Below are 144,179 nucleotides of genomic sequence, written 5' to 3'. Positions count from 1 at the left end.
TCAACTGTTAAGGTAACTGCCTTCCCAACTAGAGAATGAGCAACAGTGTTGCATCCCTTAGGAACAAAGTGAAACTACAATCTCTAAAATAAGAAGAAAGGTGGATGATATCCTCTACAATATTCAAAATATCAACAAAAGTAGGGACTTTAGAATTAAGAGCATTGATCAACTGTTGACAATCACTCTCCACCATTATATGATCAAACCCCTTCGCAGCTGCATCTAGAAGAGCCTCACGAATCCCTAAAGCTTCTCCCTCAAGAGGTGTAGAAAAGGAGTAAGGGACAGAGATCGCACATGAAGAAACTCCCTTGTGATCTCTCAAAATATAACCCAAACCTCCTCTGTTGTCTTTGAGGGCAACATCTGAATTTAGCTTCATAACTCCTTTAGGGGGAGGCTTCCAAGATAGGTTTGAGTTACTCACAGCAGCAGCAAGATCAGCCTTCACCTCAACCACTCGAATAGCCTCTATATGAGCCTTGACTTCTTTTAAAGCTTGCTGAACTATACGGCCAGGAAATGATTTGTCTTCTTCAAAAATCAGCCTATTTCGGGCTTGCCATAACTCACGAAGGTTGCAATACAAGAGATTCTGTGAACTTCTTGTTCATCCTTTCCAACTTTACTCCAATCTTGAATAAAACCTGAGAGAGAGACATTAGAGTGAGGAACTTTATACCCAAGAGGGGAGGAGTGCCAAACAGCTTTAGCTATAGAACAATGAAAGAGAATATGTTCAACAGTTTCCTCAGCCACACCACATCTAGGACAGCTAGCATCATTCAAAGAATCGCTTGTTTCTTAAAGCTATAGCAGTAGCTAAACCACCTGAGAGAGCCCTCCAAATGAAAGTTTGGAGTTTGGGAGGAACTTTACATTGCCAAACTGACTTCCATACTTCCTTAGGAACTTGCATTTGTTGAAGCTCAGCAACACTAAAATGTGAAATTTCCTAGTCTCTCAAATCACATAACATATGATATGCTGATTTTATTGAGAAAGTACCATTATTGGTATATCCCCAAATCATCTTGTCTTTCCCAGGAAACAAAGCAAGCTTTATGTTGAGTATAGCTACAACATCATCAGGATGAAAATAACTCCTGATCAAATCCTCTCTCCAAACTTGATTATTTTGATCAATCAAATCAGCCACCCATATAAGTTGATTAGATCTAACAGCAGGATGAAGAAGCTTGAAACCTGGATTTTTTGGTAACCACTTATCCTCCCAAATCCTTACTTTGTTCCCTACTCAAATCCTCCACAAGATGCCATCATTTAGGACTTTCCTTCCTTCAATGATCCCCCTCCAAGCCCAAGAGGGATTAGAGGTCAGTTTAGCTTCAAAGAAATTACAGTGAGGATAATAGATTTGTTTAAAGAAAGCAGCCCAGTGAGAAGAAGGTTGAGACCATAATCTCCATGCAAGCTTGCCTAAGAAAGCTTTGTTTTGAAGTTCTGGGTCTCTAAACCCCAAGCCACCTCTTTCTTTGGATCTACTCATTCTTCTCCATGAAACCCAACAAATCTTCCGATCCTATTCATTATTGCCCCAATAAAACTGAGTGATGGCACTTTTTAGTCTATTGTGATAAGAAATTGGCAGCTTGAAATGTGATGCAGCATAATTTAAACTACTTAAGGCAACTGATTTCACCATTACTTCTTTACCAGCATGAGAAAGAAGCTTGCTCTTCCACCCTTGGATTCTACCCTGAGTCTTTTCCTCCACCTCTCTAAATAATTCCTTCTTAACCAATCCAAATTCCACAGGTAACCCCAAATATTTTTTTGGGCTCCATAGGGAATCTTTAGTATTTTAGAAAACCACCTCTTGAGCTTACTAGGAGTGTTAGGGCTGAAAGTCAAAGAGGATTTCTGACAATTTGTCTTGCCCACTAGCTAGACAATAGAATTCTAAACAAGCTTTCAAATTGTACACTTCTTTTAAGCCCACTTCAGCAAATAAAATGCTATCATCTCAAAGAGCAAGTGAGAAAGAGGGAAACTTTTGTTTCTGACCTTGATTCCATGAATAAAATCATTCTTCTCTACTTCTATTAGAATTCCACTCAAAGCTTGGGCACAAAGAACAAAAATTGCAGGGGAGAGAGGATCCCCTTGCCTGATACCTCGACTTGGAGTAATACTTGGTTGGGGAGTGCCATTGACAAGTATACTATATGTAACAGAGGTAATACAAGACATAACCATATCTGTCCATTTTCTAAAAAAACCCAAAGCAATAAGGACTTCTTCAATAAATTTCCACTCCATTCTATCATATGCCTTTTTCATGTCAATCTTAATAGCCATCAACTTCTTCTTTCCTTTTTTCTTCTTCTTGATGTAATGGAATGCTTCATGTGCCATTAGAACATTGTCTGAAATAAATCTTTGAGGTATAAAGGCTAACTGAGGGGGAGAAATAATGGTATCAAGATGGACCTTAAGCCTTGTAGCTAATATCTTACTAATGATTTTTTAGGTGACATTGCATAAGCTTATTGGTCTAAATTGATCCACTAATTCAGGTTGATCAACTTTTGGGATTAAACAAATATATGTAACATTTGAAGCAAGAGGCATGCAACCAGAACTAAAGAATTCAAGAACAAATTTAGTGACATCTGGACTTACCAAATCCCAAAATTTGTCGTAGAAAGCAGGAGGAAGCCCATCCGGTCCTGGAGCTTTGAGAGGGGCCATATCCCAAACAGCATCTTTAATCTCCTTCTCTGTAGGAGTACCATCAAGAAAATCATTCATCTCTTGAGTCACAGACTTTGATAGAGCCAACAAGGCCAAATGAAGAGCCTCCTTATCAACCTGTTGAGAAGAAAATATACTACTGTACTTTTTTTGAATAAGTTCTCGAATCCCCTTCTCAGAATCAACCCACTCATCTTCATCATTTTTTAAGGTCAAGATTTTATTCTGTTTCCTTCTCTGAATAGCCCAAGTGTGAAAGAATTTAGTATTCCGGTCTCCTTCTTTTGCCCAGTGAAGCTTAGCTTTTTGCAACCAATGAGTTTCTTCTCTTTGAAAAGCAATCTTCAATTCAGCCTGCACTACATCTTCTCTGATCTGATTTGCTTCTGAAGGTGGAGCATCCTGTAACATTTCTAACTCAGCCAGTAAATCTTCAATCTTCCTCTATATATTACCAAATACCTTCTTGTTCCAATGAGTAAATACTTGTTGGCAGCTCCGATTTTCTGTTGGAGTACCTCAAATGCTTTACCACAAGTAGGAATCTTCCAAGCCTGCTCTGCAATATTTTGGCACTGCTCATGTGTGAACCACATGGCTTCAAAATGAAATGGTCTCCTGCCCCTAGGCATTTGGCCAATAATATCCACAATAATAGGCAAATGATCCAAACCAATTGTACTATGAACTTTGACTTCTGCGTTTGCAAACTGCCTATCCCAAGCTTCATTTTCCACCAAACGGTCTAATTTAATTTCTATATTTGCATCCCTCTTTCTTCTATTTGACCAAGTGAAGACAGCTCCTTTAGACTTAACCTCAAATAGGTTACAAGCATCCAAAAAGCTTCGAAACAAACCCATATCATTTCCATTATTCTTCAAACCTCCTTGTTTCTCTGCCCATCGCAAGAATGAATTAAAATCACTTGCACAAGCCCAAGCCTCAACCCTTCCTCGTCCTAAATCCTTTAATCTATCCCAAACCAAATACCTTTTCTCTCTATCAGGTTCACCATGGACAAAAGTAAGGTAGAAACTTCTTTCATTTTTTGGATGAAGTCTAGTATCAATAATCCGTTGATCTGCATACAGAATCTGCACCTCAACATCATGATTCCAGAGGACTGTAAGACCACCAGCAGCATTCACCGAAGGAACAGTGAAGGAACTTTCCATCTTCAATTTGCACTCAATAATCTTGATTCGCTTCTCAAAACAATGCGTTTCCATAAAAAATAACATTTGGCTTAACCTTCCTTGAGAGCTGAGTGAGAGCCAGAACTGTCAAGATGCTCCCGATTCCTTAACAGTTCCAAGAGATAAATTTCATGGGGGCCCCTGGGGTTGATTTCCCCCAACCACCGAGGGGTTCTCCATTAAAAAATGTTGTTCTACTGCCTCCAGATCGTGTTCCATTTCTGCACTTTCCAACTCTTCCACTAAAGTTTTTGCCCTCTTGCATCCAGAGATGTTTTTTGAAATCTGGAGAGCATTAGGATGAAGGTTGTTTATATATGGAATTTGCACAAACGATGGTTCAGATTTTTGGTCTAGCTCCTGCGGGCTTGATTGCAGAGTATGGGCTTTAAAACTTTGAACCATAATTGGGTTTGGGTTTGATGGTGATGGGCTGACATGGTTTTGATTAATGGCTTTAGTCATTAAAGGGTTTGGCTGGCCCAATTCAATGGGTTGTGGGCTTGGATTGGAATGAGAAACATGTGTTTGGATATTAACACGTGTGAGAAGAGCAATAAGTTGAGCAGCCATGCTTGGATTTTGATTTATTTGAACTTGCAAAGTATCCATGAGTTGTGGTGTAAGAGAGACCACGTCAGTACTAAAGGGCAAATGAGTCGCTGTCATGGGCTGAATAGACATTTGGGAAGCTGAGATTTCAGAACGGTAACTTCCTCGGGAAGGAGGAGTAGGTCTCTGAGCTATTTGTATAGGGACATGCGTGGAAGCAGGGATGTGAGGCATTAATTGCTGATGTGAGCTTGGCTGGATTAAAGAAAAGTTATTTGTAGTGGTATGAAGCTCACTATTCATCGGTCTTTGTCCATTGAATATGTTACTAACCTGAGAAGCGCCATTGACGGTGGAAGGAGCATGATCAAGAATCCTCATCGGTGGGATAGTAGCCCTCAGATTACCACCAATAAATGGTTTAGGAGCTTCGGCACAGTGTTGGACATTACAGTGATGGTTCCTAGAGTGAATAATCTGACTGTTATGAAATGCTTCACAATGAAATTCATCATGGCCAAGGATACCGCACAGTACATAGAACATTGGAAGCCTTTCATACTGAACAAGGAAGAAAAGCGACGTACCATCCCTCCTTTGTATCTGGATATTCTCCTTCAAAGGTCGACGAATATCAACTTTGATACGGCATCTGAAAAAATGCTTCCATTGATTTGCTCCATCACCTTGAATTTGCATAACCTTTAAAGGCAGACCCAGTTTGTCCACTATTTTCCAACCAAACTCCAACTTGAACAGCTCAATAGGGACTTCATAAATATGGATCCAGAAACTTGTATACAGGAAATTACATGGAACTTCGTTTGACCAACGATCAAGAATAATCAGGTTACCTGCCACCATCCATGGTTCTCCCTGTAACACATTTTCTAAATCAAGCTTATGGTGAAAATGAAATGTATAACAGTGCTCAGATACTTGATCAACATGAACTCCATGGAGAAGATGCCATGCTTTTATAAGCCCCTCAGTAACAGCGTGTCTCCTATAAGGCCTTCCATCTAAAACTTTCCCCACAAGAACAAGGTCCTCTTGGCGATCCAGCCTTTCCTCATCTTCAGCCTCTAGAACGAAAGGTTCATCCATCTCAATAAAATCAGGTGGAGGATCCGGTGTTGGTGGGTTTTGTGGAATACGAGAAGTAGATGATTCTCCTTGCATCAGGATAACAGCTAAGAAATGTTAGAGGAATAGGAAAGAAAATAAACACTCCCGCAGGAGGAAGCAAACACTCACAAAGGAGGATGTATGTTATTCTTGGCTGAGAATGGTCATTTTTTCGCTTGATTTAGTTCATGATCAACCAAAATACAAGAATGCAAATGCAAAATGCTAATTATTAGTTTTACATATGTTTGCGATTCCTTTGTCTTGAGATGCCTTGCGTTCCGGCCCTGAGAGCTAATACTTACGTGAAAGATGATCATTCAATGGTGAGAGTTTTGTTAACAACCCTCAAATAGAAATCCTACACTCTGTGTTGAAGAATTAAGTGACAAGAGGATTTAAACATGCATTAGGCAGCTCCAACTAGATGTCTTGTGGTTGAGCTGCCGATCAAAGGGGTAGGATGGTTACATACATTTGACCAAGAAATGCTTCTCTGTTTTACATAAGCATGGAACTTGAATATGTGCATCTACCATCAGTGTTCAACTGTGTCAATCTTTGTGGGTCATTGAAGATGAGCCAAATCTGCTCTAGCTCCAGTTTTGGCCTAGGACTTGAAATTGAACCAAAACATGGCTTGATCAATGGTCCCCTTTCATCTACTTGGGCAAGACTAGGAACGTGTGTTAGATACATCTGGATCAACTTAATGAACCCAAAACATTACATAACTTCAAAAATTCCAATTTTTTGGGGGGGGGGGGTCCTTTTTATAATAAAACATAATCTTTTATTAGTGTAGCTAACAAAATTTGAGAAATCCATCGCACGCCCTTTTGTGAACGTTACTTCCAATGCTTTTAAATATTGCTTAAGAAAAACTATTGCTTCAGACAGAGATGGATTCTTCAAAACACCCGCTCCTTGTGCAATGCTTCAACACTGATGAATGACACGAAAATGTGAAAAGTTTGACCTAGATTTTGAACAAGAGTATGAGGTACCAATAATTTGGTGCTGAATAATCTCCTCAGTGAATATGATACTAGTTGCAAAAAGAAAACCTGACATGATTAGAGTCGTCTTCTTACCCTGCTGTTCTTTTTTCCTCCTAAGTGAGTGTTCTATCTCCTCCTAGTGAGTGTTCTTCCTAAGATTGCCGGAATACGTTTGCTACCCTTCTTGATGGCTCACTTAAGACCTCTGATGATGGGTAGAGGGAGAGGCAGGCAACCTCCTCGACGGGAAACATGGAGAGACGACCACAATGCAGAGAGTTCTTAAGTGATTTTCTCTGATGATGAAGGCATTGATGTCGATGATGTAATAGAAGATAGGGCTGCTATTACCAAGCTTAATACGCTGGTGGGTAAGGTCCTAAATGGGAAACCATACCAGAAATAGGTAATATACGAGGCACTTCCGAGAGCTTTGGAATCTAGTACAACCAGTGGAAATCACAGAAATGAAGATCGATCACTACATGTTTCAGTTTAGCCACCAACAAGACATGTTTAATGTGATTGAAGAGTCACCTTGGTCGGTGTCCGGTAACATGCTGCTATTGGAGCCCTGGAAAGAGGAAGGAAACTGGGCGTTTACCCATGAGGATTTCTGGTGCCAATTCCACGATATTCCGATGGAGCTTCTGAATATGGAATTTGGCTTTCAACTCGCAACCTTGCTGGGCGAACCTGGAAGAGGAATGATTGTGAGAGGTATGAAAATGGGAGAAAGAGTTAACTATTTTCGTTGCAGGATTACCCTGGATTGCCGTAAACCGCTGAAACATAGGGTAAACTTGCGGCGACGTTCCGGTGCACAGTCTGAAGCCATCATAAAATTCGAAAAATTGCCACTCTTCTATTATACGTGTGGGATTCTAGGGCACGAAGAACAGCGTTGCCCCAATCTGTTCGCAGAAGCTGTTCACCAAGGAAGACGAATCCGACTGGGACCGCAGATCAGAGGAGGAATCCTGGATGCTCGATTGCTTTATAATGCCCCCAATCTGCACTTATAGTGAATCCGATCACTTCAAGAAGAGCTGCAACCTGCAAGAATCTGCAACCACCGAAGCTCAGGAAGGAGAAGTGTGAAATCCCCCGTATTTTCTAACCCGTCAAACCATGTATGTTTTCAGGACCGCGAACCCGGGCCTCTAATCGACGACAACTGTGGGCCATCCGAGTCGAGCCCAAAGGTTCAGGAGTGGACCCAATGCAAGTGAATGACCCTAATGATGACTTGACACCTCTTATGGAATTTAAGATGAGAAAGAAGTTTAGTCATGAAGGTTTTAAAAGGCGATATTGGCACGTCCATAAAACGATGATGGAGAATCCAAATGATGAGGTATTTTCACCCATGATTAGATTTTTGAAAGACCTTTCTAACAAGCCAAAGATCTCCCAATTTGGACCTTGTTTGACCCTCCAAAACAGGACCGTTCGATCGGCCTGTCGACCGCCCCCAACCCAGTTCGGGGCAGAATCGGGTTTTTCACTCTTAAACCCTATTTTTAAGCCCTCTTTTCACTCATACTCGAATTTTACATTGCTAGTACGAGGCTGAGGCTCAAGGAGGAGGAAAAACCAAGGGAGAAGAAGGTTCTCAACCTCTCAGAAGCGTGCGGACACCCGGATCTTTGCGGAATCATTAGGAAAGGTAAGATTCATCAAACCCTCTTCTTTGGGCTTAGTTTTAGGAGTAGTTCTTCGCAATAAATGTTGGATTCAAGTAGTTGTAACATGATAGGTGTTTTGAATGCTTGCAAATTGTTCCATTTATGTTTCCCTTTGGTTTGCATGTGATTGTGCGAGTCATTGCAAACGATTTTGCATTTTGGCTCTCAGACCCAGCCAAGAGCACTCGCGAGAGCCAAAATTTGGGGCTTTTTGATTGAAGTGGAATTAGATCAAATTGAGGTTACCGTTAGAACCCTTTTGCTGCCAAATAGGAATTCCCAAAGTTTCGTTTCGATTCGACTTCGAATCGATAACGAAATATTGATATTTCGCCGAAAATAGGTCTAAAACGGCGGGTTTGAACATAATCGTTAGATTGGGTTTTGCTGGATAATCTTAGGGACTCTTTTGAAACCCATATGATTCTAATATGTATCTATTAATCTTCTTCTGTGATTAGGAAATTTTGTGAGTTAATCGCCCACTCTTGTGACCGAAATTGGTGAATTTTAGAAAGGAATCGAATTGGAAGGTGAGGATTGACTAACCATGTTGTGTATTATTAAATGTCATTATTTTGTATTTATTTAGTAATATGAACCTCTCTAAATGGTTAGCTACCAATATATGCTTGTGTGTGACTTTGCGCGAACGGAAGGTAAGCTTGATGTTGAATGTTATTCTTTATTCGAAACTTTATATTGATGATGTGTATACGACATGAGAGCATACGTGATGGATGATGTAGAATGTGATTATTCTTCTTAACTGATCTTGTCAACTGGGGTTGTGGGTTCGTCCATTGCCCTAGTGACCTTATGTAATGGTACCTATATTTAAATTGCATAAATGATAGGTGTCTAGAAGTGTTGGGCTAGGAATCCTTATGAGTACTACTACCCTTCCGGTAGGGGTATTAAAGCCGGTTAACCCGTGATGCTAGTGGTTGGGTCCTGGATGTCGAACAGGCCCACTATCATCATAGAGAGGTAGAGTTGCATATAATATATAAGGGCTCCTGGGCGCTCATGTCACACCCCCACCCGTCGGTCTCGGTTACCCGCCCGACAACCCGTGGGTGCGATCCGTCACAAGATCCAAGGTTTTAGTCTATCAACAATATTTAAGACAAATAAAGATAATCAAGAGCAAAGACTATTCAATAACTGAATTAAATGAATTACAGGAGTCCAAAATACTCCAATGTCAATAAATAAAGGAAAGAAATAATGAATAAAGATAAAACAAAAATGAGGGCAGCGGAATAATTCAAAAGTGTTTATATCAGTTTCTTTCCAGTTTGCTTTTCTAAGTCAATGAACTTAGACTCAAGTTTAATAAGGTGAGGGGTCCTCCAATTCTTCTCCAGTCTCTGTGCGAACTGCCTGACCACCTTTCGCCTCTGACCATCAACCGGTGCGATAAGCGCACTCCATGCACCCGCAGGAACTCCCGCACATGCTATTTCCATCTCCCACTAGCGGTGCCACATCCTCTTCGTACGGGATGGTTCCTTCATAGGAAACCAGCCCATCTTCAGATATAATTCCTTCTTCTGTGCAGGCTATAAACATACAAAGAATAAAGGAATGAGTTCTAAAGAACTCAATAAGAAACAATCATAAATCTCATCCATCATCCAATAATGCCATGATACAAAAGTAATATGAATGAATGCAAAATATGAATGATACTATGATTTCTAACTATGCAAGTCTCTAACAGTTGACATGCTTTAAGATAAACACCAACCCTCCTCTGGGTAAGTCTCATCACTCTGATCCGGCAAGGACTGGTTACCTCTGTAGGGATCCAAAGAAAAAGGGAAAGTCCACACCTGGCTCACAAACCATGTTTAGGGGTTAAGTCAACACTCTCTCACCACGACCATTGGTAATGAGTACTGGCGCATGTCGGGGTTTCTAATCCAATACAAGGTCATAATGGTTACATGTCTACATGAAGTCTAGATACATCCCCTATGGCACCAACCAACTCGGTTCAGTATCCTTCGCAACCTAGGAGTAAGAATCCTCACGGACTGGCTACCTCTATTGGACTCCACTCCTTAACCCTATGGTCATCCACATATTATTGGGGCGGATGCTCTCATGATTCCTCACGACACCCGGTCCGGTCCTTGGACATCCATGAGCCCAACCCTAACATATGCAACCCTACCATTTATATGACTAACAGTGGACCACCAAGTCACATCACTGTCATCACGGGTCACTCAGTTTCAATCCCCCTTCCGAAAGGGTAGTAGCATGTGGGGTACCTAGCCATGCAATCTAGACTCATCCTAATAATGTCATCAATTAGTCATGATAGTGCTGAAGGCATCAGCAGGCATGTGTCCCATTCCACAGCCTTCTGATATCACCAGCCCAAAAGGAACACCTCAACTATCAGAACCATATACCAATTACCATCATCATATAACATTCACAATTCACCAGGTAACTATAAAATCAAGGCAAACAACAGTAGTATATCAGGATTAAATACAACTACAGCAGCATATAATAATAGAAATTAAGACTGACAACTATCAGATTAACATGTTCAAGTATATGTAGATAGATAAGATAGATTGTCCTTACTTGCATATAATTTGAATGTCCGTAAAATGGAATCCAGTAACTATTAGAAGACTTTTCTTTCAAACAGTAAACACCTAAACACAGGGTTATTAGAATATATAAGTCACATGAATCAATTTGAATCAAAACCAAATGTCAATTGGTCACTGTTTACCAGCCGGTCGCTTAGGTTGAGCGACCGCCACTAGTGACCGCCCCAAAAACTGTGAGTTTGAATTCGAAACTCAGGCTTCTGATTACTCAATTTCAATCCGGATTTCGAGTAATCTTAACCTAAGTCTCGAATCAAACACTCCCTAAGCCAAAAGGGTGAGGGAAAACTAACCATTACCATCAATAGATTACCCATAACCCTCCCCTTGACTGGATTAACCATCTCACGGAAACAGGGTTTCGTTTATGGTTATTCCATCTCAAGTAGATTAAAAAGAGAGTTAAAATATCCAAGGGGGTAATCACAAAGACGAGGGAAAAAGGGTTAATACTAATATAAGAGTAAAGAACGAAAGATTAATTCAATACCTCACGCCAGAGAGTCAGAAAAGGAAAGAACTGATCTTCCAAATCACTGTCAGTACTCCAGAGACTCTTTCGGATCTTCCCCGCAGCCGTCTAACCTCCCAAATAAGCAACCACGAATAAAGTATTCGTTAAATAGACGGAGGTTGCCTTTTATAGGAGTCAGGGGGTAAAATAGGGCAAAATCCCCGAAAACAGACCAAGCGGTCGCTTGGGCCGGTCGCTTGGGTTGAGTGACCGCCACTAGTAACCGCCCCCATGTAATTTGCCATACAAGGGTGTTTTTACTAGGGGGTTGATACCCAAGGCCAACCTAGCCCTAAATAAGAGATGGGGGAGATCTTACCTTCATTCCGGACATCTCTGAACAACACCTGACTTTCAGAACTCCAAAATCCAACCAAGGCAGGCTCTTCAGATAAAGGATCCAGATCCATGGGTCCAAGGTATGGATCATGGGCTTCAATCTGGATACTCCACAAGTTCACCCGACTAGACCTTCGGGTTCTCAGACCTGAAATACGGATCTCGGGTTAGAAATATGGGGGTTGTTACAGCTCAAGACCGGTAACCAATCCGTGAGAGGACATGGAGAGCATCCTGTATATTATATGTGGACAACCACTGGGTTAAGGAATGGGGTCCAATAGATGCCTCCCGTTGAGGATTCCATTCATAGGTGGGAAGATATCGAACCAAAAGGGCACTAGGCATGAGGGGAGATATCCATACCATATGTAGTACAAGACCGTATGACCTTGCACTGGGCTAGGATTATCATTCACACGCGCCAAATCTCATACCAAATGATGATGTGAGAGAGTGATGACCTATACCCCAACCATGGATCGACAGGACTTTACCCAACAACCGCGGAGAACCCAATAGACGTCTCTTGTTGAGGGAGAGTGACTGAGACCGCCCAAAGGAGATTGGTGTTTATACTTAAAGCGTGTCTACCATAGAGACTACATGATAGAGTTAGGAATATCATATCATAATCATACCTTATTTTGGCCATATTGTTAATCACATGCTTATCTTATATTTATGATGTGGAAATGATGGGTGAATGCATGACATGGATGTTAGTTAACTTCACTGAGTTCTATGAACTCACTCCTTTATTTGTGTATATTTTAGAATTCTCTACAGGTTATGAGGACCCCACCCCTGTGGAGGATCCTTCGGTGGGTGACTTCCATGAGAGCGTGATCGGGGAAGAGGTGGATGCGCATTATGCGTCATGCTCCTGTCTGGATTGTTCTTATGGAGTCGATTTCCATTAGAATATTCTTTAGAGGCTTCCGCTATGAATAAACTATGGACTTTCTTTTAAACTCTAATGTTTATGACTTTGGATTCTAAACCTTGGATGATTGTAATCGATATTTAGGATTTTGGACTTTAATACTTGAACTTGATTATTTTTGTCTTTTTAGTTTTGTTATATCATGTGTTGTATGGAATTGTCACTAAACCTAGGTCTTGCGGTGTATCACCCCCACGGGTATTCGGATATGACCGGATCCGGCTGGGTGGGGTGTGACAAGAAGTACCTGCAACTGAACAACTTCCAGCGAACTCCATGATTCCGACCTCCCATGTCTTCCAGCATCTACATCACCAGCTTCACACAGCCTCAACTTTACCTGCGAACCAACCCACCTCACTGAACCTTTTGTCAGGAAATCACCTTTTTCAGGGAAATCCTCTGCCAGATCAAATGTTGTAGGCCGAGCTGCTCCCTCACAACCTGAATACGACACCCTTCAACTCCTCTTCCCATCTGACAACTCTTCTGCAACATTACCCGCATCTTCAAGCCACCACCTCCCCATCGCCTTCTCCATCTGCAGAAATTCAACGCCTCCTTCTCTCTCTCCTACCGAACCTTGAGAGCTTTTCTCTATTAAACCCTAATCTCTTAAACCAACCTACAACTGTGGTTCAACCTCCCTTAGCCAACAACCCAACCTTGGTTAATCCCATGGACCCTCAAAGCCCAAGCACAATACCATTATACCATTTAACCTCAACTAACCAGGCCCATTCTCCCATTATATCTAAAGCCCCTTCCCAGTTAGCTTCTAAAATAATAATCCCACCACCATCACAAACCACCTTACCCAGCCTAGTCCGCCTAAACCCATCCTCTCAACTTACCTTATATACCCAGTCACCTAAACCAATGAGTCCCACCATGAAACGGTTGAACAGGTAGGGAAAATCTTCAAAAAAAACGCAGAAGCTCGGAAGCTGCCAGGGACTCAGATGAAATGAGCAGGGAGGTAAATTCACAGGTGCATTTTTTAGTGTAGAACCCCGTGGAGGCTGGGGAAATCCAGCCCCATGGGCAGTCATGATCATCACAAGCTACAATTGTAGAGGTCTTGCGAGCCCCTCTACAATTCGAAGCCTAAAGAATCTCATCAAAATGAGGCATTCAGATGTGGTCTTTTTAATGGAAACCAAAATTTCTCAAAAGAAGGTTGAGAAGATCCTACGACAATTAAAGATGGACAGTTATTTTGTAGTTAATCCAGAAGGTTTAGCTGGAGGTTTGGCTTTGTTATGGAAGGACAGCGTACAAATTGAAGTGTTGCAATCATGCTCCAGGTTCATTGATGTTAAATTCAGGTTTGAAAACACCTATGATGCTTATGTGACTCTGGTCTATGGAGATCCCGTTAAAGCACAAAGAGAAGCTGTTTGGGATGCATTGGAACAATTAGGAGTAGGTAGAACAGGGAAATGGCTGGCAATAGGGGATTTCAATTCCATATTATCTTGGCAAGAAAAAAGTGGAGGTAGTCGGAAAGGAGGGAAACAAGTCAGAGGCTTTCAAAACATGGTGGAGGTATGTGGTTTTACTGACTTGGGAAATCAGGGTGTAGCCTTTACCTGGAGCAACAAACGGTTGGGAAGAAATAATGTGAGACAATGTTTGGATCGTGCGTTGGCAACAATTGGGTGGATCCATTCCTTTCCTGAATCGGTGGTATTCGTAGATACAGCCTTAATGTCCAATCATGCTCCAATTACCCTGAATACAGAAGGTATGCCAACTACTTGACATCGACCCTTTCGATTTGAGGCAATGTGGTTGCAAAACTCAGGTTATGCAGATGTGATTACAAAAGCTTGGAAGCAAGTTACCGATTGTAATGCCCCATCACCCCTCTTTTAAAAAGTTATCTAATGTTCAAACAAGTTTAACTATCTGGAACAAAGAATGTTTTGGGAACCTGCAATACCAAATTTCTATGCTTCAGAAGGAATTAACAGAGTTACAAGGACTACCTGTTCAAGAACAATCTCAACAAAGAGAAAATGTGATTGCAACAGAACTAGGCTCCTTGCTAGAAGCTTAGGAATTCTTCTGGAAACAAAAATCACGTGTGCAGTGGCTTAATGAAGGGGATCAAAATACAACTTTCTTCCATGCCGCAACGTTGGTCCGTAGAAGAAGAAGCCGTATTCTAAAACTGAAAAACTCATCAGGGCTGTGGTGCTCACAAGAAGGTACCATTTACAACTTATTTTCTGCATATTATGAGGTGCTATTTTCATTAATGGAGATCAATGATATAGAGCTGGAGGAAGCTTTACATGGTTAAATTTGAAAGTTACCCCTGTTGACAATGAAGCACTGCTAGCAATACCCACCAAGGAGGAAGTAAAGGCTGCCCTTTTTGAGATGAGACCATTAAAAAGCCCTAGTACTGATGGCTTTCCACCATTATTTTATCAACGTTTCTGGGACTTGACTCATGAGGATTTGCATCGCTTTGTTGTAAATTTTTTTGAAACAGGTTTTTTCCCAGAAGGCTCTAATGATACCTTGGTGTGTCTCATACCAAAGAAGGAAAGCCCTGAACATGTTGAAGACTTCCGACCGATCAGTTTATGCCCAGTGGCAATCAAGGTAGCTACCAAGGTATTGGCCACAAGATTGCACCAACTTCTCCCATCACTCATACCTCAGGAGCAATCAGCCTTTGTGAAGGGCAGAGAAATTTCAGACAACATCTTTAAGGCACATGAGGCTTTCCATTACCTGAAGAAAAAGAAGAAAGGTAAGAAAGTTATTCTAGCTATGAAAGTGGATATGAAGCGGGCTTATGATCGGTTTGAATGGAAGTATATTGCTACTATAATGTCAAAACTGGGATTCAATGTGATGTTAGTGGATCTAATTATGAATGTCCTATCTTCAGTCAGATATTCATTTATAATTAATGGAGCAGAGAGATTTTCCATAGTGCCAGAAAGAGGTATAAGGCAGGGAGATCCACTATCACTAGCTTTATTTGTGATCTGTGCGCAAGGCTTATCCCACTTAATTGCAAAAAGGGAGAGGGAAGGAACAATTCAAGGAATCAGCATCAAAGGAAGAACTCAACCTCTCACTAGTCTCATGTTTGCAGATGACATCCTACTTTTCTCTGTAGTTCGCCTTCGAAGTATATATGGGTTCAATGATAGTATGGCAGAATATTGCAAAGTATCCGGCCAAGCAATAAATGAAAGAAAGTCAACAATCAGTTTCAGCTCTAATACAATTCCAAGAATCAGAAGGTGGTTTTCAAAGATTATGAAAGTCAAATGTAGTGATGGTCCAACTCAATATCTGGGACTGCCAACGGATTTTGGGGTGTCTAAGGTCGATATCTTCCATTCAATCAGTGAAAAATTAGCAACCAAATGTGAGGGGTGGGCAAGTAGGCTGTTGAACCATGCCAGTAGAGAGGTGATGTTAAAATCAGTGGCTTTACAGAATTCAAACTACATTGCTGCTCACTTCAAGATACCAAAAAAGATCCATCAACAAGTAAAAGATCAAAGGCTGCTAAGTTTTTTTGGGGAGGAAAGGACGGGAAAGCACCCATTCATTGGCTATCCTGGAAGCGGTTGGTGAAGCACAAGAGTAAAGGTGGACTAGGCATTAAGGAACCACTATTACATAACAAAGCAATGTTATGTAAAGTGGCTTGGAAATTATACTCGAATTCAGAGGCTAATTGGGCAAGATTTTTAAAACAAACCTACTATCCAAAGAGTACATTCCTTTAAGCAAAGAAGGGGGCTAATCCATCTTGGGCTTGGAGAAGTATATTGGAAGGTAGAGAGGTGTTGAAAAAAGGACTGATATGCAAGACAATCAAAGTATGAGAAGATCCATGGATTTTTGGGATTCACAACTTCAAGGTTTCCTTCAAAAGAGAACAGCAGTGTCCTCTATATTGGGTGGCGGATATCATTGATGAAGAATCAAGAGAATGGAAAGAGGGGCTAATTCGACAATGGTTCTCTCCCACCGAGGCAGCAGCAATTTTGAAGATGAAACTATCCCTTTTCCCCACACTAGATTCCTTAATCTAGGGAGGCAGCAATGATGGGAAATTCTCTGTTAAGGCGGCTTATAGATTACAAGAACAAGAGTTAGAGTTAGATGGAGCAGCAGCACCTTCCTCGCCTAGTCTCGAAAAATGGGAAAACCTTGATGAATCTATTTGGAAAGAAATATGGACCTGTGATACTCTACCAAAGGTGAAAAACTTTATGTGGAGAGCAGCAAATGAAGGACTAGCAACAGCCCAAGGTCTCCAAGAAAGAGGTATGCAGCTAGATACTTTATGTGGGGCACATGGAGAGGGAGAAAAATCAATCGAACATGTTTTATTCCACTGTCTTAGCTAGACAAGTATGATATGGTTGCCCTCTAACATGGTGCATTGAGGAGGAAGGAGGATCATCCATGGAGCAATGGATCAAAGCATGGAAGAGATTTGAAGTAATGGGTAAGAAGGAGGCTGTGCAACTAAAAAGTCTTAGTGCTTTCATGGTGTGGCATGTATGGAAGGCAAGAAATGCAAGGGTGGCTAGAAATCAATCATGGTCAACAGAGCAAGTTACTCAACAAGCATTAACTGCCCATGGAGAATTCTGGACACATAAGAACAAAACCATTTTCAGAAGAGATGATGGTACTGCTACAGCTGCAACTAAATTTCAAAGGTTTCCTATGCATCCATTCTCTATAGTGCTCAATACGGATGCTTCTTGGAAACCGAAAGAAGGAGCAGGTGGTCTGGGAATTCTAATTAGAAGAAATGATGGGCAGCCATGTCTAGCAATCTCCTCTCCTCAGAAATTTGGGTCCCCTTTAGAAGGTGAAGCTTGAGTTATGCGGGCTGGACTATTGGAAGCATTGGGAGAAGGTCATGCATATGTGGAAGTTCACTCGGATTGCAAGGAACTAATCAAGTTCGTTGTGAATGGGTCTACTCTCCCTCCATATATTCTCCCTATTGTCCAAGATATACAATATATAGCTTCCAAATTTTTGCAGTTCAGTGCAAGGCACATTACTAGGAAATCCAATATAATTGCGGATCTCCTATCGAAGAAGGCACTTAACCTTACAAACCGGGTTGAATGGCCTATTTCCAGTCAGTAGTTATTAGAGCTTTGCTCGGCCACTCTTCAGGTTTATGAATAAAGTACTAATTACCAAAAAAAAAAGTTGCAAAAAGAAAATAAAAAAGACATAAATGTATTTTGGTCATAAAAATGATGGTATACCGTTAAATTTTTTGGAGCCACAACAAAGGCAAAATGCAAAGGTTTTTTTTTTTTTGGGAAAATGACTTGGTTCAAAACTCATCGGGTTCAAATGAAATTTATCATTTTTAGTATCTAGATTTTCTATGGTTGATAATATCTATGAAACTTATTAAATATGTATTTCCAATATTATTTTCAACTGAAATGTTATCCATATATATTAACTAAACGTATAGTTTTTGTCCTTGCTTTTATCACACTTTATAGTATAAAAGATTAGATACGTATTTTCTACGATAATCTATATTATACTCGAATTAAACATGAATAAAATGCTTTTGGTTATAATGAATGAATATATTCAAGAGAAAAAAAATTACAACAAGATAAGTTAAACTCTTCTATTGAGTAATGTACATTACATATTTATAGTAGTAATAGCATCTTCTCTGATATGAAAATATAAGAGTCTACAAGAAAATACAATATATAATTTTTGCATACAATAAGATGATCTTGAGATGGAATGATGCATTGTTGTGATCTTCAATTAATATGAGAATGTGAATCTCCAAGATTGTACATTGAGGTGGATGAAATCTTCATTTGGTATGATTTCTATGGGGGTGATGAACATCCATAATTAATATGATTTATAACACTACCTCCTAGATGTCCATTAATAGATAATGTACCTCGTTAAAACTATGCAGAAAAAAATTTTAATGAAGGAAAAAGAGTATACATATCTAAATAATAAATCTTATTAGCTGACTCAGTAAAACCTTTATCAGAAAAAACTCACTAGGACAAAACCTTGGTGAAGGGAAAAAGAGTACATCACGTATGTTACTCTCCTTAATGATAACATTATTAAATATCTTTGAGTACACACATCCCAATCTCATATACTAGCTTCTCAAAATTTTAAGTAAGCATGTCTCAGTAAATAAATCTGTCAAATTATCACTTGAACGAATTCAATAGAACATTGATTTCACCATTTTGTTGAATATCATAAGTGAAGAAGAATTTCGATGAAATATGTTTCGTTCTATCTCCTTTAATGTATCATCCCTGCATACAACATTATTTTCATATAATATTATTAAAACTTTTTTTTTCCTAATGAAAGACCACATGTTTCTTTAATGTATTGGGTCATTGATGTTAACCAAATACGTTCTCAAATTGTTTCATGAATAGTCATTATCTCTGCATCATTTGAAGTAGTAGCTATAGTTTGTTCTATTGAATGCCATAAAATAGTTATACTTCAACTTGTAAATAAATAACCTATTTGATATTTAGCTTTATGTAGATCAGATAAATATGATGCATCTACATAATAAGTAAATTGATGTCCACATTTATAAAATAACACTACATCTATAATTTGTCAAAATTACCGAAATATATGTTTAACATCATTCCAGTATTTTCGTATTGAAGAAGAGATAAATCTTGCTAATAAACTTATAGAAAATGTTATATTCAATCATATATTATTAGCAAGATAGATTAATGTCCTAATTGTATTGAGATATGATACTTTAGAACAAATAAGTTCTTCATTGTTTTTTTAGGGTTGAAATAAGTCTTTCTTTATGTTAAACAATCTCACAACCATTGGGGTACTCAATAGATATGTTTTATTCATGTAAAATTGCTTCAAAACCTTCTTTATAGAAGTTGAGTTGATGAACGAATATTCCATTTTTCAAATGATCAATTTACAAACTTAGACAAAATTTTGTATTTCCAACATCTTTCATTTAACTTTTTTCAAATAATTTATTGCTTTTGGAAATTCTTAAGGAGTTCTAGTGATATTTTAAGTCATCAACATAGACACATAATTATAATAAGATTAGATCCATATCTTTTAGTAAATACACAATGATAAATTGATCATTTTTGTATCATTCATTTAATAAATATTCACTAAAGCGATTATACCACATATGTCTTGAACAAAATTTTTGAGACTTTTATGTGATTCAAGCATTTGAATCTTTCATGAATTTTCATATAAATTTTACACTTGAATGAGCCATATAAATAGGTTGTAATAACATCCATTAGACGCATATCAAAATTTTCATGTACTACTAAAATAATAAGATATCTGAAAGTGATTGCATCCATCACAAGAAAATATGCTTTTATATAATTAATGCCAGACATTTATGAAAATTCTTATACCATAATTCATGTTTTATATATCACGATTTCATTATTTTTTTCATTTTAAAGTTGCATATAAATTCATTTGTACCCTCATTGGCTTTATACTTTCAAATGTTTCAAAAACTTTATTTTTTCAAGCCAATTTAATTCTGTTTGAATTGCGTCTTTTCATTTTGGCCAAACATTTATTCATTTACATTCATCAATAGGTTTAGGTTCAAGATCCTCGTCTTATTTCATTATTTCAATAATAACATTATGTACAAAATGTTGTCGATAACTATATAATTTTTGTTCCCTCTTTTTCTTACAGTGACATAACTAATCGGAATCTGTTTACTATTTTTCAGGTACCTAAACCTCTTTTGGGGTTTTATGAAAAATTATATTTTTAGAATTTTTATGATCAATTGTTTCTATACTTTGACCATCTTAATAATTTGTTCATTTTCATTTTCTAGAATTTTATGCTTGGAACAGTTTGATCTTCCAAGTTTTAAACATAGTTTAGTTTCATCTATATTGATAGATTATCCTGTTGGACATCAAATCAAATTGGAACATTACAGCTGAAATATGAGATTTAATAACTCTTAGCAAATCAGCAAATCTGATAGTTAATTTGTAATTATGTATAAATTCATTATTTTTTGAACTTCAAGTTCATATTAGTCAATGCGAGGATCTAAATGAAATAATGTTAATACATTCCAATCTATTTTTTTCAAAGGTTTATTCTCTCATCTTTATGTTGGAAAAATTAATTCATCTAAATAATAATCAACAAATCTTATTTTAAATAAATCTTCAATTGGCAAGATATTAAATTATAGAAAGATATTCATTTAGGAATTATGTGGCCCAACACATGTTATTATTTTACTTGCACATTCATATTGGACATTTGTAAGGCTATTTTGATTATATGTGGCATTTATTGTTTATGATGATTTATGTGGTTAATTGGTCCATTGGATTGTTTGGACTGATTTTATGGATGATCATCTGGTTTAACCACATTGTAGTCTTTGACTTGACCGCACCCATCATAATTTATTATTGTCTAAATATACATTATTGGACTATGATGGGTTGGAGGGGTGCAAGTTAAAATTGCTCAGACTATAGGAGATATGAGGACTAATCTCTCTATGGTTAGTACACTTTGAATCTGTGGAGTCCATCCATGTAAAGATTATGTGTACGTTGAGTGTTGATCTTAGTGACTAGTGCTCCATTGCCAGTGACTTAACAATTACGAAAATGTACGTGTACCTACGGACTGCTTTTTAAAAGAATTTTTTAATAAAATGGTTTTGCAAATTTGTGTTTATTCATTAGTAAAAACTTATCAATTTTCTTTTCTATTTTTTGCAAAACCAATTTGTTTTGTTTTATTAATGGTAGTTCTGTAATTTTGTTCCCTAATTCTTTTGGGGGCTTTCTAGTAATTGTCAAGGTAAGCCTTAAGGGCATTCTTGATATGAGCATTAGTGGACTAGCATCTCATTTAGGGTGGACTTTATGGCTGATCATCTCCACCCTAGAGATGTATAAATATCAAGGTCACACATGCAAAGGGATAAGAATTATTTTCAAAAGCTTAAAATACCAAGTAATGGTATACTTGTCCAGCTGGGGTGAGCACTCTGATTGCTTGTGAGATCCTTGGATCGAACGTGTTTCTTATTGTGGTGTTTATCTTCAAGTCTCATCCTTTACTTTTGCTATAGTGGTGTTAGATCTTCTTTTTCATTTTATATCTTCTCTACAATGTTGGATTTATCTTCGAAGAGGTATGTTAATTCTATCATGAGTTTGTTAAATAATAATTTACTATTTTGTAGATTAATTTTTCTTGATTCTCTTTTTGAGCTAGTTTTTCTAATAATTCATATCTAACATATATTCCCAACTTTCTTTAAGGACTTATTTTTTTGCTTCGTGGTTGAGCAATTAGAACATAAACCGCACATCAAAAAATTATAAGATGATAAATATTTAGCTCATGACCATAAATCAATTATAATGGGAAGAATTTATTATAGCTTATTGATTTGATACATACAAGTGATGCTGCATATAAGATAGCACATCGCCATATCGACACGGAAAATTTTATTCTCATAAACAATGGTTTAACTTTTAATTGAAGACATTTAATAAGTAATTCTGCCAAACCATCTTGAATATAAACATGACAACAGTCTATTCAACTATCATTTCAGTTATTAAGTAGGAATTATAAAGCCTAATATGTAAATTCACCAGCATTACCGAGACAAATTGTTTTTATTTTATAATTCAGAGATTGTGCTCTTAATTTAATTATTTGAACAAATAATCTCGTAAATATCAAATTGTGAATTCATGATGAACATACATATGACCATTTTATATATGCATCTACTAAAATCATATATTATCTTAATGATCCACATGATGGGTGAATGAACCCATATATTTTACCATGTATATGTTTCAAAATGCAGAAGATTCAATCCCAACTTTAACTGATGATTGTTTAATAATATATTTTCCTTGAGAACAAGCAGCATAAGAAAATTCATTGAATTGAATAATCTTCTAGTTCTTCAATAGATGACAAATGAATTTTCAATGATTTTTTGCATCATACTTGACTCAGGATGATCAAACCAGTCATGCAAAATAATAAAGCTATCAGAATCAATATTTTTTTGATTTACCAAAGCATGTTCTTCAATGATGAAAATATTCGTGTAGTACAAATTGATTTAAAATAATTAACATTTTAATAGTAATGCATAGATATTCACTTTTACCATCATTTGTAGTCTCAATATAATAATAATTTTGTTAAATATCTTCAAAATTTAATAAGTCTCCTTGAGACAATGTATTATTTATAGCCAATTTGATCTCTCAGGTAATAATATATTAGTTCTTTCGAAGCCTTAAATCAATTTTGTACTACCAATTATTGTATTAATATTGGCTTCCCCGTCATCAAATAAGAGAAATTTTTTTCTTAGTACAATATGCATTTTAACACATTAAAGAATATTTATATTCTTTATCAGAATGAAACAAAATATATCAAAGTATATGTAGAAAGTCAACATAAAAAAATAAATAAATTAAAAGAGAAAAATAATTACTTTTAATATAAACAAACTAACATAATATTAAATTTATTTTTATTTGAACTCTAGTAACATAATTAAATCTTTAATTATTATTTTCAATTATTTTTATGTGTAGTATTTGTGAGACCATCAAAATCATCATCTTTATAGGTAAAATTTACTTTAATACCATTATTTTAAAAAATTAAATTTATTCTCACATTATTTTTCATTAATTTAATTAAAGCTTGATAAAGCGTAACAAAACATTTTGTAGTATGATAGAAGTGTGTCTAATGACATTTCATACCACATTCAAGACAAATATTATTTTTACTCCTAAAAATAGGTAATTGAGAATCCTTATTATTATCTTATTTATTTCTAGTTATTTTGTCTTTTGCCTCATCCACTTCCACAATCATGACTACAATTTATTATTTTACCTCATTTCAGACTTATCATGAACTGTTGCATTCACTTCAGGGAATGGAGTAGAATCAGTAAGACAAATTTTATAATTTTTTATTAATAAATTTTTATTAATAATTTTTTATTTTGTTCAGCCACAAAGAGACAATATCATTCAAAGTAATTTTTTTTCTTCCTCTTTTTACAATATTGTTGCTGTAAACACACTTGAAGCATGAAAAGTTACTGGTAAGATCTTATCAGTAATATTTTATCCACATAATTTCAGTTGAGAATTAGTTTTAAAAACTACAGAGCTATTTTAATTTACAGTTTCAAATCTTATAACTTCAAGTGCATTCAACAATATTTGTAGTACAAAACTAATAACTGTTATAAAATGAAGAAGATATATTAGAGACAAAGAAGAAAACTAGAACAAAATGAATCAAACTATTCATTAAGTTGAGTGCATTACATATTTATAGTAAAAGTAACATCCACTTTAATATGAAAATATCAAAGTTTGCAAAGAAATACAATATATAATTCTTGCACTTAATAAGATGTTTTTTATATGGAAAAATAGATTACCGCCCAAGATAGAAGATGCATAGAATGGAAATACTGATTGCTAACATTGTGTGTTGAGATGATTGTAATATTTAATTAAGATGAGAATACGAATCACTAAGATTGCATGTTGAGGTGGTCATTTGCAATGCATTTCTAAATTGCTTTCTTGTGATGTACTGATACACCCGGTTGGCTTGTGTCTCTTCTGAAAGTCGATAATGAACTTCTTAGAGAAGCCCATAGCTCTATTAGACCATTTTTCTTTTTTTAATTTGTTGAACATTAAATTTGTTTAAATAATAGTTTATGCATGCATGCTAACGTTAAACCAAGTCAACCTAAGGCTTAAGATCATAGCCACATTTGCCCAGCCCGTGGTGATAGCATTGGAAAATCCCAATATGGTCTTAGGGGTTGAGATCTTCAATTATATGTATTATCTATTTAGAGGTGTTGGACATCCACAATTAATATTATTTATAACATTCCTCCTTGAATGTTCATCAATAGGTAATGTACTTCGTTAAAACCTTACTAAGAAAAAATCATGTGTGAAAAAAATTTTAGTGAAAGAAAATGAGTATATATATCTAAATAATACATATTAATAGTTGTCTCATTAAAATCTTTACTAGAAAAATCCTAGTGGAACAAAACCTTGGTGAATGAAAAAAGAGTGCATCACGTATTTTACTCCCCCTAATGATAATATCATTGAGTATTTTTGAGTACGCATATTTTAATATCATATACTAGCTTCTCAAAATTTAAAGAAGCAATGTCTCAGTAAATAAATGTTGGGGTAATTGTATTACAAATTCTACAAAATACAAAAAATGAAATTGCAACACAATTGAAAGATGAAGATCCTTAGCTAATCCGGAGAGCTTGAAGTTGCACCGCGACCACCGATCAATGAGGTTGGTCCCCCGGTGCTTTTTGGTAATTGATGCATCCTCTACCAGGGTTCTTCGCACCACCACCTCCAAGATAAAGCACCTCCAACTAGGATGGTAGTTCTTCTAGTCCCTTCAAGGAGCCAAAGCTAGAGCACAACACTTAGACAAATTCAATAAGAAATTAACTTTGTAACACAAATAATGTGAGAGTGAGGAATATCTCGATTGCACACCATATGCAGGGGGTTGGGTTTATAAGGCCCAACCTCACCTTACACCCCTTAGGATTCTTGGCAATGATTGGTTTAATCCATTCAATCCTCAACCCCATTCATGGTATGGCCATGAATGGTCATGGGTTGTGAGTTGATGGTCAAGAATTAAATTGAGTAACTTCCACTCTTCAAGTAACCCCACCACACCACTATGACCAAGACCAATATCATGAAGAGCCTCATAACCAAGGTCATGAACGGCCTCCTTTACTCATGGTGCCTCATTACCACCCTTACTTCATGGGTCTCACACACTAACATTTTGATGCAACTATTTGAAACTTAATATAGATTTTTAATTAAAAAAACCTAACAATAAATCTGTCAAATGATCATTTGAACCAATTCAATGAACATCGATTTCACAATTTTATTGAAGATCATGAATGAAGAAGAATTTCGGTGAAATATGTTTCGTTCTATCTCCTTTGATGTATCCTCCCTTCAATTGAGCTATGCATGCAACATTATTTTCATATAATATTGTTGAAACCTTTTTTCTAATAGAATACCACATGCATCATGAATGTGTTGTATTATTGATCTTAACCAAATATATTGTCGACGTGCTCATGAATCACTATTATCTTTGCAAGATTTGAAGAATCAACAACTACAGTTTGTTTTGTTAAACGTCATAAAATAGTTAACATTTGAATAAATAACATGTTTGAGATCTAATTTTATGTAAACCAGATAAATATCCTGCATCTGCATAACAAGTAACATCATATCAATAATTTCTTGAATGTACTGAAATATATGTTTAACAACATTCAACTGTTTTCATATTAATTAATGAAGAGATATAAATCTTGCTAATACATTTATAAAAATTTTTATATCCGATTGTATACTCATTTATAGTTTTAAATCTTGTAACTTCAGGTACATCCAACAATATTTATAGTACATAATTAACAACTAATATATACAATAAATAAAACTATTATGTTGATATTAATTAATGACAAATCATATTTGTCAAGACTATCTAATATCTTATAATTTGTTTTAACTCTTAGATTTAATAAATCACATATCTTAATTATGATGTATTTACATTACAAGATGGACGAGACAAACTCTATTGTTTACAAAAAAACGCATTGGAGGTCAATATCCTTTTCATCTTAGAGTAGAAAACATAATAATATATTGTCTATATCTTTCTTCTCAAAATGCAATTATTTTGAGCAAAGTTATGCTGATTACGTGTTATAAAATGAAGAAATATATTGAGAAGAAAAACAAAATTAAGACAAGATGAGTTAAACTCTTCTATTGAACAATGTGACTCCGACGTGGAGCACAAAGTGTTCCCCGATGCTTCCCGACCACAAATAACAGTGGGGCCCACTATGAAAACACTTTTTGGGAAAAAAATTTTCACCTATGGACCCCACTGTATTTTTGTAATTAGGAAGCCGACGGGGAGATGATCTTAATTCCAATAAGATGATCTTGAAATAGACTAATGCAATGTTCAGTTAATATGGAAACATGAATTTCCAAGATTGTATGCTGAGATGAGGTGACTGAAATCTTCATTTGGAAAATCTTTTGATATGAAATTTTTAAGAATGATGAACATTCATAATTAATATTATTTATAACACTTTTAATAATAATCTTTAAAGGTATTTTTGGTTAAAAAAAAAAAAAAAGAAAAAGAAAAATCTTAATGACTAAAATCCAAATCCGAAAAACAAAAACGATCGAACTCAGCTCGTTTTTCCCCTTTGCTCAAACGTTGCTTCAAACCTGAGGCCTATCTGGCGTTATTGAGAAGTGATCCGTTTTCTTCATCTTCTCTATCTCCGGTGACCAGTCCATCGAAATCAGCTTATTGCAGCGGTTGATCTCTTCTCTGTCTTCTTCGTCTCGGCGTCTCCTGGTGGTGGGATCGCGAGAAGCAGGTCGGTGATGTCAATGAAATGATCCCTTTTTTTGTTTTTTTTATCTTCATATTATTCTTCATTTTCGTACTTACCCAAAATTAATCTCTCCTAATAGGGAATCTTCCATGTGTTTCTTTTGATTAATTGAGAACAATCAAGCTCGTCTTTGGTTACAATAACTACAGAGAACAAGCAAAAGCCTCTGCTTGTATTATTCCAATGTAGCCCTCTGAATTTTACATTTATTGGTTGGAATATAGACGTATACCCTGTCGGACACCCCTTTATTTTGTAGATCGCTATTCTCCGGTTGAAGAAAATGTCGAGAAATAATAAAGCTTTTGAATACTGAACTAGTAATCGAAGCAGTTAAACAATTTTTATAAAACTGAAGCAATCAATTCGAAGATACGTGTACATTGATACACGTTATGTACAAAGTTTTCACTTTTACGTTTTATATTGGTTTATGTGCAGGTAGGTAGGAAGACGTTCGTACTCCATTCTTCTTCTTGTCCCAATTCAGGGCCAACATGTGCTTGTCAAGTTTGTTGAAGGCTTGGAAAGAGCTTATGCAGGGGTAGGGTAGGCTTGTGAAAACAGGGATTTAGTTTAAGAGGGCCATCAATAATTGAAATAAAAAAGTAAATCTGCTTCTGGGATAGGGTTGAGTTCCATCATTCGTTCCTCCAGTGTGTTTGTTCATCTATTATATCATCTATTTTTTGTGACCCTTAAGCTCGTAGCATGCTATTGTTATCCTATTGGCTTGTTTAGTATGAAGATCGATGGAAAATTTTTAATCATGAGCCAGTTGTTCTTGTTACCTCTATGAATTGATGATATCCCATCTATCTTTTAGAAAAATATTGGCATATTGCAGCACAATTGGCATATCCCATCTGTGTTTTAGAAATCCATTGGCATATTGCATAGGCAGCTCCTTTGCTAATTGAAGGTGATAAGGTCTGCATTTCATTAAAGTGCCATTGGCATGGTTCCATTATATTTTTCTAGTGTGATCCCTTTATTGATATCTTTCCCTTTCAGATGATTTTCTTGAATCATGACTGTCTGTTTTAGATCTTAATCCCTATTTCTAGCAACACAATTGTAGGTATCTCTAGAAAAGAAAAATTGGGCCAGAGAATGCTATTGTGTGTTTATTAGGCTGTCAATTTTCTTACATAGGTCCATATTAGTGCTTATAGAGAAGCCATATTAAACTTGTATTATCATTGCTGTACATATTTTATTCCAATGGATTATCACAAAATTATTATTACCATCTAACCGTTTAGTTCCCGTATATATCCATACATGCATTGTTGCTTTTCCCAACTTTCCTGTGAGTTGTCCCTTGTTTTTGGGGAAGACTTCTGAAATTGGTCCTATTCAGCATTATTGCGTTGTGTTTGAGGCCATTATTTGGCATGGAACCATACCAAGATCTAGAAACCTGAGCATATAAGAACATTACCAAAATGTACTAAAAATGTTTTGAAGTATATGTCGAGCCATTTGCATGTGTATGTGCTTTGGGTTGCCTTTACATTTTCTTTATCTATCTTGCCCCTTCAAATGGGATGTTGATATGTTCTATTTACTATTTCTTTTCTATATCCAGGAATTATTTGCAGAACAGAGGCTGATCATATTGATGATGAGGTGTGATTAAAGTTTATCTGGAATAGGAGGAAAGAAACAGAGCAAGATGTTTTCATTGTTTTATGGACTTTGGAAGTATATTTTTAGTAAGACGGAATTCCATGTCCTTATTCTTGGCATTGACAAAGCTGGAAAAACAGTAATATGTTCCTTCATTTTCATTACTGTTTTTTGTATTATTATCTTTGGTGCCACCATCTGCTTTTATCCATCTGATTATATATGGAGTTTGACAGTTTAAACCATTTAATTCTGTTTATAATAAGCATTTCATGGATGATGTCTGCAATATATATGCATAATGTATGCAGTAGGATCACATTCCTTCTTTTTTTATTTGTTTTAATCTTTTCTTAGCCAAGTTTAAATGCTGTCAGTGTTTGTTCTCCCACTTTGACATGTATTAAAGAGAAATATATTGTGACCTTTCATTTCTTGTGCCACAAATTTCAATTGACTAATTTTCAGATGTGTGTATCTCAATGACCAATACTGTAGTTGATAGTTAAAAAAAAAAGAAAAAGAAATGTAACAAGGGTTTTTTTCATACCAGCAATTATTTATTTCCCCTTTAAAGTATTTATAACTCTGAATTTTCTGAAATCTATCACTCCCTCCCCCAAAAAACATAAAAAAAAGAAGTTAGATTACATATTTCATTATTCTTTTGGTGTGTGATTTTAAAAATTTCTACCTAATTATATATTAATTTCTTAAATATGCAGTAAGAGGGGCTATGACTTTTAATTGTGACGTATTATTGTGCCTATTATGTCTGTTAGTGAGAATTTGAAAATAATGGACAGGGACGGCAATCCTGCTGAGGGTAGTGACCGTTGTTTTGCTTTGTCCATGGACAGTTTATTTTCTCTTAGCTTATAAAAAGAGCTAATCCTACCTATGTCAAAAGTAGGAAGAATTTCATATTTTCATTTTTGATGTGAAGTCTCCTATAGCATGCTAACCTTCTTTGGGCGTGAATGGGTAGGCTCACCATAACTGAAGCTGATATTCTCTTCTTAATGAACAAATCACTTTTGAGGATACTTTCATGTGGCAGTCTGCCAGCCTGCCAAGTGTTCCCTTGTGCTACCCTGAGGCATTGTATAGAGGAAGAGAAAAAGTTTCTACAAGAAGGCTAGAAGTATCACCTGAATATACAGAGCTAGGATCATTTTTATTACATTCGCTGCATGAATCTATGATTTGGTAGGTGTTGCCAGGAATTCCTTGGTGTCAGTTGGGGACCTCAGAAGCGACTTTTGAATTAAATGATTGTACTTATTACATGTTTTGCTGGATGTACCATGTACATGAGTTCCATGATAGCTACTCCGTCTGATTTCTCTTCTCTTACAGCCAGTGTTTTCCTTTGCAGAAGAAAAGGCATGGAAGTCAAGTAAATGAAAAGAAAATATATACCTAAGCTTTATATGCGATTTATGTTACATTAATGAAATATCTTAGTTGGCAATCATCTAAAAAGAGAGAGGTGAGGGAACAGGATGAAAGAAATATCCAGTTGCATTGCTATTTGATTTACCTGGCTTTGCAGTGGTTTGATATGAAATTTAATGATCTTGCTTTATTACTATCATCATTTGACCATCTAAGGTTGTTTTTATTTCATGCAGCAGCTCAATTTAGACATTTAACTCCTAGTTTTTGAAACCAGACATTGGTCAAACTTGAAAAAGGACTTGGTTCCTGTTTGACCAAAGTTTTGATTAAACAATCTGCCACTGAGAAAGAAAGTAAAAATAATCAAAGATAAAAAATGAACTAATAATAGAAAAAGAAATCAATAAACCAAGCAACTGGCTTGGAATAAAAAATGAAGGTGGGCTTCTTTTTTTCCCCCCTTCCTTCTAATACATGACATCGTTAGATTCCATTCTGTTGAGAAGAGTGGTTCTGTACCTGGACTGGTTTGAAGATGGGGTGCTTATGGTTTTTTCTAGTTCATTTGCATGCAATTCAGTCGTACAAAATATGGTTTCACTTGTTAAATGACTTAAAATTAACTGCATTATTGCCTTAAATCTTGTGGAATCATGGAATGGAATTCCCTAGTCACCCCTGGCTAAAATGGATTGGCTACACTGTTTACCTGCACAGTTTTTTGACATCTTTGTTTTGCATGCTATGCCATTTTATTCTTTATTGTGTCAAAAACTTGTTCGGAAACTAAGATGCCTTTGTTTGCTAATGAATTTGTAGACTTTGCTGGAGAAGTTAAAAGCGTTATACTCAAACTCGGAAGGTCTGCCCCCTGATCGAATCGTTCCTACTGTGGGGCTTAATATCGGTCGTGTCGAAGCATCAAATACCAAACTTGTCTTCTGGGACTTGGGAGGTCAAGTATGTAGATTGTTGTTTAAACCTATCGTTTTATTGAGTATTCCGCAATTGCTTTATCTTTCAATGACATATTTATTTTGTCAGATACAAAACTGTTTTTGCCTCCCCCAAAAAAAAAAAAGAGAAAAAAAAAAAGAGAAGTAAAATAAGGAATATTAAACAAATCCTGAGCTGAACAGCTGGAGTATAGGATCAGATTTTTTCTTGTGATTGCATCCCACAAGTGTGGTGGCATCAAAACATTTGGCATGGAAATAATATCAATATATGGGAGTAATCCCATCAATCAGACATGATTTGGTAGTTAAAATGATCTTTTCAAGAGCTTTTGTGTTTTTTGGCAGCAAACTCAGCTTTTTCCCAATTTAATGAGCCAACTACATGGATCTAAGAATAAAAAGGTAGTGAAAACTGATGTCTGAACAAAAAAAGGAAATGAAGAGATGGCAAAAGAGGGATGGGAAATGAGATGAGAAATGAAAGTGGAAAATGACAAATTAAAGATGGAAAATAAAATTGAAGATGAAAATGGAAGGGTAAAGTTAATAGAGACAGCCCAGCATGGCAGGAGTACCATATTTGAATTGGGTCTCTTACATTGCCCTCTAATAGGTTTCTACCTGAGGTCATACTTTGAACAGGACCTAGATTATGAAAGTCCTTCCTCATAACATCTCAAATGGTCATTTTAGTCCTGCTTCCATCAATTAGACATAAGCCATTGAACTACATGACGCAGATCTGGCCTGGGTTACCCCTTGACGGATTGCTAACTGGCCTATCCAAGTGTTAGAAATCTCAGTTCATAAATAGAAGCCAAAAGCAGTAAATATTTAGAAGTTTAGACACCCCCAGTGGCAAAAATTGTAAATTAGAAGAAAGTATTAGTGGGATGGTAGGTTTTTGATTAACAGGAAGTTTTAAAGGAGAGGTGTCAGAATTGTAATATTAAGGGAACACAAAAACCTTTGGTAACTTATAGATGATGGTTAATTTAGGAATGGAAAACAAATTGGAAAAGAAGCAATACTATAAGAAGAAAAGGGTAAAGAGGAAAAGTAGTAAATTAATTACTGAAAGAAATAGGGTCATCTTCAACTGCGAACAGCACCCAGAGGAAAAGTGATGTAAACTAAATCCAGGATGACCAAATGAGGGCCTAAGGGGTTTACCAGCACCCTACAACCGTACCTGCAACCCCAGTTTTGTCCAAGTATAGGGGTATTTTGGTAGTATTGCCATTGTTGGGTTGAGTCCACTTAGGGTCTTGTGGGTCCAGTTAGTTGTCAGGACCCTAGATCTACTTTGATATACTTTTATTTACTTATTTGGATCATTATTTTGTGTTGTCCTTGTCTAGGTGAGATTCCTAGCTTGTATTGGAATCCCCTAGCTTCAGTCTACCTTTTATTAGGACTCCTTATCTACTCTTCAAATCTAAATTAGATCCCTCTAAAGTAAGATTTGATAGAGTCCTTGTTTATGTGATTAGTTAAGATAAGAGTCACTATTAGAATTAGAGAGTGAGTTTGAAGTCAAGTTGGTTTCCTAGTTTGAGTCTTATTTTGTTTCTTATTTTTGAGGCTACAAAAAAAAGCTTATGACCTTTGTAATTGCAAGTTGAACTGAATAACAAATTGAGAGTTGGAAACAAATAAAGTTGTGGGCTTTTGGAAAGTTGCCTCTAACACGATTCCATATGGGTCTTATGGATCTACTCTTATCTTATCAAGTCTATCTCCATCTAGACTGCGCTGATCCTTTCCACCTCTTCTTGGATCTTGAGAAAGCTTCTAACCCTTTGGCCTTGGGCCCTCTCTGCAATCACTATTCAAATTCCTTTGGATCCTTCTTTCTGGCTTGATCCTTGGCATCTGATGGGTATATTCTTCTCTCTTCTTGGTCCCCGGGCTGTTTATGACTCCCATATCCCTAAGGCTATCCCTCTCTCTTCATTTATCACCAATGGCACTTGGTCCCCTTCTTCCCATCCTAGTCTCACACAAGTCTAGAACTCCCCCCCCCCCTCTCATCCTCTGCTTGTGACATCACCATTTGGACCCCCTCCCATACCAAAACCTTCACAACTGCTTTTCTTTGGAACTTCCTTAGGTCCCCCTCCCCCTTTGTCCCATGGCCCCCCTTGGTTTGGTTTAAAAGCCATATCTGCTGCCACTCCCTCACCCTTTGGAGAGCTCTCAACCTTGCCCTCCCAACCCAATCTTTTCTCATCAGCCGCCACATCCCTGCTAACCCCAATTACATTCTCTATTGGAATGATTCTGAGGACCTTGACCACCTTTTTTTCTCCTGTCCCTTCTCCCGCTCTATTTGGAGCTTAGCCCTTGCTTCCATTTGGTGTAGATCGAGGCGTTCCTTTGGATTTGCTCGAGATTGGAATTGAATCCTGAGAAACTCCTCTGGCTCCTTGATTTGCAACCTTGTGGGTAAGCTTGTTTTTGCCTCTACCTTTCATTACTTATGGTGAAGCAATATGAGAAGATGGACTTCCAAATCCTGATCCCAAGATTTGATTTGGAATGCCATCTATTTTGATGTTTCTTCTAGGCTTACATCTTTCCCCCATCCCCCAGTTATTGACTCTTCAAGGAATAGGTTGATGTTAGTTCTTGGAGTCTAGCCACCTCTTTCTAGTCGTCCTCTTGACTAGTTGGGGCTCTGGTGCCCCTTTTTCTCTCTCTCCCCTGTTGTTTCTCCTTGTTTCTTGTTGGCTCCGTTTTTATATAATTATTTATTCATCCAAAAAAAAAAAGTTGTGGGCTTCCTTGGGAGGGCCATGGCAGATTTGAGAGTTCTTCAAGTGCAGCCATTGATCTTCAATTCCTTTGATCCTATTCCATCTTCAAGTAAGTAAACAACACCCTAACCCCATCCCTAGCCTTCCCTCTTCCCTCATCCGTTGCACCCTTTTTTTTATATATTTTATTTTTATTAATTTTCTTGAATTTTTGGCTTTTTTCTAGAGACTCAAATCTCATGGTCAGATCTACACTAAACTGTTAGATCTGTTTCAAACTTTAGGAACCTTGTCCCCCCCAACCCTGGTGACCTTAGATCCCAATTTGGCCCCATTTTGACAATCCGATTTCAAGATATAATTAGTTTACTGAATTTTTGTACTTCCGTAGACCCTAAAAGCAAGAACTTTAATATCTTTCAATTTAGCCATCCAAAACTTGGGGAATCATATCCCTATATTATTACCAACATTCCCTTGCATTTCAGCCCGTTCTGGCACCTATAGACCTAAGCTTCCCTTCTCAAGGAATTTATCCCATATCTCCCATGGGATGGGTTTCATATAGTTGAAATATCTGACCATACAGCGTTAACCTAACTTTCACAAGACATATCACAAAGGGAACCCATATCCCCTAAATTCTGAAAACCCTATCCGAACCTAACCCTAGAACCCCATAGCCAACCCATTCCCTTTAACCTTAAGGTATTCTAAACCCTAATTGACTGCTGATCTAATAAATAGGATCCTGGAGTGAACCTACATTTAGGGAAACATCATTCATTACAAGGTAAACCCTATAATTGTTCATCAAAAGGAAACTCAGATTGAGGGAATTCCCTTCTCTGGCCTCAGTTTGGTTTGAAATTTCAGTTGTCCGATTGCAATTCCAAGCTCTATCAAACTCAGGTAGTATTTCTTATAAACAATAAGCTTCAACAAAATAAAGATCACATCTATTGAATTTCCTTCCTTTTTTTTGGTTTTGGGGGGTGGGGTGGGGTGGGGGGTGTTGTGTGTGAGGAGATGGGGGGAGGGTGGGTCAACCCCATACAAAGAGGGGCTGAGATTCATTCCATTCCACTAGCCTGAAAGCATGCATGTGTTGCATCCTTTTTGTCAAATATTAAAGCTCTGAAATCAAAACCAGGCAGTAGTTCCAGACTTGGGTTTGGTTGCAGGTATGATGTAGCCCCGCAGAGGAATCTTTTGGGACTGATGCAGCAGGGTTAGGATCTCCTAAAGGCAGGGATGCAAACCTCAATTTTGAGTTCAAAAGAGGGATGCTCCAAGGACTCAAACCAGCAATATAGGGTGCAGAGTGTTGCCCAGAAAAACAAAAAAGAAAATGCTTGTCAAAGAGAAGGGAAAATTAAAGGGAATAACAAGAGAAGATCAAGGAAGGAAAACGCCCACAGTTACAGCAGCTGTCAATCTCAATTAAAATTTTTCATTCAAATCTTTTCTCTAATGATGGGAGCACATGCCCTTTTAAAAGGAAGATGGTTGGAAAAAAAAAAAAAATTCCTATTCCTAATCTGAACGAAAACTAAAATAGGCTTTAGCTCTATCTAAAGCCTTAAACAAAATTGGGGACTCTCAACTTCTTTTGGCTCTTAACAGGAAATAATAAATAAAATATTGCATTATTTCCCTTAATTACACCTACACCTAGAGTATGTGTCAATGTTGTATCCTCCACCCTCCACATCTTACTTCCTTTTATTATCCTATTGTCTCTTCTGGGATCCATGTAGCCAACCTCATTTAAAGGCTTGGATCATAGGATGTTGTTTTTGTTGTAAACCCATATGCCTTGTGACTGATGGGTATGTCATGACACCTGTATTCTTAGTAAAACTGGCAGAATACAACTCAAACTGACACAAAGTCTTCAATTTGCTTTCTTTCTGTGCACTGATACAAAATCTCTGTAATTTCACCTTCATTGTTGGATTTTCCTGTTATGTTGGCTTGGGGACTCAACGCACTATGACTTCCATAGTGTTGCTTCTTCCAAATCTACCATTTGGCCTACTATGGTTGGCTCCAAAGCTAACACATTAGTGCGGACCTATGAAGTTGCCATGGAGTGCTTCTCTTCCCTGGTGCTATCCGTTCTCAAATCTACCATTTGGCCTACTCCCGGTTGCGCTCCAATTGATGAGCCCTAATAATATTTCCCAAAAATTCATTCGAGAATGCGGAGCCCCCCCCCTATGGTGCCCAGTTGCCATTGCGCCCACAAGACTCTCCAAAATTCGATTATTCTCTCTTCCCTCTTTCCCTCTATTTATTATCTCAAATAACCCTACCTAACCCTCATTTCACAAGGCCTCATCCCTAGGGTAACCCTAACTAACCCTCATTCCACAAGGCCTCATCCCTAGGGTCCTAACATTATCATACACTGCCAAATGCTGTCATGTTCCCAGAGACCTCCGCCACTGTTCTCTATAGTGTCACTTCAGTATCCCTCTCATGCATCTCTTGTGAATGTCTCTATGCTAATCAAGGTTATTAATGCAGCAAGGCGACCAAGGTGTTTTGGGCAATGCTTAAACGCCATCCCGATTAGGTGGCCACAGGTCATCGCCTTGGTGAGCAAGGTGTTTTAGTAACATTTTTTTTTATACAATTACTTTATGTCACACAAATAGCATACCAAAAACTTATATAGTTCTACTATAAGCTAAACAAATATTAAAACACAAAGGGCTGAGGCAGTACCTTGGACTGCTATAATGAGATTTCAAGAGAACTCAGAGCAGCTGCAGACGAAAGAGGAGCTGCGTGGTTTTCTCACAGAACAGAGCTGCTGCTGCCACTAGCTTTGGAGGAAACATTGGAAGATGCTGTTTGCCACCGTAAGTAAGTCTTGGAGAACTCAGAAAAATGCTGCTTGCTGCTGCGATTTGGACTCTGGAGAAGAACTATCACAGGTCTGGTAGAAAATAACTGCTCAGCTGCTGTGAAGAAGACTTGATTTGGGGAAGTGGCGAAGAAGACTTGATTTGGAGAAGGAGAGAAGAAGATTAGATTTGGAGGAGAGAAGAAGATTAGATTTGGAGAAGAAGAGAAGAAGACTCGACTGGATTTTGTGATTTGGACTTTCGCAGAAGCAGCCCTGTTCGTACTCTCTAGTCTCTGCTCGACCTGGAGAAGAAAGCCCTCTCTGATTAGGTTTTGAATTTTTTTTAACTGCCTTTAATCTCTATATGATCCCATGCTTCTCGGTGCATGGGATTCTTACCTATACACTAATTGTATATGGTTTTAGAGAATAGAATTTGATGGTTTAAAAAAAAAATAAAAATATAAATAATATGGTACTAAATGTCAAAAAAGTGACCGCTTTGCCCATAAGGCGTCAATATGGTGCATAACACCAAGTCGACGTCACCTAGGGCAATAAAGCAGTAGTTTTTTTTTTTTTACATATACAAAAAGCAGCTCATCGCCTAGGGGCCAAAAAAAGGCCTTGTGGTGATGATTTGATAACAATGGTGCCAACTAGGTTGTGTCACTACTAACTGCTGGTTTCTGCAGCTACTTGTTACGCTATCATTTGTCTGTGGACAGTGCTTAGCACTGCCCACGCTCCACATGTATTAATCACCAATGAATCTTCATTAGCAACTTTTGACTACTCTGTGTGTCACTGACTGTGTTGAGCACCATAACAGTGTACCGGTGTTGATCCTGACATGTAGACATCACTGACTACCAGATCTTCTGGCTTCTGAAATTCAGATCTATCTTTCTGCTGTTTAAAACTATTTCATATTTCTAAGATCTTTTTTCTTTCTTCCTTTCTTTCTTGACTTGTCAAATTTCTCCTTTTGTACTTATTGTTTTTCCAGCTGTTATGCCTATTGATCCTACATAGCTCTTGGACTGTTTGCAAATTTCTTTGGCTCTGGATTCTTTTGGGGACCTTCAACTGTATTAGTTGGTAGTAGGGCCAAAAAGGTCTTCATGTTGGATTTTCAACAATTCACTGATTTGTTTCTTGTCACTTAGATCTGAAAACACGAAGAGTACATTTGAAATTCATGAAATAAAAAAAATTGATTGCTTCCACTGAAGTGATTCTAGAGGCTCAAACGGCACAACAATGCTCTGAGGCTGAGTCGAAGCCTTGAAAATGAAGATCTTCAAAGAGGAGCTCATGATTTGGATCAAAGATGAAGAGACTTCTGTGGATAGTTCTGTTGAAGAAAAGAAAACCAAGATCATCCTATGTAAAGATCAAACTTCTGGAATTATGTTCTTCACTGAAGGATCTTTCTCATCAAGGGTCTGATAATCACTGAATCTGCATGATTTTTTTATGAGAACTAAACAACATTCTCCAATAAACTGGGGGAATTAAGTAGTGGGAATTATTAACTGGGTTTAGAAAAACCTTGTTTGGCCTTGTTTCACTTGTTTACAGAGTGAATTTTGTGGCAGAACTATAGTTTAAGCCCGTAAGGTTGTGGGTGGGGTCTGAACCAGAGAATAGTAGTAAAACTCATCCTAATTTCTAACTTACAAGTATTTGAGTTAGTTTAGGATCATTGTTGTCACGTTGTTTAGGAGAAGCTGGGCATTTGAGGCATAAGAAAACAAGAAAGTGAGATCGGTAAATGGAGCAAGAAAAACACTCGGTTTACACCTAGACAACCATGATTAATTCTGAACTCTAGTGCAAATCAGGTACCAACTCTTCTATCTCCTTGAATTCTGTTTCTTTCCTTGATATTTCTATTTCCCCCTTTCTTCACTTCGATCACATAATACTGGTTGGTTTTTAAGCTTTGGTAATCCAGGTATGTTATTGAAAATGAAGAGATCCCTTTTGGCTGTGGGTTCTCCTCTCTCTTTTTGTAGTTTAATTACTCTCTTATATTTGTCTTCAGTTCTTAAATCTTCTTCTATTCCTTTCTTGTTCTTCCTTCGCTTTTCTTCTTTATTTCATGTTCCTGTTGTGTGCTCATGGTGGATGCAGTCCTATGCTTTTAGTCAGATTTCTTGTCGCTTCTACCAAAAAAAAAGAGAGAAATCTAAGAAAAAGAAAGATTTCTCTCGTTGCCCTCTCTCTCTCTCTCTCTCTCTCTCTCTCTCTCTCTTTTTGTGTGTGTGTGTGGTGGTTATCACTTCGGATGTGAGTACCTCTGGTTTAGGTGATAGGTTTGGAGATTGGGCTTTTGTATGCTTTACCTTATGATAACTTTATGGACCTAAAACATGGCATGGGTTGAGTACAAAAAATTTCCATAGTTATTTTAGGTCTTATTTCAAGTGTTTTGTTTTAGTTTGGTTGAACCAGCTTGTTTGAAACTTGTTTTTAATTATGCGTTCACTTTAAGTTAGGGTGTTACGGTCTTTTCATTTGCAATCGTGCAATCAGGCTTCTTGTAGTACTGCAGCATCGGATAATTGGTATCTCAGTTTTTATTTAATGTTAGGAAAATGTTAGCTAGATTTTGGGGATTGGTTAGTCTTATTAGGACTCCTTTCATTTCCTACTTAATAAACTTTTTCCCTTTTGTTATTTCAAGTCCTTATAGGACTTTCATGTACGGCTGTACAGAGTCAATTTTTTACCCCATGTGGAGGAATAAAGGGTAGATGAGAATTGAGTAAAATTATTTGAATTATGAGCTGTTGGAGCTGCAGAATGTTTCCTCTTTGAGAGAGTTATAACAGTGGGAGTGTGACTTCATTCAAGCATTGGTTCCTGGAACTTTGAAGCTCCTGGGGAGCTGTTGGCCAAGCAAGGCTCCAAAGGGGATTCTCAGGTATACAACAATTCCTAGGTCTGGGGCCTATTCTTCCCCCATTCCGTCTTTACTTTTATTTTCAGATTTGAAACCAAACTCTCCATTAAACCTTGTCAAGCCTGGAAACCTGCAACGGCATATTTTGTGGCCTAACCTGATCAGTTTAAGGTCTCCTTTAGGGGAACCCAGCCTCTATATCTTCCCTCCATTCTCTTCAAATTTCAGTCCCATCTGAATGCTAGAAGGCCATTGACCTAAAACCCCAAACTTCCCTCGGAGAACCCCTACTTTTTCTAGTTTTCATTGAGGCTGACATTGAAATCAGTCCCACCCTCATCAGTCCTACCCCTAAAATCACATCTCAAAGAGACCCCCTAAAGCCTCATCTCACATAGACCGCCCCTAACTCCTCCAAATAAGGCCTACAATTCTATTCGAAAATAAACAGATCTGGTTCTGTTTAGAGAGGATTTTGGTGTATTGCTGCCCTGCTTGGTCATCCAATCAAGGGCTGCATCATAAATGATGATTGATGAGCACATTATGTGTGAAATCTGAGGGCATAGAGTATGCATTTTACACACTTAGAGCGGAGCTACCTTGGGTTTTATGTTGTTTTTGAAGATTTTAGGATTTGAGAAAATATTTGGAGTTTTGGGTATGAAACATTCAATTTTACACATCAAGAGATCCATCAAATTTTCAAGTGCAAAAAGGGCCTAATTTGGAGCATGATGGACTAGAGATGCGATTATAGGCCAACTCCAAGAATATCTTAGTCCTTAGAAATAAATAAGCCAATTTTGATCCACAACTGAGATTAGTTAGGATTTTTATTTCATTTTACTTTATTTTGTAATTAAAAAATAAAAAATATTGGTATGTGGGACCCACAAGTATTCAAAGATTAGGATTTTCTATTTTTTCCATAGATTTTTAGAAGATTTTATTTATTTTCCTAATTATTTTTCTCTCTCCCCACTTTCTATTTCTTTTACTTTATTATTTCCTTAATAAACCCACTTCATTTTTGTTAATATATATATATATATACACACACACACACCACGTTTCTACATTACCTTATTTATTTATTTTTTCTTTTCTTTTCTTCCACTCATTCTCTCTCTCTCTCTCTCTCCCCTTACATTCTCAAATGAATTTTTTCCCTTTATTCTTTTTAACTCCTATTTCTCTATTTATTGAATTATCATTATTATTATTAGTGTTTTTCTTTTCTTATTTCTACCCCATTCACCATCCCCTATAAATACCTTCTCCTCTTAAACCTAGGTTACATTTCTTTTCTCTTTAGTTTGTTTAGGTTTTCTTTAGTTCTTTGATTGCTTTGTGGGGTTCTAGTTTTTAGATTCAATTTTTAGGTTTAATTTTTATATGTAATGCAATGATTATTCAAGTTATGTAGTTTCTTTTATGCAAGTGTAAATCTTTCTTTCGATCAATGCAATTTCAATTTCAATTTCGAGTTCAAGCTTCAAATTTCAAGTTTCAAGTTTCGATTTCGAAGAGGATTTGTTTTTCTCTGGGTCTAGCAATTGTAGATTTGGATTATTCTAGATCTGGTTGTTTAGGTTGGTTGAGATTCGAATCGGTTGTTCAGGGTTTTATTTATTTATTATTCAAGATTCGAGGATACAAGTAAGTAGCCTTCATCAGTAATCTTCTCTCCCCCCTCCATTCCTACTTCTGTCTACTCCCTCCATTTTCTTGACTTAGGATTTACTTTTTAGCATTTATTTATTGTTTTCCTATCCCCTAGGTCCTTGATCAAAGATGCTTACAGTCGTGCCTTTCTTTAGTTAAGGTTTCCCTTTTCCATTTATTGCTTTGTTATTTGTTTTCTATTTGTTTTCTGGATTTTTTTCTTTAATATTCGTTCCCCCGATCAGTGGACTGTAAGCTACGACAAAGGGTCCACTGTCAAAGTCATCATAGTTATACTCCCCTTCCCTCGATCTAGAGTTAACACTTGGAGCACTTCCCTTTTATTATTGTTCGCATATTTTATTCCTACTTTTTATTTATGCATTTATTTATTTTTTTTATTAGACGATGAATGGTTAGGTTATGTCTATTTTATTTTTATTCTCAATTCGATCGCATTAGATGTATGTGCTAGGACCGCTTATTTAACCAATTAGTTTAATTAATTGGAAATTACCTCACTATGTGCCTAAGTGTAGTGGTATATCCCCCGGTCCTGCTCTAAGATAACATTAATCAACCGTTTTGGTCGTGGGGGGGGGGCCTCTCTTCCTCTTGTTCCCCCTTTCCCCCCCCTCTCCCCTCCCCCCTCTTCTCCTTCTTTCTCCTTCTCTTCTTTCTCTCTTTCCTCTTCTCCCCCTTTTGGCCTCGTCCTCGGGTTTTTGTTGGGTTTGTTTTTTTGGTTTTTTTTTTTTGGTGTGGGGGGGGGGGGGGTGTGGGGGGGTTGTGCCTGGGGGGGGGGGGGGGTCTCTGTTTTTCTTGTGTGTGTGTGTGGGGAGAGTGAGAAAAATAATTAGGGAAATAAATAAAATCTATGGAAATAAATAGAAAATCCTAATCTTTGACTACTTGTGGGTCCCATACACCAATATTTTTTTTAATTACAATAAATTATAATAAAACAAAAATCCTAACTAATCTCAACCCTAGATCAACAACAACAACAACAACAAAAGCCTTGTCCCAACTAAATGGGGTCTGTTACATGGATTCTTGCCCTCCAATCAGTTCTGTTCGAGGCCATGCTAGATACAAGGCCTAAGCTATACATATCATTTCTCACCACTTCTCCTAAGGTTATCTTAGGTCTACCCCTAGTTCTTCTAGTTCCTTCAATATGGATTATATCACTTCTCCGTACAATCTCAACCCTAGATCAAAATTGACTCACTTAATTATAAGATATTCTTGGAGTTGGCCCATAGTTGCATTTCTAGCCCATCATGCTCCAAATTAGGTCCTTTTCGCACTTGAAAATTTGAATGGATCTCTTGATGTGTAAAATTCCATGTTTCATACTCAAAACTCCAAATATTTTGCTTAAATCCTGAAATTTGCAAAAACAATATAAAATATTAAAACCCCAATTAGCTTTGCTCTAAGGGTGTAAATGCATGCTCTATGCCCTAAGATTTCACACATAAATGTGCTCATCAATAAACTGCAGAATCTTCTCCACTTGGAATTGAGGACTGGTTTGGCTTTTTACTGAATAGCTAGACCGCATAGCTTAATATTTAGTCATTGCTTTTGACATCTGTATCTATTATTAAACACTCTAATGGAGGTGGTTGTCACAATTTAGCCCTAGGGATCTCTCATCATTCCATGATTGAATGAGAGGTTTCCCTCGTGGAGTGATTCTCAGTTACTGTTAGTTTGGAAGTTGTATCTTGTGTGAAGAAGAAGCTACTTGTTAAAATTATAGAGTAGCTCTCATCCTCTAATATTGGTTATATCTATTCCAGTATTGATTAAACTTACTCAAATATTTTCCCTTTCACTGCCTGCACTCAGTTGAGTCCTGAATTTGGTACTCTCTTAAAAGGTACATATGCTGTTCATAATTTTTATCAAATTGCCAATATAATTTGTTTTTTATTGTTTGGCGGTCCCATAGCAATCCCAAAGCAGGGTTTTGGAACCCGGGTTTGGCATCATGCTCGTTGACTATTTGACACTCATTTTCACCTGAGCAATTAATCCTTACAATTTTGGACTGGACACCAGCATGAAAAATTTGAAGTTCTGGTTTCAGAAAAGACAAATAAATAAGTGAACATAGGAAAGTGATCTTAGCCATTGGTGCAAATGCTTTATATATCTTGGTACACAGGGAGCATCTTTGTACATTGTAAAGTAGTTGATTCTCTATTTTCTTGTTGTGGTCTGACCTCTGTGAGTTGTGTTGGCAGATTGGTCTTCGAACAATTTGGGAAAAGTACTATGAAGAGGCACATGCCATAATATATGTAATTGATGCAGCTTGCCCTTCACGTTTTGAGGATTCAAAATCAGCCCTGGGTTAGTAATGTTAAATTACCCTGATGGAGATCCATTCCTTTATTGATGACTTAGTGCTGTTGGTATAAGAAATTTAAATTATTTCTATTTGGTTGCTGTGATGCCTTGAATATGCTCACCAGAAAAGGTACTGCGCCACCCAGATTTACAAGGAGCTCCTCTGTTGATACTAGCTAACAAGCAGGTGATGCAGTTACTCTTTCTTATATCTCTTTCCTAATTAGCCATTGTGGGCATAATGCCATAAATGTTTACTGGGTGTTATTTTGTTATGACCGCAACCTCTAGACGGTTGAGTGCTGACCTTTCTTTTTCCTGATTTCTCCAAGCACTCTTCTATCTGCTTGTCTGACATAAAACTTCCACTGCAATTTGATTGCAGGATCTTGCTGGGGCTGTGTCAGGAGAAGAATTGTCCAGGTATTTGGATCTGAAGGAGTTGGACAAAAGGCTGTTCATGTTCGAAGCTGTTTCAGCATATGATGGGTATATTAAGAGCCTAAAGAAAATTCCATTGCTTGAACCCCTTCCCCCTCCCCCCCCCCCTCCCCCAAAACCACCCCCTTGAGAAAGATAAAAAGTAGAAATAACAACCCTCCAACAAAAGCATGAAAAGTTTTACCCTTTATGAGTTGATATTTGGTGGCTTAATTTGAAGTAAATTTTTTTTGGGATTTCAATTGCAGAACAGGGATCAAAGATGGTATAGAGTGGCTAGTGGACGTTATGGGAAGAAGTAAGAGAACAGAAACCTTGAGAGTACGTGCAGGTATCACAGGCACCGTTCCTCCTTAAGACTAATTCAAAGCAAGAATTGTCAGTTGATTTAACCTGGAGCACAACCCCCCAAAGAAAATTTAATTTGCTGCTGAAAGATCACTGGAAGCTGATGAACTTGCTTTAGAAGTCAATTCATGCTATGGCTTACATTAAGATATGCATGTAACTTTTAAGATAATTAGCTGTACATGTTATTGAAAATTTATATTTTTCCTGAAGAAATCAGAGCATTGGTTTTTCCATGAGAACTGTTGGATTTCATTTCTTGAAAGGAAAATGGCTGCTTCTGTGTTATCTGTTTCAGCAAAATGGCTGCTTCTGTGTTATCTGTTTCAGCAAAATGGCTGCTTCCATCAAAGATGTCATCGGAAACTAATAGAACAACCTGCTTACTTGCACTTTTACCTTCATTTTTGTGTCTGTATGTCTTTACTTCCATTCCAGTCTCTAATGGGAGAATGTTCTATGTAGCAAATTGTACTATTTGGCAGTTCATAGAAAAGAGTAATAGGATATAAACATGGCTATGCATTTTCCAATGACCTTGAGTACATACCAAAGTAATTCAATGGAGTCTACAATGTAATTAATTTATGCATCCACGGGTGTTGAATCTGATATTTTACTCAAGAAAAAAGAAGTGTTTGAGTCGGATACTCTGGTTTCTTACTATGGCCTGCATAAGGACTATTTCTTGCAGTCTTTTCATTATGCCCTGCATAAGGACTATTTCTGTAGTTATTAATGCAGCTGTGCTTTGAGGAGAATTGCAGGGTTTCAGAATTACCACCAAAAAAAAAAAAAAAAAAGGTGGATCAACATTTCCCCCTTTTTTGGTTGGAGAAAATTTTCTAATGAATGCTCAATGGAATTCAACTATGTGTAAATATTTTAATCTAAAGGTACCCATTGAATTTATCCTAATCCTTGAATTAAAGTATTTTATATGATTAAATATTATTACTCATTGGGCCCTCAATGAGATATTTCTCAAGGAGAGGATTTAAAATCCCTTCTTTGAAAAGGAAAATTAATAAAATAAAAAAAATTGGAAATATTACCTTGGGTATTTATTGTAGGGGACCTGAGTTGGGGAATTAAATCCTTGTTTTACTTTTAGTCTTGAATCGGAGACTTGCTCTAAATTTAGAAGATGACTTTTGAGAATTCTTAAAATTTCTTATGGAGAAGGAGGACGGTCAAGTAAAATGCTTGGAGATTATAAAACACTATATTTAGCTTGGGTTTAATTTATAATCAACACTTCTTAGTAAAGAGGTCAGGGTTCGACTCTTTCTCATGATATATGTAATAGTCCGCAACCAATAACATATATAAAATAGTCAGGGGGCTGCATATGACGTAGAGCTCACTTGGGAACTATAAGTCCTATTATTCTCCAATGCCCTTTTCTTATAGCGGTTAGGTCGTTCTTCCATATCAATGATGGTTAGGCTTGTTATTTCTAGCCAATAAAAAAGCTGGCACAAGATCATTTTTTTTGGTCCCAGAGAAAGTGATAAGAATTCCTCATAAGGCTCATGAATAATTCACTACTGCCAGTATTTTGGAAATTGCTTGGGTGCTGCTCAATAACAGTCCATTTTTGAAAAATATGTTTTCACACTTTAGAAAAACAGACGGTTGAGATCTTGATCTTGACCGTTCACAGCACAGTGCTGCGCAAAAGTCGAACTCCAGTATTTTGAAACCGAAAAACAATCATTTCAATCTACTAGGGATTTTCCTCCAGTATTGCATTAAAATGAACAGTGACTCACCCTTAGGTTATATAGCAGAAGTAAAGTGCTAATCGAATTATTTTTAGAGATGATCGTGCTTAATTCCTTTGTCAGCCAACTCTAGTGTAAAGGAATCCTGCCATTGCTGTTTCCTGTTGGTCTTCTTCAGGTTCTAAGATTTGGTTTTAAAGATCGATAAATAGAATCAGATTGCAACTCTTCTTCTTCAGCTTCGGATGAGGAAGGATTTAAATATTGAAATGATCTCCATTTTTTCATGATACAGTATGACTCCAAATATCTTTTGAATTTCGTAGTTTTTCTTTGATCCTAAGATTCTGTATTGGTGTGGCGGATTTTTTTGGCTAAGTTGGGTCTTAGTCAGTTGTGATTCCAAAGGCTTAACCAATTATATATTATTTCGTGGCATCAAAATCTTTGCCAAGCACAAGGCTTTGTTTGTAGTAGCTCAATTTTTCAATAGATCTTTGTCTTAGCTAAAAAGAAAAAGAATAGACGAACATCTAATGTGAATATGTCTAAACACATGCTTGCTACAGGTTATTTGCAAGAGCAAACCATATGCTAATGTTGTCTGTTTCTCATCGTTCTAGGAAACAAATCAAAACAATCCTTACTACCGAAAAATCAAAACAATTCATAGATTTAAGATGATTCTGCTGTGTGCTATTGTTATGGACAACTTGGCATGAACCGCTGAACCGGAACAAGCCGGCCAAATCAGACCAGAGACTCAAGAACCAATGTGAGCAAGACTTACTAGCCAGGTCAAGGTAATGGCGCTTCTCAGGATAGATGGCAGCAAGCAAGGCAGGAGTGGCAGGGTTCGATGACAACCGCTGTCACCCTATAGCTTTTCAGCCAGGTCAGTGGAAGATAAGGGATTCGGAGTATCCTCTTTCAAGCATCATCCCTCAGCATTTAATTCAACAATAAATGCCTTGAGCCTCATTTAATTTCCAAGACAGCTTGGAAGCTTCTCATTCGCCTTGAAGCTATCTCGAGTACTACGAAGCCTCTCATTGTCCCCTCAACTAAGGAACAACGTCACATCAAGGTGATGTTTGAGTTGACTCCCTAATCCTCCAAGGGGATCAACAGCTGTCCAAAGAATCGCGCTAGCCAAAGTGCGACGTCACTCATAATTAGAAGTCATCTCCACCGTCCATCTTTCCATCGAGAAGCCAACTTGTAGCTCGAAGCCACCAAAAGGCCAAAGGTTCGTTATAAATAACGGATGATTACGCAGGTAAAGGAGAGGTTCTCCAGCCATTACTCTCCCTCTTAAATCCACAAAGAACATTCTCTTGATTAATCTCCTACATCCTCCTTGAACATTTATTATTCTAGGAGTGATTTATAGTTTCTTCTTCAAGGACTGACTTAATCATTGGAGGTGGCTTCCCGTCCTCAGAAGCGGCCCATTCTCACTTCTTCTTTGATTCCAAGAAAACCGGATCTGAAGAGGACCCGAACCGGACGAGGAGATCGATCCTCCAACAACAACTATGTTCACAAGAAAGGAAATAGAATTTGTATTAGATATATAATATATAGAAGAAGATTATGATGAAGATCTCATAGGTATAGTTAAAACGGTATTAGAAACTGTCATCCAAAACCTTAAGGCGAGAGAGTGAAGTACATGCATACATATATGGAGTTTTCATTAGTCAGGTAAATCAGTTGACCTATCATCGATATCAAAAAACAACTCATTTGGATTGCCCACCAAAATATATAATTACAAATCCATCTTTAGGTACAAGAATTTAGGTCATAACATTTTCCAATTAGAAGTCACAACACTTCCTTCTTAATTTGACTCTCTTCATCTGTGATCAACCTTCATTGTTGGCTTAATGAGTGCATGACCTATCCTTTCATTTACCTCAAATTTAGCCGTATTTACACTTGTTATGCTTGAAAACTATCTTCTTATTTTGAAGAAATCTCGTACATGGTGTAGGTAGACTTGCTATATTATTGCACAGCTAGAGGTTTAAAGATCATTTGCCGAAACAGGATCTGTACATAATTTGATTTATCTTCATCTACCTCTACCTAATCTCTAGATCTTCTCTTTTTCTCCATGTACGTACACCACAACAGAAGCAATCTTCATGCATGCATGGCTTCTCTGTTCTTCACCATATGCCACCTACTCCTTGTTCTTGTTCCATTAACCCAAGCGGCTCCGGGAGGCCAATGGAACTTGTTGCAGAAATCTATTGGGATATCAGTAATGCACATGCAACTGCTTCGAAATGATCGAATTGTCGCCTTCGATCGCACCGATTTCGGCACTTCAGATCTCCGGTTACGTGGAGGAAAATGCCGGACAAATGATCAAGTCGTCAAGCTTGACTGCACTGCTCATTCAGTCGAGTACAACATTAACTCTAATACAATACGCCCACTTATGGTGCAAACTAACGTGTTCTGTTCATCTGGTTCAGTGTCATCTCAAGGCCGGCTCATTCAAATGGGTGGATTCAAAACTGGTGAACGTGCAGTTAGGATTTTGAGGCCATGTCAAAGGTGTGATTGGGAAGAATTTCCATTATCTCTCAATGTAAGAAGATGGTATGCCAGCAGTCATTTATTGCCGGATAATCGGATCATTGTGATCGGTGGTCGCCGGCAATTCAATTATGAGTTCTACCCAAAAACCAACTCAACAGATCAAGCTATTTCTTTCCCATTTCTTTCTCAAACCCATGACCCAACTGCAGAAAACAATCTCTACCCTTTGGTTCATCTGAACGTAGATGGAAATCTGTTTATCTTCGCTAACAATCGATCAATCTTGTTTGATTACACCAAGAACATGGTTGTTAAAACATTCCCAGAGATCCCAGGAGGAGAACCTCGAACTTACCCAAGCTCAGGTTCCTCAGTTCTTCTCCCAATTCACATGGAAAATCCATCTCTTGAAGCTGAGGTTCTCATCTGTGGTGGAGCTCCAAGAGGGTCATTTGAGAAAGCAGAAAAGGATCCAAAGGAGTTCATTGGAGCCCTAAAGACCTGTGGGAGGATCCGAATTAGTGACCCAAATCCGAAATGGTCGATGGAATCAATGCCCTTAGCAAGAGTGATGGGTGACATGATATTGTTACCAAATGGTCATGTCTTGATCATCAATGGAGCAGCAAAAGGGTCCAGTGGGTGGGAGAACGGTGATGACCCAGTGCTCCATCCGGTGCTCTATAAACCCGACGATCCATCGGGATCTCGGTTCCAAATCCAAAACCCATCTTCCATCCCACGTCTGTACCATTCTACGGCGGTCTTGGTTCGTGATGGCCGTGTTCTTGTGGCAGGAAGCAATCCTCATAAAAGATACATCTTCAGCAACGTAACTTACCCAACTGAGTTAAGCTTGGAGGCATTCTCACCTGAATATCTGGGTTCGAAGTTTTTGAATTCCCGGCCGACGATCATCTCTCCGACGTCACAAGCAAAGCTACGACATGGGCAAGAACTGACAGTAAGTTTCAAGTTGAAGACAAAGGAGATCAATGGGAAGAATATTTGGGTGACACTGGTTGCTCCTTCTTTCGCTACACACTCTGTCTCTATGAATCAAAAGCTCTTAGTGTTGGCTGGTGGAAATGCAAGAATTGACGGGCCATTAGCGGTAAATGGTCAAGATGAGAAGAGAATGAATACTTGGGTATACAATGTCACAGTAAAGATGCCGGCTTCAACGTTCCTTGCACCCGCAGGTTATTACCTTCTGTTTGTGGTTAATGAAGAGATACCCAGTGAGGGGATTTGGGTTCGAATCCTTCCTAACAGTTTTAGATTTGTGTTCTGAAAATGCTTGCGTGGGTCACTTCTAGAAATGGGTTGATGATGCAACGGCTGACCGTTCTGGAACTGGGTTGATCACACAATGGCTTGTTAGTTTAAGAATTCTCTGAATTATATTGCTAACTTTCCCTTCACTTTTGTTATTGTAAGCCTCTAATTCTAAGAGATTTAGATTGAGTGGTTGTGTTTTCCATCTCAATTACAATGCTATTTTATAATTATAATTGAGTTAAGCAAACCCAAAGCAGTAAATCCTACTAACAAACTGCCAATGGAGGAGTAGTAGGATGGTTAGGAACCCGCTTCTTAGTGGAGAGGTCATGGGTTCAACTCTTGCCGGTGGCATATGTAATATTCCTATCCCCATATATAAAAAGCGCATTTGTACAGAAAAAGAAAAAAAAAAAAAAAAAAACTTCTGTCCAAAAAAAATCCTACTAACGAACTAGGAGCAGTTGCTTGTTCAATCCTGGGTTTGAAATTTTGCTTTGACTATCGAATGGTCAAAGACCTCGCACTTTATCCTTGTCATATAAGGCATCAGGGTAAAGGGCAGGCCCCCAATTTACTATTTGCAGATGACACTTTACTTTTCTCATAAGTGAAATTGGAGGCTCTCTGCAACATGAAAGAGGCATCGATCGTCGGAGTATTGTAAGGGCGGGGCCATTTATTTGCCCCGGTCCCAGGTCCGGCCGGCCCCCGGCCGGGGCCGCCGCTCCGTTGCCTTTGTTTGGTGGCTTTCTGGCGGTGTGTTCTGTGGGTGGGGGTTGCCTGGTGCCTGCCGTTCTCCGCGGCAGAGAATATTTGGCAAAGTTTTATTGTGGGGATGCAGAAGATTCATGGCTATCATGGAATAAATAATGCAAAGCTAAGCATCAAGGAGGTTTAAGCTTTGGACGAAGTATAGTGCTTCTTAAAAAGGTAGCCTACACTTTAAGGAGGGATATAAGTTCTTTATGGGCACGCTTTATTAAAGTTATATACTTGACACATAAATCTTTCTCGGAGGTTTCCTTGGGACAACAACCATCATGGGCATGGCAAGGTATTATGGAAGGAAGGAAGAATCTTGAGGCAAATCTAATATGGAAGGCGGGTGATGGCCAAACTATTAAGCTTTGGAGCATAGATGGTGCCTACCTTCCCTGGATGTAAAATACAAGCCCTTTGACTAGCAGGTTGTCATCTACAGTTGGTTGTGGAATTGATCGATGAGAATGAAAGAAGACAGAGGGATGATATCCTAGATGAGCATTTTCATGAGGATGATGCAAAAGAAAAAAGAAAAAAAAAAAAAATCCAAGTGGGTTTGTTTCGTCAAATGGATTCTCAACGACAGGGGGAATCAACGACGGTGAATTTTTAGTGAAATTTGCCTATCATGCACTTTTTTTTTTTGGTCAAAGTGATTTCTATTAACTAAAAGGAAAAGCCTCTATTACAACCTACTGCTAACAGATCAAACTTAAGAAGCCAACATATATTTGGGGGTGGGATTGAAATGTTAAGAAAAACATCTTGGGTGAGGGCACTTTCCTTTGCTAGAGCATCAACTATCATGTTTGCTTCCCAATAAATATGTCGAATATTAATAGCAATAAAGGATTGTTTGATCTCCGTGATGTCTACTATGATGGGAAAGAGTTTCCATGGTGCTGTCTTTTGGTCGCCATTCAAAAAATGGACCAGGGTGAGATTGTCAGTCTCCACTTGTATGTTTGTCAGGTTGAAATCATGGGTCCATAACAGAGCTTGACGCACTGCTAGTGCCTCAATTGTGAGAATTTCTTGAACCTGCATGCCTTTGCCAAAACAGAATACCATCTTTCCTTGATGATCTCTCGCTATGCCACCTAGACCTCCAAGTTTGTGATTTGCGAGGAAAGAGCCATCGACATTCAATTTAATGCAGTTGGGTAGAGGGGGCTCCTATTTTATGCAGGACGAAACTACCGTCACATGCCTCTGATGTGTGCCACCCTGTTTGTAGAATTGCAAGCATTTCCAAATGCGGAATGCAACATTTTTAGGTGAAGGTCTTTCCTACGTATCAAACAGACTAGTATATGCCTTCCACATGAGCCGAGTCTCTGTGAGAATCGTCGAGGGCTGCTCTGTGTGTTGGTCCTGATTCCATTGAGTGATGAGAGTGATGGCTTTGTCAACTAGATTGCCTGGTTGTGATAATATATTAAATTGTAAATGCTCCCACATTGTATGTGCTAGTTGACAAGTGACAAATATGTGATCAGGATTTGTTTGTTGTTCCCCACAGTGGAGTAAATGGGTAGAGCACTTGCAACCCCTCTGTGCCAGTAAAGATGTTGTGAGTAACTTTCCATGTAAAGTTTTCCATAAGAAATGTTGAGCTCGAGGTAAGAGCGGCACTTTCCATAAGCTTTTCCAATTGAAAGGTTCCTGTTGAGTACTGGAGTTAGCATTATTTGCCAACAAATAAGCCGATCAGACCGTGAATATGCCATTTGTTGTCCATTTCCATACTTGTCTGTATTCGAGTTGTGATACAGGGAGTGGGATTTCCAGTACTTTGCATACCAGCCACCATCGTTGCAATAAATCTTTATTCCATGAATGTGTGCGTCTGTCAATGAAATGTGAAAGATTATTTGGGGCGAAAGTGGCAAAAGGAAGCAGCCCAAATCCTTGGGATACTAGGGGATCCACTCATCCATCCAGGGGTTAATAGTGTTTCCATCTCCAACTTGCCACAAAAGTCCTTGCTTCAGTAGATCTCTTCCCATTAATATGGATCGCCATCCCCACGAATCAATTCCCGATGGAGAAACACGCAAAAATGATTTATGTAGTACTTTTTCAACATTAGCCGACCCCATAGAGAAGATAGATTTTGTAAAAGATCCCATGCCTTCTGAGATAGAAGGGCGAGGTTAAAGTGAAGGAGGTTTTGAAAATTCAGACCTCCTTTTGATTTCGGGGAACACAGCGTATTCCAGTCTATTGTATGTACTAGTTGTTTATCTCCATTTGACCAGAAAAAACTCATCTTTTTTCCCATGATTTGAATGGCCACTTGAGGAAGTCGGAAGCATGACATGTAACGAGTAGGAAGGGCCGCCAGAGTAGATTGAATAAGAAATGCCTTACCAGGAGATGCTAAGTATTTGGATTTCCATCCTTGCAATCGAGCAGTAACCCTGTCGATAAGTGTGTTACAATGCTTGCGCTTCATCTTTTTTGCAAAAATATGGATTCCCAAATATGTGTCCTCAACATGAGTGGGGGATATCTGAAAGTGCAGTGATAGCTCTCTTTTTATGGATGCCGAAGTGCTTGGACTGTAGTGTGCTCTAGATTTGCTATAGTTTAACTCTTGCCCTGATATAGCACAGTACTGATTGATTATTGTTGCAAAAGAACTAGTTTCTTTCTTGGAGGCCTGTCCAAATAAGATGAGGTCATCTGCAAAAGCTAAATGAGATAGCCGCTCTCCTCCCTGTGATAATTGAATTCTTCTGACTTTTCTATCTTGAACTGCTTGTTCAAGATGTGATGTTAGCACTTCCGCATAGAGAACGAATAGATAGGGAGATAAATGATCTCCTTGTCTGAGTGCTCTAGTTGGGGTTATTGTTGTCACTGTCGATCCATTTACTAGTGGAGTGTAAGAAACCAATGTAACTCAAAACAATATCCATTCAATCCACTTGGCCGGAAAACCATATTCCTGAAGGGCAAGTTTAAGGAAGTTCCATTCTAGTCTGTCATAAGCCTTACTCATGTCCAATTTGACTGCCATAATGCCCTTCTTTCTTCCCTTATGCCCTTGAATTTTGTGCATGATTTCATGGGCAATTAATATATTGTCTTGTATATGTCTACCTTTAACGAAACCATTCTGTTGAAAAATATCAGGTGCAGTAGGATGTGCTTCAGTCGAGCAACCAAGATTTTTGAGATGATTTTATGACTTACATTATAGAGGCTGATGGGATGAAAATCGCCAACCTGAGTGGGTGTGTCGATTTTCGAAATCAGTGCAATGTAAGTGTAATTATGCTTCCTACAAAAAGTGCCAGTATTAAAGAATTGGCGTACCATATCCTCACTTCCTTTTGAATTTGTTCCCAACTTTGTTGATAGAAAATTCCGGGAAAACCATATGGACCTGGAGAATGGAGCCCATTAATTCCTTGTATCACTTCTTGCACCTCTTCCTCGTTCATAGGTTTTAGAAGCCATTGCCAATCAATCTCGGTAACTCGATCTTTTATTGGGTTTAGAGATCCCTCCTGGCTGGGTTGGGGAGTTTAATGTATATAAACGTTTGAAATATGCCACAAATTAAAGCCTGCTCAATGTCTTGTTGCTCAGTAAACATCAGGCCATTTTGTTGGATGGTTCGAATTTTATTCCTTGCTCTCCTGGTCATTGTACTCTGATGAAAGAATCGAGTATTTCGATCTCCTTGCAACTGCCACTTGAAACAGGATTTTTGCTGCCATTTGCTTGCTTGTTGGGAGAGGTTTAATCTCAATTTTGCAATGATTGTTTCTCATCTACGATTGCTCATTGCGGCTTATGATTGACACCTGTTGTCTAATCTGCTGCCGAAGTTCTAATTTTGTACTCTTAAGTCTTTTGACTGAAACTTTATTTCAGTGTTTAAGGTGTCCTGCAAGCCTCCGTAACTTGGCAGCTAAAATGAAGGAGTGAGAGCCTATTAGTGGAATTTTCCAAGAATTAAACAGCACATCATTATAAGATTCTTCTTGAGTCTAAAAGTGTTCGAAATGGAGCAGGCGCTTCAACCTTTAGCTCTCACCTTCCATAGATAAAAGGAGAGCTTTATGATCGGATTGTGTCACCATAATGTGAGATACTTGAGCCTCTGGGTAGGCTGCTAGCCATTCAAAGTTGCAAATGAATCTATCCAATAGACCTTCAATTCTCCTTTGTCCTTGTTGCTTGTTTGACCATGTGAATTTTGATCCAATAGTAGGAAGGCATAGCATATGTGAGTCATCCATAAATTTCTGCATAGGATGGATTTGCGACTTAGAAATAGTGCGCCCACCTTGTCTATTTGAATAATGTAAATAAGAATTCCAATCTCCTACTATAATCCACGGCTTATCAATGAAAGAAGCTAAGTTGTGTAATGTTTGCCATTGATATTGTTGATCATTCAGAATAGAACTCAAGTTCACAAAAGTCAGATACCATATATTAGGAGAATCACCACATAACAAGTGAACACACCACCTCGAACACCATACCACATCCACAGTAAGGGAACCTTTCCAACAACAAACAAGACCACCAGCATTACCTACGAGCGGGATTACAACCAACTTATTATAACCCCATTTATTACATAGCACACTCATATTTAACTTTAGAGATAAATACAAAATTGGGTCTGTGTTTCAGAAATAAGGCATGAAGTTCTTTTTGTATAGAGGACCGATCCAATCCTCTACAATTGAGCGCAAAAGCTCTCATTTCTTCACTGATGGCCTTTTCAGACTGGCCATCATTGCCTCAGTGCATATCAGATTCAACCCATATTGGTCAACTTTCAATTTCTTGCCTTTGTCCAGATCCATCTCATTTGTATTTTCATTTTTTACATCCTGTAAGAGCAACTTGCGTTTGCATGGGAGAATGTCACTGCCTTCAATTATAACAAGCTTACCAGAGCCCTTTTGACTTGAGGAAATAAGGAACGTGGCAGCCCAAAGGTTATGCAAATCTAGCTCCACCTTAGCAAGAAGACCTTCAACCGGTGTATTTGGAGGAGCCGAAGTTGGAGTGAACATGTTGACCACTTCTAAAGCAACGTTGGTGATGTCTCATGTGTATATTCTAATAGCGTATGTGGAGGGTTAAGATGGTGAACAATGAAATGCATATCCACATCATGGTGATCCTGATGAATTACCGCTTCTAAAACGCTGGGAGTTGGTATATGAGGTATCACCCTTTGTGGTGCAACTTGAGGAGGGAGTGGGGCACACACGGTGTATATAAAAGCTAGTTTCAAAAAACTACAAATAAGAGCATCCAATCTACCAGCAGGAACAGGATCCTCATGTAGGACTATATTGTTCCTATCTCTCCGAATGGCAGCCTCATCATATGCTTCCACTATGTGTTTAATAATGTTATTCCTTTTAGGAGGTATAGCTGCTAGCGGAATATGCGAAGCATGAGAAGATGAAGCCTCCCCTTTGTTGGTGTGCAAAGATACAATTTGCAAACCGGCAATCCGTATGCTTGTGTCCCAGTCTGATATAAAAGGAACATATAAGTGATTGCCTAAGTTCATAGGCGAATTTCACTTGTATGATTTCCTGAGGTGTAACTTCAAACATAACTAAAGAAATGAGATCCTGATAAAGAGGGATAAGTATGCAAGCAGCTGGAACGAAAGGCATAGCACCATCTCCATGGGGCACTCTCCCTCGAGCACATAACCCACTTTATTAAAGATCATGCTTAGCACATCATGATCATAAAAATGCCAGCGCAGCTTGAGAATCTGCACCCACATGATCACATAACGAAAAGGCATGATGGAAGCAGGGATACTGTGGTCCCACGGCTGAAACACAAGCAAGTGAGCCTCATAGTTCCAAGGCTGAGCAAAAAGAATGAGATTTTGAGTCTTCTCATTCCTGCATTTGACAGTAAACCTATTAGAGGCTCCTTCCACAAGAAGGACTCCATCGATTTCAAAGATATCAAGAGTGAAAGCCTTGTTGAGGAAGTTTTGGAGATCATACATGGTGATTACGATTCCATCAACCACCCACCCAAGCAGCGTGTGCTTAATATTTTCTTGAATATCTTCAAGCTTGTTGATAGGAAAAGTGACAGTTTCCATAGGTCGAATGGGAAGTCTAGCTTGGCAAACTTAGAGGCAAGCAGATCAGATGAGTTGGGGAAGGAAGAAGACAAAGCACAATGTGAAGAATACATGGTGATACACTCCTGACTACATAGCAAGAGAAGCAACCTTAAGTTAATGAAAACAAACCTACAGTAATTAGATCCAGCTCTCAGTTGAGGAAGCAGACTTGATCTCCATATCTCGATCAAATATATAGGCAAGAAGAAGGAAGATAACCCATCTATAGATGTATAGGAGATGTGCAAAGCAAGCTTCACCGCCTTTGCTAGACAAATCCCAAAACGACAATCCATGCGACGGTGGCAAAGCACCCATATCCGGTTGCCAAATAACCCAGCAAACTTGAAATTGTATTGACAACTCTTGAATTCATGTGACCCACTTATAACTTCCATTTAATACTCAAACATAAATCTTTGAACTAACACCACTAACTACAACAAGTAATAGTATTTAGATAGTATGAAAAGACATACCTGAAGAAAGGTGTCGCGTGATTATGAATGGTTTATGCCAACTAAGAAGCTATGACCCTTTGCATGCAACCTGGTGATGCCACACCAAATAAATCAGAGACATGGTTCCGTGAAATACGGATGCTCACATTCGCAGCCATGCATAATCTTGCCCGTTATTGATTCAAAGAGTCCCGATGCAATGATGCAGGCGGAAGGTAGCAATGTTGCAGGCAGAAGGTAGAAAAGATTTAGCTAAGGCTGCTCCCTTGATTGAACGAAGTCTGAAAGCACATCACACTGTGATTGGTGATAGCGTTCGGTTCCCCTAGCTAACATAACTTCCATGCATGGAAGTAAGTGACTAACAGTTGATCAGCAGAAACCTACTGTTCTCGCAGCATATAGAAAGCAAGAAGAAGCTCAAGTTGCAGAGCTTCTCTCTCCTCTCACCGACTCCACCGCTTTTTTTTTTTTTTTTTGCTGCAACTTAGAAAAATACTGTTCTTCTGTCTCTCTTTCTATCATGCACTTACTAGGGAGCAAGAAGCTAGCCCAAGATCGAGCAAGAGGTGAAAATGTAGAACATGAGAGGAGGATAGATGAGCAAGTTTGGAAATTTATTTCGAAAGCCCAAACACCTCCTAAATAAAACACTTCACATGGTGAGTAGTCTTTGAGGGGATCCCAACATGTGAGAATTTGTTGAAGCGCAAAATGTAGGTGGAACCTTATTGTTTTAGAGGTTGTGAGCATGTCGAAGACACAAACCATATTTTATTTGACTGCACAAAACAAGAAGCTAGGTATCTTTATAGCCTTTGTTTCCTTGTTATTTGGGACACACAAAACGCAAGAAAGGAGGACCTCTTCAAAAGAAGTGTATGGACTCCAACACAGGTGGTAGAAAAAGCTGTTGAGAACAAAATTTATTTCAAGGAGGGGTGTGATGCCCCACATCTAAAGATGAAGCTCCTTTGCCTGCCCATGCTTCCCCACGTCTCTTTCCCCCAATCGGTGGGTGTCTCCCCTAGTGGTCTAGGAATGAGTGGCTTGAATCAATCTAAACTTCTTATTTATAGGAAGGACTTGATCCGGTCACCCCACCCGGAAAAAGAAGGAATGACTTTCTATATCCTCGGTTGGAAAGTCCCCAACTGGACCAATCAACCGCCAAAATGCCCCTATGTTCGCTACTCTAGAAGACTTCACCCAGAGTAGTGAAAACTCATTCCCCTTCCTTCCCCCACCGCCTTCTGAACCCTTAGAGTACAATATTGTAGTTATGAATTGCCCGAATGGTTTTTCGGAATGGAGTACTTCTTCTTGTCTCAAAGCTTTTTATTTGCTCGCAATAGCGATTCAACATCTCTTCAGACAAAGCCTCTCCGTTGCGCTGATATAGGATGAGCTCCCTAATTTGTCCGCAACTATTGAAAATGGCGGCATGGCTATATCCCGCTAAAACTAGGGCGTCTAGAATTTGCCTATTGATCAGTGCCTGTGTATATACTTGGGACACCAAGTGTTGATAGTCATTCAACGAATGTCGTCCCAAAAAGCGAATGTTGAGGGCGCAATACAACTATTGCAATCTCTAGGTTTCGACCATTAAAGGGGGGGGTGAAGTTTCGGAATTTCTCGTGCCGGTGGGTCCAACTCTAAGGGCACCCCCCAGAAGGGGAGGTTGGGGCTGCTCCCTTATTGGGATAGGGACCAAGTCGACCTCTTTTGTGGGGGAAATGAAGAGGTTTTTTTAACCCCACACTCTATTGGCTAATCAAAGTCCTTTTGTGGGCTTTCATCGAGGCGCTTTTTTGTAGTCCCAAGGAACTGAAGGATGGTTTGGAACCCTAGGCAAGGATTAGTCATTCAAGAATCAGTTGATGCGCCGAGAATACAACCTGCCTTGGTCAAGCGGCTGAAGAGGCATAGTTGAACTTTTATGAAAAGTCAAACTATACGCCAAGGTTTGGAAGACTTCACCACCTACGCACTGAGCACCATTCCAAAATAAAGCACGATAAGAAAAGTTTTCATTTGGTTGAATTAATTAGTGTCGTTTGGACCCTTGATCCATAGCCAAGGTCAAAATGCATTTCCTTCGTTGGACTCTCATACGGTGGAATTAAATTGAACTGAAGACAGGAAAATGACCAACAAAACTTTCTCCACCCAGAGGTACTAAGAAGTTAATCCCGACATAGACCCCATTGGTGGCTAAGGTGGGCCTGCAATTCTCTAACTAAGGCCGATTAAGATTTTATTATATAAATAATATTATATATATTACATATTAAATGCCTTGGGTTAGAAAACGTTGCAGGGGAGGTGTTTTGGTGAAGTGAAGCTTATGAAATAAAAAGAAGAAGAGAAAAGGAGGCATGTGGTCACAAGGAAAGGAATGAGAGTAAATTGTGACACTTAGAGGTATGGGAGAGCAAGGGGTGAGACTTAGATAAATGGGAGAGCAAGTGGTGACGTTTAAAACAATGGAAGAGTTTGTGGTGACACTGGTAAATAAGTGTCCGCAAATCTCATAAATATAATATTAAATAAGTAATATTACAAGAGAAATGTAGGGATGAGGTGGTGGAAAAAAATGGAGGAATGAGGTGGTGGCACCTCTCACCACCCACCATCGTTCCATTCTCTTCCCCTACCACCAACATGGGTTAATAAAAAAAATAACAATATAGTAATAACTAATCAATACAATGTTTTACCATTGATTATGATGAGGGGGTGGTTTTTTTTTTTCTTTTTTCGTAGAGAGAGAGAGAGAGAGAGAGAGAGAGAGAGAGAGAGAGAGAGAGAGAGAGAGAGAGAGAGAGAGAGAGAGAGAGAGAGAGATGTATAGAAGACGTATATCGCATGCCATGTTTTATTCTTGTATGTAGTATGATTATTTTATAATATTCACTGGACTAGTGTAGCTCATACCTCATTACCATGTATAGATAGATAGTCAAAGAACAAGGATAAAGGCATAGCGATCCAAGACTAGGATTGAGAGCACAAAGTCTCTTTATGATTATGCTAGCTATTTCAATTCATAGAGGACATTTATATCTAAGTATTTTAAGGTTTTGTATAAGATAGTAAATGTTCAGTTTAGTAGTTGATGTGGATTTGGAATATGGACTTATTCATAAACACAAATAAAGTATGTAGCTGCCATCGTAGGATCTATTTATATGTTTTCCCTCTCTTGATAAATTAATGTTTCCACTGTTGCTACCTTGATATTTTATTTTGTTATTAAGAGAGAATGGTTAAAGAAGAGGTTATTGCCATGTCACCCAGTAAGGTTTAGGCACCATGGGCCACACCTAGCCCTAGTAGTTGGGGGCGTGACAAATTGAGAATAGAAGTAATAGTTGCAAAAGAGAGAGGGTAGCAATGGAGAAGAAGAAACCTTAGGGCACACCTGTAGAAGAAACCCCATGCTCTTGCCTCTTGATTCAATTGCACATCTCAGATTTGCTGAACAAAGTAGAGAAATAAACCACACACAATGAACACAAAGATTTTGCTTGGTTCAGCTCTTGCGATCCTACATCTAAGGCAGAGGTAAAACCTTTAGTCTTCCACTATAAAGAATGAACAAGTACACCCTCAATCTTGCACAAGACAACTCTCTTTTACAAGGATTACAAACCATAAACCTTTAGGAACCTTTACACAAAAGCCCTAACAAAAGAGAGCCAAACTTACAAGAAATCACAAGCCCTAGTAGAGCAATAGAGAGTTGCAACACACAAGAGAGAGAGAGGAGAGGAAGAAGAAGAATCATGTAACACACCTAATGACGACAACCTCTCAAGCAACATGAAGAAACCCTATACAATAAAGCAAGTAAAAAGCCCTAAATGCCCACACTTAAATGCATAAGAATTAATAATATGCCTCTAAACTAATGCATTTAAAACACAATATAATATACTCCACCTTGGTTTAAAACTAGAAAGCTAAGATTCAAGACTAGAGACTTTACCCCTACACTAACTCAAGAAAAAGAAAAAGAAAAAATAAAAAACTACTATTAGATTTTCAGCAAACTCAAAGCTTCCCTAAAATTATCAACTGGGACACACTTGATTAGTATATCAACAAGATTTATACTTGAAGAATCCTCTCCACCTTCACTTGACCACTTGCAATGACTTCCTCGATAAAATGTAGCTGAACATCTATTCGCTTGGTCCTTTCATGGTAAGCATTGTTCTTTAACAAATGTATTGTACTCTGTGTATCACAAAACACAATAGGATCTTCAACTTCAAATCCCAGCTCCTTGACAATTCCCTTGATCCATAAAGACTCTTTTACAGCTTCAGTTAGTGCATCATATTTTGATTCGGTGGATTATAGGGCAACAATATGTTATAGATTAAACTTCAAGCTTACAACATTTTCATCCGCAGGAAATACAAAGCTAGTCAATGACCTTCTTTTATCTAAATTAGCTGCATAATTTGAATCACAATATCATTTCACAAGAAAACCATTAGAAGCATTAGAAGTAAATTTTAGACAATGATTGGAAGTTCATTTCAAATATCTTAGAAGCCACTTTACAGCTTCCCAATGGTTCTTGCAAGGTTTTTCTGTAAGCCTACTAATAAAACTAACATCATAAGCAATATCCACTCTAGTACCTATCATTGCATACATAAAGCTACTAGTAGCATCAGCATAAGGTACATTTCTCATAAAAGTAGCCTTCTCACTAGACAAATCACCATCAACAGACTTTAATAATCTAAATTAAGACCCCAAAGGAACATTAACAAGCCTACAATTATGGATTGAAAACAATTTAGTAACAATTTTTAATATAATCAGGTTGAGTTAAAGACAAAATTTTATTTTTTTTATCCCTAATTATATTTGTCACACCCCACCAAGCCGGATCTGGATATATCCGAATACCCTTGGAGGTGATACACTACAGGATCTAGGTTCACGACTAACCTATAATCATATAACACAATATAGCATAATATAAAACAGGAAGGAAAATAAAGTATCAAATATCAAACTATCAAATGTTATTACAGTTATCCTCAAATCATTCCTCAAAGTTAGTCAAAATCATAATCAGAATATAAAGAAGGAAAATTGTTTAACAACGAAAGTCCAAATGTTCTCGAAGAGAATTAAGAGTATAAGTAGAGCCCCTGCCTAACAAATAAATAAAGAACATTAGTGATCGCAACTAAGGCAATTACTTTCTCATAAGGTATCTCCATGGCTTCAATAGAGCTGGACTCCAAAGGCGCAGTCCAGGTAAGAACACGACTCTCCATGTATTTTGATGTCCTTGCTCACTAATCCCTTGTAGCACTCCGCCGACGGCAAACTCTCCAGGTAAACAATATCCTTATAACCTGTAACAAAATTTGAGAAGAATATATATGGGAGTGAGTTCCAAGGAACTCAATGAGGTTAACATAATCATACATCGCACATCAGTTACACACATTTATATGCAATATAATTATAATGAGATAATAAGTGAAGATGCAAATATGCTTTTTAAAAATCTAACAAATGTTGTCTCTATGTCAAACATGCATTTTGGGTTCTCTACGGCAAATGGGATTAGGTCACATCATACAATGGCTAGGGATCAGGTCACCATCTCTTACCAACACCATTTGGTCTGAGAACTGGCTTGTTTTAGGGATAAGTCTAGCCCAAATGCAAGGTCAACTATATCTCATGCTACATGTGATTCATATACCGTCCTTCATGCCTAGTGCCTTTTTGGTATGCTTTTCCTTCTCACCTAGGAATGTTATTCCTCACAGCACTCAAGCGGTCTTTTGGACTACCATTCATTTACACTATGTTCATCCATATATGTTGGGGTGGATGCATCTCATGTCTCCTCACGACACTCAAGCCATTCTTTGAATGCTCTATGAGCCCAACTCTAGCATATGCAACCCGACCACTACATAATAACAATGGGCTTTTATGATGTTCACAAGACCCAGCCACTGCCATCATGGGTCACTTGGCTTCAGTACCCTTGTCATAAGGGTAATAGCACTCAATCTAGTTTACTAACCAAACACGTCTAGACACTTATTGACCATGCACCTAGCACCTATTGAATCGATGTGGATGCATAGGCACCAGGGGTAAAAGATAAACCCACAATCTTGTGGGTTTTTTAATTACCAATATATATACACATACATATACCATACCACCCAACTCCATCACACATCACAATCTCAAATATCACTTGAATGAATTAAATAATAACATAAGTATAAAACATCAAATTACCTTGTATTTGTGCAAAGTCCCACAATAGTTTTTAGGAATATAAATATAACATTTGCAATCACAAGAATTAGAATAAAGTTAAATACAAAATATATGATAGTATATTCCTCACCTGTCAATGACAAAATAGTGTCCAAGAGTCCAAGAAGTCCTTAATCAAGGATGCTAACAAGTTACAAGAACCCTAGAAAACATAAAGACTAAAATTAAGTTTTGATTGGGAATCAAACTAGGCGTCAAATGAACCAAAACTTGCACACCCGGACAGGGGTGACAAGTCAAGCTTGCCAGGGCTGGTCAATGCCCTTGGTTGAACACCCCTTGGGCTGTGACAAAAAAGCCCTAGTTTGAGCTCATTTCGAAATCAAATCAATTGAGGGTTTTTGGACTTCAATGGGATAGTAGTATTGTCCCAAGAACACCTTCCAATCATCCCAATTAGTCCCAAATCAAATAACCCAAATTGGTTCTTAGAGAGTCACTCACAGGCATCTCAGAGAGGATGAATGGGTTTCAAAATGAAATGATAGTATGATTCATCACTTAATGGGGTGGGAAACATGAAAGGGGACAAGAATGTGCATTCGTTACTTCCATGAATACTATTAGTATTGCAAACAGTACAATGAAAAGTAGTTGGAATGAAGGGTTTCAAGGTCTTCTTACCTTCACCCACGATTATCCTTGCAAACCGCACTTTAGCACCGTCTCACGTATAAGAATCTCCCCAAATTTCAAGCTCTTTCCCTCTCCCACAGTCTTAGCCTCCCACTAGCATAAACAATTCATTTATGAGGTGAGAAAACCATAAAATAGGGTTCTTGACTCAAATTCTCAAAAATGTCCTTTTCTAGGCAGAATGCGGTCGGTTAAACAGAGCACCTATCAACCGGCCCTATAAGCCAATTTCAATGGGCTTCGGAGGGTAAAAACCTCTAAACATTTATAAATCAATGGTATACTTTACCTTGGCATTATAGTGCTCTAGCATAGGTTTTTGTGCATGCCAAAATCTCATTTTTATGCCTTCCAGACTGACTCTGTCTCCTCTCTTGAAGTCAAATAGGCTTGCCGGGTCTTTTTCTAGTTCGTCCAAGTCCATAGGTTCTACTTTTGAACTTTTGGTCTCAACTCAGATGGTCCAAAGTTACCTCATACTTGCACTCTGGGTTCGCGGACCTGAAACAGCAGGTTATTGAGTGAGGATTTTAGGGGATTTACAATATCGGTTCTCAAAATTCTTTTAGAAGGTCCAAGAATTTTCATATCAAACTCAACTTTCAATAACTCTTTTAGCCTATTAATATCATCTATATTTCTTAGAGACAATTAACATGTCATCAACATAAATCAACAGATAAATAAAACATTTATCTTCAAGCATCTTAAGTGAACACAATGATCATGGTTACTTCTAGTGAAGCTGAGAGACAAAACAAAGTCATCAAATCTTCTATACCACTGCCTAGGAGATTGTTTCAAACCATATAATGATTTTTTAAGCAAACATACTTTATTTTCAAAACCCTTTTTTATAAAGCCTTTTGGTTGTTCCATAAAACATGTAGGAGAGCTGTTTCGACATCTAATTGTTTTAACTCATAATCAAATATAGCTACAATAGATAACATCAATTTTATTGATGTATGCTTAACAACAAGAGAAAAAACCTCAGGATAGTCTAAGCCTTCAATTTGAGAAAAGCTTTTAGCTATAATCCTAGCCTTAAATCTTGCATTCTCAACACATGGGACATCAGATTTTCTCTTGAAAATCCATTTACAACCTATGACCTTCTTACCTATAGGTCTGTCCACAAGGGACCAAATTTGGTTCATCAAAGAATCAAATTCTTCCTTCATTGCCCTCATCCATTCATTCTTAGATGACCTCTTACATGCCTCTTTATAACTAATTGGCTCATTGAGCTCAATTATGTTACCAACCTGAAAAGCAAAGGCTATAATGTCAACATAAGCAAACCTACGAGGTGGTTCAATGGTCCTTCTAGACCTATCTCTAGAAGAAAGATAATTAGACAAAGGGTCATTGCCTTGACCACCTAGATTAGGTCCAATTTCTAAACGTATATCAGAAGGTAATTCTAGACCATCATAATCATTGTTATTACCATGCTTCAGATCATGATCTTGATTGAAATGTGGACCAGATAATGCATCTTGAGCATCACCCTTGTGCTACCTAGAATGGGCAAGGCTTTCTTTTCAAACTTCATCTCTAATTCCTTAGATCTAAGAGCACTCAAAACATTTTCTAAAGTTGAAGACTCCCTACCATTTTTAATAGCAGCCTTAACATCTTTAAAAGAATCAGGCAAGGCATTCGAAAGAATTATAGCTTGGTTCTCATCTGAAATCTTTTCATCAATGTTGGATAAATTAATAATAATTTTCTTAAATTCATCTAGATTATGTTCCAAAGATTTACTAGGATCCATTTTGAAACTTTTAAAATAGTTTTTCTTTCAAATGAATCTTAATAGACAAAGACTTAGTCATAAATAGAGATTCCAATTTAACCCAAATACCAGCAATAGTGGTTTCATAATTTACTTGTCTTAACACATTATTAGATAAATGCAAAAATAACAAACTACGTTACAGTTTCAAGCATGTCATATTTTTCAATGTCAGACAAAGAAACTGTTAAGGCTTTCCCACCATCAAGTGCCTTGGAGCATTTCTGATGTACCAACACTACCTTCATCTTTTTATGCCACATATCAAAGTCTCCCTTCCCATCAAACTTTTCTAACTCAACTTGCGTAGACCCCATTAGGTTCCTTGTATTCCACAAAAAAGCCAACAAAAAGCCAAAACAAAAAATATGCAACAAACCAGAAAGAAGAAAAAGAAAAAGAAAAAGAAATTGAAGAGAAAGAATAAAAGAAAACCCTTGGACGATACAATGATTGCATAGCCCAGAGAGAGACCAACATTGAATCACGAGCTCTAGATAATAGATGTAGAAGAAACCCCACATTCTTGCCTCTTGATTCAATCACGCATTTCATCTTCGCGGAACAAAATAGAGAAATAAATCACACACAATGAACAAAAATATTTTACTTGGTTCAGGTCTCACGATCCTACATCCAAGGCACAGGTAAAACCTCTAGTCTTCCAATATAAAGAATGAACAAGTACACCCTCAACTCGCACAAGACAACTCTCTTTTACAAGGATTACAATCCATAAACCTTCAAGAACTTTTACAACACAAAAGCCCTTACAAAAGAGAGCAAAACCTGCAAAAAATCACATGCCCTTGCACAACAACAGAGAGTTGCAGCACACAAGAGAGAGAGGAAGAAGAAGAATTGTCTAACATACCTAATGATGACGGCCTCTCAAACAAAATGATAAAACCCTATACAATAAAGAAAGTAGAAGGACCTAAATGCTTACACTTAACTGCATAAGAATTACCAATATGCCCCTAAACTAATGCACGATTTTAAAACACAATATAACAACATCGCTTTTCTCCTCCTTCTCGTGCAACCAGACACATATTATTGGCCAAGGACTTCAAATCTCTTAAGAGAAATCTTGGTTGAGCATTTTCCATGACATAAGCTTCCCCAACCCAAGCTCAACTGTAGTACTTTACTTGATTTTCTTGTGCCTAACCTCTACTCACTACCTGAAGTTTCATTATTTGGTTGTCCATATTGTTTTCCATTTAGTGGAGATTCCCCCCCCCCCCCCCTCAAATTTGTTACCGTCATAACTAGGGACAGGGCCAAGGCTAGGGCAAAGACCAGGGATAGGGACAGGTCCAATCAAGGTGAAATTGCTTTAATAAACGCGTAGCACAATGCAGCCTATAGTCTAGATCAAGGCAAAATCTTGACCACTCGTTTTGCCTCCTTTCGCATAATTGATATTTTTTTGGGTAAAGTTCAACTGCAAAACTAGTGATCGAGATTTCGTCTCAACCATAGGCTAATATGGAGCATCCAAGTAGAGCTCCCAATCAGCGCTGGGACCAACCCAGCCCAACCTGGTCCAATCTAAGACTAGATTTAAGGCGGATTGAGCTTGGCTTGATTTGCTAAGATTCCAGGTTATGGTCAAGATTTTTAGGCCTTGAATCAAAGTTGATGCAGTACTAGGCTTAGTTAGGAACTTCAGGTTACGAGAATGGGTTTTGAAAAACCTTCAGGTCCCATCATGGTTACTAGATTCGCGTTGATTAGGTTCAGCATTTGCATTTTCTAACAATCACTAACAACTTGAGAAGTTTGGTGGATAGTCTCCAACCAAAAACCAGCTTCAAATTCAAAAGGTGATAGGTGCCCCTTGTTGTTCCTACTATTTGGTGGGATTAGTTTTTAATTATTTTCAAAACCACCGTAATACCTTATATAATTCACGTTTTTCACCTGTAATATGGTTGGGTGGGTGCATGTTGAAACCCATAAAGGTATTGTTGTTTCTTCCTAGTAATAATTATCAAGAATTCATTAATCAAGAGGGAGAGAAAAAGAGAAAAGGTGGGGGGGGGGGAAGAAGAACAAGAAAACAAAGGGCAAAGCCTTATTAAAATCAATGAGGCCCTAAACAAAAGCAAAGTAAATGAACTACGAAGTAAAACCAACCAACCAAAAGGGGCCGTGCTTAATGTGCAGCACGGTGCAGCCTACGGTCGACATATTGACCGCCTGTTTTATAAAAGTAGGTTTCCAAACCTATTGTTAAACGGATGGTGAGATTGACATCTCGGTCGAGAATTCGATCTCGACCGTAGGCTGCAGGTGCTGCGCATTAATTACGCAGCACACAAACCAGACCCGACCAAAAGAGCCAACACAAATTCAAAGATTGAAGCTAGTTTTCTGTGTGCTTTGTTTATTTATTTAGTCTTTATCAAGATGATGGCACCTCCCTTATTAAACAGTTGCTTCTGCTACCCTGGAGCAGAGGAGAGTGGATATTGCTTGAGGCAGCTAGCTTGCAGTCATGTTTGGAGGGTATCATATTTTGAAAACAAACCTAATTCATGATTTTACAGGAACACGGCATGTAACAGATGTTTTTTTTTTTGGGTAAATACATTTAACAGAGTTGAAACCAAAAGGATGCATATAAGAACACATATATAATAAACAATAACCATTCTTGAGCCAATTTCCATGATAGCAAAGTAGAAAATGTATGTCTTCTTATAATGGTTTGATTTGCCTCCGTAGTATCGGTTGTCATAACCTAACATATGATCGATGATTTATCTTTTCCCAAGTGAAAGCCAACATATGGTGTTATACCAACAATTAGTTATTTTCTCTCCTTAACTAATCCAAGGTTGTTATACATGATACGGAAGATTTCTACCCGACCGGGTCTGACCCGGATGGGGCTCCACATGCCAGTTAATCGGGAAAGATGCCGATCATCCATGACCAAAAGCGTAACATACGCCACATATATAGCAATCATCCTTGTTATAGAAGGTCAACTCAGCAGCTGATTGAATGGGACCAACGACAAGGGAGCATGATCCGAGGAGAAACATCAGCCCTTGTCTGGCTAACTTACCAAATACATAAAAGGTAACACCCACACTATAAATGCACAGATCTACCCCTCCGGTAAGCAACCAATACACTTTGAGCATAATCTTGTGTAGCTTTTGCATCTAACTTTGCCATCGGAGGCGGTTGTCCGGCACACAAGCCGGCCCGCATCTAACCTTTCTTGCAGGACTCATTGTCCCGGATACGAGAGGAGGCTCAGTCGGATCCAAAAGCATAATTGATCCGCATCAATACAATATTTTACAAATAGAATTTTCATAATCAATTCCAAACTTTACTCCAAGGTGGGCCATTTGCTTGTGACCTCTACAAGAGAATAACACGTTTCACTATAGGAAAGGAAGAAGAAGATGAAGAAGATGAAGAAGAGAAGCATTTGAGTGCTGGCCATATCAACCCGGTCAAGGTCGATGGCCTAATTCAGATCAAAGAGGTAGGTCTAGGTATCTTGAACCAACCCACAAAACATGTAAGATTTTCTTGGTAAATCAATCTCAAATGGTTTGGTGCAGCTGTAGCGTCTTCGAAGCCTCAAAGGGAGTTGCTTTAATGCAAACCTGTTTTGAGGCACCCATTGGATAACTTGTATTAATATAAGCTAGCCATGATTCCAACCGAACCAAAAACGATCCACAATGGGCTAATCTGGCGGCCGGGCCACCACGTCCCCACCAAACAGACTTTCATGCCTTGCTTAGTTGCTTGGCATTGCCTATAAGGCTATACCGCAACCAAAGCTTCCTAGTTTTCTGCTTAACAACAACAGAAACCACAACGTCAGTGAACAGTAGAGCGTCCCTGTACATGAACACTGTCTGGTTGATATTGCCTTGATCACAAGAAACCGAATTGGACAAGTTGAAGCAGTCTGATCAGCTCTTACCGGCCACGTTATGCCTTTAAGATGAAGATCTCTCTTTCCCAAAATACTAAGATTTCACAGATAATGAAAGATGGTCAAATTCGACTTCGACACCACTCTTAAGTTTAATGGTTGGTTTATTGACTGCCCAACAACAATATCCCTATAAAACCAACCACCTTCACTCTCTATTCTTCTCACATTGAGAGTGAAGTCCCGATCGAGTTTGGAGAGAGGGAGAGATGGGTTGTTCTATTCTTCCATTATCAGCATCTTTGAAAGCTTTTATCCCCTCATTGATCATTTTGCTGCTTGTTTTGGATCTCTTCTGCAATGGAGTTCATGCAAGCATAACTCGGAAATACACATTTGATGTATGTATTACACATGAAGCCTTTATACCTTACAACTCTTCTGCTCTGTCTTATTTCTTTGTTCATATAATGTTGGATTCCATGTTGTAGATCAAGCTGAAGAATGTAACAAGGCTTTGCCACACGAAGAGCATTGTGACTGTTAATGGACAGTTCCCTGGGCCTCGCATTGTAGCAAGAGAGGGTGACCAGCTTCTTATTAAGGTGGTTAACCACGTCCAGAACAATATAACTATCCATTGGTAATACATGCAAAGCTAATTAATTAATTCATGTGCTTCATTAACTTCTGTTTATATAGATTAATGGGTTCTATATATTAAATCTCTTGGCATGCATGCCCTCCCATGTCTCAGGCATGGAATTCGACAGCTTCAGAGTGCATGGGCAGATGGACCAGGTTATGTGACTCAATGTCCCATACAAACTGGACAGTCTTATGTATACAACTTCACCATTGTTGGACAAAGAGGAACTCTCTTTTGGCATGCTCATGTCTCATGGCTCAGGTCGACAGTCTATGGACCCACCATCATACTCCCCATACGCAATGTTCCTTACCCATTTACCAAACCATACAAAGAAGTCCCACTCATTTTTGGTAATCAGCTACGCAACCCAATCATATTAAAGCTTTATATTTTACAGTTTATGCTACTCTTATTTAGTAACTAATGTTGGTTACAACAATGTCATAGTCCGTGTTATTTGTCAATTCAGACTATAACATCATGAAGTTGCTGTTTTGAGTTTTCAGGAGAATGGTGGAATGTGGACACTGAAGCAGTGATCAATCAAGCAATGCAGACTGGAGGGGGACCCAATGTATCCGATGCTTATACTATCAATGGACTCCCTGGACTCTCCTACAACTGCTCTGCTAAGGGTACCAAACTGCTACATGATACAATATTTATTGAGCTATTTGGATTCCTTTCCTTGTTGAAGCTGATCATCAAAATTAACCTTTCTATAATTATTTTATCAGATACATTCAAGCTGAAAGTGAAGCCTGGAAAAACATATCTCCTTCGTTTAATCAATGCTGCACTGAACGAAGAGCTCTTCTTTAGCATAGCAAATCACAACGTCACGGTTGTTGAAGCTGATGCTGTTTATGTGAAACCTTTTGAGACAGATACTATTCTAATTGCTCCTGGACAAACCACAAATGTTCTACTCAAAACCAAACCACATTACCCCAATGCAACATTCTTTATGGCTGCAAGACCTTATGTCACAGGACTTGGCACCTTTGATAACTCCACTACTATAGGGTTACTTGAGTATGAATTCCCCTTAAAATCATCTGTGGGCTCAATAAAGAAGCTTCAAGTCGTCAAGGCAACACTCCCAACCCTCAATGACACTTCCTTTGCTACCAATTTTGCCAATAAACTTCGTAGCTTAGCCACGGCTCAGTTCCCTGCCAAAGTCCCACAAGTTGTGGATAAACGATTCTTCTTCACAATTGGTCTAGGGACAACCCCGTGCCCAAAGAACCAAGTTTGTCAAGGCCCTAGTAATAGGACCAAGTTTGCTGCTTCAGTAAATAATATCACATTTGTTCTCCCAACCACAGCACTCCTCCAAGCCCATTTCTTTGGGCAATCAAAAGGTGTCTATACAACAGATTTTCCAACCAAAAGCCCTATTTCTTTCAATTATACTGGTACGCCACCAAACAACACAATGGTGAACAATGGCACTAAGTTGGTGGTGCTACCTTTCAACACTAGTGTGGAGCTAATAATGCAAGATACTAGTATACTAGGTGCTGAGAGCCACCCTCTTCATCTCCATGGCTTCAACTTCTTTGTGGTGGGGCAAGGATTTGGTAACTTTAACCCAAATAAGGACCCCAACAACTTCAATCTTGTGGATCCTATCGAGAGAAACACTGTGGGTGTACCTTCTGGCGGTTGGGTTGCCATTCGCTTCCTTGCAGATAATCCAGGTGGGTTACACTTGCAAATAATTTAGGACATGTTACAGCATAGGACATTATATTGGGTTGCCATTTGTTTCCACCTACTGATTTAATTTTTGTAATTTATTGTTGTTTGTTGACTTAACCTCTCTACTTTCCATTTTTGTGTGAATAGGTGTTTGGTTTATGCACTGTCATTTGGAGGTTCACACCAGCTGGGGCTTGAGGATGGCTTGGATTGTTTTGGATGGAAAACTGGCTAATCAAAAACTGCCTCCCCCACCATCTGATCTTCCCAAGTGTTGATTTGTTAGAGTTGTGTACTTGGGAGCATGTCGCACTGTGTCACTCTTTTATTCTTTTGTTTTCTTATTCTTTCTTTCTTTGTTCCCCAACCCTGAACTAGAGTGTTTGTTTTGCTTTTCGAGCGAGGAAATAGAGGGGAATTCACTATTTACGTAAGAAATGTTAATTATCCTATTATTTGATATTCATACACTGATCATCTTTCTTAGCTCTCCAGTTTCTCCCTTCTCCCCCCCCCCCCCACCCCCCTTTAGGCTTTCCTCTTATGAATGTAGGTGTATGGAGTTAATGTCAGGATTGAGAGAGAGAGAGAGAGAGAGAGGAGAAGAAGAAGAAGAAGAAGAAGAAGAAGAAGAAGAAGAAGAAGAAGAAGAAGAAGAAGAAGAAGAAGAAGAAGAAGAAGAAACTGTAGGGCTCACCAGTTTTCTTCTCCCCGACCAAACATATATTATTGGCAAGGAATCTTGGTTGATCATTTGCCATGACATAAGCTCCCCAACCCAAGCTCATCTAGAGAGAGTAGCTATGGAGAAGAAGAAACTGTAGGGCTCACCAGTGTTCTTCTCCCCAACCAAAGATATATTATTGGCAAGGAATCTCGGTTGATCATTTGCCATGACATAAGCTTCCCCAACCCAAGCTCATCTGTAGTAGTTTACTTGATTTTCTTGGACCTAACCCCTACTTACCACCAGAAGTTTCATTATTTGGTTGTCCATCTTGTATTCAATTCAGCAGAGATATTTTCTCACATCAAATTTGTTACTGTTAAAACTAGGGACAAGGACAAGGCCAAGGCTACGGCAAAGATCAGGGATAGGGACAGGCCCAATCAAGGTCAAGACTAACCCACCCCGACCTGGCCCGATCTAAGACAATTAGGGCAGAATCGAGCTTGGCTTGATTGCTAAGATACAAGGTTATGGGCAAGATTTTTAGGCTTTGAGTCAAGCTTGATGTAGTATCAGGCTTAGTTGGGAAATCTAGGTTTGAGATTGGGTTTTGAAAACCTTCAGGTCCCATCATTGGTACGAGAGTTGCATTGATCAAGTTCAGCATTTGCATTGTCTAGCAAACAGTAACAACTTGAGAAGTTCGGTGGATGGTCTCCAACCAAAGACCAGCTTCAAATTCAAAACGTGATAGTTACTCCTTGTTGCTCCTCTTGTCTGGTGGGATTAGTTTTTAATTAAAATTATTTTCAAACCCACCTTAATTACGTTATATGATTTACGTTTTCGTGAGCAACACCTGTAATATGGATGAGTGGGTGCATGTTGAAACCCATAAGGGTATTATTGTCTCTTCCTATTAATAATTATCAAAATCTCCTTTTTCTGGATGAATAAAAGAATTCATTAATCAAAAGGAGAGAAGAAGGGGAAGAGGGGGGGGGGGGGTTGGAAGAATAACAAGAAAGCAAAGGGGAGAGACCTATTGAAACCAACAAGGCCCGAAACAAAAGCAAAGTAAAGAAAATGAACTGTGAACTAAGGCCAACCAAAGAGCCAACACAAATTCAAGGATTGAAGCTAGTTTTGGTTATTTTATTTTATTTTATTTATTTATTCATTTATTTTTTAGAAGGTTTAAGCTCAACAATAAAGTCTTCATCAAGATGGTGGCACCCCTTATTAAACAGTTGGTTCTCCTGCTACCGTGGAGCAGAGGAGAGTGGATATTAGTGTTGAGAGAACTCTCAAGCTTGATATTGCTTGAGGCAGCTAGCTTGCAGTCCTGTTTGGATGCTATCATATTTTGAAAGACAAACGTAATTCATGATTTTACAGGAACACATGGAACAGAGTTGAAACCCAAAAGGATGTTAGTAAAATACGGGTTTGAAATAGCACAAGTGAAAATGGAGATTAGATGTTGATGCTTTCAGGCACGTTACTACGTTGCTTTCCTTAAGACTTTATTCTCCCCCACAACTGTGTGCAAGAGGCTTATAGCAAATAGTCTCCCAGGATACAAGAAAGCCCCAACCAAAGTTGTTCTTCAGATTTTTGTGATCTTGCCTTACACTAATTAACTAATCTGAATACAAAGTATTTATAGACAAAGAAGAGATCGTTCTTGAACGAAGGAGTACCCATTAGCAAAGCAATGCTATTATGTAAGTTCATGACTCTATATAGACAGATACCTCTTTATATAGACACATCCATAAAAGATCAAATTTGAGCTGTCGAATCGTTCAGTTGCACGAGCTGATGGTTCAGATTGATTAGATGTATCAATTTCAATATTCCTTTTTTATAGCTAGATTACTAATGCTAATCTAACCATTGGATCAACTTGGATTCACATAGATCAACCTCCATCAACCCTGATCTATTGTTGATAAAAATGTACGATTTAGATCTGATCACGTTCTAATTCCAAGAAGTGCATTTTCGAGGAAGTGCATGATTCAGAGAAGTGCATTTCCAAGAAGTGCATCCTTTATATCAAAGTGACTTGCCGACAATTGAAAGTCGAGAAGTGACTTGTCGACAACTAAAAGTCAAGAAGTCCATGCTTCGTATCCAACAACTCATAATCAAGAAGTCCATGCTTTGTATCATCTCTGGGAATGCGTCGTTGCCAAGTGTATAATCCAGAAACTAAATTCCGAGAAGTGCCAATGTATAGCAAGCAACTAAACTGAACCCAATTTGACTTTGATCCATATGATTTATTTATTATATCAAAATAATACAACATGCAGACTTTATTTGCCCCCAAATAGCACAAGTGAAAATGGAGATTGGATGTTGATGCTTTTAGGCACGTTACTACGTCGCATTTCTCAAGACTTTATTCTTCACGAAATGGCACAATCACTCAAGCAACTTGCAGTGGATATAATGAAATTGGAGTGCTTTGATGGTAGCAAGTTCAAGCGTTGGCAGAAGAAGCTGCACTTCCTTTTGAGTCAATTAAATGTGATGTATGTACTGATAGCACCCAAACCAGATGAGGAGGATGAGACTGTTGCTGAAGCAAGGATCCGACAAAAATGGGAGCATGATGATTATTGTTGCAAAGGTCACATCTGCAACTCTTTGTCTGACACCCTTTTTGATATGTACCATAAAAGTCGTCTGCGAAGGACATTTGGGAGGCTTTGCAAAACACTTATCTTGTAGAAGATGCATCCAATAAGAAGTTCTTGGCAAGTATGTTCTTCATCTATACTATGGTTGATAGTAGGAAAGTTATCGAGCAATTCTATGAGATCAAACAGATACTAAACCAATTTTCCCAGCATAATATGAATATGGATGAGAGCATTGTTGTCTCAGCTGTAATAGATATACTGCCTCCCTCCTGGAAAGACTATAGAAAGAGCCTAAACACAAAAAGGAGGATGTCACTCTTGCAGAGTTAAGAGTTGACATGTAGATTAAAGAAGAAGAAAAGACCCGTGAGAATACTGATGTTTCAAAAGTTCTGGTCATGGAGGAAGGCAAAGACTCGAAAGTGAAGAAAACTTTTGACAAATTTAAAAGGAATAAAAAAGGGAACTCGAACTTGACTCAAACAGGAGACATAAATTTGAACCAAGGAAGAAGGGACCTTGCTATCACTGTGGCAAGATGGGTCATCTCAAGATAGAGTGTCAATTTCTTAAGAAGAAATCTGACAACAAGGACCAAAAGGAGAAACTCGTGGCAATGATTTCAAAAGCCAAATTTCTTTAAGCTGATACATCTTGGTGGGTAGATTTAGGCACTACTAGACATGTCTGTAACGACAAAAGTCTATTTTTTAACTATAAGCCAGAAGAGGATGGAAGCATTATTTACATGGGAAATGCTTCTATTACTACTGTGAAAGGCAAAGGAAAAGTGCACCTTGAATTTACGTCTAGAAAAACCGTCACTTTGACTAATGTTTATCATGTTCCAGAAGTTAGGAAAATTTGGTCTCTACAAGTCTTCTAAGTAAGTTCAGGTTTAAACTTGTTTTTGAGTCGGATAAATTTATTCTAAGGGTGGTTTCTTTGTTGGAAAAGGGTACGTATCTGTATGAAGGGATGTTCAAATTAAATAGAACTCCTGTTTCAAAGAATAAAATAAGTAGGTATGCTTATATGGTTGGCTCCTTGTCTTTATGGCATAATAGATTAGGACATGTGAATTTTCAAAAAATGAATGATATGGTTAAGCTAGAATTGATTCCCAATGTTAACCATGATACCTGAAATGTACGTCATCATGTATGCTGACTAAGATAACTACGAAGCCTTTCCCTAAGGTAAATAGGGTTTTTAATATTCTAGATACGATGCATAGTGATGTTTGTGATCTTCATAGTACTCCAACCAGAGGAGGAAAGAAGTATTTTGTGACCTTCATTGATGACTATTCCAATTTCTGCTTTGTATAGTTTTTAAATTCCAAAGATGAAGTCTTGAAGTATTTTAAAATCTTCAAAAGTGAATCTAAAAATTTATGTAAGACAATTATTAAATGTATGAGAAGTGATAGGGGTGGTGAATACTATGACCCTGAATATTTCGAGACGGTTGGCGTTGTTCATGAGGTTACTGGACCTTATTCTCCGCAGTAGAATGGTGTAGCATAAAGGACAATAGGACCTTGATGGTAATGGTGAATACCATGATATCAAACTTAGGTTTAAGTAGTGATTTTTGGGGTGAAGCATTGGTAACAACATGCCATCTTCTAAAATAAAGTTCCTTTCAAACAAATTCTAAGACCCCATATGAACTTTGGAAGAAACAAAAACCAAATCTGGCATACCTTTGGGTCCAGGGCTGTAGAGCCATTGAGAGAGTTCTAGAACCTAAAAGAAACAAACTAAGAGAAAGAGGTGTTCAGTGCATCTTCCTAGGCTATGCTTCTCATAGCAAATCATATAGGTTAATGGTTGTTGAACCTAATTACTTAGTAGAGTTAAATACAATTATTGAATCCAGAGATGCCATTTTTTATGAAACTAGGTTTACTTTTGTTCCTAGGACCACAGATTCCATAGTTGTAAAATGTATGAATGAACAAACTCAAACATCTAGTGTAGAACCTAGAAATAGTAAAAGGAAAAGGATTGAGAAGACCTTTGGCCCAGATTTCTTTATGTACCTAGTTGAAGGTACTAGAGAAAACCAAAGTAGTCAAAATTTACCTGCTTTGAATGTAGAGACATATCCTAAAACATATGAGGAAGCTATGAAGTCTCATGATGCTACCTTTTGGAAAGAGGCCATCAATGATGAAATGGATTCCATCATGGGAAACAATACTTATAAATTGGTTGATTTACCCCTTGCTTCTAAAACCATAGGGTGTAAATGGATCTTCAAAAGAAAACTGAAGGTTGATGGAACTATTGATAAGTTCAAAGCAAGATTAGTAGCAAAAGGTTTCACACAAAAGGAAGGCATAGACTATTTTGATACTTATGCTCAAATAGCTAGGATTACTATTATTCGGGTGTTGATTGCATTGACTTCAATATACAAATTCGTTGTTCACCAAATGCATGTTAAAACAACACTTCTAAATGGTGAAATGGATGAAGAGATTTATATGCAACAACCTGAAGGGTTTGTCATGAAGGGACAAGAGCATAAAGTTTGCAAATTGGTAAAGTCCTTGTATGGACTTAAACAGACACTAAACAGTGGCATGAGAAGTTTGATAAAGTAGTTTTGTCAAATCGTTTTAAAATTCATGAATCAGATAAGTGTGTGTATAGTAAGTTTTCTGAAGGAAAGGGTGTAATTATATGTTTATATGTTGATGACATGCTTATATTTGGTACTGGTTTAGAACAAGTAGAATTTACTAAGAAGTATTTGTCTTCTAGTTTTGATATGAAAGATATAGGTGAAGCTGATGTCATATTAGGCATTAGAATAGTTAGAAATGGGGATATTTTAATATTAACACAATTTCATTATATTTAGAAAGTGTTAAAGATTTTTTTTTTTTTACAAAGGGGCTTTATTAAGCCGGGGGATGTGGATATTAATATGCCTCAGCAATAGTCGAACTACGAACTCTTCACTAAGAGGTGTTGGTTTCACCACTAGAACAGCTCTACGTTGGCAGTGTTAAAGAAATTTTATCATTGGGATTCTTTGCCTGTGAGTACACCTTTTGACTCTAGCATATCAATCTAATACCAAATGGTGGAAAAAAAGTGTCACAAACAAAGTATGCTAGTGCTATAGGTTGTCTCTTGTATACCATGACATGTACAAGACCAGATATAGCATTTGTTGTAGGGAAACTTAATGAGTATATAAGTAACCCTATTAACTTACACTAGAAAACAATTTTTAGAGTTTTGAGATACCTTAAGGAGACAATGAACTATGGAATAGGTTATACTAGTTATCCTTCTGTTTTGGAAGGCTTCACAAACGCTAGTTGGATAATGGAGAGCGATGACCACTCATGCACAAGTGGTTGGACATTCACTCTTAGTGGAGGTTCAATATCATGGGGCTCTACAAAACAGACTTGTATTGTTGATTCCACTATGACAGCAGAGTTTGTAGCATTAACTTCTGGTAGTATAGAAGCTGAGTGGCTCAGAAATTTGTAAATAGAAATTCCAATATGGCCAAAACCCATATCACCAATATCAATACATGGTGACAGTGAAGCAACATTAGCTAGAGCATAGTTAGATTTATAATGGGAAGTATAGACATATAGGACTCATACATAGTTATGTGAGACAAGTTGATTATTGATGGGGTGATTACCATTAGCTTTGTAAGATCGAGCCAAAATTTTGGTTGATCCACTTACAAGGTCTTGCTAGAAATTTGGTGAATAATACAACAAGAAGGATGGGTCTTAAGCCCATGTCCTAAGATCACCAATAGGGAAAACTCTTCCTAATATTTGATTTATCAAATTGGGTTCAACGAGTAAAGTACCTTATATGTAGTGATGACTTAGATTTGATCTTGTATGGATGTGTCTATATAAGGAGGTACATGTCTATATAGTCATGAACTTATATAATAGGTACCCCCTTGTTCACAAAATGAGTTCTTCTTTGTCTATAAATACTTTGTATTCAAATTAGTTAGTATAAGGCAAGATAACAAAAATCTAAAGAACAACTTTGGTTGGGGCTTTCTTGTATCCTTGGAGACTATTCGTTGTAACCCTCTTACACATAGTGGTGGAGGCAAATAAAGTCTTAAGGAAAGCAACGTAGTAACGCTCCTGAAAGCATTAGCATCCAATGTCCATTTTCATTTGTGTTATTTCAGACCCATATTTTTCTAACAAAGGATGCATATAAAAACACATGTATAATAAACAAACATTAACCATTCTTGAACAAATTTCCATTAGAGAAAAGTTGAAAATGTAAGTCTTCTTATAATGGTTTGATTTGCCTTCGTAGTAGCTCAAACATCAATAACCAACGGAGAAAGGTATGAAAGATGTACCGGTTGTCATAACCTAACATATGATCGATGATTATCTTTTCCCAAGTGAAACCCAACATATGGTGTTATACCAACAATTTGTTATTTTCTCTCCTTAACTAATCCAAGGTTGTTATACAATATTTTACAAATAGAATTTTCATAATTAATTCCAAACTTTACTCCAAGGTGGGCCATTTGCTTGTGACCTCTACAAGAGAATAACACGTTTCACTATAGGAAAGGAAGAAGAAGAACAAGATGAAGAAGAGAAGCATTTGAGTGCTGGCCATATCAACCCGGTCACGGTCGATGGCCTAATTCAGATCAAAGAGGTAGGTCTAGGTATCTTGAACCAACCCACAAAACATGTTAGATTTTCTTGGTAAATCAATCTCGAATGGTTTGGTGCAGCTGTAGTGTCTTCGAAGCCTCAAAGGGAGTTGCTTTAATGCAAACCTGGTCTGCATTTGGTTTTTGAGGCATCCATTTGATAACTTGTATTAACATAAGCTAGCCATGATTTCAACCGAACCAAAAACGATCCACAGGGCTAATCTGGAGGCCGGGCCACCATGTCCCCACCAAACAGACTTTCATGCCTTGCTTGGCATTGCCTATACCGCAACCAAAGCTTCCTAGTTTTCTGCTTAACAACAACAGAAACCACAACGTCAGTGAACAGCAGAACGTCCCTGTACACGAACACTGTCTGGTTGATTTTGCCTTGATCACAAGGAACCAAATTGGACAAGTTGTAGCAGTCTGATCAGCTCTTACCGGCCACGTTATGCCTTTAAGATGAAGATCTCTCTTTCCCAAAATACTAAGATTTCACAGATAATGAAAGATGGTCAAATTTATATAATATTTTTGACTTCGACACCACTCTTAAGTTTAATGGTTGGTTTATTGACTGCCCAACAACAATATCCCTATAAAACCAACAAACATCTCTCTATTCTTGTCACATTGAGAGTGAAGTCCCGATCGAATTTGGAGTGAAAGAGAGAGAGAGATGGGTTGTTCTATTCTTCCTTTATCAGCATCGTTGAAAGCTTTAATCCCCTCAATGATCATTTTGCTGCTTGTTTTGGAGCTCTTCTGCAGTGGAGTTCATGCAAGCATAACTCGGAAATACACATTTGATGTATGTATTATACATGAAGCCTTTATACCTTACAACTCTTCTGCTCTGTCTTATTTCTTTGTTCTTATAATATTGGATTCCATGTTGTAGATCAAGTTGAAGAATGTAACAAGGCTTTGCCACACGAAGAGCATTGTGACTGTTAATGGACAGTTCCCTGGGCCTCGCATTGTAGCAAGAGAGGGCGACCAGCTTCTTATTAAGGTGGTTAACCACGTCCAGAACAATATAACTATCCATTGGTAATGCATGCAAAGCTAATTAACTAATTCATGTGCTTCATTAACTTCTGTTTATATAGATTAATGGGTTCTATATATTAAATCTTTTGGCACGCTTGCCCTCCCATGTCTCAGGCATGGAATTCGACAGCTACAGAGTGCATGGGCAGATGGACCAGGTTATGTGACTCAATGTCCCATACAAACTGGACAGTCTTATGTATACAACTTCACCATTGTTGGGCAAAGAGGAACTCTCTTTTGGCATGCTCATGTCTCATGGCTCAGGTCGACAGTCTATGGACCCATCATCATACTCCCCATACGCAACGTTCCTTACCCATTTACCAAACCATACAAAGAAGTCCCACTCGTTTTCGGTAATCAGCTACGCAACCCAATCATATTAAAGCTTTATATTTTACAGTTTATGCTACTTTTATTTAAGGAAATCTTGTTGTAACTAAGGTTGGTTACAACAATGTCATAGTCCCTTTTATTTGTCAATTCAGACTATAACATCATGAAGTTGCTGTTTTGAGTTTTCAGGAGAATGGTGGAATGTGGACACTGAAGCAGTGATCAATCAAGCAATGCAGACTGGAGGGGGACCCAATGTATCCGATGCTTATACTATCAATGGACTCCCTGGACTCTCCTACAACTGCTCTGCTAAGGGTACCAAACTGCTACATGATACAATTTTTATTGAGCTATTTGGATTCCTTTTCCTGTTGAAGCTGATTATCAAAATTAACCTTTCTATATAATTATTTTATCAGATACATTCAAGCTGAAAGTGAAGCCTGGAAAAACATATCTCCTGCGTTTAATCAATGCAGCACTGAACGAAGAGCTCTTCTTTAGCATAGCAAATCACAACGTCACAGTTGTTGAAGCTGATGCTGTTTATGTGAAACCTTTTAAGACAGATACTATTCTAATTGCTCCTGGACAAACTACAAATGTTCTACTCAAAACCAAAACACATTACCCCAATGCAACATTCTTTATGGCTGCAAGACCTTATGTCACAGGACTTGGCACCTTTGATAACTCCACTACTATAGGGTTACTTGAGTATGAATCCCCCTTAAAATCCTCTGTGGGCTCAATAAAGAAGCTTCAAGTCGTCAAGGCAACACTCCCAACCCTCAATGACACTTCCTTTGCTACCAATTTTGCCAATAAACTTCGTAGCTTAGCCACGGCTCAGTTCCCTGCCAAAGTCCCACAAGTTGTGGATAAACGATTCTTCTTCACAATTGGTCTAGGGACAACCCGGTGCCCAAAGAACCAAGTTTGTCAAGGCCCTAGTAATAGGACCAAGTTTGCAGCTTCAGTAAATAATATCACATTTGTTCTCCCAACCACAGCACTCCTCCAAGCCCATTTCTTTGGGCAATCAAAAGGTGTCTATACAACAGATTTTCCAACCAAAAGCCCTATTTCTTTCAATTATACTGGTACGCCACCAAACAACACAATGGTGAACAATGGCACTAAGTTGGTGGTGCTACCTTTCAACACTAGTGTGGAGCTAATAATGCAAGATACTAGTATACTAGGTGCTGAGAGCCACCCTCTTCATCTCCATGGCTTCAACTTCTTTGTGGTGGGGCAAGGATTTGGTAACTTTAACCAAAATAAGGACCCAAACAACTTCAATCTTGTGGATCCTATCGAGAGAAACACTGTGGGTGTACCTTCTGGCGGTTGGGTTGCCATTCGCTTCCTTGCAGATAATCCAGGTGGGTTACACTTGCAAATAATTTAGGATATGTTATAGCATAGGACATGATGTTGGGTTGCCATTTGTTTCCACCTACTGATTTAATTTTTGTAGTTTATTGTTGTTTGTTGACTTAACCTCTCTACTTTCCATTTTTGTGTGAATAGGTGTTTGGTTTATGCACTGTCATTTGGAGGTTCACACCAGCTGGGGCCTGAGGATGGCTTGGATTGTTTTGGATGGAAAACTGGCTAATCAAAAACTGCCTCCCCCTCCATCTGATCTTCCCAAGTGTTGATTTGTTAGAGTTGTGTACTTGGAAGCACGTCGCACTGTGGCACTCTTTTATTCTTTTGTTTTCTTATTCTTTCTTTTTTTGTTCCCCAACCCTGAACTAGAGTGTTTGTTTTGCTTTTCGAGCGAGGAAATAGAGGGGAATTCGCTATTTATGTAAGAAATGTTAATTATCCTATTATTTGATATTCATACACTGATCATCTTTCTTAGCTCTCCAATCGCTCCCTTCCCCCCCCCCCCCCCAATCCCTAATCCCTTTAGGCTTTCCTCTTATGAATGTAGGTGTATGGAGTTAATGTCAGGGTTAAGGATCCAAATATACCAATCTAACTTGAACCCCTCCTTCGACATTGTCATAAGTAAGAAACAAGACAAATCAAAATAATCTGAAACAACAAAGAACATGGCCAAACAGAAGATTGGATAGAAAATTTAGAACTCAGTCTCTCAAAGTTTATTAAAAAGCAACAACATTCAAATGCTCTCCAAAAAATGCACAAAACATGGTTTTATAGTGCCAAGAAACCCTAAAGCCCCCCCCCCCCCCAAAAAAAAAAAAAAGCCACTGAAAACAGTAAAATGCCCAAAACGCCCTCAAAACGATCCTGAAATGCAAAAAAACAACATTCATCATCGTGAAGCAGTGTGTCCTTCTCACGGGCTCATTTCAGATCAACGTGACGAATTTCAGCCCATTCTGAGTCTAGGACCCTGAGATACCTCATGGGCCACACCCCATATGCATCATTCTCCCCTACTAGGAAAAGATTCATCCTCCAATTTGCTTCATCTTCACCCATATCAATCACTTCAAGTATTGCTTCTTCTAAATGATAGGGTGACAGATCTGCCACATTAAAGGTGCCAGAAACATTGTATTCACTAGGAAGTTCAATCTTGTAAGCATCATCATTGATTCACTCAAGAACTTTGAATGGTCCATCAGCTCTAGGGTGTAGTTTGCCAAACCTGCCAGCTGGAAACGCGCTCGCCGGAGTATCCACACCAAATCACCTACTTTGAAGACAACCTTTTTTATGTGCGTATCCACCTATTGTTTGTACTTCATATTCTATTTATTGATATGATCATGAACCTGTGAATGCATTCCTTGATCTGTTGAGCTTATTCTTCTGCATCTGAACAAAAATATTTGTGAACTAGCAATGGTGTGAGGTCTTAAGGAGTAATAAGATTACGCCCATAGACTATCTCAAAGGGACTCTTGCTTGTAGTGCAATTCTGTGACCTGTTGTAGGCGAATTCTGCTTAAAGTAGCACCAAGTCCCCTTATCGCGGACTATCTCCAATCAAATTGTGCAATAAATTTCCTAAGCTTCGATTGACAACTTCTGTCTTCCCATCTGTCTGATGATGGTGAGAGGAACTGAACTGCAACTTGGTTCCCAATTGTCTCCACAAGGAATGCTAAAAATGACTCACAAACTTGACATCACAATCAAAAGTTATGGACTTAATTTGCAACTCCATGCAGCTTGACAATTTGCTACCAAAATAATAATAATAATAATAATAATAATAATAATAATAATAATAATAATAATAATAATAATAATAATAATAATAATAATAATAATAATAATAATAATAATAATAATAATAATAATAATAATAATAATAATAATAATAATAAATAAATGAGCCACCTATGAAGCATCAAAGGTTTTGTTATAGGGAATAAAGTGTACCATCTTTGAGAATCTGTCCACAACCACCATGGTGGAATCTTTACTCCGCTATGTTCTTGGTAAACCTAAGACAAAATCAAGACTGATATCCTCCCATGGAGCAACTGAAACAAGCAGGAGCATATATAAACCAGCATTAGCACTTTTTCTTATTGCTACATGACACACCTAACACCTTTCCACAAGTCGAGTCACATCTCGCTTCATCCAAGGCCAATAGAAATGTTTACACAACAAGCCCGTCGTCTTGTCCACTCCAAAATGCCTAGCTAGACCTTCTGCATAATCCTCAATAAAGAGGGCCTCTCTCAAAGAGCACTGAGGTATGCACAGCCTATTATCCTTGAAAAGAAATCCCTTCATGACCTAAAACTGCTGAAAGAGACCTATTTTGCACTTCTGCCAAATGTCTTCAAAACTAGGATCATCATCATACAACTCCTTAAAAGTGTTAAATCCTAGAACTCTCACCTGCATAGTCGAAAGCAGAGAATATTTTCTACTCAAGGCATCTGCCACTCGATTCAACACCCTTGCTTTATGTTTGATGGCAAAGAAGAAGGCTTGAAGAAACTCCACCCATTTCACATGTCTAGAATCTAGTTTATGTTGCCCATTAATGTACTTCAACGCCTCATGATCAAAATATAAAATGAACTCTTTTGAAACTAGGCAATGCCTCCAATTCTCCAAACTTCTCACTAGAGCATAAAATTCTTTGACATAAGTTGAATATCTTCTCTTAGCTTCATTCAACTTTTCACTAAAGAATGCCATAGGTTTACTTCTTTGGCTCAAGACACCCCCAATGCCAACTCCTAAAGCATCACAATGCACCTCGAAAAACTTTACTAAAATCTGGCAGCACTAAAACTGGAGCTTCAGTCGCTTTTTGCTTCAACAAATGGAATGTAGCTTCGGCCTCCTCAGTCCACATAAACCTGCCTTCCTTAAAACAATCTATAATAGGTGCAATGATGGTGCTAAAATGCAAATAAATCTACTATAAAATGATGCTAGCCCATGAAAGCTACGAATTTCATGAAAATTTCTTAGTACCTCCCAGTTTGTAATTGCCTCCATCTTGCTTGGATCCATCCAAATGATATCATTTGACACAATATACCCCAAAAAGGTCACTTGATCAGATAAAAATTGACACTTTTTTATATTAGCATATAATTTATGCTCTCTTTAAAGCTAGTCTCAAACACTCTCTTCAAATGTTGCACCTGTTCCTCAACCGAAACACTATAAACCAAAATAATCAAAGTAAACAACAACAAACTGACATATGAAAGGATGAAAAACCTGATTCATTAGCCTCATGAAAGTGCATGGTGCATTTGACAACCCGAAGGGCATAACCATCCACTCATATAGACAATCTCTTGTCTTAAATGTTGTCTTCCATTCATCTCTAGGTCACAATCGAATTTGGTGGTAACCACTTATCATGTCTATTTTTTAAAAGATAGCTGCTTCATGTAACTGGTCAATTAAATCATCAAATCAAGGGATAGGAAATCTATACTTGATTGTGATTTTATTGACAACCCTACTGTTGATGCACATTCTCCAAGACCCATCTTTCTTAGGCACCAATAAAGCTAGAACTGCATAAGGACTCAAGCTCTCTCGAACTACTCCTTTCTCTAGTAGTTTTTGCACTTGCCTCTGCTTCTCCTCATGCTCTTTTGGACTCATTTTGTAGGCTGCTTTATTGGGGATAATAGGTCCTGGAATGAAGTCAATGCAATGTTGAATGTCTTGTAAAGGTGGCAACCCTGCTGGTATCTCCTCTAGGACAACATCAGCAACTTCCTCAAGCAAAGGCATGACTTGCAAAGGAATTTATGGAATGTCAGAATTCTATTCCATCACAACACATGCAAAAATCTCAGGTGCCTTAACTGTCTCCTCCTGGAACTCTGACCTGGATAACATGCTATTCCTTGGCTCTTTTCTTAAATCTTAAGGACCAAGTGTAATGGTTTTATCATCCTTCTTGAAGGTGTAGGTGTTCTTGAATCCATCATGTTGTGTCTTTCAATCAAATTGCCACAGCCTCCCCAATAGAATATGACAAACATCCATGGGAATCAAATCACACCATATTTCATCAACATATTTCTTCCCAATGGAAAACTATACAAGACATCTTTTTGTCACTTTCACCTCGTTCCCTTTCTTAAGCCACGATAGCTTGTATGGTTGAGGATGATCCACTGTTCAGTCCCAATTTTTCCACCATGGTAGTGACACCACATTCTCGCAGCTCCCCCCCCCCCCATCTATAATCATACTACAGACTTTTCCTTTACTAGTGCACTTAATATGAAAGATGTTATGCCTAAGCCACAATTCATCATCTGCTACAATAGTGTTAAAAACTCTTCTAACAACAAGGGACTCACCAGTGTCAATATAAAAGATCTCTTCCTCACCTGGATTATCACCCTCTTCTTCACCATCAGATTCATCAAAGATTGGGGCATTGTCAACTGATGTCACAACCTGTCAGTTTTGGCAATCAGCAGCAAAATGCCCAGTTCATTGACACTTGAAACATCACTTGGCTGTATCTCCTCCCTTGCTAATTCCACTACTCTAACCTTCTTTGGATGTTGCAGGTTTAGAGTTCCCACCCTTAACTATTGATGGTGTTGAACTTGCTGTAGAATTTCTTGATTTGTTCGGAAATCTATTCTGGAATTTGTTACCAGGACGGATGCCCTTTCTCTTGCATTCCACCTTCAAAGCCAATCTGCACACATCCTTATGAGTTCAATACTGTTGCAACTGAACAACAACTGAGATCTCAGATCACAACCTTGCCAAATATTGAGCAATAGTCTGTTCATCTTCTTCTACCACATCACACCGCATTTGCAAGCGATCAAACTCATTCATATACTGCTTGACAGTGGAGTCTTCCTGCTGAATATTATGGTACTCAATAAACGCCTCTTGTCTATAATGAGTGCATAAAAAATAAAAATAAAAATTGCAGCAACTTCTTCATCTTATCCCATATATCTATTTTCCCCTTCTCTAGCACATTGCTTCTTAACATGTTCTCATCATATGGAAGCATGCTTTCTCAATTTAATAGCTACCATTTTAACCTTCTAAGTCTCAGTCAAGTCTTTTATATCAAAAATTTGTTCTACTGTATGTAACCAGTCAATGAACTCTTCTGGATGAACCTTACCTTCAAAATCAATAATTTCTATCTTCATTCCAATATTCTAAAGAGGGTTTTGCTCTCCAATTCGGCCCACGATTCAGATTGGCAAAAGGATTGATGCTCTCTTCTTCTTCATCAGAGACATCCTCCGATTCCTCTCCTTCAAAGTGAGATTGGACGTCCAACTTGGCCTGCGCAAGTTGTCATTCCAAATCTTAGATTTGTCTTCTCTACTCCTCGAGTTCTATGTCTCGCAGGTCTGTGTGAGGTGATTGTTCGTTTGCTATAGGAACACCTCTATGTCTCCCACTTCCATGAGCACCTCGCCGTCCCTGACCATCACGATTCTGTTCAGCCATTGGTAGAAGCAACCTAGCACTCTAATACAAAAAATGATGCCGAAACAACAAAGAGCAAGGCCAAATAGAAGATGGATAGAAAATGGAGAACTCTATCTCTCAAAGTTTATTCAGAAACAACAACTTTCAATTGCTCTCGAAAAGACACACAAAACATGGTTTTATAGTGCTAAGAAACCCTAATATAAAATAAAATATTTTAAAAGATAGAAAATTACGAAAATGCCATTGAAAATAGTAAATGCCCAAAATGCCCTCAAAACGATCCCGAAACGTGAAAAAATGACGTTCTTCACCGTGGAGCACTATGTCCTTCTCACGACTAGTTTTGGATCAACGTGACAAATTTTAGCCCATTCCAAGTCCAGGACCCCGAGATACCTCATGGGCCACCCCATATGCATCACAAAAGAAGAAATTGAATCACCCAAGGGTCAACCTTCAATATAATCATTAGGTATAAATTTAAGGCAAGAAAATAAAACCAATTGAACATCATTACAAAGTTCAATAGCATGCTTTAAACAAATTAAATATGACTTATGATTTGGAAGATTACACCTTTCACCAAGGCACCAATTTCCAAACTTATATACGTAGAATTTTGATGTCCGAAGTAGAAGAAGCACTAAGGAGGATGAAACTTGGCAAAACACAAGGTCCTGATGAAATCCTAATAGAAGTATGGAAGAGCTTAGGAACCCATGGACTAATTTGGCTGACTAAGTTGTTTAATAAGATTATGAGCACAGGGAAAATGCCAGATGAATGGAGGAGAAACGTCGTGGTTCCAATTAACAAAAATAAATGAGATATTCAAAACTGTAATAACTATAGGGGCATTAAATTGATGAGCCATACTATGAAATTATGGGAGAGAATAACTGAAACCCGTTTGAGACACTTAACTACAATTATGGAGAACCAATTTGGGTTTATGTTAGGAAGATCTACAACGGAGGCTATTTACCTAATTAGGAGACTTATGGAAAGGTATAGAGAATTTAGGAAAGACCTTCATATGGTATTTATTGACCTAGAAAAAGTTTATGATAGAGTCCCTAGAGTGTTAATTTGGCAAGTACTACAAAAAAGAAGTATTGCAAATAAATATGTAGATATAGTTAAGGATATGTATGATGATTCGGTGACAAGTGTAAGAACAGTGGGGGGACAAAGTAATGAATTCTCAATTACAATTGGGCTACATCAAAGATCAACTTTAAGCCCATATCTATTTGCACTTGTAATGGATGAATTAACCAAAGATATTCAAGATGAGGTCCCTTGGTATATGCTTTTTGCTGATGATATTGTGTTGATTGATGAGACTCGAGTGGGGATTAATACCAAATTAGAATCATATTATAACTTTGGAATCAAAAGGCTTTAAAATAAGTAGAACGAAGACATAATATCTAGTTTGTAACTTTAGTCATGATCGGGTAGACGATGAGGTGGTGATGCTTGATGATAAGAAGATTCCTCAGAGTGATTGTTTTAGGTACCTAGGTTCAATCATAAGTAAAAGAGGTGATTTAGAAGATGATGTTTTCCAAAGAATTAAAATAGGGTGGATAAAGTGGAGAGGTGCGTCCGGGGTCTTGTGTGATCGGTGTATTCCATTAAAGCTTAAAGAAAAATTTTATAGGACCATTGTTCGACCAGCTATGATGTACAGTGCAAAGTGTTTAGCTATTAAAAAAAATCATATAGATCAACTCAGTGTGGTAGAAATGAGGATGCTAAGATGGATGAGTGGCAAAACTAGGATGGATAAGATAAAGAATGATCATATTAGAATTAGTTTGGGAGTTGCTCCCATAAGTGATAAGCTTTGAGAAAGTCATTTGAGGTGGCATGGCCACGTTCAACGGGACCTATAAATACCCCTTGCACGAGAAGTGATATAATCTAGATTGAAGAAACTAGAAGATCTAGCGATAGACCTAAGATAACCTTAAGAGAAGTGGTGAGAAAGGATATGCATAGCTTAGGCCTGGTATCTAGCATGGCCTCGAACAGAAACGATTGGAAGGCAAGAATCCATGTAGCCGACCCCATTTAGTTGGGACAAGGCTTATTGTTGTCGTTGTTGTATTCACTTATACCTCTCCTATCTATTTTCTAATCCATGAACATCATAGTGTAATCAAAAAGAAAAACCAAAAATAAACAAATTAAAAAAAGAAGACAACAAATTAGCACTTTAGTTACATATGACACTCTTAGAGGCATAAGTGGGGGTAAACTCTTTTGTTGAGGGGTTGTATTTTGTAGGCCCCTAGATTCCTAGTTTACATGTCAAATAACTTTTGTTGGGCTTTCTTGTATCTTAGGAGACTATTCATTGTACCTCTCGTGTACACGATGGTGGGGGTGAATAAAGTCATAAGGAAAGCAACACTTTAACATGCCTGAGAGTGCCAACAATATACTCTAACTGTGCTACTCTGAGTTTTCTTTTCTAACAATCTCTCTCGATGTACTTGGTTCTCTAGGTGCTGAGCTGGATTTGAGGAAGCTACCCCCTAGTGATCAGTAATGGCCTCTAAATATCGTGTATCAGTAGCCTAAAATATCAAAAATAAACCTCCATAATAAGTTGAGTGCACAAAGCTATCTCAAAGTTGTTCGGGATCCCTAGGGTGAAAAATTATCAAAGTTGTCAGGGATCCTTAGGATCAGGTCATCATGATATCTTTTGTTTCTCCCTAAAAAACTCTACATGTTTTCTCCTATATAGCATCTACATGTTTGAAGCTCTTTTTCACTAGAAGGTCATTTGTATTTAAGCAAAAGAGATATTTACAACTTCAATAATTTAGGACCAAGTTTGCAGCTTCAGTGAATAATATCACTTCGTGTACTCCCACCCACAACACTCCTCTTTTAGCCCATTTGTTTGGGCAATCAAAGGGTGTCTATGCATCTAGATTTTCTCACCAGGCCCTATTCATTTCAATTGTACTCATTCACCACCAAACAACACAATGGTGAACTTTGGCACTAAATTGGTGGTGCTAACTTTAAATGCCAGTGTGGAGCTAATAATACAAGATACTAGCATACTAGGTGCTGAGAGGCACCCTCTTCATCTCCTTGGCTTCAACTTCTTTGTGGGAGGGCAATGTTTTGGTAACCTTAATCCAAATAAAGAACCAAATTAAATCTTATGGATCCTATTGAGAGAAACACCATAGGGTGCCTTCTGGTGGTTGGGTTGCCACTCACTTCCTTGCAGATAATCCAGATGAGTTAGCCACACTTGCAAATAATTTAGCCCACGTTACAGAATCTGAGTATTGTAATGTGTTGTCATTTGTTTCCTCTTACTGCTTTATTTTTGTAGTCTATTGATTGATTGTTGATTTAAATATAATTTGCACATATGCACCTCAAGTAGGATTGGATGAAAGTCTAAAGCTAGAATTTTGGGAAAATATGGATGGATTATTACAAGGAATTCATCAAGGAGAAAATATTATCACAGGAGGTGATCTAAATGGAGATATTGGAAAAGATCAAAGAGGATGAGAGTGTACATGGAGGATATGGTTTTGGAGAGAGGAACGAGGAAGGGATCTCAATATTAGATTTTTCTGTTGCTTTTGATGTATCTATTGTAAATACTTTCTTCAAAAAGAGAGAGGAGCATTTAATTACTTTCAAAAGTAGACATCATAGAAGCCAAATAGATTTCTTCCTCACTAGATGGACTGAATAGATTGTTGTGCAAGGATTGCAAGGTGATACCAGGGGAAAGCTTAACTGCACAACATAGACTTGTGGTCTTGAATATTTGCTTAACCCTAAAAACTCATAAAATGTGCAAGGTTAACTATCCTAGGATAAGATGGTGGAACTTGAAAGGAGAGTACTCAAAATCCTTCACTAATGAAGTAGTCGAACAATGAAAGTGAGATTTTGAGGGGAATACTAATGCGATGTGGAATGAGATTGCTATGTGTATCAAGAAAGTGGTTAAAAATGTCCTAGGTGAATCAAAAGGTAAACTACGTTCTTATAGAGAGACTTGGTGGTGGGATAGTGAGGTTCAAGATGCCATTAGGAATAAGAAAGCTAGTTTCAAAACATGGCAAAGAACTAAGGATGCGTTAGATCTTCAAAGGTATAGGTTGGATAGAAATGAAGCTAAGAAAATTTCGGGAAAAGCAAGGGGAAAAAAATATGAAGGGTTATACAATAAGTTGGGCACAAAAGAAGGGGGAATTTTATTTATAAATAAGCTAAGATGAGGGATAAGAAGAGTAGAGATCTTGACCATGTTAGATGTATTAAAAATGGAGATGGTGAAGTACTAGTATGTGATGAGGACATTAAGAAAAGATAGGAAATCTATTTCTCTGGTCTACTAAACGAGCATATTTCAAGCACCTATGATTTGGAATTTTGGATGATTACACCATTCACCAAGGCACCAATTTTTGAACTTATATAAGGAGGATTTCGATGTCCGGGTAAAAAAAGCACAAAGGAGGATGAAACTCGGCAAAGACACAAGTCCTAATGATATCCCAATAGAATTATGGAAGAGCTTAGGAACCCATGGACTAGTTTGGTTGACTAAGTTGTTTAATAAGAATATAAGTACAAGAAAAATGCCAAATGAATGGAGAAGAAGCATCATGGTTCCAATTACAAGAAAAATGCCAAATGAATGGAGAAGAAGCATCATGGTTCCAATTTACAAAAATAAAGTGTAATAACTATAAGAACCATTAAATTGATGAGCCATACTATGAAATTATAGGAAAGAGTGATTGAAACCTGTTTGAGACACTTAACTATAATTACGGAGTAAGAGAACAAAGTTCCTACAGCATCCCTTCATCCCTAAAGCATGGATTTTTGGGGAAGATGATGATAAATAAAGTGAAAACACATAAATGTTGATCCAAAAGCATAATATATATTTTTTTTAAAATCTCAAAAACACAATTATAGATAATAAAAAGAAATTGCAAAATAATAATTATAATAGTATGAAAGCTCCTGAACATCCACATTGATGAAATATGCATTAATAAGGAACACAAAATATTCTTCATGTTATAACAGAACTAGTACAATTAAGTCCTTCGTGGAGATTCATGACTGGAAATATAAAAGACTTCCCATCATGACCAGTATTTGAATTTCAGAAAGAAAGAAACAATCATCAGAGACAATGTTGCCTAAAAAGAAGTTTGTTAATAAGAATATGGTCCTTCTGCAACGTGCAACATTTCATAAGTTCCATGGTTCCTATAACTGTTCAATTCTCTTAGAATATTTAATTCCTCCACAAGGACTTAGATATCTTTCTCAGGTACAGGATTTCCTGAAGAAAGATATTCTTCTGGTTTTGATTATCAGGTATGTGATCCCTCCAAAGAAGCAGGGGTTGGCCATCATAGTGAGTGGACAATATCCTTTTGTATGGGAAATAGGAATCATTTGATTTTAGTTATTTGGGATAGATTTCTTACTCCACTGGACTCTCCACCCTAATCTTCTTAAAAAGGAAAGAATTCTAAATTCAGAAATCAATTCTAAAGGTTGTAGAACTTAAAAAAGAAAATGATTCTTGGTGGTACATTATGTTCATGGACTCAAAATTCAGAATCAAATCGACCTACTTGGTTTTGGGACAGATTATGGTTGATTTCTTCTGAGCCATGCCATCTGGTGCAGATCAGAATCAGCTTGACCTAATGCTGATTCCAACCGCCGGGGTGGAAAACAAAAGAAAAAGGACCAAATTAGACTAGCTTTTACTATAAGATCGTCAACAATACGTTGATGTTCAACAACCAGTTTCCAAGTGGAACATCAGAGTTATTCAGTTAAGTAGGCAGTTATGATAAATAACCATATATCGTGTTTTGGATGAAAACACCAACTAGATACGTTCGTCCGCATTTAACTCAGGAAAATCAGTTTAGATTCTAACAGAATAACTACTCAAACATTTGCCAACCGTGTCCGTTCGAACTGAAAATCTTCTGGTTTCCGCCGATAATCCCAAGGAAACAAGATATGGATCCACCTGAGAATGAAAACCTTTTAAACCCACCTTTCTCATTAAACCTTCGCCTGCACCTGCAGCCATCATCAGAGTGGTTCTTCGCTTTTCAAGAAAGGTTAACATTGTTATCTTTTTTCCCCTCGCGCGCCGGATGCATGTTCTCCTTCAACTAATAGAAGCAGCGTCAGTGAAGAAGATGTTCATTTAGTTCCGCAACCGAGTCAATAGGCAAGCTGTATCTGGGTTAGCATGGGCTCCTGCTTCTTGGCCTGGCATGGCCTCTGAAGCAGATGCAGCTTGCCTATTGATTCTGTAACGGTTCTAATCTCATCTACCATTTCACACCGGAGCAGCAGCAGCGACAAAACCATAGCATTTCTTGTTCATCGATCAGGTTTTCTCCGTAAATTCATCTTTCTTTAATTTACGGTACAGGTACGATCTTTTTCTCGTTTATGGGAATGATAGAAATCGTAACTCATTAGTATTACATCTTCAGGCATTCTTATTTGCTTCATTTGATTGGATTCTTCTTGGTCATTTCTCACATGCAAAGTGCCTAGGTTTTCTAGGTTTCGCTAAAACAAAGTGCATATAGGGTGGGGTTGTGTTTGACTTTTCAAACCTCTCTTTTGATATTGAAATGTATCCGAATCTACCATACCTGTCACAAATGGTTGCAATTCGGGCAAAACATTGATTGAGAGCAATAGGATCATTGCGCTTCAACCCGTTGTTCTTGACCTTTATCCACGAAGAAGACAAGGTGCGATTGAACTTCTCAGAAGTGAGAAGTTACGATTTTGCTGAAGTATGAACAAGTAACTTTCTTCTCCCATAGCAGATTAGCTTCTGGATTGTTATCTTGGATCCCTTTGTCACACGGGAATTTTATTCAAATCTTGTATTTGAACCAAATTTGCTGTTCTAAGCTTCTTTGTTTGCTTCTTGGATGATTGGTTATCTGCTAAGTTCATAGTTTTGAGCAGACAATAGTTTCTCTATTTGTTCTGTGTCTCTGATTAACCAGTGCATTGATCAACTCTTCTTGTCACAGCAAGGAAACCCAGAATTAGATAAGGGTCTATCTATTTAAGAATTAAGATCCAAATAGTGCTTACCCGGACCATATTTGTATAACCAAATTGTGCATGCCCAGATCATATTTATTCATCTGGGCATTGAATTTTGCAACTGTGTTGTATAGTTTACATTCCTCTCAATCAAACCACATGGCCTATCTTCCATAGGTCTCTCCTTACGATTAATTTATATTATTTTTTATGTTTGTCATTGGCTTATTTTTATAACTTAAACTTTTTTTGCATTGATGTGCTATGTGTTTATGTCTTTGCAGGTGAATCCTTAGCTCAAATGGAAGAGCACCTAGAACATTTCTAGGTTGTGATGGTTCGATCCCATCAGGATTCATCGTTGTTAATTTTCTTCTTTGACGACAATACTATGTGCATTGTTTTATGAAAATATCAGACTTTTTTTCTTTGTACATTACTTCTTTTAACTACAATAGAAGGTACATTCTACTCTTGGAATTGTAATTTTATTGTTAGCATTTATGTATATACTTATGGTATTCTGAACAATCCAGGGATTAAGTTTAGATAGACGTTTTTAACTTGTTTTTCAGTTAATTTTTTTTTTAAAAATGCCTATTTTATACGTACCAAACAAAATTTGGTGCGTAGTTAACCACATGCACGTGCTCATTTTTTTTATTACCAAACAAGATTTCAACAGTTAGAATGAGCCATTGGCACAGGCCCCAAAATTTATTCTCGCCCATTTTGCCCCTCTAGAACCATTGATATGGTGTGATTTTCACTAATTAAAAAAATAAAAAAATTATGTGACTTCCAACAATCCAAATTCAGGAAGGCCATGGACGGAGGAAGTCAATTAAGCTATCTCCACTAGGGGTGCAAGTTTGTCCCTAGCAGCCCTGACTTGCCCTAAGCCCGAATAGGGCTTGGGCTAAAGATTTTGGCCTTAAAGGCGGATTAGGGTCAAGGGCAGACTTGGGATTACTCTCTGACCCGCTCGGCCTGTCCTGGCCCATCTCTGTTTTTTGCCCTGATTTTGGCCCTAATGTTGGCATTGATCTGGCCTTGATCCTGGCCCTAATCTTAGCCCTAATCCTGGCCTTGATCTTGGCCTTGAACTTGGCCCTAATTTTGGCCCTGATTTGAGTCTTGAGACTCTAGAATCTGAACCCTCCACCCACATGGAGAGAAATTAATTCTAATACATATGGGTGGATACTTGACACGTGTCAATTTTAGAAACATGATCATGTTTTGAAGAAAATTAATAAAAATAAATTATAACCTCATTACCAATGTAATAAAGCATCTATTTGATTTTGGAATTTTTAAATAGAATGGAAACCCTAGACAAAGGATTTAGTACTCTAGACGTACTTGAAAAAAAATTCGAGTATGTAATGATAAGATTGAAGAAGAATGCTTACCCAAAGGGTATGATCCTTTAGTGAAGGGACCCTATCGAGGAACAATTAAAATTTTTCATTTAATCAAGTATTGAGCAACAGTGTAGCATCCGATCCCAAAGAAAGTAAGTCCTTTCTTTCTTAGGCAGGAAAGTCTTTTTCAAAGATTCTATATTATATGAATATTAATATATATTAATATGAGACCGAGATGGTTACCTTTCAGAAAATTCTAACGATAGAGTGTGGGTGTCTATACTTCATTTTTCTGAAGGTGGGAGAAAAGAAAAAACTGATTATTAATCCAAATTCAAGTTTGAAACTCATGTAATTAACCTCTTCTAGTTAACCCGAGAAAAAAGAAAATACATTTATGAGAAGTCTCATTCAGTTAGATACTATAGATTAAGAAGATTAAGACGGGACACCAAAAGAATTGATTGCCGAGCCATATGAGGTAGGAAACTCTAATTTTGGTTCTAATCTTAATATTAATTTGACCCTGATTGTGTACTAGATTTTTACCCTGATCTTCATACTAATATTGATATAAGTCTAGATTTTGACATTTAGTCATTTTGATCATATTAGACTACAAGTTCACTTTTTATATTATTTTTAAGGTAATTTTTATTTTTCGACCTAAGTCATTTTTAGTTAAAAAATATTGATTTTTTTTTTTTACTAAGGCGACATAATATATTATAAATAATAAAAAACTAGTATATAGAGAATTAATATCTAACAAATCTACACCCCAACTTCTCATCATGAATATTGATATTTTTCTTTTGCCTCTAATGTGATATTTCAAAAAAAAAAAAACTTATTAAAGACATATAGCTATGTTCGTAACTAAAACATCATTTTCTTTAACTACGAAAAATACCTTTTTTTTGTTGAATACTAAATTATCGTCAATTTTCTTGTTAACAAGGTTTTGAATATGAATTTTTTGTTAGGGATGATAGATGCACAACCACGAACAGAGAAGAACACAAGCAAAGCACACAAGGGATTTAACGTGGTTCGGCAAAACCTTGCCTACGTTCACCAGAGAGAAAAGAAATTTCACTATTTCAAAAAACCTCACATCACTCTCACACTCACAAAGTATTACCCTTTGTTTCGGTGCCTTCTAGGTTATCCCACAAAGACTATTTATAGAGAAACCTAAAACCCTAATCCCACTATAATTACAAGTTTAACTCAGTACTAGTAATTGACCAAAACCCTGTTTCAATTACAAATACAACCAAAACTATAATTACATGGACCCACAGAATACAAGACACCCAAACCCAACATTTTTTTGTATTGAATAAGGAAATCAATTTATCAAACAGTTGTGAATGAAAACATACTTACCTACGGCTTAAGTGCTTGACTTTGAAGATAAACTTTTCATTTTATCAAATCCTTTTTGAATTATGAATCTCTGATGTTTCTAAGTTTACAAAAAGAGTTTATGTGTGACCTTCTCTATAATTGACTGGACTTTCAAATATGCCTAAATTTAATTACAATTCCTCCCTCTACCTGTTCTATTTCATGAATAATTTCAACTCTTTGTTGCTAGAGAAAAACCAAAGGAAAAAAACAAAACAAAAAAGAGAGAGGGAGAGAGAAACTTGGGGGAAAGACAAATTGGAATGAATAATAATAGTAATGAAAGCATAATAAAAAAAATTTTAAAATCTCAAAAACACAATTATATATTAATAATAATAGTAATGAAAGCTCCTGAACATCCACGTTGATGAAATATGCATTAAGAAACACAAAATATTCTTTATGTTATAACAGATCAAGTACAATTAAGTCCTTCCTGGAGATTCATGACTGGAAATATAAAAGATTTCCCATTATGACCATTATTTGAATTTCAGAGACAATGTTGCCTAAAAAGAAGTTTGTTAATAAGAATATGGTCTTTCTGCAACGTGCAACATTTCATGAGTTCCATGGTTCCTGTAACTTTTCAATTCTCTTAGAATATTTAATTCCTCCACAAGGACTTAGATATCTTTCTCAGGTATAGGATTTCTGAAGAAAGATATTCTTCTGGTTTTGTTTATCAAGCATGTGATCCCTCCAAAGAACCAGGGGTTGGCCATCATAGTGAGTGGACAATATCCTTTTGTATGGGAAATGGGAATCATTTGATTTTAGTTTTTTGGGATAGATCAGTAGAAGCTACATTAAATTTGAACATACAGATTTCTTACTCCATGGGACTCTCCCCCTAATCTTCTTAGAAAGGAAAGAATTCTAAATTCAGTAATCAATTTTAAAGGTTGTAGAATTTAAAAAAGAAAATGATTCTTGGTGGTACATTATGTTCATGGACTCAATGTTGTATATGTAACATGGGTATTTCTATCATTTACTTGTAATTAGGATAGGGTGTGTCTTATGTGTTTGTTAGAGGGGCAGTTTGGTCCTTTCAGCTCCATTGTGCGTTATCATCATATTTGGGGGTTTTAGGGTTATGCTCTCATAACACGATACACTCTCTCTCTCTCTCTCTCTCTCTCTCTCTCTCTCTCTCTCTCTCTCATCTCCTCTGGTTCTTGCTCTTCCTCTGTTGAGTGGTGGTGGTTTCGGTTGGTATGCCCTAGTGTTGATCTTGCTCTTGTCACTTGGTTCTCATGGTGGTTGAATAGCACTTGCTATTGAGGCGTGAAGACACTTGCTGTGGTGTTCTTGGATCTGCACTAGTAAGAGGTTGAAGCTACGGTTCTTCTACAGGTTTCAAGTGTAGTTGTTCATAGTCTTGTTGTTTACCTTTCATGTTCATGTATAGAGTTCTTATCTAAAGATCTTAGGGCTGTAACCTTACCTTTACTATTGGATAGTTGCATTGCTTAATGAGTTCACTACTCATCCTTGGATGTAGGTCATTGGACCGAATTAAGTACATCTGGTGTCTTGTTCTCTTTCTTTCTTTCTTGTATTGTTTCCGTTACAATTAAGTGTTTTACTTAACAGTTTTGGTATCAGAGCTTAAGATTCGGTTATGAACTTGATCTGTAACTCATTGTCTGATCTTGTTTGCTTCAATCGAAGGTCTCTTTGTATGTTTCTAGTTGATTTGTATTGTTAGAACTGCTGTTTACAATCTTCTTAATCATTCGGTTACTGTTTATACCTAAACCCTAATCTTGACCGAAACCCTAATTTAGGGTTTACTCAAATTGATTTAGGGCTTTTTTTTATATATCTAATTAACATTGTTTGCATATGAATCCCCTTGTTTATTGATTGAAATATCAATCCAATTTGGTCCTGACTGATACAGTGGTTCAACCCTAGGGTTTCTTGAAATAAAATTGGGGCTTTTATGTTTAATAGCTTAAATATATGAAATTGATGATTAGTTGGTGTTTATAATCTGATATAGAATTTGTTTTGAATTTTTTAGATTATAAATTATATACAGTTTGCAATTTTCTGATTTTTTGGTTATTGCATACTGTTGAATTATACTTTGTTATTATTAAACTTTATTTATATTTTGTTGTTCATCATTAATCTGTTACTTAACTTCTTGAATTAGTTTTGATATTTTCTAACTGTTATAATTTCAGAAGTTGTTTGATTAAAGTCTAAAATTGATTAAGTTGTTAACATCTAAAGTGTTACTATTCTGATTTGTTAGATAAATTCTAACTGTTATTTCTTTATTCTTCTATCATGGCCCCAACCCGATATGAATTGGAAAAATTTGATGGTAAGGGTGATTTTATGATATGGAAAAACAGAATGCATGCCATTCTAGTTCAGAATAGATGTCATAAGGCATTGAAGGTAGATAAAGAGGTCTCTAAAATTTCTAAGGAAGGTAAAGAGGCTTCTTCATCTATGACTGAAGAAGAAAGGGAAGATATGCAAGATCTTTGCTATAGCACTATAATTTTGCATTTGAGTAACACTGTTATGAGAAGAGTAAGAGATTGTAAGACTGCAACCCAGGTTTGGCTTAAACTTGAACAACTTTATATGGCTGCATCTGTTCCTAATGTTACCTTATTGAAAGAACAATTGTTTAGTTTTAAAATGAATGCTTCTAAGAGTCTTACTGATAATGTAGAGGAATTTTATAAATTGTCATGTGATTTGACTGATTTAGATGAGGAATTATCTGATAATACCCTTGTTGTCCTATTATTGAATTATTTGTTTGATTCTCATGTTATTAATTAAGAATGCTATTAAATATGGTAGAAAATCTATAACCCTTGATGATGTGATGGAAGCATTGAAAATTAGGGATATAAAGTTGAAAACCTGAAAGAAGGGAAAGCATGTGAGTGAGGGTTTGTATGTCAATTCTGAAAATAGAAGTGTTTATGAAACTAAGAAGAAGTTTAATAATTTATAGAAAAAGAAGAAGTTTGTTGCAAAGAATGGTAATGCAAGTACAAATCAGAATTTTAATGGAAAGTTTAATAATATTAAAATAATATGTTATTATTATAAGAAAGAATGACATATTAGAAAGTATTGTAGAGAGAAGCTTCAAAAGAAGCAAAATGAGAATGGAAATGAAAGAATGGAAGCTACACATGTGGCTGATGTGACTAGTGGTGTCCCCTTGTAGTGACCATGATGCTTGGATCTTAGATTTAAGCTGTACTTTCCATAGGATTCCTAGAAGGGAGTGATTTATCACTTTTGAGTCCATTAGAGGTGGTAAGGTGTTAATGGGAAATGATCATGCATGTGATGTTGTGGGATTGGATCTATTAGACTAAGAATGAATGATGGGACTGTTAGAGATATTGAAAATATGAGACATGTACTTGGACTTAGGAGAAACCTGTTGTCCTTGAGTCAGCTTGATTCTAGGGGTTTTCATTACACCTCTAGGGATGGTTCTCTTAGGGTTATAAGGGGTAGTAGTGTTGTACTAATTGCTGATTTGAAGAATGGTTTATACTTCTTAAATGGAAGTGTGGCTTTAGGGGCTACATCAGTCTCTAGTGGGGTTGTTAGTGAGGTGGAGCTTTGGCATAGGAGATTAGGTCACATTAGTAGTAAGGGTCTTGGACACTTGTATATGGTCAAATTAGCCTTAAGAAGTTCAGCCCTTTGACTTTTTGTGATGTGTGTACCATGGGTAAGCTCCATAAGACTAAATTTCCTCATTCTTCATATAAGACCTCTCATGTACTTGAATATATACATTCTGATTTGTGGGGAAGTCCAATTGTACCTTTGTCTCTTTCAGGTGCCCAATATTTCTTGTTTATTATTGATGATTATTCTAGAAAGACTTGGCTGTATTTTCTTAGAGATAAGTATGTTGTCTTTGATAAATTTCTAGAATGGAAAGTCTTGGTTGAAAATCAAATTGAGAAGAAAGTCAAGAAACTTAAGACTGATAATGGCCTTGAATTCATAAATGAAAAGTTTCTGATTTTTTGTAAGGAATATGGAATAACTAGGACATGCACATATACTCCTCAGTAGAATGGAGTGGCTGAGAGGATGAATAGGACAATCACGGATAGAGTTAGGTGCATGTTGATTGAATCTGGCCTAAGTAAGAAATTTTGGGCTGAAGCTGCTAGTACAGCTTGTTATGTCATAAATAAATCTCCTTGTTCCTCAATTGACGTTGAAACCCCTAATTTTAGGTGGAGTGATGTACATGTTGATTACAATATGTTAAAACCCTTTGGTTGTGTTTGGTTTGTTCATCAAAGTAAGGGTAAACTAGAGCCTAGGGGTAAGAAGTGTGTCTTCCTAGGGTATCCTTTAAATGTTAAAGAATATAAGCTTTGGTGTTTACAAGAAAAGAAGATTGTAATTAGTAGAGATGTTAAGTTCAATAAACTTGAATTTCTGAAAATTGATTCATCTAGTGTTAGACCTAACTCCCATGATCTAGAAAAGACTACATTTGAGGTGGAGTTAGGGGATAAATCTGAAACTGAACTTGATGAATCTGATCCAATTATTGTGGATGATGATTTAGAAGCTGGTGGTTCTTTGGAAGTTAAAGAGGAGCTCGAAGATGAGGATCCATTAGATGGTTATTTATTGGCTAGAGATAGGTCTAAAAGAGAGATTAAGAGGCCTTTTCAGATATGCTAATATGTATGAATCTAATTCTGGTCCAAATCTAATTTCTTATGCTCTTAATGTGGCTGACCAGCTTGAGGGATGTGAGCCTAGGACCTATAAAGAGTCTCTTGAATGTGGGGACAGCAAGCATTGGTCTGTTGCCATGAAAGATGAAATGGAATCTTTGATGAAAAATTAGACTTGGACTCTTGTGAATATACACAAAGGAAATAAGCTAATTGGTTGTAAGTGGGTTTATAAATTTAAGGTTGGTATTCCTGGTGTAGAACAACTTAGATATAAGGCAAGATTAGTGGCTAAGGGTTATTCTCAGGTTGAGGGAATAGATTATAATGAAGTGTTTTCACCTGTTGTAAAACATACTTCTAATAGAGTACTTCTTGCCCTTGCTGCTATCTTTGATCTTGAACTTAAACAATTGGATGTTAAAAATGCATTGTTGGATGGGCAAATATATATGGTTCAGCCTGAGGGCTTTGTTGTAAAGGGAGTGAGACTAAGGTCTGTTTGTTGTTAAGGTCTTTGTATGGCTTAAAACAATCACCTAGGCAATGGTATAAAAGATTTGATGAATTCATGCTCAAGAATAGATTTAAGAGAAGCTATTATGATAATTGTGTTTATTATTGTGAGTTTAATCCTAATTCTTTCATTTATCTATTGTTTTATGTTGATGACATGCTTATTGCATCAAAGGATAAATTTCAGATTTGTAAACTTAAGTCTATGTTGAAATCTGTATTTGAAATGAAAGATTTAGGGGCTGCTAAAAGGATTCTTGACATTGATATTTATAGGGATAAGCCTAGTGGTGTTTTGACCTTGTCTCAAGTTGGTAATATTCATAAACTTGTAAATAAGTTTGGACATGATAATATTAGGACTCTTGTCACACCCCACCCGCCGGTCTCGGTTACCCGCCCGACACCCCGTGGAAGTGATCTGTCACAGGATCTACGGTTTTAGTTTATCAACAATATTAAATACAAATAAAGACAATCAAGAGCAATAATAGTTTAATAAATGAATTAAAGGAATTTCAGGAGTCCAAATACTCCAATAACAATAAATAAATGAAAGAATAATGAATTAAAATGAATACGAGTTCAGCGGAAGCAATCAAAAGACTTATATTATTTTCTTTCCAGTTTCCTTTTCTAAGGCTAAATGATGTTTTTCATGAAGAAAATGGGTCCTCCAGTTCTTCTCCATTCGCTGAGCGAACTGTCTAACTACTTTCCATCTCTGTCCATCAAAAGGTGCGATAAGCGCACTCCATGCACTCGCAGGAGCTCCCTCACAAGCTATCTACATTTCCCACTGCCGGTGCCACATCCTCTTCATACAGGAAGGTTCCTTCATAGGAAACCAGTCCATCTTCCGGCACAATTCCTTCATCTGTGCATGCTAATAAAACATATACAGTAAATGAGTGAGTTCTAGAGAACTCAGTAAGAACAATTACAATTCCCATCAATTATCGAACAAATTAGAAATGTATAAATGATATGAATGAGTGCAAAGTATGAATGATACTATAATTCTAACTATGCAAGTTTCTAACAGTTGACATGCTTTAAGATATACACCAGCCCTCCTCTGGGTAAGTCTAGTCACTCTGATCCGGCAAGGACTGGTTACCTCTGTAGGGATCCTTGGTATAACGGAAAGTTCACACCTAACTCTCAAACCATGGCTGGGGTTAAGTCAACACTCTCTCACCACGACCATTGGTAATGAGTACTGGCGCATGTCGGGGTTTCTAATCCAATGCAAGGTCATACTAGTAACATGTCTACATGAAGTCCAGATACATCCCCTATGGCACCAACCAACTCGGTTCAATATCCTTCACAACCTAGGAATGAGAATCCTCACGGACTGGCTACCGCTATTGGACTCCACTCCTTAACCCTATGGTCATCCACATATTATTGGGGCGGATGCTCTCATGACTCCTCACGACACCCGGTCTGTTCCTTGGACTTCCATGAACCCAACCCTAACATATGCAACCCTACCATTTATATGACTAACAGTGGACCAACGTCACATCACTGTCATCACGGGTCATCCGATTTCAATCCCCCTACCGAAAGGGTAGTAGCATGTGAGGTACCTAGCCATGCAAATTCTAGACTCTACCTAAACATGTCATCCAATAGTTATGACAGTGCTAGAGACATCAGCAGGCATGTGTCCCATTCCACAGCCTTCTGATATCCCAAGCTAAGATATCCCAATGGAATACCTCATCCATCAGAACCTCATACTATGCATCATCAGTATATCACATTCATAATCAACAAAGTGTATATGTAAACAAGATAAACAGCAGTAACACAACAAGATTGATATGTAAAACATGATTACAACAGCTTATAATGAAAGACTAATTCTAACAGACATTGGACTAGCATGTTTAAGTCTATTCATTAAGATAGGATTGAATGTCCTTACCTGCATATAAGTAAATCGTCTGTAAAACGGAATCCGTAAACTATTACAAGACTTTCTCTTCAAACAGAGAACACCTAAACACAGGGTTACAATAATGCATAAGTCAATTGAATCAATTTGGATCAAAACCAAAAGTTAGTTGGTCACTGTTTACCAGCCGGTCGCTCGTGCCGGTCGCTTAGGTTGAGCGACCGCCACTAGTGACCGCCCCAAAAACAGAGAATTTCAATCCAAAACTCAAGCTTTTGATCATCCGTTTTCAATCCGGATTTCGAGTGATCATGGCCTAAATCTCGAATCTAACACTCCTATAGCCAAAGGGTGAAAGGAAACCTAACAATTACCATCATTGGGTTACCCAGAACTCTCCCCTTGATTGGATTTATCCTTTTCACAAAAGCAGGGTTTTGTTTTCGGATGAATCACATCAAGAAGATTGGAAAGAGAGTTGTGATTGATCAAAACGGTAACCACCATGATGAAGGGATGGGTTTACACGAAATTGAAAGACAAAGGAGATAAAGGATGAAGGGTGAATCCATTACCTCACTTCAGAATACCAGAAACAGGGAGGGATTGATCTCCAGATCACTACCAGCACTTCAGATCCGTTCGGCACTTCTCCGCAGCCGTCTAACCTCCAAAAACGGTAAACACGAATAAAATATTCGTAAATTGGACGAGGGTTACCTTTTATAGAAGTCAGGGGGCAAAATAGGGCAAAACCCCGAAAACAGACCGGGCGGTCGCTCCAGGCGGTCGCTTGGTTTGATCGACCGCCACTAGCAACCGCCCCCATGTATTTTGCCATACAAAGGTGCTTTTCTAGGGGGTTGATATTCAAGTACAACCTAGCCAAGAGATGGGGGAGATCTTACCTTCATTCCGTACATCTCTAGACATCACTTGCCTTCCAGAAGACCAACTACCAAGCAGGGCAAGCTCTTCAGACAGGGGATCCAGATCCATGGGTTCGGGGTATGGATCATGGACTTCTATCCGGACACTCCACAAACTTACCCTACTAGACCTTCAGGTTCTCGGACCTGCAATACGGATCTCGGGTTAGAAATACGGGGGTTGTTACAACTCTTAATACTCCTCTTGGTGCTCATTTTAAGCTTAGAATGGATTCTAATGCTACTTTAACTGATAGACCATATCAAGAATGTGTAGGTAGCCTCATGTTTTCTATGGTTTGTTGTAGACCTAATATTGCTTATTTGGTTGGTCTTGTTTGTAGATACATGAATAGGCCTTGTGATTCACATTAGGATGCAGTTATGTGGTTGTTGAGATATCTGAAAAATTATGCATCTTATAAGGTTGTTTATGATAATTCATATGTCAATAAGCTTGGCATTATTGGGTATTGTGACTCTAATTTTGCTGCTGATTTGGATAAAAGAAGATCCATAAGTGGGTACTTGTTTACTGTTGTGGGAATCTAGTGAGTTGGAAGTCCACACTCCAACATGTGGTGGCACTTTCAACCACTGAGGCTGAGTATATTGCCTTGTCTGAGGCTGTTAAGGAATGCATGTGGCTTAAGGGGCTTCTAGGGGAGCTTGTTTTTCATGATTTGCATACTCTTGTTTATTGTGATTCCGAGAGTGCTTTTTGTCTTGCTAAGAACAGTGTGTATCATGAAAGAACAAAGCAAGTTGATGTAAAACTGCACTTTATTAGAGATATAATTGCTAAGGGCTTCTTAGATATGTGTAAGATAGATACTTCTATTAACCCTATAGATATTATAACTAAAGTAGTACTTGTTGATAAGTTTTAGTCTGCTTTAAACTTGTTAAAGTTACTATTTCTATAGTTTGTTTTACATTTTTTTTTTCTCTTTTTATGTTTATTTGATGGGTTTGTGTTGATTCTCAAGTTTATGCAACATCAAAATAGCAGAGTCAAGGTGGAGAATGTTGTATATGTAACATGGGTATTTCTGTCATTTACTTGTAATTAGGATAGGGTGTGTCTTATGTGTTTGTTAGAGGGGCATTTTAGTCCTTTCAGCTCCATTGCGTTATCATCATATTTGGGGTTTTAGGGTTATGCTCTCATAACACGATACACACTCTCTCTCTCTTTTCTCTCGTTCTCCTCTGGTTCTTGCTCTTCCTCTGTTGAGTGGTGGTTTCGGTTGGTATGCCCTAGTGTTGATCTTGCGCTTGTGACTTGGCTCTCATGGTGGTTGAATAGCACTTGCTATTAAGGCGTGAAGACACTTGCTGTGGTGTTCTTGGATCTGCGCTAGTGAGAGGTTTAAGCTACGGTTCTTCTACAGGTTTCAGGTGTAGTTGTTCCTAGTCTTGTTGTTTACCTTTCATGTCCATGTATAGAGTTCTTATCTCAAGATCTTAGGGCTGTAACCTTACCTTTGCTATTGGATAGTTGCATTGCTTGATGAGTTCACTACTCATCCTTGGATGTAGGTCATTGGACCAAACCAAGTACATCTGGTGTCTTGTTCTCTTTGTTTCTTTATTGTGTTGTTTCCGCTGCAATTAGGTGCTTTACTTAACACTCAAAACACAGAATCAAATCGACCTACTTGGAATTGGGATGGATTTGGGACAGATTATGGTTGATTTCTTCTGAGCCATCTGGTGCATATCAGAATCAGCTTGACCTAATGCTGATTCCAACAGCCGGGTGGAAAATAAATGAAAAAGGACCAAATTAGACTAGCTTTTACTATAAGATCGTCAACAATACCTTGATGTTCAACAACCAGTTTCCAAGTGGAACATCAGAGTTACTCAGTTAAGTAGGCAGTTATGATAAATAACCTTATATCGTGTTTTGGATGAAAACACCAACTTGATACGTTCGTCCGCATTTAACTCAGGAAAATCAGTTTAGATTCTAACAGATTAACTACTCAAACATTTGCCAACCGCGTCCGTTCGAACTGAAAATCTTCTGGATTCCACCGATAATCCAAGGAAACAAGATATGGATCCACCTGAGAATGAAAACCTTTTAAACCCACCTTTCTCATTAAACCTTCGCCTGCACCTGCAGCCATCATCAGAGTGGTTCTTCGCTTTTCAAGAAAGGTTAACATTGTTATCTTTTTTCCCCTCGCCGGATGCATGTTCTCCTTCAACTAATAGAAGCAGCGTCAGTGAAGAAGATGTTCATTTAGTTCCGCAACCGAGTCAATAGGCAAGCTGTATCTGGGTTAGCATGGGCTCCTGCTTCTTGGCCTGGCATGGCCTCTGAAGCAGATGCAGCTTGCCTATTGATTCTGTAACGGTTCTAATCTCATCTACCATTTCACACCGGAGCAGCAGCAGCGACAAAACCATAGCATTTCTTGTTCATCGATCAGGTTTTCTCCGTAAATTCATCTTTCTTTAATTTACGGTACAGGTACGATCTTTTTCTCGTTTATGGGAATGATAGAAATCGTAACTCATTAGTATTACATCTTCAGGCATTCTTATTTGCTTCATTTGATTGGATTCTTCTTGGTCATTTCTCACATGCAAAGTGCCTAGGTTTTCTAGGTTTCGCTAAAACAAAGTGCATATAGGGTGGGGTTGTGTTTGACTTTTCAAACCTCTCTTTTGATATTGAAATGTATCCGAATCTACCATCCCTGTCACAAATGGTTGCAATTCGGGCAAAACATTGATTGAGAGCAATAGGGTCATTGCGCTTCAACCCGTTTGTTCTTGACCTTTCTCCATGAAGAAGAGAAGGTGCGATTGAACTTCTGAGAAGTTGTGAAAAGTTACGATTTTGCTGAAGTAAGAACAAGTAACTTTCTTCTCCCATAGCAGATTAGCTTCTGGATTGTTATCTTGGATCCCTTTGTCACAGGGGAATTTTATTCAAATCTTGTATTTGAACCAAATTTGCTGTTCTAAGCTTCTTTGTTTGCTTCTTGGATGATTGGTTATCTGCTAAGTTCATAGTTTTGAGCAGACAATAGTTTCTCTATTTGTTCTGTGTCTCTGATTAACCAGTGCATTGATCAACTCTTCTTGTCACAGCAAGGAAACCCAGAATTAGATAAGGGGTCTATCGATTTAACAATTAAGATCCAAATAGTGCTTACCCAGACCATATTTGTATAACCAAATTGTGCATGCCCAGATCATATTTATACTTGTGGAGGAAATTAGTGTGAAGAGCTAACATTTTAGTCTTCAAGCTAAGTGGGTTATGGTGCCTTTGTTTTTAAAGCATTACAGAGGTTAATCTGTACCTGGTAGGTTCCTCAACAACCATTGCTTGGTTAATCTCCTCAACCGACCATGGCTAGGCCTAACGCATAACAAACTTAGGTGGGGACTTTGGATTATATTGTAATGAAACACGATTAGACATATATATTTGGCTTCTTTTTTTTTTTTTCTTTTTTTCGATAGAGTACCTATATAAATATATTTGCTGAGAGCATTAATTATTCATCTGTGCATTGAATTTTTCAACTGTGTTGTATAGTTTACATTCCTCTCAATCAAACCATATGGCTTATCTTCCACATATAAGTAGCTCCTTACAATTCATTTTTATTATTTTTTATGTTTGTCATTGGCTTATTTTTATAACTTGAACTTTTTTGCATTGATGTGCTATGTGTTTATGTCTTTCCAGGTGAATCCTTAGCTCAAATGGAAGAGCACCTAGAACATTTCTAGGTTGTGATGGTTCGATCCCATCAGGATTCACGTTGTTAATTTTCTTCTTTTGACTACAATACAAGGTGCATTGTTTTATGAAATAATATCAAACTTTTTTCATTGTAAATTACTTCTTTAATTACATTAGAAAGTATATTCTATTCTTGGATTTGTAATTTTATTGTTAGCAACTATGTATAACCCACCAAAAAAAACTATGTAATCTGGCATTCAGGGTTGTTTAATAGACTTTTAATTTGTTTTCAGTAATTTTTACCAAATTTTTTAGCCACATGCACGTGCTCCTATTTTTTATTACCAAACAAGCTTTCAACAGTTAGAATGAGCCATTGGGACAGGCACAAAAATTTATTCTCGCCCATTTTGCCCCTCTGGAACCATTGATATGGTGTGATTTTTCACTAATTAAAAAAAAATTTGATGTGAATTCCAAGAATCCAAATTAAGGAAGGCCATGGACATAAGAAGTCAAGAAGTCAATTAAGCTATCACCACCCAACCTGCCCATCACACTATCATCCAGAGTCACACTCACAAAAGTCTGACACGGGCTGACCGGGTGAGAAGGTGCAAGTCTCTCAGCTGGGTTTGGGTTACTTGCACGGTTGGTCATCTAAACACTTCGACAAACAAACCAAATATGCGGTGAAGGGTTTGCTTCAGAAGATTTGAGAATATATGAGTTGTTCTACTACCAATGGATGGACTAAGATTGGCTTCTGCCACATTGCCCAAGATGCAAGAACTTTTGCCTTTGATTTCAGTCCAAATGATTTTATATACATTATTAAATGTAAGCATTCTCCTTTATCTTAAAATTGAATTGTTTTCTGTTTGCAATGTTGAGGTATTTGAGTCATACTCAAATATGGTTGATGTATTTGAGTTATACCTAACATATGTTCTAGTATAGCCTCAATTACGATCCAATGGTATAATGGGCCTTTATGAGAGAGTCCAATAAACAGTAGAACCTAGTGTTGGTCTATAAATACTGCTAGAAACAACGGTCTGGGAATTCCATTCTAGATGCTCAGGATGTAATACTTTAAGCAACCTTGTACATAAACCCTAACCCTAACAATTGGATCTTCCTAGTGGTGATTCCAAGATGGGATGGGATGGGATTAGATGAAAGTCTCGATTTTGACATGTCAGCTCATTCAATGTATGATGTTTCAAATGGTGATGGATCTGGAGCTGCACAGTTGGATGAAAAAATCATCCAGCGAGGTGAGGGAGTTGAAGGGTTTCAGTCTTACTATGGCAAAAACGGTGACTGCAAAAAGGTTTCAGTCTTCTATGGCAGAAATGGTGACTGCTCTTCCATGCGAGGCGGTGAAGCTTAGTCCAGAAAAATTGCTTAGCCTTTTTGCTAAACAAAAAGAGAAAAAAGGGTTATGGAGTTGGACGTGACTTCTACCTCGTGCGGGAATTGGTTTTCCATCATAGAACACTTCCCCATTTTAATCGGCTATTAGCTGAAAGTGGGATTGTGTTTTGTTGGCTGAAAGATGTGGTGGTTTGGGATGAGAAACCAAAACCAGAAGCAGATTTGTCTTTGTTGGATTTTTTGAGGATCTATGCTAAACCACCTTGAGAATCCTCTTCATTAGATGTTGTTGGCCCCACCCACAGCATGTGCAAAGTTTGAGAATGAAAATCTAAAATTTGAGATTTAGTGAAAATCTCATCATCAGTTGCGGCCGTCGAGTTCTATTGAGAAGAAGAAGTTTCTGCGCCGTGGTCAGCCACTGGTCTTGAAGGCAGCGACAGCATCTTCTGTTGAGGACGGGATCACGGGTTGAAAACATCCACGCAATAAAGGTGCATTAGTACAACCTGAATTTCTTTTTGAAAGTTCAAATTAATGCATGAGTTAAAAGTACAACCATTAATTTGATTGTCCCTTTTTTGAATCTTCAAATTATGGCGTGAGTTACAAGTTTCAACCATTAATTTGGTTTTGTCTATGTAATCTCAGCTGTAATTTTTTTTTCTTAAAGTTGTTTTGACAAACCATATGCAAAGGTTTGTTAATCAACCGGTCAAGGGGAAGAGAAAGCCCATCAATTTAAGAAGTTCTTAGATGTTTTAAAGCAGTTGCATATCAATATACCATTGGTAGAAGCATTTGAACAAATACTAAATTATGTAAAATTCATAAAAGATATCCTTTCAAAGAAAATGAGATTTGGAGCGTTTGAAATAGTAGCAATGACACAAGAGAGTAGTGCCTTTTTGTTGAACAAGTTCCCTCCAAAATTAAAAGATCTTGAAAATTTCACCATTCTTTGTGCTATTGGAGATAATTATATTGGGAGAGCCCTTTGTGATCTTGGAGCAAATATCAAGCTTATGCCAATGTCAATTTTCAAGAAGCTTGGTGTTGGAGAAGCAAGGTCAACTACAGTAATACTACAGTTGGCTAAGATCTTTAGCTCGTCCTGAAAGAAAAATTGAAGATGTGTTGGTAAGAGTAGATAAATTCATCTTCCTTGCTGACTTCATTGTTCTTGATTTTGAAGCAAATAAAGATGTGTCCATCATTCTTGGAAAACCCTTCTTGGCAACAGGGAGAATGTTGATTGATGTACATAAAGGTGAATTGACTATGAGGGTAAATGGAGAGCAAGTCACAGTCAGTGTTTTGAAGGCAATGAGATCTCCAGATGCAATAGAAGAGTGCTATGTTGTGGATGTCATTGAAAAGCTGGTTTTAGAAGAGTTTGAAAAAGAGTGTATTAAAGACCCACTAGAGCTTTCATTGGTAATAGAAATTGAACAAATGGATGATAAAACAAGTAGATACATGACTTGGTTGGAGGCAATACCAGCTAAGATGTTTAGAGGGAGTCAATTTGAGCATCTTGGATTATCTAAATGTGAAACTAAACCCCCTAAACCATCAATTGAAGAGTCAGTTGTGTTAGAGTTCAAACCTCTTCTAGAACACCTTCGGTATACCTATTCGGGTGAAGCCAAGACACTCTTTGTTATTGTTTCAGCAATGCTAACAGAGGAGCCGGAAGATATGCTACTTGAAGTGCTGAAAAAGTATAGAAGAGCATTGGCATGGAATATAATAGAGATCAAAGGGACTAGTCCTTTAGTATACAAGCTTAAATTTTGGTTGGAGGAATGTTGCAATAGGTATATGAAACAGCAAAAGAGTTTGAATCTGATTAGGGAATGTGTATAAGAAGAGATCATTAAATGGCCTTGAGAACTAGAGTATGTAATGGATGAAGCATTACTAGGAAGAATGATGGAGCATCACCAAACATAGATCATCCTTCAAGATGCCTAAAAATGGAAGTAGTCGGGCTGTCAAGTTAAAAACAAGCACTTGTGGGAGGTAACCCAATTTTTTTTTTTATTATGTTGTTGTTCATTGGTCGAGTAGTTGCTTAGTAGAGTTAGCTTTTTGTTAATGGTTATTTACAATTTTGTATTATTTTTAACTTGATAGTGAAATTGAAATATGAATGACATGTATTTTGACTTGCAGGAAGTATGAAGAAAGCAAAGAGGATGAGTGAGTGTTTTGCAACTTTAAGCAATAGAGTAAACTAATAAATAGAATCGCAATGGTATAGAATCAGTGCAGCATCATCAGAGCATTTGTCAATCTATAGGAAAATTCACTAGTACAGCTACAGCAAAGCTATAGCAGATTGTTTTATAATTACATGAATGCATTCTATGACTTGCAAAATTTATGTGATGCTACAACCATGCTGCAGCAGTGCCACAACATCTGAGCAAAAAGAAAAACAAGAATAGGGGCCACTCAATTTGACCCGACCTGGTTTTCTCTTTAAACCAACTAACCCATCACTTCCAAATGGCCCAAACCCATTTGAAGTCAAGTACCAACCACAAACCTAACCACACCATTAACCCTAAACCATCTCATCTTCTTCCACTATTCCGCCACTACTCAACAGCATCCAACTACACCTTTGCCTACCATTTCCCACAAATCTTCACCCTTCTTGTCCCTTCTGGCCTACACAACCCAACACCCAAGCTAATAAACCATCATTTCAAGTTCTTTATCATACTCTTCTCATCTCTGTTGCAACCAAATTCTTCTCCAATGTCATTTTTGTGTGTGATTGGGATGCTCTAACTGCGCTATAGCACAGCTGCAATAAAATCTCTCGTTCTACAATAACTAGTGCTCTTACTCTCCCTTCTCAATATTTATATGTTTTGAAAAAAAATATATATTCTTTTCAAATCATTACTTGTTAAGGGTATGCTTATATTTCTACTTCCTAGAGTCTAATTACTCATGGCACCTAGAAAGAAAACCCAATCAGCTCATCTTTATGTTGCCTTATTTTGGAGTTGTGAGGACACTACTCACTTTGAGTTTAAGGATAGACTTTGCATGTTGCATGTCATTTTGTCATCTTTCATTTTCTTATTATTATTATTTTCTGTGTGGTCTTAATTTTTTTGTGTTTTCTTTACCTTATTTGCAATGTATTTACTTTTATTTAGCTCATCTCTATGATTTTTTCTTTTTTAATCTTATGATTTTCTGTTATGTTGTTTGATGCTGCAAGGTTTGTAAGTCATCTAACATATGTGATGGCTTAGGTTTTGTTTGCTTTGCTTCTGTGTTGTTGTGGCAATGTTAGTTTGATGTTCTGTGTATATAGTGTGCATTTCTATATATGTAATTAAAAAAAAATGCAATCAATCTAAGATGTTATGTGATTTGGATGGCAATTAGTTGATAAGAATGTCAGAGCCTCTTAATCTGATTTTGGTGAGATGTCTTAGCACAACTTTACTATAATAATCTAATGTCTTCATTTACTCATATTTGTGATATCATCTTATTGAGTATCAAGTGATGCTTTGAGCCCTGGAGAACCTAAGAAGGTTGGATCAATATGAAAGTTTAGGATTTCAGAATTGGTTGAATGAGAACCTTGAGATTGACATATTAGGGGTCCTAATTTAGGTGTGTAACTGATAATATGCTTGTAATATGATTTGTTCCAAAAAAATTGTGCATTGTGTACATTGGCAAAGGTTTGACCCCCCCTCCCCCAAGAGAATAATGCTCCACTGCTTTAGGCTACTTAGTAACCAGAAGTACGCATGTAACCCATGTTTACTTTTGCGTCAAACAATGGCCCGGAATAAGAGTATGCATGTGCACTTTTGTTCGTGATCTTGTTGAGTAACCGGGTACCTTCATCACAAATGTCGGTATTCGCGTAAAAATGTAGGAATGACTTAATTAAAGAGAGAGAGAGAGAGAGAGAGAGAGAGAGAGAGAGAGAGAGAGAGAGAGAGAGTGTGTGGAGAGAGAGAGAGAAGAGAGAGAGAGAGAGTGTTTGGGGTCAAACTCAAATTATTGTAAAACAGGTTTTTGGGTGTAAAGGGTATGGGTTCCTAATTAGTGGAGAGGCAATCACTTGGTCAACTTATGTAACCCATTTTTACTTTTGTGTCAAACAATGGCCCGGAATAAGAGCATGCATGTGCACTTTTGGTCATGATCTTATTGAGTAACCGGGTACCTTCATCACAAATGTCGGTATTCGTGTAAAAATATAGGAATAACATAATTAAAAAATATTAAAAAAATAGAGAGAGAGAGAGAGAGAGAGAGAGAGAGAGAGAGAAAGAAAGTTCATAGAGATAAAGTTTGGGGTCAAACACTCAAATTAAAATTATTGTAAAAACAGGTTTTTGGACGTAAAGGGTATGGGTTCCTAATTAGTGGAGAGGCAATCACTTGGTCAACTTATGAAATCAATGAACTAAGCTTAATGACCATAAATCAGTTGGACTAGGGTAATCAGGGGTGAGATCCTTAACTTTCACACACACACTTGAGGGCATCCTTATGAGTAAAGTTATGACATCTAAGTGTTATTGGCAAGAAGTGTTGGAACTGAAAATTAGAGAAAGATTGAGAGGCAACTTCTGTCAAAACTTTGTCCTATAGCATGACTAAGCTAGGTTGTTTTTTTATTCTCTTTTGGTCTCTTAGAATTATCCTTTGCATTTTAGTTTTGTGTTTTTTTTTCTTTTATCGCTCAAGATCAAGCAATATCTTAAGTTTGAGGGTGTAATAACTCTTCAAATAGAGTTAATTCTAGTAATTTTGTATTATGGATAGCTTGATTCAAGAGTGGTTTCTCTTTATTTTAGTGTTAGTACTCAATAAATTGTAGTTTAGTGAATGTTAAAGTCTTAAATCTTGTAAAAGTTTTTTATATCATTTATGCATAAATTTTCCTTGAATTAATGGATGGAATTGATCAATCCTTTTTTTTCTTGACATTGTAGGAAAAGAACTATCATGGATGAAGAAATAACATGAGGCATAGAAGAGAAACAAAGAACAAGTCTTCTTAGATTGTTGTAGACATGCTGCAGCATTACTGTAGCATGATTTTCCTAGATTGGACACACGTGGCATTATCTAGTGAAATCACTAAAAGTGCTAATTGATTAGATATTTCTCTTATCACTACATGAAGGATCTTAGCTATTGATCTCAAAAGAGAATGATCTAATCCTACAATCCATTTTTACCCTATCACTTTGAAAAAATTTGGGGGAAATAAAGAGGCAGAAGAGCCACCAAAAGGAAAAGAAGAAACCAGACACAGAGAATGAAAGCTCGTACAAGAGGAAGAGCTGCTAGAGATAGGGGAGTTGGAGCATTGTGGAAGCATTCTCCTTGTTCTCTATTTTATTTTATATTTCCTACATCTTTATATTCTAGCTGAACTCTTTTAATGGCTGAATTTATTTCTCGATATTTATACTTTAATATGAGCTAGTTTTTTATTTTGTTGGGGATAATAAAAGTACCCGAACATGTGATTTGAATTGTGATTATTCAGTTTGTTGTAGCTTTGTTGTAGCACAGTTTATTGTCAATGTATTCAACATATATGTTTTTGAGTAATTTCATTTATCGATTGATCATCATTGAGTGAATGCTATGGTTTTAGTTAATTGGAAAGTTAATTGGAGCTAGATCAATGTTGAATAACATGAGTTAGCTTGATCCTTATGTGGGTTTAGTTAATTAGTGGGTGGGTAAGGATACTCGCTACCTCATATAACCACTATTGGAATTCGGGCATAATTCGCATCGTCAATTCAATTCTCCATAGGAATATGATAGTTTTGAATTAAAATGTTAATGCATATGTTGATTGGAAGACACCCGTGTGCAATTTTGTTTCAAGTTCTTTGATATGCCTTGTGCTACAGCTTTGCTATAGCATTCACAACCTAAATTCAAATGAGGGGAAATTGATTCCCAACATTCATACCACTTATTATAGTTTTTTCTATTGTATCCTCTCCAATTTAGGATTTCTTGTTTAATTCATCTGTCCTTTGTTTATTTAGTTCATTAATCAGGACCAAATTTGCTGCATCAGTTAATAATATCACATTTGTACTCCCAACCACACTGCTCCTCCAAGCTCATTTCTTTGGTCAATCAAAGGGTGTCTATACAACACATTTTCCCACCACGAGCCCTATTCCTTTCAATTGTGCTGGTACACTACCAAACAACACAATGGTGAAGAATGGCACTAAGTTGGTGGTGCTGCTTTTCAACACACGTGTGGAGCTAGTAAATGCAAGATACTAGCATACTAGGTGCTGAGAGCCACCCTCTTCATTTCCATGGCTTCAACTTCTTTGTGGTAGGGCAAGGATTTTGTAACTTTAATCCAATTAAAGACACCCAAGCAACTTCAATCTTGTAGATTCTATTGAAAGAAACAATATGGGTGTGCCTTCTGGTGGTTGAGTTTCCATTCGCTTTCTCTCAGATAATCCAAGTGGGTTTGCTACACCTTGCAAATAATGTAGGCCATGTAATGGCATAGGGCATCATATTGGATTTTGTGATTCACTTTCTCGTATTAATTTATTATTTGTAGTTTATTGGTTGATTGTTGTCTTCTCTGCTTTCCATTTTGTGTGAATAGGTGTTTGGTTTATGCACTTGAATCATTTGGAGGTTCACACCAGCTGGGGCATGAGGATGGATTGGATTGCTTTGGATGGAGAACTCCCTAATCAAAAACTGCCTCCCCGCCAATGATGGGTTAGTAAAGCGGTTAAAGACCCAACTTCCTTAGGGGAGGTCTGGGTTCCACCCATCAGCGGCTTTTATATATAAAATCTCCCTTGGGTTCGTGGGCCGTGCGGCCCTGACCTCTATCCAAAAAAACTGCCTCCCCCACCATCTGGTCTTCCCAAGAGTTTATTTGTCAAAGTTGTGTACTGTAACAAGTGGTTGCAGTGCATTACTCTTTTTCTTCTTTTTTTCTTTCTCTTTATATTTTGTTCCCAACCCTGAACTAGAGAGTGTTTGTTTTGCTTTTCAAGCAAGGAAATAGAGGGGAATTTGCTATTCATGTAAGAAATCTTAATTATCCAATTATTTGATATTCATAGACACATCATTCTCAACTCTCCAATTCCCGCCCACCCCCTCCAGTTGACTATTTGTTTCAATTTTAGTGTCCTTCCACTCTTATAGTTCAAGCTAATTAGTATAATATCACAAGACTTGGATTTACTAGCTACCCCCTAAAGCCTTCCTGAGCAAAGTAAAACAAGCCACTCCGCTCTGATACTTAATTCATCATGTAATCCCCAGCCAGGTTTAGTTACATCTGAATATCCAGAAGGATGGTTGGTCTGTCGGCGCTTGGTTGGAGCTGAGGAAGTTACCCCTTAGTGTAACTCATGCATCAGTAGCCTGAGATCTCAAAGATATACCTTCATAATAAGTTGGGTGAACACAGCTATTTCGAAGTCGTTAGGGATCCGTAGGGCGCACCTGCTTCAAAGTTGCAAGGAACCCTTAGGATTAGCCATCATGAATCGTGCATTTCTCCTAAATAACCTCTACATGTTTTCTCCTAAATAGCATACAGGTTTAAAGCTAAAAGCAGTATTATTGTAGTGTTCAACTTGGGAATTAAAGGACCTCAGGTTTGCAAGTAGAAGTTTTTGGTGGCTTTAACACAACACCCATAGGCTCCAGTCTACACACCAATTGATTCTTCATTGTCAACTCAAACTGCCTTAGCACCTTAAGGGGGAATGGCTCTGCTTGCCTCAAGAACATCAGGTGGGATACAGTAAGAGCAAGGAAACAGAGGCCAAGATATGATAACACAAAAACCCACCTTGTCCCCCTTCCCCCCCTCTACCAAAATCAATATCTTACAGCTACTAAACCAGGGGACAGTATGAATAATTCACTTTAGAGATTTTTGGCTTTGCTCATGAGCATCTAAATGTTTTGACAAGAACCAAGCCAAACATCCCCTCGCGTCCTAATTGCCTTTCAAGCGTAATGAAACTGTAGAAGGAAAACATAAACTGAAAAAAGAACAATACGAAAGTCTGAAGATTGGAATCCAAATTATGGATCAATGGATCCAAGGAGAGACCAAGTCCTCTATATTAATACCATTTATTAACAGAATTTCAAGATAGATACCAAGTCACCTGCATTTTTCAACTTAAGACTGTTAACAATAAAATAGGTTGCCAGAGATACCCAATAGAATTCCAATTAATTGCAAAAAATAAAAAGGAAAAAAAGTAAAAAGTACAATCGTAGTAATTTGACATGCAAGCCTATCTAGGTTGTTGATTCAATGACTTCCCAGATTCAATGTCATTTACAGCGTTAACTATGTGTTGGACCTTCACTGACATGCTGTCTGTATGCTCCTCAATGACCTTGAAAAGCATATCAAGTTGCTTTCTGTATGCAGCGCATCTGCGTTTCTCAGCTAGTAGCTGTTGGGATAGATCTTGAATCTTCTCATGTTCATTCTATAAATGGACAAACAGTAAAGATTAAGAATTCCCTCATTATAACGATTCATGACAAGGAAACAGTAGGGTTGAAGTAGAACAAAAGCAATCAATATAGGATTAACACCACAGAAATAGTTTAACAGTGAAAGTTAAAGGCACAACTGGGACAAGCAGCACAACTCAACCCAATGAAATGCCCATTTGATGATAATATTAATCATTTGTTGAAACTTGAATACCAATGGGAACAGATGGTGATATCTACAAAGGAAGAACACTATATATAACGAAGCAGAAATTTGTTCACATACCAGATTCAGAAGTGACTGAATTCAGAACCCCAAGGGGAGTATCAAGTTGGCAACAGACCAGTTAGTGATCTTCACTACTTTCAGTGAAAGCTGATGGTTCTCAGTAAAAAGTAGTCTCAGATAAAAGGGAGTCTCCTCCCATTGAAAATAATTAGGAACCTAATATAGAACACGCTTGGAAACCTCACTGTTGTCATGGCATCCCCAAGTGTCGGCAGTTCCAGGAACCTAGGTGACTACCACTTTACCCTGTCAAACGCCTTAATGTTGTTGACTTAGGTTTGACCTTTATTTATGCTTGATATTTCATTTACTTGAGATCTTGTTCATAAATAAGTAGACATCCCCCTACATAAATCAATAGAAAGAGTAAACAAAAAAATTGAGTCAGCCCCACATTTCAAGAACAAAAATTGGAAATTTGATCACAGGTGAAATTTTCAGCTTTCTAACGGAGAGTTTTCCCTCAGATCTAAAGATTCCATAAATCTTAATATGGCAGTAACTTGCTAAAAAGGGTTGACAGGTTTGGAAGTTATTAGACTTTTAGTAAACTAAGGTTTCTAGATATAGAGGTTGAAGATGAATTGCAAATCAACTTAGCCGGAAAAAGAATAAAAAAAAGATGCATTGCAGAAAAATTCAAAACTAATGAAGAATGAGGCTGAGATGTAATTTAATGGATGCTTGGAGGGGATAATCAAGGATGGGGTGAAAGGAGACGGGGATGTAGAGTTTCTGCTGATGGAAGAGTGGTGCTGCTGTGCCACAAGGACAAAGGTGGGGTAGGGTGTTCCACACAAGGGTTTGGTGAAGGTAAGAGGTACAAGAAGGGGCTGTGGTTTCACATACTTGATGGGGATGGAAGATCACTCGAAGACTGCTGACTTGGCTATCTCTGGAACTACTGCAAGCTTAAGGAAGAAGAACAGAGAACTTGAAATTGCAGAAGGACAGTAAGTAAGATCATCAGCCATGGGCCTCCCTCCTAGGGAACCCAGGACTCCACTTAGTCTTCCTTTAACTCTCTCTCTTTTTATTCACCAAGGTTGATTTGTAAGATGGGGAGGGGGGTGACTCTATTTAGAACCATATTACATTGAAGGAAAGTAACTAGACTCAAGAAACCAATTTGACTCAACTTAGAAACCTACTTGACTCAACTTACAGAATTCAACTTGGATTAGAACTCTGTATTACAAATAGACTTGGCTTTCTAATTTAGAAAAGGACTCTATAAGTAAGAGTCCCTATAAAAATATAATTTTCAAAATAAACAACCAACTTCCAGAAGGATCATACTTGAAAATTGGATTCCAACTGGGACTCTTACTTTGCTAAGGATTCTATCATAACTCATCAAGGAATGATCCAAGTTAGGGGGAAAAAAAGAAGTAGATCTAGGATCCTTGTAAGAAGCATGAAACAAAATTTGATCGAAACCCTCGAAACTTCACTCATTTTCAGGAGCTCAACATGAAACCATGAGGGAACAAAAAAAGTCCCAGTTTTCAATCAAAACCTCAAAAATTCCCGAACCAGGTCGAAAACTGGGTCGAACCGGCTGGACCAGCCAGTTTATTTCTTTAAATTCCTTTTATTCACATGAAACTTTCGAGCATGATACAGAGGCGGAAGTTGTTGTTTCCCCCTCAGTACCCCCCCTCCCTAAAGTTTCGACCATTTTTGCATGTTCTTGGATCATTTCAAGCACTTTTAAGGACTCCTCTATTGATTTCGGCCATTCTTGGTGAATTATTTCAAGGGTTTTCAAGCTTTGTCGCAAGGTAACCTAAGTTTCCCCAATTTTTTTATGTTTTCCTTTCTTTTATGGTCAAATGGTGTTGGATAGTTTTGAGATTTTTTTCCATGGTCTCTAGTAGGTAGATTTACAAGTGTAAGTTGTTGGATTTGATCTTTGAGGTGTTCTACTATTTTTTTTCATTTTTCTGATTTTTAAAATACCTAAAAATTTACATTTCTTTTGTTTGTTTCATGCTTAAATGATGTTGGATTGAGTTGAAATTATTATGTGGTCTTTAATAGGCAGATTTACAAATATAGTTGATTGAATCTGATTTTTCAAGTGTTCTACTATCTTTTATGATTTTTCATGTATTTGATAATTACTATAATAATATTTTAATTATAAAAATTTATTTTTAATTAAGAAAAAAATTCCAAAGTTTGTGAATACCTCAATTTATAAGTAAGTACGTTTAAGGTCTTTAGGCTAAAATTAGTGTGTTGGGTTTGTGTTTTAAGGACAATTATTATGTGTTTTATCAGTTACTCACTTTTGAGTTAAAAACTACTATATCAAACATCGCTTGGCAGCATAATAGGCCTCTAACAAATGACAAGAAGAAGCAAAGTGCAAATATTGTTTGAAAAAGATTGGATGAGAAGAGGTTACTAAACTGAAGGTCCATCTAGAGGGAGGGGACCACATATGCTTGGATGCCCCAATGTCCCTTATGAAGCTAAAGTGGCAATGTCAAAATAAGTGAGAGGAGGGCAAAAGAAGAGGCCAGAGAAGAGGGAAGAAAAGAAGGCAAAGAGGGATAAGTTTCACGCAACATGCTTAGAGGAGGTGTGTGAGCAAGATATGGAGCAAGATGAGCCAAACCTTGATGCATCATCCCCAGAGACAGAGATGGAGAGAGTACTAGGATGAGTAGAGAGTCTCATAGACTCGACAAGATCAGGACACAAAGGACCATGGGTGCAGGATCATCTAGAGATCTGGATTTTGAGAGGGAAGGGGGAGGCAACTTCAGTATGAGGAGGAGCCAGAGTGTCAAAGAGTCAGCTCCCTTGCCACGGGACCCCACAGCCCCAATCTAGTGCTACATCTGCTGCACCTAGACCAAGTGCTACAGATCCCAATATCCGGATACTATGAATTGATCCTAACTTGTGTAGGAGGCCACAAACAAAACAAAAGAAATTAAAGCATTTGTGGGGTGACGTGAAGGAGAAGGTGGGGATGGCCTTCTCTAAGGGAGCATTGTATCACAATGTTCCTGCACACGCTGCACAAGGGCCTTACTATAAGGCAATGGTGGATGAGATAAGTGGTGTTAGACATGGGGTGGTTGGGCCAACCCATATAAGATATATAACGTATATCTCCCACGGTATAAGGAAGACTTGAAGACCTACATTGATGGTCTTAAACCGATGTGGAGGCACTATGGGGTGACGGTGATGTGTGATGGTTGGACTAGTCCCACTAGACAGTCTATCATCAATTTCATGTTGAATTGTGATGGGAGGACAGTGTTCCTCAAGTCTATTGATGCATCTAGTCACAAAAAGGATGTGAACTACATATATGGGTTGTTGGAGAGTGATGAAAAGTTGGAGTTGAGTATGTGGTGCAGATTGTGACAGATAATGGCTCCTTGTGCAGTATATTGTATTGATTTGATGCCGAAGGACATGGGGCAAATCAAATTTTTGAAGACGGTTGTTCAACAGGCTCGATATGTGACCACATTTGTATATAACCATGGATATGCATTGATACGTTCAGGAAGATATGTAGTGGTGACTTCATAAGGCCTAAGGTCACCAGATTTGCTACAAATTGGATTGCCTTGAAGAGTCTTGAGAAGAAGAAAACCAATTACATGGATGTTTGCATCACAATAGTGATTCGATTGGCCCCATTTAGATTCATTGGCAGGGAGAGCAGCACGAACCACCGCACAAATCTGAAAGTTGTTGGGAAGCTTCTAAACCTTGTGTTGACAGTCTTGAAGTTGGTAGATCAACACAAGAAACCAACTTTACCACATATATAGGCTGCAGTGGAATGATGAAGGAGCTGGTTGGGAAGGTATATCATTAGGGCAATCAAAAATATCTTAATACCATCCTGGAGAGACAGGAGAGTCACTTGCAACATCTATTGCATTTGGCTGGTGAGTTAAAAGTTGCTAAATTTTTCCAAGTTATTATTTAATACTTACCATGTTGCTATGTAGTTTCTTATCATCTCATTTGTTGGTTTGTTTGATAGCTTATTATTTGAATTCCATGTACCACTACAGTAAAGAACTTGGGATGAGGACAAACTTGATCTTGGGAGTCCATCAAGTAGTGGAAAGGTAGTTTGGAACCGGATCTAACGAAACAAGCATTAATTAATAACGACGTAAGATTGTGACTTGTGAGATGACTAGTACTTAAGATAATTACTTATTTTTTATACTAACATTGTAATTATTTAGTGTAGTTGAAGACTTTTAGAGATGCCATTGGCAGCTTCGGTCTCTTAATGGCTATTTAGGCTCAAGAGACTTCCACTCCTGGTTAGTCACTTAGTCCAAGTCTTAACATACTCAATTTTAGTTTTTTATACAATTAATTTTTAGCCTTATTAATTGGGTTGGGTATATTTCTTGCAGCCAAGGTTTAACGTATCGCATATCGGCAATGTATCAGTCGGGCAATTTTAAGAGACGTTTTAGTTCATATCGTGTCGTATTGAAGATATGTATCAATGGTTGAATAATAGAATAGAAATTACCAAAATAAATATGAAAGTAATCTAATTTAAATAGAAAACAGTAGACTCTATCTTAAGGAAGAAAGAAAATGGCCATAAGAAGAAAAAAATCATCTTTCAATTGAAAGTCTCGTATGTCTAACCCATTATCTTGTAACTGCTAGTCACATGGCTTGCGATTTCCCTAAAGCAGTTCATGCCTTCAAAGATTCAAGGTTTCACCTCACATCTTTGCTCAAATTGGTGCCAAACGCATCTTCTAGTGTATGTCCAAAGCCTAAGGGCTTTGGAAGTTGTTCTCTTCGATATAACACATTCTTCAGTCCGAACATTAAGTTCCCCTAAGTTTTGGGGATGTGCAAATCCAAGAAATTTCTCCTGATGTAGAAGATTTAGTGTCAATGGGCGAGCTAGTCACAAATAGTAAAAATGCAAGAGTCTGCAGCTCGTCACGAGACCAAGCTTTTTCCCTCTTTTAAGCTAGATCTATATTTATAGGTATGTGTCATTGAGTATCGCATCGTATCACTATGTATCAGTGTGTATCCAATTGTATCGGCACGTATCAGCCAATACATTGAGAGACGCGAGAGACGATTTGGAAAAACAAAAGTTTAGATACGTATCGGCCTTTATCGTATCACAGGCTTGCAATACCGATAAGTATCGGCCGAAATGATACGATACGAACCAATACTTTAAACTTTGCTTGTAGCTGAGTGGCGGTTGCAATACGTGTAAGACTCAAAAGTCCTTAATTTATATTGCATTTAAAGTGCTCTCCCAGACATCTTCTGCCACTAGGTGCAAGCGTAACCGGAGCACATTTAATTTGATACATTCTAAGTGGTGGAACCAATTAGGGGTGAAGCGGTTAGAAGATCTTATATATGTGCACGATAATATGAGGTTGAGAGAGGAGCACATTAAGCAAGGTCAAGATGGAGGTAATGGGGACAAAATTGAGTTGGCTAAGAACTTTGCCACTGATGATGATTAGGAGGAGAAACCCCCTATCTGAGTGGGTAGACAGCCACTGTTGGATGAGGCAAGAGGTCAATCCAACAGTCATATTGCATGAGAGATGGGAGCTAATGTGGACGAGTTCTTGGCAACAGATGGGAGAGTGCACACTGAGCCTAGTCTTCCCTTTGGACGACACCCCCGTGCATCCAATGTCAGTGAGGATTATATTGTGTGGTCAGATGATAATGATGTTACTCAGCCACTTACTACTTGGACACAAGATGATGATGATGATGATGATGATGATGATGATGATGATGTTGGACTTGGTAGTGGGAGTGATGATGATGATGATGATGGACCTAGTGATCAGGATTCAGTTGATTCTAGGGAGAGACCATCACTAGAGCCAGCAGTGACCCCAATTGAGAGTCAAGGACACTGAGGGCCACTGAGGTTTACGGCGGAGAGTCACTTTAGCCATGCTACCCAGGATGCCAATCACAGTGGAGTAGCATCTTAAGGTCGTACTTCCACTTCCACTTCCACCTACAACCAGAAAGGGAAGGGGAAGCAATATAGAGATGGGTATAAGGATGACACCTCATCATACGAGTCTTACCATCCCATGGATGTGGGTTTGTTTGGCAGGCTCCATGGGATCTATTAGTCTAAATGAGTCAAGAGGCTCCACAGCCAGATATTGGACATCAGCAGTAGCAAATCCCCACTCGGTACGACAGTGGAATGGAGACTATTGCATCTTCTTCTGGGGCTTACGGTTATGCACCTTATGGTCATAGGTTTCCTCAAGATTATAGGGCACATACACTAATGGAACAGACTAAGATGTATTATCTAGCGCCTGATAGGAGGACGGTGTATGTGTATAAGGGTGCAACTTATGTGGATACTAACTCTAGGGCACAAACATTTGTGGAGCAACCCCCTCCATCAAGACTTCCCTATCCGAACTACATATTCCCTTAAAGTATATATTTTATGCATGTTGATGACCAAACCTATAGAGCTGCAGTTATCGATTACCTTGACAACCATAGGCATAACATGTCATAGGATGTTTATGTCCATTGGTTAGAGGAGAGGATGTTACAGGTACAGGACTACTTAAGTCACGGGATGGATCCACCAAGGCACTCTTCTTGGCACTAAGTTAGTGAGTTGTACTTCGTTTTTAATTTATTGTCAATTACATAGTGTTTGATGTATTGAATTGAACTTAGAAGTTACACATTGAATGTTATGTACTTTAGTATTTAAGTTTATACTATCCTTAGTGGACAACTCTACATTGATGTAATGTACTTTGAATGACATATCTACATTAAATTTTTTAGAAAAATGCATGTGCCACCCAGTGTGTTCTTTACACTCTAATTAGCTTAAATGTAGAGTCTCACCCCCAAAATACTCCCTAAAAACTGTCAAAACTTTTAGGATAAAATCCCAAAATTTCCATAAAATTTCGCAGGTTTCCACCTAAGTTTCCCTTTTTCACCTAGTCGAAACTTGAGTTTACCTCGAATTTTTTTCCATCGTCAAGAGTGAATTCCAACAAAGGGAATCCCTCTCTAATTGAGACTCCTACCCAGGCTGGGACTTTTTAATAACTTGATTGAAACAAAACCAAAATCAAAAACAGAAGTAGATATGGACTCCTAACAGGATTGCATCTGACTAGCCCTACAAGGGATCCAAAAGAGGGGGTAAAATGACAAAAATATCCCTGATATGTTTTAGGGCTCAAAATCTGGGGTGCCCTATGGTGACCAATTTTGGTTACACCACCAGTGAAGATAAAGCGATGCAGCGTCAGCCAATATGCAAAGTGTGCCGGAGATTCAAAGATCAGCAGACAATTCCATATCCTGGATGATTGGACTGAGAGTGATGTAAACCCAATTTTAGGGTTAGGCTTTTTAGAATAATTTTCCTAAAATTAAGGGTTTGCCCAGAATGAGAAGGATAATATTGTTGAATAACAGAATAAGGATGGATCCCAAATGTAGAAGTCATGGGTGGGGCATGGGTTTTATCAAAATTATTTGGGAAGGGAAGGGGGAGTGGGGGGAAACAGTTATAGTTAAATAATTTGGAGTTATAGGGAAGGATGTGGGTGGTCATAAGGTAACCTAAAATTTTCTAGGAAGGGTGGGGTGGGATGGAAAAAGACTAGGGACCTAAAGTCAAACGAAGAACTCAATGGAGCAAAAGAAATGAAATGAAAAGGATCTCTTTTTCTTCTTTCTTCTTTTTTTTTTTTTTTTTTTTTTTTTTTCTTTCTTGCTTCTTTCTTATTTTGTTTCTTTAGTTCTTTTTCTTTTTCTTTTTCTTTGTTCTTTTTTTCCCCCTTACTTCAGTCGCAGTCTTTTTCTTTTCTTTTCTTTTCTTTTCTTTTTTTCTTTTCTTTTTCCTTTTTTTCTTTTCTTTTTCCTTTTTTTCCCCATGCCGTTTCAATACTGCCCCAAGAGCCAGCAAATTGAAAAAGAAACAGAAAAGGGGGAAAGAGATGGGCTGCCACAAGATCCAAGAAAATTGAATTGCAGAAAATTCTGCCACTTTCAAGAAGGCATGCGGTGGGGTTTTTCTTGGATTCCTATTTTCAAGAAAAGAGAAAGAAAGTGGGGCAGAGGAAAGAGAGGGGATGAGGAAGGTTTGCGTAAGATCGGGGAGGGATCTTGGTTGGATTGCAGGTCAGGGGAGGGGCTGTGGATGCTTGTCGGAATTGTTGGCTGAAGGCTGAAGATGCTTTTCAATGCCGTAAACAATGCTGGAGATGCTGATCCTTGAACACTCCTAACTTCCAACCATGGCCCCCTCAACTAAGAAAATATGATCCCTAATCATTTTTATTCAATAATCAGACTTGAAAATTACAATGAGCAATGAAGCTCATTTATAGCCTTTTGACTGATTTATAAGAAGAGTCCTCTTTAAAGAAAGAATCCTTCCCTAAGTAAATCACAACCACTTAATAAAAACAAGTTCTCAACAAAAGTAATAAAATAGGAACCCTTTTGTAAAAGAGTCTTATCTTATCCACAACTTAACTAATGGATACTAACTCAATCACAACTCAAATAAAAGAAAATAAAATAGACTGGGACTATACTAAAATCCTGGAATTAGATTCCAGCAATGAAAAAGGGCCTAAAATGCCCAAAATACCCCTGACTAGGGTTTGACCTGCATGCTTGGGTGGGCCTTGGGGCCCACTTTAGGGTTCAGCCAGGGGGGTCAATCCGTGTTCACATCATAGAGGTTGGATCACAGGGAGACAAATTCCCTTCCCTCAACCAGCGTCTTTTTTCCTCAGTGATTATGGAGGCTCATCTCCCTCGGGGTTTTAAACTCCTGATGGCTACAAGGTATGATGGAAAGACTAATTCAGTAGAACACTTGGTCCAGTTCAACTTAGTCATTATGGTGGCTAGCAGATCAGATGCATTCAGGTGCAGCTCCTTTCCAAAGTCACTGAAGGGATCCGGCACAACCTGGTTCTTCAATTGCCTAATTCCATCTAGAGCTTCGCTGAACTGAGCAGGGCATTTGTGAGCAACATAGAGCGTAAGAAGACTGTTGATAATCTATTTACCATTAGGCAAACGCCCGAAGAGTCTATCCAAAGCTATGTGCTTTGGTTTAATCAGGACTATTGAGATAGAGGACCTAAAGAGAGGAATAACATATGAAAGATTGTTGGAATTCTTTATCCTGAACCAATCAAAGACATGACAAAGCTTACTAACCGGTACCACCAGTATGGTAACGTAAGGGAGATCATACAAGCCAGGAAAAATGCAAATGACCCTCTTTCAACAAAGAAGCTGGTATAGCGCTGCCTGAATCAGCCTCAAGAGAAAAGAAGAGGGACTGGCTCAACAACCAGACTCCTCTAAACACAAGGAGACCTGAAATCCTTATGCAAGTTCAACATCAAAAAAATTTGAGATGGCCTGGCCCCATGGTAGGTCGACCAAGGACCGAAACCCTAACAAACATTGAAACTTCTACGGAACCTTAGACATGATACCGACAAACATTGAGTCCTAAAGAATGAAATAGAACGACTACTCTCCTAAGGCCATTTGAGGAGGCATGTACAGCAAAGGGGAGATGATCAAAGCACAATTGAGAAGAAATGACCAGAGGCAAGAATCAAGACCAGATGCTTGGTCTGATGACTAAACCAAGGAAGAAGCTGTTCGAGCTGCCCCTTGAGATGAAGAACCAACTTCCACCATCCTCAGTAGGTTGGTCATCAAGTCTCATCACCTCATCATCCGTCCAATCACAACCAAAGTTACACATTAGGTATTCTGTCTTTGTTTTACTTAGTTTAAAGCTTTTTTATTTACTCTCCATGATTCTAACTTGATTTTAGTCCCTACTTCTGTCTCATCTACCAAAAAGAATATCATTAGCAAAAGCCTACACCAAACCATCACAAATATATTTAATTATGTCCAAATATTACTTGCAACATTTCTCTTATCTAGTACTTAACAAATTAATGCTATCAGGACTCTATCATAAGCTTTTTTTAGGTCAATAAGGATCATATAAAGATCTTTCTTATACTCACTATAACTTTTCATAAGTCTCCCAACAAGGTAAATAGCTTCCATTGCAGATCTTCCTGGCCATAATTGGTTCTCCAAAACAGTGGTTTCTTGTTTCAAAACGATTTCTATTATACTCTCTCCCATAATTTCTTAGTAGGACTCATCATTTTTATCCCTCTTTAGTTATTACAACTTTGAATATCTACTTTATCTTTGTAAGTTGGGACCACAATGCTTCTCCTCCATTCATCTGGCATTTTCCATGTATTCATTAATCTTATCAAGCTAGCCAACAAGTTCCTAAGCTCTTCCACACTTCTATAGGGATTTCATCAGGACCTTGTGCCTTGCCTACTTTCATCCTCCTTAAGAGCTTCTTTTACTTCAAACATCATAATTCTCCATATATATGTCCCAGAATTGGTGCCATGATGGATGGTGTAATCATCTGAGTTATAGATACGCCTGAAGTATGTTCATTTGTTAAGCTAGAGAAATGAACTTCCCATCTCTTCTTGATATCCTCATCACATGCTTGTACTTTACCATCTACATTTTCAATACATCGAAGATCATCTAGATCTCTACTCTTCTTATCCTTTATTTTAGCTATCTTATAACATTAAGGTCTGAAAAAGTGCTAAAAATGTTCTTTTGCATTATCATTCATCACTACGAAGAATCTTAACCTTAATCCCAAATTAAATACGAATTTATCAACAAATCCACACAAAATAGAAAATAACTCAGAACGAGATTTTATTAAATAAATCCGAGCAACTCTTGAGAAGTCATTTACAAAGGAAACAAGATATTGAAAACCTAAAGTGGATAAAATAGGACACGATCCCCAAACATCAAAATCGACCAAGAAAAAGTTCTGGTTAGACCTACTGATGTAAGCAGCCCGCCCAAATTCCAGCAAAGATGGACCTTAGAACCAGCCCAATTGGCGCACCAAAGGGCTGGCAAAACCCTCAAAAGGGAAGTTTGTCTTTTCTCCACCCCCTTTTCACACAAGTGGATCCTAGCCATTTTCCTAATATTTTTATGAGCCAATATCTACTTTTTTCTATTAATTGGATTAGTAGTAAGAGTATTGGTCAGGGATGGAGTCCCAGTTGGAATCAATTTTAAGGATATTTATTATTAATATGCCAGTTGATTTTAGAAGATTTAGTTTTAGTTATTTAGTTGTTGAGTTGTAAAGGAGATTCTAATCTGAAATAGATCCCTAGTTGAGTCCAATTCAGTTTCCTAGATTGTCCAAGTCTGTATTTCCCTCCAAGCGCAAGGCTATTTAAAGTCCCCACCTCCTTGTAAACAACTCATTTGAAGATTAATAAGAACTCAAGACTTGGATTCGTAGGAATCTAGCCCACGGCCTGAGTTGAGAGTTAAGTGAGTTCTTTACAATTTCTCAAGCTTGGTGACAGCCTTCTTCAATGCAAATTCAGAACACAGCCTTTCTCAATAAGTACAATCCCATCCCCTACCCCTACCCAATTCCCCTTCCCTACTCCTTCGTAAACCCCTCCCCGTTCCTCTGTCAGTCTGTACCTTGTGGCAGCAAGCCCCCCTCCGTCCCTCTTGTACCCTCCCACCCGCAACCCTATCCCAGCCCACCCCCCTCTTCCTTCCTTCTTCTTCCTTCTTCTTCCTTCCTTCTTCTTTCCCTCCTTGACAGTTAGGAAATCCAGAAAAGAAAGAAAAAAAATATTTCAACCGCAAGCCTCCCAACCCCCTTTCCCCTAACTGTAGACTTTCTATTCCCATCCTACCTAATGTGAACCAGAATTTTCCCCTTGACCAAAACCCTAAGTGGGGCCCACAAACCACACCTAGGTGGAAGCCTCCCTAGGCTGTCTGAGACCTTGGGGGGACAGTTTTGTCCTTACTCCCCCCTTAGAGTAATTAATTCTAAATTTCAGCATGTGTTTTTTAACTAACTGTCTTATTTCTAGCATGTGAGTGTTAGTCTTCTAATTCGCATGTGTCAATTAGAGTTTTTGTTAATTAGCATTTTATTTCAACATGTGTCAATTAGAATCCCTTAGATCATATATTGTTTGGTCGGTTGAGATTCATTAATGCAGTGGGATCCTAATCTATGAAGGAATCCCACTTAGAGTTAAGGTTTTTTAGTATGCTATAAATAGCTTACTCTTTCTTAGTATTCCTTGAGTCAAGATTAAATAAAATTTGTTCAAGAATTGCAGCAAAGAAATGCGCAGCGTTGTTTAATTCTCTCGATTCACTCTCTTTATTGCGATCCAGCAAAAAATCCAGCAACATAACAGCAGCCTTCCTCCCCCAATTCAGGTGCACAGCCCCTCCCCTGCAGTTTCAGCAAACCAAGACCCTCCCCCAACCCTGCGCAAACCTCCCCTTCAGTTGCCCAGCATGGCAGCAACCATCCTAGGACCCCACGACAGTCCAAGACTCCTCTCCCACCCCCCCTATAACCCCTATCCCCACCCCTCCCAATTCCTCGGTACCCTTCCCTCCCTCCGTACACTTCTCAGCATCCACTATCTTCCTTGAGGCAACAGAAAAGCAGAAAAAACAGAAAAGAGGAAAAAGAAAAAGAAAAGAAAGAAAAAAGATTAAAGGAAGATTCCCAAGATCCAAACAATATTGATCAATCCGTAATATTTATCCCATATCCCTTTCAACACCCTACCTGTATCCATCATAAAATCCCTTCTCAAACCCAAGTCTCTTTGAAACCCTAATTTCCCTTTCCTCCCAATTATCCTGACCCATATAGATTTTGTTAAAACCCTAACAACCCATAGGTTCCCTTAAAATTGTTGGATTATTTGTTGGAAGATTATGGGCGAACCCTAAATTTTCCTTGAACCTTTCCATAACCAAGATATGAATATCTTAATTAAACCCAACCCCTCTAGGTTTTGTTAACCTAAACTTTTCCCACATCTTTCCCCAAAACCCTAACTTTCTCAAAATCATTCCCATCTTAGTGATTGCTAAACCCATCTGACACCATTCCTAAGTATTATGTGTCATAATATTCAAGCCAAGCTTCCCAAGGATTAGTTCTTTGATTGCTAGTTCTCAAGGAGAGGATCCTGGAGTGACCCAATTTCCCCTAATTCATGCACCTGAAATGGTAGACCATGCATAAAGTCAACAGAAAGAACACCTGTAGTGATCACCGAAGGTGATGAACAAATTCCACAGGATTTTCATGTCACATTTGGGGAAGAAGGGAAAGAGCACGAACTCGAGAAGAAAATCGATTTAAAAAATAAATAAATAAATCAGAGGCTGGAGAATGTGAGTTTGGTAATGAAGTCAATGGGGGTGTGGAAAGGGATTTCAGGATCGTGGGTAGCAGAATTGGATGAGAGAGAAAATTGAAGAGATTAATGGTAATAGAGGGCAGAAGGAACATTTGCACACTTCTTTTACAAGTATTGGAAGGAAGGACTTGCCAGAGGAAGATGATGAGGATGTTGAAGAGGGGAGAGGCAAAAGGCAACATCCAACCACAGGGAAAAGCTGTTGGGCGGCGCAATCTCCAGCAAAACCAACATGACAGACGGCAGACGACAGAAGTGGGGGAAGCACGCTACGACATGGGAGCAGTTCTTAAGAGACTACCTTAACTTGTTTTAACGACTTCCATTTAACCAAGACTCAAGGAGAAGAGGTGGTTGCAGAATCGGCACCTAGGTTTCCTATTGTAGAAGAAGAGAAGGAGAACAAAAAGAAGCTGGACCGGACGGTGGTTGGACCAATGACCCCGGTCCCGATGAAGAATGTGTTAAAAACGATAGAGTGGAATTTAAGGTGGCCAACTAAAGCTCCGGACATGAAGCCGCCGCATCAGACCCATGCCAAAGAACTTCGAAACTAGGCTTTGAGACAAATAATTAAATTTGATGGGCTAGGAATCACACATGCAGGGGCCCACAATGAGTACAGGTCATTAATTGATAATTTAAATCAGGGGCATTTACAGAAAGCTACTATTCTCTCATCCCCTACCCCTGACCTCTCAACCAACTCTACACACCAAAGAGAGCAAACGACGGCAGAGGAAAGCCATTGCTCAACGCTGGCTGGAAGAGGACTGGTTCTTCAACGGAGCTCCAACAAAATTCACGCATCCAGCATGATACACCTCTTGGCGCTGATGACTACCGGAGATGATTGACTCCTGCCTGCGTGACTCGCTGCAGCATTGAAAGTTGGGGATTTCGACCACCAACATGATAAAGATGTGAGTATTGGTGGGGTGTCTTGTCGTACTACAGGCTTAGCCAATCAATTTGACAAAAGCAGGGTCTTCGACACTCCCTTCTGCGAAAAATGGATTTTTGGATTTGGTTTTGGTCTTCTCTCATTCGGTACTTCAGATCCACAAGGTGTCTGTTCAATAGTGACTGTTGCTCTTACTGATGAAATTGATTTGAAGAAAAGGGTTATACCCTCTGCCTGTGTGGGGATAGCGGCTGAATTGCTGCATAAAATCAAGGTTGTTATTGAATGTCCAGACCCAGATAAAGATATTAGCAGATTAAATGCAAATTGAGGTTGTCTCCTCCATTCATTGACAATGGCAGCGACATCAAAATGGGTAAGAGTAGAGCTATACCTGACCCAAAACTTACAGCAGTTAAAGCAATTATTGACAAATTGAAGGAGGCAACATGTATATTTCAAATATTGTCGGATTTAGTTCCTGGCATAACTGGAATTGTTAGAAGGATGCTGAAGCACACAAGCAGTGGAACTATGGTGACCTGGAGTTCTCCGTGGAGGTCTACGAGTGGTCTGGAGTCTAGACCCAACCAGAAACCCGAAATAGTCGATGAGGTCCAAGTGCGATTTTATATGACGAACCCCATTGTACTGAAAACTTTACCAACTGATAGAAAGGGACTTTATTTTGCTCCATTCAAGGTACCAGATGTTTACGGAGTTGTCCAATTCAAGGTTGAATACTAGAGGTTTGGATATACAAGCTCATTCACACAAAAGTATGGTATTGGATACTGCAAGGGTACATTAGACGATGGCTGCTTGCTTGGAAATGGACCTGCTATTGGGCCTCTGTAAATGTTGCTGAAATGGCATGGCTGTGCGGCAAACATGTGAAGACCAGGTTTCTCTTACTTCAGCCCAAGGACAACGGGAAATTCAAAGGGGCAGGAATCTTAAGACCTTGGGAGGATGCCATGTGGAGGAGAGAGAGAATGGGTGCTTTATTAAAGGGAGGAAAGACATGAGGAAGGGGGATCAGTTATTTTGTGTAAGGTACTGGGCAGCCTTTGGCTGAGGGCAATCATAAGGTGTAGGGGGTGATTGGCACCATCAAAACCAGTTCTATATTTTATTGTGTTTGTTCCTTGTTATTTCAGTAATAGAAATATAGAATCTTGTTAATTTTCGCATTCGATTTGCGGGTTCCTATCAAGAGGCTTGCAAGGGAGGGGTTGGGGTTGTACTTACTGGCTTAGGGAGGGTTGGATGAATGCTGCAGATCTAAAAGGGTGCTTCAAGGTTGCTGCCAGGTTGAAAAATATGAAGATGGAGAATTGCTTCAAGAATTTCCTCAATACTCTACCAAGGTCATGGGCTAACTCACAACGACGCCAAGTCTCTGATTTTATTATTTCTCAAAACTGCCTTCTTTACAGGGGGTCTATAAATAGCCTTACATTGAAGAAAATAGACTTGGACTCAACCTAGGAAACTTAATTGGACTCAACTACTTAATAGCCACTAAAAGGAATCTCCTAGAAACACTTGCAAAATTAATAACTAATTGCCAACTCATAGCTGCCAACTACGACCACAAGAAATACTAAATTAAAATAACAGTTATCCAAAATGAATCTTTTGATAATAGATTCCAACTGGGACTACCATATAGACTAAAGACTCTTCAATAATTTGACCATGACATAATCAACTAAAGAAGTAAAAGTAGACCCAGATTCCTGATAAATCAAGGAATCTAACTGTAATCATGAGACCCTAAAAGGGTGTGAAGAATGACAAAACTACCCCTGGTAGGGTTTGGCCAGCCCACTTGGTATGCCAATGGGCTTGGTGCTTGGCCCAAGTTGCTGGTTCAAGAAGGGGAGGTGGGCCTGCTTGCATCAATACCCCAAAACAAATCCTAACTCCCCCACATTTTCACATATGCCAACATGGGAGTGGTAGTTCCCAAATAGGATACAGCCATCTGTCCGTATAATTGATCCTGTCCCCCACATGTTTGGGGTGGGTTTGATTCCCTACAACCCCCCTAAAATAGTGCCTATCAACACTTCCCCCCTTTCTGTCTCACCTTGCCCTCAAGGTGAAATTGAACTATCATCCAACATAGCTAGCGCCTTGCATGTCTCATTGCCAACCATGGCCGTCGAGTCCTCCTCCACCTCCTCATGTACTAGCAAGACCCTAAGTTGCTTGTTCGAACACTAATGAGTCTTGGAGTAAGCATCGCAACGGAAAACATAACCCTAAATCTTATTTTTAATTTCTTCAGACATTAACTGACAAGAGTGATTAGTCTTCCCGGTACGTATTGTTGTTTCTTGAGAAGATGAAGACATGGTCAATTGGTCAGTTGTTGCCACAACTAATTGAGCTTGAGCTGGCTTGATCGAACCTCCTAGATCAAATCTGGCTCCATTCAATTGTCCCAGCATTAGACTGCACTTCAACCAACTGGAAATTACGTAGTTTATATTCAAATAGCATTGGGCCATAGAAGAATTAAATTGACTCAGGGGCTGACTGGTGGTGGGCTCTCTTGGCCCATGAAGGGTCTGGTACATTGCCTCAACCGACTAGGGCAAGTCCATAAGTTGGGTCAGGTTCGAAGAGTTTCGCTCTGTGCACTGGACAGCTTCTTCTACACAAACTGGATCATCATAGCATCCCTTCTGCACATTATCACCTGTCAACGGTTGTGGTGTTCTTGGCACCCCCTCTGCTATCACTTCTGGCACTAGTGAGTCAATCTCAAGAGCCTTTCCACACAGCAGGTAAGCCCTCAGTTCTGCTCTGAATTCGTTAATGCTCTGCTGCTCCCTCTCCAAATGTTGTGCTAGAGATCCTATCTTAGAATCCATTGCAGACACCTAAACTTGAAGCTCCTTTACCGTAGTCTCGAGTTCTTCCACTTTGGAGTCCATTCTGCTTTTAACCATATCCTATAATCAGATCAGCTCTGATACCAGTTGATAAGACCCTAGTATTATTGCTGTAACCCAACAACCTCCTATGGTGCCCCTGATAATTCTGGCATTGCTTCCCTTCTCATCGAGGCAATTTCACCCACACAATCCCATTGAAATTGTTAAACAGAATTGGAATAGGCGACTAAGAAACAATGGAATCTGCAAAGATATAAACATTCGAATGCACATGAATTCGCTTAACAATCAGTAAATTCCATCACAAACATCATGACCCTTACACTACCCTATGTCTGCTAATACTAGTAAAAGTGAAAGCACCTCAGTTCACTCACCTAGGAGCCCTTTCTCACTGGAAGCAAGCTTGCCCCAAAACCAAATTCATTCCCCCCACCCTTCTCTTCTCCGCTCCCCTACTTTCCCCTAATATACCCCAAAACAAATCCAAACTTCCTCCCCCAACCCCCCCCCCATGTAGGCCAACATGGGGGTGGCTGTTCCTAAATAGGATTCAGCCATCTATCCTTCTAATAAATCGTGTCCCTCACATGTTTGGGGTGGTTTTGATTCCCTACAACCCACCTACTGTAAAATAGTGTCCTATCATAATCTATTTATATAAATAAGGGGCCTGAAATTGTAGGATTAGTCTAGAATCGCAATGAGCTTCTTCCCAAGCTGGTTCATCACTTCTCCTTCTTCTCAAAAGTTTCTCCTCCCCACTTCTTCTTCTCTTCTAATCTCCGCTCTGACATTGTAAACTGCAGGTCTTGTTACATAAATATACCCAAACCTGAAAAGAGCAAACCAGAGAACAAACCCAGAAAAGAAAATACAGCTTTTGTCCCCCATGAAAAGAGAAAATCCCCAAGGAAAAGGAAAGGAATTCCTAAACAAACTAGGATTAACAAACAACCCTAATTTCAACAAGGAAAAGCCTGACCTTTTAGGAAGATTGAAGCTGTCCAGAGGAACTAGTTCTTTAATTCAGCATTAAACTAGTCTGAACTTCGCATCATAACTGCAGCAATGGGTGCTGCTGCACCCTCCAGCCAATGGGAAAAGGAGATCTTTAAATCTTGACCGGCAGGCGGCAGCCTTATCCTTTATTCGAGAAAAGAAAAGTTGAAGAAGAAGGATCACAGCATGTATTTTACTGAACTAGCTGTGATACCATGTAAATTGAATTTGGAATTATGAAGAGGGAAGAGAGAAGAGATTCCATGAAAGGCCGTGGAGCTTCACAGAATTGATGAGACTCCACAGCACTCTAGCTTGATTCATAGGTGCAAGAATACAAAGCTTAATCAACCAAGGAAACCAAAGTAAATTACAACTTAGAATCAGAAGGCAAAATCCTACTTGAACTCAAAAACCCGCTACCATCCCTCCATCAAGACCTTTTGTTCCAAGGCTACCCTTTTAACAGCTCTTATACCTCTACAGACTAACATAGGACCTCCAACAGGATGATATCTGTATGAGAAAACTGCTCCAATATCCCAAAATAGAGTCCTTAATGCACTAACACCCCCTTTTATGTTTCAAAAGCACTCGTCCCCTCTTCTGTTAGAATGGTTAATATTAGAGATAAAAAGACCATAATACCCCTGAACAAAAACTTTAGGATTAAAATTAAAAAAAAAATAATACATTATACCCTTCAACAAAAACATTAGGATTAAAAATAGAAAAACCATTGTACCAATTGGTGTCTTCCATTCCAAGAAGCTCAGCTGGAATTCACAGTGACATGAGATGAGAAGCTGATGTAAACCAAGGGGAGGAAAGGCTAAATTTTACTGCTGTGGATGATCAGCAGCACTCCCTAGGGTTTATAGCTTGCGGCAATGAGGAATCAGATTGCAGCTAGGGTTTAGGATGTTCGAATGGGCCTAGGGATGAAGAGGCTTAAAGGAAATCTGCTGTCCAGGAATTTACTGTTTGAATTTTTCTTTCTTTATATTTTTTCTTTCAATCTTGACTGATCTTGAATTCTCCAACTTAGGGTTAGGGTTGCAAAGGTTTAGAGATCAATTATAGGGTTTAGAAAGGTAGGGGAAGGCTAATGGTTGCAACCAAAGGTTGTAGGGGTGGTCTAGGAGTCAATCCTACTGTGGTTTAGGGTTTAGAATAGAGGGAAGCAAAGTTATAGGGTTTTCCAGGCTTAGAAACTTCCAGAAATCTGCCACAGATAAGGGAGAAGAACGGGTGGCATGGGGAGGCCTTGGGGTTTGGGGCTGGGGCTGGGGAATGCTACTTGCTTGCTGTTCTTGAAAATAGGAAAGGACGATGAATTACTGTGCAGTTACTGATCAAGAATCAATCAAGAAGAGGGCTCTCAAAGATGCCACAGGGTTCCTCTCGATGGAACACTACTTGAATCCTCCTTTGGTAGAAATTCTCAGCAATTTTATTCAATCAAAACTGATCTGTTACATTTCTAAGCCTTGAACTTGTTGCCAACAATAAAATCTCCATGTAGAACTTGATGCTATGGATTTCTACTTCTAGAAAGATCTAGGACTTGAACTCAGAACTCCTAATTGCAAATTACAATCTGAAATAAAAGACTACCAATAACTCTAGACTCTATAATTAGAAAGAATCCAATTAAATAAACTAAAAGAAGTTAAAATTTAAGAAAAAGACCAAAATACCCCTAAGGGTAGCACAAGAGCTTGGTGGCAGCAATGGCTTCTTGCGGCTTCTTTGGGGAGTGTTTGGAGTTTACATCAGACGCAGAAGATCATTCAATAGTTTGGAGAATAGGCAAACAAACCTGAGATACATGTGCTGTTAGGTTAAAATGGAACATGCTCATGAAACAAATGATTCATTTATTTTTTGTCCAATCATAATAAATAACTTTAGGTTCTCTAGTTTCAATCGATGGAGCATGAACATGTTACAAGTATCTTCCATTATTCTCTGATGGAAGAAAGTGAAATACCAATAAATTAAGGGAACCACCATCACAAATTGATCAAATTTTTAATCTCCTGAGAGTTTGGGGAAAGAATCCAATTTTGTATTGATGTCTCATTTTGTGGGGTTTATTTCATTGTGTTGGAAGAAAGGATGATGAAGAGAGTGTTGGAGGTTATTCAATGGGGGCTGCAGCAGATGGAGAAGCGAAAGATGTGAGACAAGGCAAAGCAGCAAGATACGGGAATGGATGAGCTTTTATTTGTGTTGGGTTACAAGGTGAAGCAGTAACATGGCAAACATAAAGGGGGGTTCATGTGTCCAATGCAAGTTCAACCTTGGGTGCCTGTGCTTATCAAACATAAAGGGGGGTGTCAGTGTATTAGGCCTCTGTTTTGGGGTGTCTGAATCATTCATTCTATCTAAATTGATATTCTAGCTTTTCTTATAATACAAATATTTGATTAAAGAATAGATTTTCTATATGTCAAATAAAGTTTTACTGTGATTACTTTAGCAAATCCAAATGCCACTGGTATTATCCAATTTTGATCATCATCTAATAAAGGTAATTATATACATTAGTTGAAAGAGTGCCTGCTTTAGTGATGTCACAAATTTGAGTTGCACTACATGTAAGAATGAGATTGTCAAAACCTTATATTCTTTTCAGCAAAACAGATTCTAAGAGATCCAAAGAACTGCATTTCAGTTTTCTGCTTTTCTCTAGTATAAGCTAAAATTATCATAGTACTTCATTATGTTCTCTCCAACTCAGAAGAAACAGCTTAAAGCCTCATAATTATGACTCTCTAATACTGAATGGGGGAAAACAGATGGCTAATGTGTAAGAATAACTTAATCTTCAGCAATGTTTAGTTAACAATAAAGTTGTACAAAACTACAAATGGTATATAAGAAAAAGTAACTACAACTGAATAAAACAATAATGTTTAATTAACAATAGAGTTGTACAAATGGTATACAAGAAACAGTGACTACTTCAATTAAAACAATCTTTTGGTCGCAAAATACCAGCCAGGCAGTTTATAAACGCCCAGTGCTGGTGTAACAACTTGTACTTCTGTCTGTGCTGCTTTTTTCTTCTTTTTTCTTTTTCTGATAAATAAAATCCTCAGTCACTTTATCATCTAATAACAAATTTGCAGACTGTGTAACTGCACTGTTTATTTTGTGTGACAAGTATAGAATATAACATCACATTGTTTATATGCATTGAGAAATTATGCATAAAATCATTCCTTAAAAAAACATATAAAGGAGGAGCCAGAATGTCATAACAAAACTTGCAACAGAAAAACATGTCTCAGCTATAAATTATGTACAAAATTCAGATAAGATTTATAATGAGTTCGGAACATAGAGGCTGAAGTCATTCATTCACATGTTTTTCAGAGAGGAAAGGGACTCACCGGATACTGATCTAATAGTGATCCCTTTCGGTTCTTTCCAGGAGTTAGTGGGTGACTGTGCTCCTTCACATATCTGGAAATAGTCCATTTCCCTGAACCCAGTCTCTTTACAGCCATCATCGCTTTGCAACCTAGCCTTGTGGGTGCCCGTGGTTTGATTGCACTCCGACGCTTATCAGGTACTCGGAAACCCTCTTTGTTGCACACAAATTCCCGACCAATAATGGCCCGATCACGCCTTGAACGAGTGGCTTTGTTCGAGCGGGCTATGAATCCTATCTTTATAGCATATGCACTGTAAAATGCATGTGCAGCCGTGTCAGACTCAAACTCCATACCCAGTTGTGGTTCTAAATTTTCATCCCCCTCAGTTCCAGTTGGAGTTCTTTCAGTAGAACTCTGAGATACTATACCATTTTCACCCCCATGTGTCTCTCCTTGATCGGAACTTTCAACCAATTCATTTGAAGGACCCTCTCTAACAACCGTAGCAGTAGAATTCCCTAATTCCTTCCCACTGACACCCAAATGAAGTCCAAAATCCACTGCCACACAAAATTATGTACTATTATTCTCCGTACCCACATAAACAAATATTAATTAAAATACAAAAACCTATTGTTTCAAACTAAACCTGTTCTTTCCAACGAATTCAGCAGCAAAATATGCATTTCATACAAGCATTCACCAGCTCAATACCATCAGTTTTGAAATTAAATAAATAAAAATCCAAGATACAACAACGTCTATTTCAACTTATATCCCTTAGAAGAGAATAAATCTTCGTAAGACTCCTAATGGTGGATGATATACAAATTCAAAGTTTCATAAGTATACAGTAAAAGATTAATATGGATTCTAGAAAAAATCTTACTGGGTTTGTCCATCTTGTTGACACAAACACTGAAGAACTCCCAAAAAAGGAACGAACGATCGATCGATTCATTCAAAGACCCAAATTCCAAAAAGGGTGAAAAACGATCAATCAGGAAAAGAATTCAGGGGCCCTTGAGCTTCGGAGTCATGGCTTTGGGCTCCGGGCTCCGAACGCAACGAAGAGTCAGCCTTCAACGGTGGAGTTTCCCTACTTGTTCCGGAATTGGGACTTGTGCGGGGAGGGGAGCGATATGGTCATCATTGTGGGTCCGTGTGCTTTAAGATTGTGCCACGTGTCCAAAAACTTTTCGTGCAACCGTATTTATCTGGGAAGAAATTATTGGGGGAAGCTTTAGCTAAAAAAAATCATTTGGAAGGAAACGCATATAAACAACGATCTAAGCATGTATTCGTACCCCCAAAATAAAATAAAATATATATATATATATTAAATTTTTTTACCACAGTGTGTGGGTGAAGATTCTTTCGGTGATTAACAGATCTAGGATCTGCCTGAAGGATGTGAATGTCAAGTAACCAAAGACTTTTGTGGTGACATAATAAAATTATCAAGTTGAATTTATCAAGTCGTCCGACTTGATTGAAACTTTTGTTACTCAAAATCCTTCGGTGGCACCATCACATACCTTTTCGATTCTAATTTATGAGCTTAACAAAGATTAGAGGCTCAATCCTCACCTAACAATGCCCTAACGCACATAGCAAGCGGGTCTTACAATGAAGTCTTTTGGACTAGTAATTGATCTTTAGATT

General features: G+C 38.0%; 4 protein-coding genes and 1 pseudogene across 5 annotated transcripts; 4 read left to right on the top strand and 1 right to left on the bottom strand.

The window, feature by feature from the left end:
- Positions 1-27,151: 27,151 nt before the first annotated feature.
- GB1 (GTP-binding protein 1) lies at positions 27,152-45,247 on the top strand. 2 transcript variants are annotated; one of them, XM_089162908.1, is made up of 8 exons: positions 27,152-27,362; positions 27,822-27,924; positions 28,972-29,151; positions 31,233-31,373; positions 43,823-43,931; positions 44,054-44,115; positions 44,314-44,417; positions 44,618-45,247. In XM_089162908.1, exons 3-8 carry the CDS (start codon positions 29,059-29,061, stop codon positions 44,724-44,726), a joined length of 618 nt encoding a protein of 205 aa, XP_089019034.1. In that variant the 5' UTR covers positions 27,152-27,362; positions 27,822-27,924; positions 28,972-29,058; the 3' UTR covers positions 44,727-45,247. The 2 variants fall into 2 exon arrangements, with proteins under 2 accessions (XP_089019034.1, XP_089019033.1); XM_089162907.1 differs by lacking the exon at positions 27,822-27,924.
- Positions 45,248-48,719: 3,472 nt separating this feature from the next.
- LOC149011056 (aldehyde oxidase GLOX1 pseudogene) lies at positions 48,720-50,294 on the top strand (annotated as a pseudogene).
- A 20,287-nt stretch (positions 50,295-70,581) lies between these two features.
- On the top strand, positions 70,582-73,199 carry LOC149011055 (laccase-17-like). Its single transcript, XM_089163202.1, has 6 exons — positions 70,582-70,742; positions 70,833-70,984; positions 71,099-71,343; positions 71,500-71,628; positions 71,731-72,699; positions 72,848-73,199. The coding sequence occupies exons 1-6, from the start codon at positions 70,611-70,613 to the stop codon at positions 72,976-72,978; spliced, it is 1,758 nt and encodes a 585-aa protein (XP_089019328.1). The 5' UTR covers positions 70,582-70,610; the 3' UTR covers positions 72,979-73,199.
- An 8,171-nt stretch (positions 73,200-81,370) lies between these two features.
- LOC149011054 (laccase-17-like) lies at positions 81,371-83,969 on the top strand. The gene is made up of 6 exons (XM_089161197.1): positions 81,371-81,536; positions 81,627-81,778; positions 81,893-82,137; positions 82,307-82,435; positions 82,540-83,508; positions 83,657-83,969. The coding sequence occupies exons 1-6, from the start codon at positions 81,405-81,407 to the stop codon at positions 83,785-83,787; spliced, it is 1,758 nt and encodes a 585-aa protein (XP_089017323.1). The 5' UTR covers positions 81,371-81,404; the 3' UTR covers positions 83,788-83,969.
- A 36,270-nt stretch (positions 83,970-120,239) lies between these two features.
- LOC149011053 (Far-red impaired responsive (FAR1) family protein) lies at positions 120,240-143,608 on the bottom strand. Its single transcript, XM_089163688.1, has 3 exons — positions 143,404-143,608; positions 142,530-143,074; positions 120,240-120,623 (listed from the first exon to the last, which is right to left on the bottom strand). Exons 1-3 carry the CDS (start codon positions 143,414-143,416, stop codon positions 120,423-120,425), a joined length of 759 nt encoding a protein of 252 aa, XP_089019814.1. The 5' UTR covers positions 143,417-143,608; the 3' UTR covers positions 120,240-120,422.
- Between the last annotated feature and the right edge of the window lie 571 nt (positions 143,609-144,179).

The sequence above is a fragment of the Hakea prostrata genome, chromosome 7, assembly GCF_041222555.1.
Source record: "Hakea prostrata isolate BN-2017 chromosome 7, UWA_Hpros_2, whole genome shotgun sequence".
NCBI classification, from domain to species: Eukaryota; Viridiplantae; Streptophyta; class Magnoliopsida; order Proteales; family Proteaceae; genus Hakea; species Hakea prostrata.
Note: the sequence above shows the minus strand (reverse complement) of the source record. Positions and strands in the feature narration are given on the sequence as shown.

Bases quoted from the DNA above. Each gene is read 5' to 3' on its own strand.
- GB1 (XM_089162907.1), top strand. From the start codon at position 29,059: ATGTTTTCATTGTTTTATGGACTTTGGAAGTATATTTTTAGTAAGACG. The intron at 29,152-31,232 runs GTAATATGTTCC...ATGAATTTGTAG, and splicing joins TTGACAAAGCTGGAAAAACA to ACTTTGCTGGAGAAGTTAAA. The intron at 31,374-43,822 runs GTATGTAGATTG...TTGTGTTGGCAG, and splicing joins TCTGGGACTTGGGAGGTCAA to ATTGGTCTTCGAACAATTTG.
- LOC149011055 (XM_089163202.1), top strand. From the start codon at position 70,611: ATGGGTTGTTCTATTCTTCCATTATCAGCATCTTTGAAAGCTTTTATC. The intron at 70,743-70,832 runs GTATGTATTACA...TCCATGTTGTAG, and splicing joins CTCGGAAATACACATTTGAT to ATCAAGCTGAAGAATGTAAC. The intron at 71,629-71,730 runs GTACCAAACTGC...TTATTTTATCAG, and splicing joins CTACAACTGCTCTGCTAAGG to ATACATTCAAGCTGAAAGTG.
- LOC149011054 (XM_089161197.1), top strand. From the start codon at position 81,405: ATGGGTTGTTCTATTCTTCCTTTATCAGCATCGTTGAAAGCTTTAATC. The intron at 81,537-81,626 runs GTATGTATTATA...TCCATGTTGTAG, and splicing joins CTCGGAAATACACATTTGAT to ATCAAGTTGAAGAATGTAAC. The intron at 81,779-81,892 runs GTAATGCATGCA...CCCATGTCTCAG, and splicing joins AACAATATAACTATCCATTG to GCATGGAATTCGACAGCTAC.
- LOC149011053 (XM_089163688.1), bottom strand. The intron at 120,624-142,529 runs GTGAGTCCCTTT...GTCCATTTATAG, and splicing joins CACTATTAGATCAGTATCCG to AATGAACATGAGAAGATTCA.